Source organism: Nycticebus coucang, chromosome Y (genome assembly GCF_027406575.1).
Source record: "Nycticebus coucang isolate mNycCou1 chromosome Y, mNycCou1.pri, whole genome shotgun sequence".
Taxonomy (NCBI): Eukaryota; Metazoa; Chordata; class Mammalia; order Primates; family Lorisidae; genus Nycticebus; species Nycticebus coucang.
This window is the reverse complement of record NC_069805.1, coordinates 25961943-26106121: the sequence shown is the minus strand read 5'-3', so window position 1 is coordinate 26106121 and position 144179 is coordinate 25961943. Positions and strand designations below refer to the sequence as shown.

The window sequence follows — 144179 nt, the reverse complement described above, 5'->3', positions numbered from 1 at the left end:
ATTGCATGTAATTCCTCATATTAAGCTATTTTAGATATGATATGCCAAAATACCATTAAATGTGAGTAAAATTACCACAAGATAAACAAGGAGAAAAGTTACAAGCAGCTTAAATATTATTCCTGATCTGGAGAATGTATAGAGAATTAGAATAGGAAAGACTCTTGGCTCAGGAAGACATTTCATATACAGATGCACAGATGCAATCAAAACCTACACAGTATAAAGTATTTACCTTAGCTAGCGGTATTCTAAGTTCAGAGGACAAATAAACATATTGGAAATTTAAAAAAATTAATTAACACCCCATAGTATGGGCTTTTAGCGGAACAGTCTTCAATCAAAGCTAAGTATGCAATCTCCTGGAAGTACATGACTTTCCAAAGGGTATTCAAGCATACAGATAATAAATCAATTTCCAGATCAACTTTTCTAAATACCTTTCCTAAAACTGACTTCCCTGAGAAGGCTCCTGGAGAGTAGCATAACCTTCCCCACCTTCCCCTTCTCAATCTCCTAATATCCCACTTTACCGCTCATCCATCAAAATCTCACTCTGGGGCATTGCTTCGGGTAGGAAGGAAAAAAAATCTCCGTGCAGTACACAAGGGGACAATTAGAAATACTCTTGATGAAAAGTGAATGACCACAATTAATCACTCTTCTTTTGCAATTCAGGTGACTTAGCCAATTTTTTGCTTAGAATAAAATTGGAGAAGGACCTAATTGAATTGTCAGCTGATAAATCATTAAAGATAGTTTTAAATGATAAATCACTGTGATTTTGAATGTAATCCAGAAGGAGTTCAAAGAAATGAGTGACACTGCTTTGTAAATAGTCTCCCTCTCTTCAAATTATTTATGTCAACAAAATTTCACAGTGCATATATCAAAAAATAAAAAGTATGCTAAAATCTTTCTTCAATTAAAAGCATTCACCTAGTAATTATGAACTAATTACAAGAAAAACACCAACAATGTATTAACGGATACATTTCCAGCAAAATATCTTATCTCCAATATTATTTATAAAAATTTGGAATTGAGGCATGTTATTTTGATCAACAGTTTATTAATCATCACCCTAATGATAACCCTTTAAAAAATAACTTAGAACCATATGGTCACTGAAAATTAATTTTTTATCGCAGAAATATTATAGGCTGATCAATACTAGATTTTTAAATATAATAATACATAAATAACATTTGTTGGGAAAAGTATAATAAAATAAGACTTCACTGCAAAAAATAACACTAAAATTTCAGATTGCTAAAGCATACCTGTAAATGGATAATGGAACACCTTCCATTATAAAACTATAGCAATTGATTAACATAAATGTATTTTAAAAGGCTACAGCAAATTTATTAAGAAAAGTCAGTATTTACAATAAGTGACAATTATATCACTAGCAAATGATTTAAACTTTTGATGGAAAATTTAAATGTAAATGAAGAAATAGATGAGGAAATCCACAGTTTTCAAAATTCTTTTACTGCAACAAAATAGTTTAAAGATCACTGCATTGGTTTACCTTGTATTTCCAAATATAAAACACATTTTAAATGTTACTACACAGAAAAACAAAAAGAAAAGAAAAAAAACAGCATTCTAGAACCTTAAGAAATCAATTACTTAGATCAACTAAGTTCTCTTGATATCTATGGTTATATTCTTTGAGTACTAATTTTGTTTTCTAATTTTTAAATATTCTATATGAAAATCTTTTCATTATGGGGAACACTCTCCTATCTTCTTAACAGATCACATCAACATGATTTAATCTGTATTAGCCTTTCTAGGCAATCATTAGTAGCACCATCCTGCTGGGCACTCAATCATAATGCCCCCAGATAGCCAGGCTCCTCCTGCTGGCCATCTGCATTTCCACTAGTCAACTGACAGGGTATCGAATCTCATGAGCCAAGTTCAATTTCTGATCCAGCCTATCAGCTGCCAGCCTAGGAGAAAAGCACTGGAGACTCTCTGAGCTCCAACTTTCTTCACTTTAAAAAGTTGCTAATAATATCACTTTCTTTTGGTGAGGCTCAAGTCCACCAAGATACTTACTAAATTCCTGTCCCTTAACTCTCCTTCTGGACTGGAGCCTCCGTTGAAAGCTGGCTCAGTCCGCCATCTTGTCTCCCTCTCTGTTTTATAATCTGTCATGCATGTGACATATCCTGAAGCTCCAACTGGACAAACTTCCCAATTTATCAACAGTAATGCAATATTTGCCCAGGAAGGCAAATGGAAAGTACACAGGGAGGACAATGAACTGTGGCAAAGCCTTTGTCATATGATAGTGACCTCGCAGGTGTGAGGGCGTGTGTGTGGGTCGCCCTCTGCGGTCAGTCAGGGTTTCTCTGTGGGAAAGCGGAGAGGAGATAAAACTCTAAGAAATGAAATAGCTGAAAATGTTAACAAATGGAAAAACATACCATGCTAATGGCTGGGAAGAATCAACATTATCAAAATGTCCATACTACCCAAAGCAATATATAATTTCAATGCACTCCCTATTAAAGCTCCACTGTCATATTTTAAAGATCTTGAAAAAACATTACTTCGTTTTATATGGAATCAGAAAAAACCTCGAATAGCCATTACTCAGAAATAAAAACAAAACAGGAGGAATCACACTACCAGACCTCAGACTTTACTACAAATCGATAGTGATCAAAACAGCATGGCATTGGCACAAAAACAGAGAAGTAGATATCTGGAACAGTATAGAGAACCAAGAGATGAATCCAGCTACTTACCGCTATTTGATTGTTGACAAGTCAATTAAAAACATTCAGTGGGGAAAAGATTCCCTATTTAACAAATGGTGCTGGGTGAACTGGCTGGCAACCTGCAGAAGACTGAAATTGGACCCACACCTTTCACCATTAACTAAGATAGACTCTCATTGGATTAAAGATTTAAACTTAAGACATGAAACTATAAAAATACTAGAGGAGAATGCAGGGAAAACCCTTGAAGAAATTGGTCTGGGTGAGTATTTCATGAGGAGAACCCCCCGGGCAATTGAAGCAGCTTCAAAAATACACTACTGGGACTTGATCAAACTAAAAAGCTTCTGCACAGCTAAGAACACAGTAAGCACAGCAAGCAGACAGCCCTCAGAATGGGAGAAGATATATGCAGGGTATATCTCTGACAAAGGTTTAATAACCAGAATCCACAGAGAACTCAAACGCATCAGCAAGAAAAAAACAAGGGATCACATCGCAGGCTGGGCAAGGGATTTGAAGAGAAACTTCTCTGAAGAAGACAGGCACATGGCCTTCAGACATATGAAAAAATGCTCATCATCTTTAATCATCAGAGAAATGCAAATCAAAACTACTTTGAGATATCATCTAACTCCAATGAGACTAGCCTATATCACAAAATCTCAAGACCAGAGATGTTGGCGTGGATGCGGAGAAAAGGGAACACTTCTGCACTGCTGGTGGGAATGCAAATTAATACATTCCTTTTGGAAAGATATATGGAGAACACTCAGAGATCTAAAAATAGATCTGCCATTCAATCCTGTAATCCCTCTGCTGGGCATATACCCAGAAGACCAAAAATCACAATATAACAAAGATATTTGTACCAGAATGTTATTGCAGCCCAATTCATAATAGCTAAGTCATGGAAAAAGCCCAAGTGCCCATCGATCCACGAATGGATTAATAAATTGTGGTTTATGTATACCATGGAATACTATGCAGCCTTAAAGAAAGATGGAGACTTTACCACTTTCATGTTTACATGGATGGAGCTGGAACACATTCTTCTTAGTAAAGTATCCCAAGAATGGAAGAAAAAGTACCCAATGTACACAGCCCTACTATGAAACTAATTTGGGACTCTCACATGAAAGCTATAACCCAGCTACAACTTAACAATAGGGGAAAGTGGGAAAGGCGGGGGTGGATAGAGGGAGGGGGATCGGTGGGATCACACCTGTGGTGCATCTTACAGGGGTATTTGCGAAACTTGGTAAATGTAGAATGTAAATATTTTGGCACAGTAACTGAGATAACGCCGGAAAGGCTATGTTAACCACTGTGATAAAAATGTGTCAAATGTTTTATGAAGCGAGTGTATGATGCCCCATGATCATATCAATGTATACAGTTATGATTTAATAAAAAAAATAAAAAATAAAATTAAATAAAAAAGATTATAAAACAAAATATCACTTTCTTAAACTATCTCACAAAACTGACATGAACTTACTATATCTTACTATATTCAGGGTTTGTTTTCCCTTTTGGTAAGGCTCCTCCTACCACTTCTCACCACTAACTGCCTGCATGAAGTACTCCTCCCCCACTGCTGCCTCCGTTTTTCATTGGTTAGTCTTGAAAATCAGCCAATATGTTAATCAGATCTATTTATTTAATTCTAACAGAAACGGGTTAAATATAGGATGAGTTTGTCATCTATAAAACACAGCTGACCCTTGAACATGAGTTTGAATGGTGTGGTTTCAAAATATGTCAGAGATTTGCAATACTTTGAAACAACTCACAGACCAACTATGTAGCCAATATAAACATTAAAAAAAAAATTGATCAACCTAAGCTAAAGCAAGACTCTGTCTAAAAATACAAAAATTACACAGTAAGGTGATTTGTGCCTACAGGATCAACTACTGGTGAGACAGGAGTACTGCTTGAGGTCAGGCGTTTGAGGTTGCTATGATAACTATGATAACACCACTGCACTATACCCAGGCACCAGAGTGACAATGTCTTAGAAGAAAAAAATAAATATTGAAAAAATTTAAGAAAAAGTTAAGTATGTCATGAATGTATAAAATACATGTAGATACTAGTCTATGCATTAATCAATTATTTATGTTATTGGTAAGGCTTCTAGTCAGCAGTAGGTTATTAGCAGTTAAGTTTTGAGGGAGTCAAAAGTCATATTTAGTTTTTAACTGCACAGGAGTCAATGTCCCGAACTCCCATGTTCTTCAGGAATTAGCTGTATATCAAATTTGTCATATTTGCTTCCAGAGTGTGGATTCTGGATCATCGATAGTGATTGGTGAGTAATGTATAGAAAGATTTAAGTAGATATGTTCCATTCAAAACCTCAATCAAGTCTGATATAACAAAAGATTCACAGAAAGGAGAGGCCCAACATATTTTTAAGTTGTAATCCTCATTCATTTTAATATCAAACCATCCTTCTCCCAGCTACCCACACAGGTCAATATTACTTTCATTAATTTTCTGCTGACTGAATGTTTTTGATTATAGTATTTGATAATGCAAAGCTTCAGTTTACAAGCTCCCGGTTCACCTAGTGCCTTGAAACCTCAGATTCATTCCCAGAAGCACAAAATAAAATTTTCACTTTCAAAAAATAGCAAATAGCCAGGCACAGTGGTGGTTCACACCTGTAATCCCAGTGCTCTGGGGGACCGAGGTGGGTGCATTGCTTTAGCTCACAAGTTTGAGGCATAGCCTGAGCAAGAGTGAGTCCCCTTCTCTAAAAAATAGCCAACCACTGTGGCAGGCGCCTGTAGTCCCAACTACTTGGGAGGCTGAGGCAAGAGAATCGCTTCAGCCAAGAGTTTGAGGTTGCTCTGAGCTATGACACCATGGCACGCTACAGGGGGCCAAGAAAGTGAGACTGTCTTAAAAAAAAAAAGTAGCAAATAAAATTCAAATAACATGAGAAAGGAGATAAAATTCTTAAAGGTTACATTATATTACCTACAAGGTATTCTATTTAAAATGCCTATGTGGTAAGCTATGCATATTATTCTCTTCCATGAATTGCATGTTACTATTACTATATGTACTTTCTTGATACTCTATACAACTCTATTATGTTTCCAAGTTATTAATTATGAATCTGAGCCTCAAATGTACTGAAGTGACTTGCTCAAGATCACAAAGGCTGCAAATGAAAGTCAGAACTAGAACTGAAGCCCCAGAAGGATGGCCCAGTCAAGTTAATTAGCAAGTATGCTTCCCCACTGAAGAAACTGTCACAGCAAGCAAGGACCACAGCAAGCAGAAGCAGCAGCAGAGGCAGCAGCAGCAGCAGCAGCAGCAGCAGTCTTCCCACTCTGTTCTGTGACTCCTACGGGACACCACGTTTCAGTCTAAATTGCAGGTATTCCGGAGTTACACAGAACTGAGTCTGAATCCATAGGACGTAACTGTTGTGCAAGTTATTTAACTTTTCTAAGCCTCAATTCCCTCATCTATGAAAGACAGTAACAGCATTTATAGGTATTAAAAGGGACAGTATCCTTAGCACATGCCATTTATAAACTTAAATTTACTAAATAATAACTAATGTTTTCTAAGCTCTTATTGTATGGTGTCTTAATTCCCATAATTCTTCAACAATCCTATGTGGTAGGTACCATTATTTTCACTCCAACTTTACTAATAAGTAATGAGGCTGTCCAGGAGAGGTCTGCCTAGGGTCAGACAGCAAAGACATGAAAGCTGACACTGAGGCTAAGCAGTCTGACTCCGGGGTGCAGAATCAGAACTACTGCCTCTCTAGAATTGATAATAATTACAGCATTACCTTTATTCTCGCCACCACCATCATCATCTCCATTGCCATCATCAGCCTTCTTGCTAGTTAGCCTGCAGGGCCTGAGTCTATGAAACACCCCCAATGATGTGACAGAAAGAGCTGAGACTTGACTAAGTGAGACTGACCAGGAGCAAGGGTTTCTGGGAAGGAGTCAAGAAGGAAACTGGTCCCTGGAATAAAATGATGTGCTGCAGAAGGGAAAAAGCAAATGAAGGCCTGAAACCGGGAACATGAAAAAATATCACTTACTAAATAGGTTGGGAAAAAAGGGAAACACTTCAAAAAAGACAAACTTAAGTTTATAAAATTTTATTGGGTGTCTAAAAGAAGAAAAAACATGGCAAAAATCTGGCCTGTGATACAAGTTATCAATTTCATAACTGCTATCTGACCCTGGGACAAAAATGTGATCATTTTAATCAACCCTCATTGATGACCCGATACAGGCACAATGAAAAGCATTTGCCTCTAAAAATATCAGAGCCCCGTGAATCCTCTCACCCAACTACTGAACTGCAATTCTGTCCCTTTGGAAAATCTTAAATCATATGCTCATGGAATGTTATTTCTTGGGTTTTTTGAATAACTGTGTTTTGGGTTTTTAATCTGCATTATTTTCCTCTATAGGTTTTGTCTAAAACTAAAGCCTTTTCTTCCACTTAAAGGGATTAAAGGAAATCATAGTTTGCTGGTTTCCCTCAGGCAGTTAGGCTGCATCCCATGAGCTCCCAAATACTCTGCGTACACCACCATTAGAGTGCTGATGACTCCCATTTGTGACTACAGATCTGGTTTCCCCTTTACACAGTATGATCCCACAGAGGAGGGCTCATGTTTTGTTCATCTTTACAATCCAGCACCTACTACAAGTTTTGCTCTCAATAAATGTATGAAGAAAGATTATTTCAACGTTTTTAAGTATGTTTTTTTAATCTTTCAAGGTTTCCTTTGCCAATGAGCTTACTACAGAATCCTATCTCCTTAGTGATAATCTTAGATCCTCAATATTGATTAGGATTTAGTGGATTAAAACAAGGTCATGAAAGGTCAGTAACTAAGTTAAGGGCAATACTGTAACAGACAAACTGACTTCCCCAGGACCACACAACTTGTCTTGCCATTGATAGTAGAACCTTTGACCCCCTACTCTAAAGCAGCTTAATTCCTGCTCTCTCTCCTTAACCCAAGTGTTGTGCATAGGCCCAGGGGTGTAACTGTTGAAAAAAAAGTAAGTAATGAGTAAATAAGCTCCTAAATGTAAGACAGAGAGGCAAGCAGCCCCATATGTTCACTGAGAGAAAGGGGACTCATCTGTGTAGGTAGGCAGAGCTCTGACTGACCCTTACATCTTAAATAAAAGAGGGTCTGGTAAAATAAGATAAGTGAAGACTCCTAAAACTGAAGTAAAATAGATGAAAATAGTTTTCACTCATGTATGGGAGCTAAAAACAATCTTGTGGAAGTAGGAAGTGGAATGGTGGTTATCAGAGGCTAGAGTGTGGGGGCTGGGGGAGGAACAGGAGTTGGTTCATAAGATTAAAAAATATAGTCAGATAGTAGGAATAAGTTCAAGTTTTGATAGCACAGTTGGATGACTTCATTATCAAAAAATTTTTGAATAATATATTGTATTGCATTATATAATGTATAAATACTTTTAATATTTTAAAATACCTTGAATAGAAGATTTAGAATGTTCTTCACACAAAGAAATAACAACTGTTTGAGATGATGAATATCCCAATTACCTTGATTTGATCATTATACACTATGTGTAGGTATCATAATATCACATATACCCCATAAATATGTACAATTATGGATCGATATAAAATATTTGAGGCCAGCACCATGGCTCACACCTATAATCCTTAGGTTTAAGAGGACAAGGAAGAGGACTACTTGAAATTCTGTCTCTACAAAAAAAAAAAAAGAAAAGAAAAAACTAGCCAGTTATGGTGGTGCACAACTGTACCCCAACTACTCATGAAGCTGAGGCAGAGGATCAGTTGGGCCCAGGAATTTGAGGCTGCAGTGATCTATAATCACACCACCACAATGTAGCAAGGGTGACAGAGTGAGACCCCATCTAAAAATGCAATAATTAAAAGTATTTTTGTGTGTGTGTGTGTGTGGTTTTTGGCCGGGGCTGGGTTTGAACCCGCCACCTCCGGCATATGGGACCGGCGCCCTACTCCTTGAGCCACAGGCGCCACCTAATTAAAAATATTTTATTGTTTTTATCTTCTTTGCAAATGTCTTTTACCCAGACAATAAAAAATAAATGCATATATAAAAATACTTATATTATTTTGTTTAATTATGTTAAGAAACATGTAAATATTTGACTTATAAAATCTTTATGCTTAAAGCTGATACAACTCTATCAGATATGTGCCCAGAGGCAATGAAAAGCATAATTCCATTTCTGAGACTGTAAAAAAGAACTACATGGCACTGCTCAAAAAACCAAGTCAAGATTTTAACTTTCATGCTTCCTCTGGTGGAACTTCTTGAAACAGCAACAACAAGAATCTTTTGATCACACAAACCAGTGCTGCTCAGTCAGAAGTAGAATCAGTGATCATTTCTCCGTAATATTTTTATTTTCAAATAACTATCTGAAAGACCAAAATAACTTGATCAAAAAGGCAATCTGGAAGCAAGGTAAAGACCACCTGATTAGAAGGTAAAAAACCTGGAAAACAGAATTAGGAATAAACTGTTTTGAATTCAACTGTTCTCTATTCGTTCTCTATTCATTTTCTTTTCCTTGTTTTCTACGATTTTCGGGGTAGGGTAGGGTAAAGAACCAAATATCCTCTTTATACAGCTTCCTAAGAACTCAACAAGAGGATGGTCAAATAGTAGATGTTCAAAAGATATTTATTTAGTCATTGACTATAATTAACAGGCTCAAATAATGTATGTATAATACAATGAAATGGCTGCTTATTTTTTCACTAAAGTTCATATTAAAAATAGGAGAAAATACATAAAATGATGCCTAAAGGATCTAATGTGACAAGTCAAAAAGGCCAAATTGGAGTTTTACTGGGAGGGAAGTTAAATGGCAAAGATAAGTAGGTGTAAGGTATAATCCTTAATTCTGACAACACACATGTTCTTCCCTAACTTGGGAGATTAATTTCTTATAATTATGAATGTTAATCAGTAGATTATGTACGTGATTTTTTAAATTAAATAATAATTGCCTGTAATCACACTGCTATTGTTTTTTTTTTTTTTTTTGAGACAGAGTCTCACTATGTTGCCCTCAGTCACATCTCAAAGCAACCTCAAACTGTTGGGCTTCAGCAATTCTCTTGCCTCAGCCTCCCTAGTAGCTGGAACTACAAGAGCCCACAATGCCCAGGTATATTTTGGTTGCAGTTGTATTGTTGTTTAGCAGGCATGAGTCGGGCTCAAACCCAGCAGCCTCAGTGTGTGTGGCTGGCACCCTACTCACTGAGCTATGGGCCCCGAGCCACTATTGATATTTTTGACCCATTCTTTTTTTTTGTTTGTTTGTAATTCTGTATCATAAAGAAGGCTTCTACCCTTAAATCATGCTGTATGTTCAATTTTTACCATATTTATTTTTATTCACTTCTTTTAGTTTTAGGAAAAACAACATAAGCACGTCCCCATGCTATTCAAAATATTAATAAATCCATCTCAATTTGTGGATTATATTTCTTTTCACTGTAATTGAGAAACTCAGGCACAGAGAAATTAAGCAGGTGGAACAAAGTCACCCATTTTATAGTGCCCACATGTGATTCCAGAGCTCATGCTAGAATCTAAATTACTTCTCTGAGTGCAGTGTGTGCCTTGGCCCTCTCCTCCTTCCAATTGTATTTCATTCCCACATGTTAGCTCCTGGCTTCCACCCAACATGAAAGGGCTGCTTAATCCAGGCTGGTTTCTTTCTCTGGTCCTCCTACCTTCATCCATCCTTGCATTTTCCCACCAGCTTCTCCAGGTCCCCTCTTTCACTTTCTGACACTGTTTTTCATCCAGGTCCATTAGGCACTTCCCCCTTTCTCTACTCATCAAGGCATAACCATAATAAATATCATTTAACATCTGGCTTTTGACCCCTCGCCTCTATAAACACTATATGACCAATGAGAACCTTCATTCACTCATTCAAATCATTTAATAATTATTTATTTAATACATACAGGGTAACAGGAATTGCACTAAGCAGCAGGATAGAAAGGAAAATAATGCAGACAAGGCTTCTAACTTTACAAGAAGAACAGAAGATAAACAAGTTAAAAAATGCAAAAATAATTTCTGCCAATGATGTGTCCTGTGAACATAAGGTGATTTCTATACTATTTTTGGCTGGCTTTCTGCCAAATTGCTATAAAAGTATAAATTGCTGAAGGCATTTTATATCTATATCTTGGCACGTAATAGGTACTTCAGTGATGAGTAAATTAATGAATTTATAAACGAAAAGGATGGGAAGGATGAACAGATGAAAAAACTGCCTCAAACTCTGACTAAATCATTTCATTTGTTAAGTTTTGCTTCGCCCAAATTAGCCTGTCAACTTCTGCAGCAAGAGCCTTGAGCCTTCAAATCTATGTTGAGCTAACCTACCAAAGGAAGGAGAAAATGAAATTGAGTCTTGAATGATGCATCACCTGTTAAGCTACCACCTCCACCATTTCCTAACTTCTTACTAAAGACCCCATTCACATATTCAAGCACCCTGCCTGGGTACTGCAAGCATCTATCCCTAAGCAGATTTTGCTTTAGGACAGGAATCCAAAATTTAATAACTAATAGTGGCCAGCAAATTGAAAAACTTTGTAACATATTCTCAACTAATTCTTTAGGAACTGTGAGAATAACAATTTCTAGTTAGATTTCCTGAAATTATAAAAAAAGGTACAAATAATCCTAATAATGGACTAAATTCTCAAAAGCTTATCAAAAGTAAGTTCACTTATCTTTTAAATTATTAGTTTAATTTTGTAGAACATTCAGAAGTGGTGAAATGTATTTTTAAAAAAAACAAGACAGCAAAAATCTCAAAGTATGAAATAACTCGTTTACATCATCACAATAATCACAGACCATCATCAAGGATGCTATTTTTCAAACTTGCTTGAAAAGAGAAATAAATCCACAGACAACTCATAAACCCCATCTAAAGAACATGGCCTTTATAGTTAAAAGTTCACTGTAACTACACATTTAGTGGCCAAGAGTGTCATAAGCACAAAAGCAAACTTTGTGATGAAAATCCAATAGCAATGCTCTGTTATAATCTAATCAGGCCACCTACAAAATCCATTATTTACTTTATATTTGTTATCTAAATGAAACATTGAAAAAATTGTAATATTAATAAAGGACTAGCTGCTGAGGTTAAGTCCAATATTTGAGTTAAGTTTAAGAAATCCATATCTAAAAAACACAATAGTATCAATCAAGAAGTAAATGAATGTACTGAATTTTGATATGAGGACAATTAATGACAATTACTGACACGGTGGGGGTGGGGAAAGAGGAGAGAAGAGAGAGAAAGAATGAAGGAAGGGTGGGGGAAAGGAAGAGCAGAGAGAGGGAATGAGCGAAGGGGTGGGGTCTGGGTATGTGTCACACATTTTGGGGCAAGACACAATTGTAAGAGGGTCTTTACCTAAATATTGCAATCAGTGTAACCTGGTTTCTTATACCCTCAATGAATCCCCAACAATTAAAAAAAAAGTGAATGAATGTATCCTTATGGTATAATAATATTTATGTACAACAAACTGCACAGGATAAAAGTTCATCATCAATTAATAATCAAATGCTAGAGATTCTTAAAAGAATTTAATTTAAATTTCTCTATCAGCCACAGTTTCCTGGTGGACATGTTAGTTAATAATATATAAACTCCTTAAAGTAGCAGATCACTGTTAAGAAAACCACATAGGTAAATTATCATAGTCAAATAATCACTCCCTAGTTATTTAACTCCATTTTTTTTTTGCACTGGGTTTCCTTAAAATGAGAATAGTAAACATAAAATGAGAACATTTAATAATCCAGTTATACAATAAAAGTGTAGAATAATATTTAGAAATAAACATATCTTAAATCAAGCACACAAAATGAACTCAGTGTGAGTTTAAAATGACTTGCTTTTCTTCCAGAGGCTTAAGGGACCTGGGGCCCCCTGGGATACAGGCAGAGTTGGCTTCCCTGGAGTTAATTCCATAAGCCATTTCTTTAAAGCTGTACACCGCATGAAGCATGAAATCAAAGGGCATGCCGCCCTTCCTCGGAGATAAGGGCCAGAGGGTTGATGTATGTTAACAACATATTGTCAGAGGTCTATAGGTGCTCTTCCCTGAGGAAAAGACACAGTCATTACTTTATACTGAGTAAACTAAATGAATGCTTGAAGATATTCTTCTATGGACTCTGTTCCCCCATGGCTACTTTCTTCTTTATGATTTTGTTTACACACCTATCCAGAGATTAGTCAGTGTTTAGAAGAAGATGTTTACTGCAAAAGTGATTGTGTTGATGTGGTAACAGGATATTTCCTTTTTAGTTGATTTCAGATAGGTAAATTGAGGTAATGGTGAAAGTAATAGATAATAGATTAAGTGTGTACGTGACTAGAAAGGTATAAAATCAAACCCCTAAATAAAGATCTTCGCTACACGCCATCTCATCTTGTGTAGTCTGTTTCTTGACTTAATAATTACAGGAGCGAGTTTACACCCATGGCAAAGCTGCTGTTCGTTCACCTCCCTGGTAACGCAACATAAAAAAGCATCAGAAAACACATCTAAAACTCAATCTTGTGTTCTTTCACAGAAATATCCAGAGTGAAAGGTGTAGTTTATGGAACTTCCAACTTTAAAGGTCACTGACCTCCTTTGTGAAATAAATTTGATTAAGTATCTTTTTTTCTGGTATCTTCCCACTGTGTTTTAATAACTTAATTTAAGCAAGCTCACTTTTTAATTCTCCAAAGTAATTCATATACACATGCATACATAATGATATATATATATATATATTTATATTTATATTTTATTTCATTAGGATATTATATTTCCTATACATACATAGATCTCAAGTTTCCTATCCCAGAAGTAGTTATTTTGTTATTTCAAGTTATTTCATGTGAATTCAGCATCATGAGAAATTACATATTTTGATCAAACATTTTCCAAAGAAGAAAATAAAGAACTATTGAAAATGAAGTAAGATAGTACTATTTGCTACATTGAAAACACTATAATTTGGGAGAAAGGGGTTCTTACAAATATTGGAATTATAAAAACAGGAATAATATATATATATATATTATTTTTTTTTTCCTTTTTGAAAAGCTACTTTTGTTTCTTTATTTTTGTGAACTGAAAGCTGATTTGGTCATACAATACTTTTTTTTTTTTTGGCTAGGAATGGTAGTAGCCAATAAAGTTTAATGTGGTATTTTCAAAATTTAATATTCTTGGTCACACACACAATCTTAATGAAATTCTTTTTTTTTAAATTTCAGATTAATACAAGAGTACAAATGATTAGGTTATACTGTTTGCATTTCTAAGGTAAAGTTCAAGTTGTAGGTGAGTCTTTCACCCTGGCATTGTGTACATTAGGTGAGAGCACACCAATCCTCCTTACACTTCACCTCTCCTCTTTCCCTTGAAATTATTTTATTTTTTTTTAATACTTTGGGATTTACTGAGGATACAAAGAATTAGGTTACACTGATTGCATTTGTTTAAAGTCCCTAGTATAATTGTGTCCTGCCCCCAAGAGGTATACCATACACAGTGACACCCCCATCTGCCTCCCTTCTTCCCTCTCCCCACTCCATCCTCCCCCTACCCTCCACCTTGTATTAGATCATCTACTGCCTTCATATTAGAATTGAGTACATTCATTCTTGCTTCTCCATTCTTGTGATGCTTTACTAATAATAATGTGCTCCACTTGCACCCAGGTTAATACAAAAGATGTAAAGTCTCCATCTTTCTTAATGGCGGAATACTATTACATGGTATATATATATACCACAGCTTGTTAATCAATTCCTTGGTTGGTGGGCACTTAAGCAGTGTCCATATTTTGGTGATAGTAAATTGAGCTATGATAAACAGTCTGATGCAAGCATCCTCATGGTAAGAAGATTTTTTTTCTTCTTGGTAGATGCCCAGTAATGGGACTGGAGGATCAAATTGGAGGTCTATTTTGAGTTCTTTGAGGGTTCTTCATACTTACTTCCAAAATAATTGTATTAGTTTGTAGCCCCATCAGCATCATTCCCTTCTCTCCACATCCATGCCAGAATCTGCAGCTTTGTGATATGGGCCATCTTCACTGTGTTTAGGTGGTATCTCAGGGTAGGTTTGATTTGCATTTTTCGAATGATTAGGAACAATGAGAATTTTTTCATGTTTGTTAGCCATTTGTCTGTCTTCTTTAGGAAAGGTTCTATTCATCCCTCTTGCCCAATGATATATGAAATTGTTGGGTCTTTTTTGTTGATTAATTTGAGTTCTCTGTATATTCCAATTATTAAGCCTTTATCACATTCATACCCTGCAAATATCTTCCCATTAACAAAGCTGTCTGTTTGCTTTGGTTGTTGTTTCCTTAGCCATACGGAAGCTTTTCAGTTTAATTAAGTCCCATTTGTTTATTTCTGTTCATTGTTGCAATTGCCATGGAAAGCTTCTTTATAACATCTTTCCCAAGCCAATATTTTGAAGTGTTTTCCCCACACTTTCTTTGAGGATTTTTATGTTTCATTCCTTACATTTACAACTTTTATCCATCTTGAATCTATTTCAGTGAGTGGAGAAAGGTGCAGGTGCAGTTTCAGTTTTTACAAGTGGTTATCCAGTTCTCCCAGAACCATTTACTGAATAGAGATTCTATTCCCCAGTATATGTTCTTGTTTGGTTTACCAAAGATCAGGTGACTGCAAAATATTGGTTTCATCTCATGGTTCTCTATTCAGTTCCAAATATGAATGTCTCTATTTTAGTGCCAATACCATGCTGTTTTGATCACTATGGCCTTGCAGGTTAGACTAAAGTCTGGTAGGGCAACACCCCTGGCTTTTTTGTATTACTAAGAATTGCCTTGGCCATACAGAGTTTCTTCTTGTTCCATACAAAATGAAGAATTATTTTTTTCTAAATCCTGAAAGTAGGATGATGGCATTTTAATGGGTTCACACGAATATGTAGGTTGTTTTGGGTAGTATAGACATTTTGACAATGTTGATTCTTCCCAGCCATGAGCAAGGTATGTTCTTGTATTTGTTAATATTTTCTCTATTTCTTTTTTAGGATTTCCTAATTTTCTTTGTAGAGGTGCTTTACTTCTTTTGTTAGATATTTTCCTAGGTATTTAATTTTTTTGGAAGGTACTGTGAAGGTAATTGTGTCCTTGTCATCTTGGCTGTCATTGGCATATACATATGCTACTGATTTGTGGACAATGATTTTATATCCTGAGACATTACTGTATTTTTTGGTCACTTCCAGGAGTCTTGCGGTTGAGTCTTTGGGGTTCTCTATGTATCATCAACAGGGAGCGATAGTTTGACCTCCTCTGCACCCATTTGAACACCTTTTATTTCCTTCTCTTATTTTATTTTATTCTCTTTTATTTCCTGCTTTATAGTATTTGCTATAACTTCCAGCACTATGTTGAATAGTAGTGGTGACAGAGGACAACCTTGTCTGGTTCCAGTTCTAAGTGAAAAGATTACAGTTTTACTGTATTCAGTATAATAGGTGTGAGTCTGTCATAAATGGCTTCAAATCAGATTAAGAAATGTGCCACCTATGCCTAAATTCTTAAGTGTTCTAATTAGAAAAGGATGCTAAATATCATCGAATCCTTTTCCTGCATCTACTGAGAGGATAATATGGTCCTTGTTTTCACTTCTGTTGAAATGGTGAATTGTTTATGGACTTGTGTATGTTAAACCAGCCTTGCATCCTTGGGATGAACATAGTTGATTGTGATTAATGATTTTTTAATGAGTTGTTTTCAGCTGTTATCTATTGGCTAGGATTTTATTGAAAATTTTTTTCATCTCTATTCATTAGTGAAATTGGTCTGAAATTCTCCTTTGTAATTGGGTCTTTTTCTTGTTTGGATATTAGGGTGATGTTTGCTTTATAGAAAATTTTGGGAGAAGATTTCTTCTTTCTCAATTTTTTGAAATCATTTCTGCACTATGGATATAAACTCTTCTTTGAAGGTTTAACAGAATTATGGTATGAAGCTATTTGAACTAGGGCTTTTTTTTTTTTTGGATGGGAGATTTAGCGTTGTTTCTTCTATCTCAATTCTTAAAATCAGTCTTTTCAAGAGATCTATTGCTTCTTGATTAAGTCTAGGAAGAGGGTGTGATTCAAGGTATGGATCCATTTCCTCACAAATTTGTCAAATTGTCAAATTGATGTGCATAGAGTTTCTTGTAGTAGATCAGAGATGAACTCTTTTATATCCATGGCATCTGTTGTTATTTCCCATTTATCATTTCTAATTTAATTTATTAGAGATTTTAGTTTTCTATTTCTAGTTAACCTGGTCAAAGGTTTATCAATTTTATTTATTTTCTCTTTTGTTAGAAAGACCAACTTTTTCTTTCATTAATTTTCAGAGTGATTCTTTGTTTCTATTTCATTAATCTCTGATTTAATTTTGCTCATTTCTTTTCTTCTGCTGGGTTTGGGATGAGATTGTTCTTCTTTTCCCAATTCCATAAGAAGGCTCATGAGTTTGTTGATGTGCTCTCTTTCTGTTTTTCAAAAGTAGGTGTCTAATGCGATAAATTTCCCTCTTAAGACTGCTTTTGCTGTATCCCGCAGGTTTTGGTAACTTGTGTCTTCATTGCTGTTATGGTTGAGGAATTGAACAATTTTCTCTTTATCTCTCCTTGAACCAAACTATCATTTGCATAAAGTTATTTAACTTCCAAGTCTTTGTGTTGGGATGAACGTTTTTGTTAAAGTTTAATTCCAGCTTTATTGCCTTATAGTCTGAAGCAATAAAATTCCACCTTTATTGCCCATAGTCTGAGAAGATACAAAGTATAATTTCTGTTTTTTAATTTTGCTGAGGTTTGATTTGTATCCTAGGATGTGGTCAATTTTTGAATATGTACCATAGCCTGACAAGAAAAGAAATGTATATTCCTTAGCTTTGGGATGGTGTGTTTTGTATATGTCCATTAATCCCATTTGTTCTAGGGTCATATTTAAGTCCTTGGCATCTTTATGTAGTTTCTGTTTAGAGAATCTGTCCAGTTTGTCAGAGGAGTGTTAAAGTCTCTGACTATTATGATGTTATGGGATATCATAGTGCCAGACCCATCAAGGTCTGTTTCATAAATCTGAGAACATTTAAGTTGGGTGCATAGATATTTACAACTGAAATGTCTTCCTTTTGTATTGTTTCTTTGACCAGCATAAAGCATCAATCTTTGTCTCTCTTAACATTATTTGCTTTAAATCCACTTGTATCTGAAAATAACATTTCAACCCCTTCTTTCTTTTTCTTTCCATTAGCTTGAAAAAAAGTTTTCCATTAAAAAGAATAATTTTAAAAGATTTCTCCTTTCTACTTGTTTTCATATACTGGATGGCCATAAAGTTTATGTGAAATTTAAAATTAATTTTAAACTTTATGGCCACCTTGTATATATTAGAAATATAATATATATATATAATACATATACATACACACATACACACGTATATACAGTACAGACTTTTTGAGACGCTAAGACTTCATTAGCCACCAAAGTTATTTTTTTCCACTTGCGTGTAAAGATATATTCTATTTATCTTAACATAAATAATCAGTATGTTATCAATTCTATCTCCAGCTACTATCCTATCTATCTTTTCCTTTCCCAAGTAAAGTTTTTAAAAATGGTTTCCATCACCATTTTTTCCCTTTAAACTCTCTCCTCAACCCAGTACAATATGGCACTCATTGCCTCCATTTCTCCAAAATGACTCTCTCCACAACATCGCCAATGGGCCTTCACATTGCTAAATGCTGTGATGGGTTTACATCCCCACCACAGTAGGGATGCTTCCTCCACTTTGATTACAGACTGAGCAGTCTCCTGGTTTCCTTCCTGCCTCCAGTTCTCACTCTATCTGATCTCTAAACACTATTCTTTTACTGTGCCCTTCATTTTTCCCAAAGGACAACAATTCTCAATTTTCATTTGAAACATCACTTCATTTTTAAGAGATAGGATCTTGTTTCATTGCCCAGGGCTCAAGTGATCCTCCTGCCTCCTTGCCCTCCTAAGTAACAGAAACTATATATAGCTGTGGGCCCCATTCCATGACATTCAGCTTTTTTTTTTTACTTTTTGTAGAGACAAGATACAATATTTTATCCAGACTGGTGTCAAACTCCTGGCTTCGAGTCATCCTCTAGACATGGCCTCCCAAAATACTAGGATTACAGGCATAACCCATGCACTTGCTGTGAAACATTACTTCTTAAAGAAGACCTCCATGCCCATACAATTCGGGTAAATTCTATACCCATAATCCTCTTGCTGTGCCCCTCTTCCACTGTTAAGCATTTATGACAATATAAACTAAAATAACTACAAAATTAATGATCTGATGTAGACTATCATCAGTAGAATGTACTAAGAGCTATAATCCCTCGTGCCCAGGACACAGCTTTCCACACATGAACATCTGAATAAGTGTCACAAACTGACAAATACTATCTTTAATTCTCAAAGATGTATAAAACTAATAATTTGATTCAGATGCTAAAATAAAAAACACTACAAAATTAGGTGAACTTAAAAGGAACTAGTACTATTAGAGATACTATGTATATCTAAAGTACAGTTTATCCTAAAAATTTAAATGAGTGCCCTTTTATGTTTTTAAACAAAATAACCCTGTTAACAAACAATTCCAGAAATCAAAATGAAGACTGTTTTGCAAAATTGATAATCAACTTGGGCTCTGTAGAAACCAGGCTATAATAAAGCAAGTCATAAATATATTGGAATAAATACTTCTTGAACTTCAAGCTGGTTAATGAGTACTAAAGTATGGCTACATAGAAGGAAGACATTCTAATAATAGAAGTGATAGTTACTAATTTATTGTATATTGCAAAATAGCTAAAAAAGACGAATTATAATGTTCCTAACAGAAAGAAAAGTATTAGAGGTGATGTATATCCCAATAACCCTAATTAATCATTATATATTGTATGTGTATCAAAATATCACAGGTACTCTAAATACATGTACAACTATGATATACACGTGTATGTTATATACACAACACATATAACACTCAGTGATTAAATCTGCTCTTAGAAGGATAACTGAAGTGTTTTGGTAATAAGGAAGTAAATCATTCATGACACATTTCCTCACAAAATAAGAGCTGAGTAGCTCATCTGCAAGGTCCTTTCCAATTGTTTTGAAAGTTTTAATAGTTAATCAGAAAGCCCTCTTCTGGTACTCTTAATTATTCAAAATACAAGAGATTGTAAGCCTCAATAAACAGTAAAGGTCCTCCGTATAGCCAAAATTCGTTTTTGCTAATATGCAACAAGTCCCATATATTTCAGAAGGCCTTCAAACCTCAAAACATGTTGATTTTAATTTTGATCACAATTAAAATACTTCATAGTTGCTTTATTACCCAGTAGCAAATCACATAACTAGGCTGCTAACTGCCTTGAGAATAGTCATGTAAGAAAAAAAGGATATAAAAATTATTAAAGTGCAGATCATTCTCTAAAGAACAGAAGCAAAGAGCCCAGTACACCTCAGGTGTGACATACACCACTGTATTAGTCCTAAAAGCAATAATGAGGGCTTGGAATTTTTTCTTAAGTAAAATTGTGTTTGTTGAATTCTATTTAGCAAAGCATGAATATGTTATCTTTATTGAAAAGTATAATTTTAAATACTTTTTGAACATTTAAAAAATATTTAAAACAAAAAATTCTGAAACTGAAACTCATAAGAATTATAATTTAAGTAGTACATTATATTCCCAGCACCAAAAACATTAATACAGGAAGTGCTACCTTATTTATATGCCAACAGATTTAAGGTAGGATAATATTAGTGTGACAATGAGGAAAAACCTCTTCTCCACTCATTATTAAAAACAAACAAGCAAACAAAACAAAAAGAGTACTTTTCTTTGTTGAAATTTATGCCTGGAAGCTATGTTAAAATTAGTATTTATTGTTTGGTATTTGGGTATCAATAAGTTTTCAAAGATGGGAAACTAGGATAATCTTTCACCCACAAAGACATAATTAAAATCCTTTTGTAAAAATATTAGTTTTATAAACATTATATAGATACTAGGATAAAACTAATATAATTAGACTTAAAAACAAAGCAGAAAAATGTCATGCTTAAAAAAAAAGTTTACACATATGCCCTAAGTGTGCTGAAAATTCTTAAGATAAAACTGCACAAATTTTTCCTAAATATTTTCAAAAGTATACAATTTTGTTCAATGTTTGCTTACCAACGAATGTACTTCAAGACCTCTTTAAGTTGACCACTCAATGGCCTAAAACGAACTGGTCAACATTTAGAGTTTGTCAACATAAGGAACCAGGACTGTATGTCTGGTCTATGAAAATTAGGTCAACTTAAGGAGGTGGTCAATGTAGGGAGGTGGTCAGCTATCGAGGTCCTACTGTACTTCTTTCTACCAGGTAAAAATGGATATTTTATTAAAGAGAAACCATGCCAAAATATCTGACATCTTAACAACCTAAGAAGAAATGATTGTTTCTGCCTAAATATTTCAAAAGTAATTTTTTAAAGAATCTTTTAAAAAAGAATTTTTTAGGTCATATAAATACATATTGTACCATAATAAACATTTTATAAATATACTACTACAGATAAAGTGATACTGCATGCACATTGATAAAGGTAACCTTAATTCTATAAAATACATTGTAAGATTAACAGTAATAATACAGCATCTAATTATTTTCTAAAAATATCAGGGAAAACCATTCCTTCCAAGACGTAGCACATGATTAAGAATGATATTTAAAAAATTCTATAAATTTTGCCCTGTTGCCAATAAATTATTTTAACTCAGATCCTTGTCTTAAATTCCTGTTTGTAAAGTAAAAGAAACAGCTACTTCAAGGATATTAAATACTGGGCATGGAAGTAATGTATGAAAACTGAGTATCAGCTCATGCCCATAGGATGAGATCAATTAACAAATTACCAATTATGATTTGGCATAATCTTTCTCAAAATTACTTTTTAAAAATATCTGCTTAATGCCACAATTATTGCTATCTAGTATACGCAAAGCACTGCCAACCGCTGGAATATAAACTGAAGAACATACGGTCCCTTAACTTCAGACTTGGTAGGAGCAAGGCACAAATGAAACATGACAGAAAGAGAATTCCTGAGTTCAAGGACCTTTCATGAAAGAGACTGGGCTGGACCACCAAAAAAGTAGGAGAAAGGCCATAGCTTTCCTAAGACACAGGGAAAAGATTTTAAATTCCCTCCCAACATTTCCAAAAAACATGTAATAATGATACATCATAGAAAGTATACAATGAGCATAATTATTCTTTAAAAGCTCAGTAAATGAAAATATGATAGAAAATAATTTTTTTTTCTTTATTGTTGGGGATTCATTGAGGGTACAATAAGCCAGGATACACTGATTGCAATTGTTAGGTAAAGTCCCTCTTGCAATCATGTCTTGCCCACAGAAAGTATGACACACACCAAGGCCACACCCGCAACCCTCCGTCCTCTTTCTGCTTCCCCCCCATAACCTTAATTGTCATTAATTGTCCTCATATCAAAATTGAGTACATAGGATTCATGCTTCTCCATTCTTGCGATGCTTTACTAAGAACAATGTCTTCCATTTCCATCCAGGTTAATACGAAGGATGTAAAGTCTCCATTTTTTTTAATAGCTGAATAGTATTCCATGGTATACATATACCACAGCTTGTTAATCCATTCCTGGGTTGGTGGGCATTTAGGCTGTTTCCACATTTTGGCGATTGTAAATTGAGCTGCAATAAACAGTCTAGTACAAGTGTCCTTATGATAAAAGGATTTCTTTCCTTCTGGGTAGATGCCCAGTAATGGGATTGCAGGATCAAATGGGAGGTCTAGCTTGAGCGCTTTGAGGTTTCTCCATACTTCCTTCCAGAAAGGTTGTACTAGTTTGCAGTCCCACCAGCAGTGTAAAAGTGTTCCCTTCTCTCCACATCCACGCCAGCATCTGCAGTTTTGAGATTTTGTGATGTGGGCCATTCTTACTGGGTTTAGATGATATCTCAGAGTTGTTTTGATTTGCATTTCTCTAATATATAGAGATGATGAACATTTTTTCATGTGTTTGTTAGCCATTCATCTGTCTTCTTTAGAGAAAGTTCTTCATGTCTCTTGCCCATTGATATAATGGATTGTTGGCTTTTTTCATGTGGATTAATTTGAGTTCTCTATAGATCCTAGTTATCAAGCTTTTGTCTGATTGAAAATATGCAAATATCCTTTCTCATTGTGTAGGTTGTCTCTTTGCTTTGATTATTGTCTCCTTAGCTGTACAGAAGCTTTTCAGTTTAATGAAGTCCCATTTGTTTATTTCTGTTGTTGTTGCAATTGCCATGGCAGTCTTCATGAAGTCTTTCCCCAGGACAATATCTTCCAGTGTTTTTCCTATGCTTTCTTTGAGGGTTTTTATTGTTTCCTTCATTAAATTTAAGTGCTTTATCCATCTTGAATCAATTTTAGTGAGTGAGGAAAAGTGTGGGTCCAGTATCAGCCTTTTACATGAAGACATCCAGTTCTCCCAACACCATTTATTGAATAGGGAGTCTTTCCCCCAAAGGTATGTGATAAACCATAAACATCTATGGTTTATCGAAGATTAGGTGGTTGTAAGATGTTAGTTTCATTTCTTGGTTTTCAATTCGATTCCAAGTGTCAATGTCTCTATTTTTGTGCCAGTACCATGCTATCTTTACCACTATGGCTTTGTAGTACTGACTAAAATATGGTATGCTGATGCCCCCAGCTTTATTTTTATTACTAAGAACTGCCTTAATGATATGGGTTTTTTTCTGGTTCCATACAAAACGCAGAATCATTTTTTCCAAATCTGGAAAGTATGATGTTGGTATTTTGATCGGAATGGCATTGAATAGGTAGATTGCTTTGGGAAGTATAGACATTTTAACAATGTTTATACTTCCCATCCATGAGCATGGTATGTCCTTCCATTTGTTAATATCCACTGCTATTTCCTTTCTGAGGATTTCATAATTTTCTTTATAGAGGTTCTTCACCTCCTTCATTAGGTATATTCCTAGGTATTTCATTTTCTTTGAAACTATGGTGAAGGAAGTTGTGTCTTTAATTAGCCTCTCATCTTGACTGTTATTGGCATATACAAAGGCCACCCACTTGTGGACATTGATTTTATATCCTGAAACATTACTGTATTTCTTGATGACTTCTAGGAATCTTGTGGTTGAGTCTTTGGGATTCTCTAAATATAAGATCATGTTGTCAGTATAGAGGGAGAGTTTGACCTCCTGTGCTCCCACTTGGATTCCCTTTATTTCCTTGTCTTCCCTAATTGTATTAGCTAGAACTTCCAGCACTATTTTGAGTAGTAAAGGTAACAGAGAATAACCTTGCCTGGTTCCAGTTCTAAGAGGAAAAGCATTCAGTTTTACTTTATTCAGTAAAATATTAGCTGTGGGTTTGTCATTGTTAGCTTCAATCAGTTTTAGAAATGTGCCACCTATGCCTATACTCTTCAATTTTCTATTTAGAAAAGGATGCTGGATTTTATCAAATGCTTTTTCTGCATCTATTGAGAGGATCATATCTTTATTTTTGCCTCTGTTAATGTGGTGGATAACATTTATGGGCTTGCGTATGTTAAAGCAGCTTTGCATCCCTGGGATGAAACCTCCTTTATAATGATGAATAACTTTTTTGATGATAAGCTGTAATCTATTGGCTAGGATTTTGTTGAGAATTTTTCCATCTATATTCATGAGTGAGATTGGTCTGAAATTCTCCTTTTTGTTTGGGTCTTTTCCTGCTTTTGGTATCAGGGTGATGTTTGCTTCATAGAATGTGTTGGGGAAGATTCCTTCCTCCTCAATTGTTTCAAATAATTTCTGCAGTACAGGAATAAGCTCTTCCTTGAAGGTATGATAGAATTCTGGTGTGAAGTCATCTGGACCAGGGCATTTTTTGGTTGGAAGCTTTTTTATTGTTTCTTTCATCTCACTGCTTGAAATTGGTCTGTTCAGGAGCTCTATTTCTTCCTGGCTGAGTCTAGGGAGAGGGTGTGATTCCAAATATTGATCCATTTCCTTCACATTGTCAAATTTCTGGGCATAGAGTTTCTGGTAGTATTCAGAGATGATGTCTTGTATCTCTGTGGGATCAGTTGTAATTTCAACTTTATCATTTCGATTGAGGTTACTAGAGGTTTTACTTTTCTATTTCTCATTAGTTTGGCCAATGTTTTATCTATTTTGTTAATTTTTTCAAAAACCAACTCCTTGTTTCATTAATTTTCTGAATGATTCTTTGTTTTCAATTTCATTGATCTGTGATTTGATTTTGTAGATTTCTTATTTTCTACTTAGTTTAGGCTTAGATTGTTCTTCTTTTTCCAAATCCATAAGATAGCTTGTGAGATTGTCGATGTGCTCTCTTTCTGTTTTTCGAATGTAGGCATCTAAAGTGATGAATTTTCCTCCAAAACTGCTTTTGCAGTATCCCAGAAGTTTTGGTAGCTTGAGTCTTCATTGTTGTTAAGCTCAAGGAAGTTAATGATTTCCTGTTTTATTTCTTCCTGCACCCATTTGTTATTCAACAGAAGATTGCTTAATTTCCATGCCTTTGTGTGGGGTTGAGTGTTTTTGTTAGAGTTGAGTTCCACCTTTAGTGCCTTATTGTCTGAGAAGATACAAGGTAAAATTTCAATTCTTTTGATTCTGTTGATATTTGTTTTGTGTCCCAGGATATGATCAATTTTGGAGAATGTTCCATGGGGTGATGAGAAGAGTGTATATTCTTTATCTTTGGGATGGAGTGTTCTATATGCGTCTATCAAGCATAGTTGTTCTAGGGTCTCATTTAAATCTCTTATATCTTTGTTTAATTTCTGTTTAGAGGATCTGTCCAGCTCTGTAAGAGGAGTGTTAAAGTCCCCTGTTATGATGGCATTATCAGATATCATATTGCTCAGACTGAGTAAGGTCTGCTTCAAGAATCTGGGAGCATTTAAATTGGGTGCATAAATATTTAGAATTGAAATGTCTTCTTGTTGTAGTTTTCCCTTGACCAATATAAAGTGACCATCTTTGTCTTTTTTGACTTTAGTTGCTTTAAATCCACATGTATCTGAAAATAAGATTGCAACTCCTCTTTTCTTCTGAATTCCATTTGCCTGAAAAATTGTCTTCCAACCCTTGACTCGGAGCTTTAATTTATCTTTTGAAGCCATGTGGGTTTCTTGCAGACAGCAAATGGATGGCTTGTGTTTTTTAATCCAGTCAGCCAATCTATGTCCCTTTAGTGGGGAATTCAAACCATTAACATTTATGGAGATAATTGATAAGTGTGGTAGTATTCTATTCGTCTTATTTGGTGAGAGTCCATTGCTTAGTTTTATCTTTTGCATCAGTGTGGAGGTTAGGTTCTGTCCTTTAATTTCTGAGTTCTTACTTTGCTGCTGATCCATTGTGGTGGTCAGTGTGCAGAATAGGTTGAAATATTTCCTGTAGAGCTGGTCTTGTTGTGGCGAATTTCCTCAATGTTTGTATATCCATAAATGATTTGATTTCTCCGTCAATTTTGAAGCTTAGATTAGAAGCGTACAGAATTCTGGGCTGAAAATTGTTCTGTTTAAGTAGATTAAAGGTAGATGACCATTGTCTTCTTGCTTGGAAAGTTTCATTAGAGAAGTCTGCGGTCACTCTGATGGATTTGCCCCTGTAGGTGAACTGGCACTTACTCCTGGCAGCTTGCAGAATCTTTTCTTTTGTCTTGACTTTGGACAGGTTCATCACAATGTGTCTGGGAGAAGCTCGGTTAGAGTTGAGGCGACCTGGGGTCCGATATCCCTCTGAAAGCAGTGTGTCAGACTCTTTGGTGATGTTTGGGAAATTTTCTTTTATAATATTCTCTAGTATGGCTTCCATTCCTCTGGGGCATTCTTCTTCCCTTGCTGGAATTCCTGTAACTCGTATGTTGGAACGCTTCATAAAGTCCCATAATTCTGACAGTGAACGTTCTGCTTTCTCTCTCTTCTTTTCTGCCTCTTTTACTGTCTGAGTTATCTCAAGAACTTTGTCTTCTACCTCTGAAATTCTTTCTTCTGTATCGTCTAACCTGTTGCTGATACTTTCCATTGTATCTTTATGTTCCCTAATTGACTGTTTCAGTTCCTTCAGGTCTGCTATATCCTTTTTATATTCTTCATATCGTTCATCTCTTATTTGATTCTGTTTTTGGATTTCCTTTTGGTTATTTTCCACTTTATTAGCAATTTCCTTCATTGTTTCCATCATTTCTTTCATTGTTTTCAACATGTGTATTCTAAATTCCCTTTCTGTCATTCCTAACATTTCTATACTGGTGGAATCATCTGCAGTAGCTACCTCATGGTCCCTTGGTGGGGTTGTTCTAGACTGGTTCTTCATTTTGCCTGGAGTTTTCTGCTGTTTCTTCCTCATGAGTGATTTCTTTTGTCTGTTTCCTTGCCCTAATTTTCCTTTCACTTCCTCTTGCTCTTTAAGTTCTTGTGCCTGTGGACTAAGGGTTACAGGACCAGAAGGGTGAGAAGGTTGAAGAGCAAAAAAAGGGGATGAAAGAAAGGAGGACGGAGTGATAAGAAAAAAGAAAGATAGAGAAAGGAGAGGGGGTGGGTATAAGGAATATTGACAAAAAGAAGAGAGGCACAGAAAGAGGGAGACAGGGCAATATAGGTGTACAGTAGGGTACTTTGACACAACCTTAAAAAACCCCACCTTCTGGGGGTGCTCAGTTGCGTGGTTCCCTTGAGGCCAGCACCTCTTTGCTAACCTGATCAGACACAGTACCCCACCTCCACCAAGTAGAGAGGAAAGACAAAAATGCTATAAATCAAACCAAAAGAAGCAAACAGAAAACTTTACGGGGATAAAATTGGGTGAAAAACCAAATTATATCGGTAGAAACACTAGCAAAAATGAAGTTGAAGTTATTAAAAAAGGCAGTAATTGGAAATTATAATTAAACTAGGAAAATTGAGAAAGAAAAAGGGATCTGTGTGGAAAAGATTGAAATTAAAAAAACAAAAGAACATCAGCAACGTCAAAATAAACAAACAAAAAAAACAACCAAACCAAAAAAAAAAAGAAAAAAATACACAACCAAAAACAAAGCAGTTTGTATATGTTATTGAATATTGTCTGGGCAACACGTGGTCTTCTGGGTTATGAGATGTTAGTCACAGTTCTGATACGACTGGAGGCTGCTGATTTCTCAAACCCCGGCAGGTAGACACCCTAAATCTCTCTTCAGCCTACTTAAAAGGCACTTTGAACTTGTAAACTTGCTGAGCAGAAGCTTTCCCAGCTTTCTCGCTGCAATCACTGCTGAAGTGGCTATCCACTTACCCAGTGTGCCAAAACCGGTCTCACTCTGCCCCTGAGGTTTAGGGCTGCAAGGCGGCTCAAACACCACCCTTAGGCTACTTGGTTGCTGGGTTACCAGCTCCCACCCGTTTCTAGCTCTGCGACCCTGAGGGCGGAGCTTGCCGGGGCAGATCACTGACAATGGATCCGTGTGACCCACCGCCAAACACTATTAGCTCCGTCTGGCTCAGCGGCTCAGACTGGGGCCCTAGACAACGGCCAAAGTTCTCCGCACTCCCGCTCAGGCCTTCCCCAAATCAGTTCAACTCAGTGCCAAGTCCAAGGACATCAAAACAGTTCACAGGTAAGGCCTTTCTGGTTTGCAGTCTCGCTGCTACTGAACTTACAGTTGCGGGCGGGTTTAGACGGATTGAACACACGCGACCACTTGCCGGTTTTCCACTGTTTTAGTCCTCCTCTTGGTGTCCAGAAGTCTCTCGCTGACTCCCTGTATCTTCATAGGAGTGATGATAGGCAGTTCCCACCAGCCAGAGATGCGTGGAGTCCTATCTCCCCAGACTCACGGTGCCCAGATAAAAGGAAGCTGTTACTCGGCTGCCATCTTGCTCCGCCTCCCAATCTTTCATAATTTCTTATATCTGAAATTAGACTCTATGTGCATATTACTAATGTCAAGGGATTAAAATGAACCAGACCAAATTAACTGCCTATATAATACCATAAGTAACTCAAATTTTACATAAAAGATTATTGGCTTTTTAAATCTGCTGTGCTGATTTAAAATGAGCTTTTCAAGTACAATCCAAAGTTACACAGGGAAAAATAAAATCCACTTATATAATTATTTATAATTATACTATTTATATGTAATTATATAATTAACAGAAATACTCTAGAGATGGGCAGCTTGTATTCCTGAAAGCAGACTTTTAAAATTCTGTAGAAAATGATAGTAAAACAAAGATACTCGACTATCATAGGTACTTTCTTAATGTCTCCAAAGGATACTCAGAATACATGCAACAGAATAAAGACTGAGATGGTAAGAGGCAGGCAGCTCAATATCAGAGCACATGCTGGGTATGCAAAGCTGGGAAGAACAAATTATATCAACTGTTAAGAATTAAACTTCTTTAACTGCTTCTCTCTGGTAATAAAAGAGGCACCATCAACACAGGTTAAGTGTCTAGGTAAAAAGAACCTTAAAGAAATCTTTTGGGGATGGGAGGGACTGCAGATCATCCATCAACATTTGTTTGAAAAGACCTGCCATGTTCTCAGGAGTTACACTTAAATAATGTGACCTTTCCAGACAGGACAATACAGAGACAGATTAGAACCTTCAAGGGAGTGATTCATCCTCGGAAACATGGTGAGAGGGATCCAACATAAAGCTTGGACCCTGTGTGTTTGCTTAAACAGTCTGGGCAGCATTTTCTGTGGCCCTGTAATGAGTCAGTTGGTGTCAGGTACCTGCAGACTGAGGATAAGTTGCTAAAGGAGGCTCCAGACTAACTGATAAAATGCACAACTGTTCGAGGCAGACTCTCAAACAACAGTACCTGCTTTTCTCTTCATGTTTGATCAGAGGATAAATCCCACTGCATGATCTGTGAGGAGCTTACTCACCCTTTTATAAGACCTATCTTCTGACATAGATTTTAAAGAAAACTAAATATAAGCAGTACAATAAAACAATGAAAGTGGATCTTAAAGGAAAAAAGTTCACCTCAACACTCTAGAGGAAACACAATGTCAAAGAAAACAGAATGTGTGCATTCTACATGTGGAGCTCTTCTCACAGGTGTCCTGTCGCTACACTATGGAGAGGGGCAGATATAAAATGGGAGGGTCTTTCAGGACCCATGGAATTATCCCACCAGTCGCAAAATCAAGGGAAGAGGATATATTTAAATCAACACTTTAGTATCTCAAAAGCCTCAGGACTTATCCCACCCACATCAGGAAGCCACCTCCTGCAAATCCCACCATCTACTCTTCCAGCTCTGCCAGTCTGGCATTTCATAGGGAGAGGTAAAATGTCACAGTGGGCCCACACTCTCATTGGCCCAGGGAATAGGAAGCATTCTTCTCTCTTCTGCTCAATGGAGCCTCTGCTCTAGCTTCTTCCATGAGGAAGCACTTCCCTTGACCTGAGCATGCTATGCTTCTCCCTCCCTCTTGCAGATGCAAGTCAGGCAAGGCAGGAGCCTGGTCCAGGACCAAGAGCCCCTCTGCCCTCTAAACAGACAGACAGGAAAATGAAGCCACAGAAACCCAAGTGCTTCTGGAAAATGAAATGAGAGTGAAGGTAAACGAAGATCTTTAAATATTTTAAATTTCTAACCTGGCCATTTGTACGTGACATTATTTGTACAAAATAATGAGAAATAGATTTCTAATAACTTTGCCTACTGACAAAGGAAGTTTCAATCTCACCCTCTCTTTCAAAGTCTGTGTCCCTACCGCCTAGAAGGCAAGGTGGTAAAATGTCCTCTCCTAAATGAATTTATATTCAAGTTGCTTTCTGTCTGTAGATTCTTGCTGTTGTCTGGAAACAGGAAACCCTTCCCACCTACATGTTCCCTAACTACTCGCTCCCCCCATGTCTCTTATAGTGCAGGGAATTTACCTGGCCACGCTTCTAGATACTGTTTATCTTAAAGAAGGTCTGATTCTTTTAAATAAATCAATGGCAAAAAATTTTCCATTTAACTGACAAGAGAGAACATTGACTAGCCAAACAAATTAGTACTGAAAACTTGAATTGCCTAGGCAGTAGAATAAAAAAAAAATGCACTTTACCTAAAACTATTTTAAAACGGTGAGTATTAGACACAAATAAGCGTATCAGATAAAAGAAGTTATTCTCCAGTTTTTTCACCTGTTTCTTGACCTCATTGGTATTTCTATGAAAACCCTAGTTTCTTGATGTAAGACAGGACATTATCTCTCTAGTAGCCTCTAAGCTTGAACCATCATAATCATCTTGGTGCCCCCTTATTCAACACCCATATTGCATCAGTTTGCTAAGTCTCTATGGACTCTTGGTATCTACCCTTCATTCATTTGACCTCTCCCTCCTACTCCTTTGGTACTACTGAACTACAACCATTAACTTTAAGATTTAAGGCTGCAGATTTAACTTTAGCCATTTAAGATTACTGTAGCAACAACTACTATTTATTATACATTACTTAGAGAATATCGCATGTCACGAAGTATAGATGCCATTTACATATTTTATCTCACTATTCTATTATTCCTTGCACCTAATAGTCAGTAAGGCAGGCACTATTATCATCTCACTGTATAGATGAGGATACTTGAGACTTAGAGTTGAAGTAACTTGCCCAAGTCATCCGCACTTAAAGGATACCTCAAAAAGTCCTCCCCTAGGAAGACAGTAGCACAACATCTTCATTTTCTAATCCTTCTTTTCATTCCATTTTTCCAGTTTGGAAATGTTTTGACAAAAACGTGTTTTTATTTCCTAGCTAGATGAATCACATCATGTCCCACACTTACACCAACAGTACCATACACTGAGTCCATCCCCCTCCTCTTTAGAGAAAAGCAGGTATGTTAAGGACACATTTTAGAGTTTTAATTACTAAGATTCATTGCAAAAAAATGTATGTGCCTTTCAGAGATACAGTAAAAAAATAAAGTACCTTTTTGTGATGTCATATTCATAAAGAGCTTTGGGAGAAAAAAATCCTAAGTTTAGGTCAGTGCCTTATAACCAAAGACGTAAGCCACTGATGCTAAAACAAAAATCGTAAAGTAAAAAAAATGATGAGGGGTGGGGGGGAAAAGACAGCAACAGAGAGAGGAGGAGACAGATCATCAACTCATCCATTCTTGGAATGTTGACTTGCACCTAAAGAATAATGAATGTCAGAAAGTAAACCTGCATCACAAATTTATTCAACTTGCAATTTTGTCCAGTTAATGTCTCTTTCTTCTTAGACCTCTACAGTAAAACTGAAAATTAGATACTGCTTTAAAGTTGGTGAATTAGCGAAGTCAGTAAGTTGAAAATATAAAATTTTAAGAATTATCAGACAACACACTATCTAGTTAAAAAGGAAAAAAGCCATGTGACAAAATGTAGGTAGTACTTTCATTCTTAAATATACTGAAGGCGGCATGTTTGTGCCAACAAAATCATAAAACAGCCATTTAATTCTAAGCAAATACCAAAGGCAGAACTAGGTTCTGGTTACAGTATTATAATTGGTAAGCCTCTTCAATGTCAGCATTGAAGCCTTTCACTGGTAAATGTTAAGCCTCAGTTTCCTCACATCTGCAAAGATAACAATGATGACTCTGCCTACCTGCAGGTTGTTGTGAAAATCAAAATGAGCATATGGATAGAAAGTTCTACATATAACCTTTGGTGTCTGTATGTTTTTATTCTTCTTTTTCTGAATTAATTTTGTATTCCTTGGTTCTCCTCACATTTTTTCTCATCACATTTTATTTTTATTTATTTTTTTATTATTAAACCTTAGCTATGTACATTAATGCAATCATGGGGCACCATAAACTGGTTTTATAGACCGTTTTACACATTTTCATCACACTGCTTAACAAAGGCTTCCTGGAATTTTCTTAGTTATTGTGTTAAGACATTTATATTTTACATTTACTAAGTTTCACATGTACCCTTGTAAGATGCACTGCAGGTGTAATCCCACCAATCACCCTCCCGCTGCCCATGTTCCACCCTCCCTCTCCCCATTCCCCATATTCTTAGGTTATAACTGGGTTATAGCTTTCATGTGAAAGCCATAAAGTAAGTTTCATAGTAGGGCTGAGTACATTGGATATATTTCCTTCTATTCTTGAGATACTTTACTAAGAAGAATATATTCCAGCTCCATCCATGTAAACATGAAAGAGGTAAAGTCTCCATCTTTCTTTAAGGCTGCATAATAGTCCATGGTGTACACATAGCACAATTTATTAATCCAATCATGGATCGATGGGCTCTTGGGCTTTTTCCATGACTTAGCAATTATGAATTGGGCTGCAATAAACATTCTGGTACAAATATCTTTGTTATGATGTGATTTTTGGTCTTCTGGGTATATACCTAGTAGAGGAATTATAGGATTGAATGGCAGATCTACTTTTAGATCTCTAAATGTTCGCCAAACATCTTTCCAAAAGGAATGTGTTAATTTGCATTCCCACCAGCAATGTAGAAGTTTTCCCTTTTCTCCACATCCAAGCCAACATCTCTGGTCTTGGGATTTTTGTGATATGGGCTAATCTTACTGGAATTAGATGATATCTCAAAGTAGTTTTTTTTTTTTTAATTTTATTTTGTTGCAATTTGGCTGGGGATAGGTTTGAACCTGCCACCCTTGGTATAAGGGGCCAGCGCCCTATTCACTGAGCCACAGGCACTGCCCTCAAAGTAGTTTTGATTTGCATTTCTCTGATGATTAAGGATTATGAGCATTTTTGAATATGTCTGTAGGCCATGCACATGTCTTCTTCAGAGAAGTTTCTCTTCAAGTCCCTTGCCCAGCCTGCGATGGGATCACTTGTTCTTTTCTTGCTTATATATTTGAATTCTGTGTGGATTCTGGTTATTTAACCTTTCTCGGAGACATAACCTGCAAATACCTTCTTCCATTCTGAGGGCTGTTTTCTTCCTTTACTTACTGTGTTCTTGGCTGTGCAGAAGCTTTTTAGTTTGATCAGGTCCCAGGAGTTTATTTTTGAAGCTGCTTTAATTGCCTGGGGGGTCCTCCTCATAAAATACTCACCCAGATCGATTTCTTCAAGGGTTTTCCCTGCACCCTCTTCTAGTATATTAATAGTTTCATGTCTTAAGTTTAAATGTTTAATCCAGTAAGGGTCTATCTTAGTTAATGGTGAAAGGTGTGGGTCCAGTTTCAGTCTTCTACAGGTTGCCAGCCAGTTCACCCAGCACCATTTGTTAAATAGGGAACATTTTCCCCACTGAAAGTTTTTAATTGGCTTGTCAAAGATCAAATAACGGTAAGTAGCTGGATTTATCACTTGGTTCTCTATTCTGTTCCAGACATCCATTTCTCTGTTTTTGTGCCAGTACCATGCTGTTTTGATCACTATCAACTTATAGAATAGTCTGAGGTTTGGTAGCGTTATTCCTCCTGCTTTGTTTTTATTGCTGAGTAATGTCTTGGCTATTCGAGTTTTTTTTGATTCCATATAAAACGAAGTATTATTTTTCAAGATCTTTAAAGTATGACAATGGCGCTTTAATTGGGATTGCATTAAAATTGTATATTGCTTTGGGTAGTATGGACATTTTAACAATGTTGATTCGTCCCAGCCATGAGCATGGTATGTTTTTCCATTTGTTGACATTTTCAGCTATTTCTTTTCTTAGAGTTTCATAGTTCTCTTTATAGAGATCTTTCATGTACTTTGTTAGGTAAACTCCCAAATATTTCATCTTCTTTGGGACTACTGTGAATGGAATAGAGTCCTTAACTGTTTTTTTCAACTTGACTATTGTTGGTATATATAAAGGCTACCGATTTATGAATGTTGATTTTCTAACCTGAGATGCTGCTATATTCCTTGATGACTTCTAAGAGTTTTGTAGTAGAATCCCTGGTGTTTTACAGATATACAATCATATCATCTGTGAAGAACAAAAGTTTGATCTCTTCTGACCCTATATGGATACTCTTGATCACCTTTTATTCACTAATTGCGATGGCTAAAACTTCCATTCAATATTAAAGAGCTGTGGAGACAATGGAAAGTCTTGTCTGGTTGCCGATCTGAGTGGAAATGATTTCAATTTAACTCCATTCAATACAATATTGTCTGTGGGTTTGCTGTAGATGGCCTCTATCAGTTTAAGAAATGTCCTTTCTATACCAATTTTCTTAAGTGTTCTGATCATGAAGCGATGCTGGATATTATCGAAAGCTATTTCTGCATCAATTGAAAGAATCATATGGTCTTTGGTTTTTAATTTGTTTGTGTGCTGAATTATACTTATCGATTTACATATATTGAAGCAGCCTTGAGATGCTGTGATAAAACCGACTTAGTCATGAAGCATAATTTGTTTGATGTGTTGCTGGATTGTTTGTTAGGATCTTGTTGAATATTTTTGCATCTATATTCATTAGTGATATTGGTCTAATTTTCTTTTCTTGTTGGGCCTTTTCCTGCTTTGGGCGTCAGGGTGATGTTTGCTTCATAGAACGTGTTGGATTGTCTTCCTTCTTTTTCTACATTTTGGAACAGGTTGAGTAATATAGGTACCAGTTCCTCTTTAAAGGTTTGGTAGAATCCTTTTGTGAAGCCATCCAATTCCAGGCTTTTCTTTTTCTTTTTTTCTTTTTTTATTATTTTTTTTCAAACTTTCAAATTTTATTCAGACTACAAACCTTTGGATTGAAAAAAATTCAATAAACCCCAAACAGAATAAACAAAGTTCCAAAACACATAAAACCAATCACTATATTATTTAGGTATCAATACATATATGACAAGAATAAATAGCACTGGCAAGATTAATCCAAATTCAGGATAGCAGTTTACTCTGGAAATAAAAATGAACAACTCAAAGGCTTTAATCGTATTAGCAAATTCTTTTTCTCAAGTGACCTAAGACGTAAACACATTTGTTTTTATTATCCTTCAAATAGAACACATACAAAATATTTTTGCATGTTTTAAAAACATCACAATAAATGGAAAATTAATGAAATTCATGTATCCTTTTTCTGTGTTATTTATAACACTATCCAGAAACTTGGGAGTCACCCTTGACCATGTTCTCACCAACCAAATCCAATAATTATCAGTTTTTAGCCTGCTTGAAGCCACCTTTGAAGCACTAAAATCCATTTCTGTCCCTTAAACCACTGCTCTAATGCAATTTCCAAACTGCAGCCCAGGAAAACACCTTAAAAGAGGATTAATTTCATTTATCTTGCTGTAGAAGCAACAGAAAGATAAGTAAAGTGCCCAAGGCCACATGGCCAGGAAATGGCAGAGGGAGGATTAAAATCCTGCCCATTTTAGTTAGGAGTCAAGGTCTTACCCACCTACCATCCCATCTTGTGTGATACTGGAAAAGGCTCAGCACTGCCTCCCATAGAATAACCTGGGTAAAGAGATTTATTTCAATCACCACCTCACCTCCTTTATCTAACTCCTAGTTATCCAGACTCTGAATTCAAACCACTTTCCAAGAACTTTCTTCCTAACACCCCTGCACTATGACAGCACATCCTAGTATCTGCTCTCCCTGTATCTTCATACATTTCTACTAACCTATGACCTCCACTAGATTGTGACCTCTACAAGAGGAAAGGCCTGCTTAGCCCACTGTTTATAATGCACCTTCCCCATCCTGGTTCTCTCCCTTTCCATTCCTCAGTGAATGATAGGTCACCAATGACAAGATCTCTCATCTTTCCTTCCAACAATGGGCAATCTGGCCTCTGACCCCACCCTCAGGGCTGTGTGTGAGCCAGATAGGGGAGCAAAGAGACCAGCCCTGCCCGACCAATCCAAGATGGCCTGCTCCATGGAAAAGAATGAAAGAGATGTTAAGTGCTAAAGACATCAAACCCTGGGGCCAGTGAATGGATCACAAACAAGGCCCTTCTGCCCTTGAGTTTCATTTTTATTTTTCATTTACGCATAAATATTTATTTGTTATTTATTTATTTTTTTTTTTTTTGGTTTTTGGCCGGGTCTAGGTTTGAACCTGCCACCTCCAGCATATGGCACCTGCGCCCTACTCCTTGAGCCACAGGCACCACCTATGCATAAATATTTATACTTAAATCTTTAATTCATAGGCTGGCTGAGCAACAGTGGGGGTGCAACTGGGGGTGGCTACACTCAAGCACTGGGGATCTGGGCCAGGCACACCCCCAGACTTCAGCTTCTCCTCTCTGGGTTTGCCGAGGTCTACTCCCCCTTCCACAAGACAGCCAGGGGAAAAGGAAACAGCCCCAGTAGATCTACCTCCTCCTGGACCTCTAGCAACATCTTGTGTCACCTCAATCCCAGCAAGTCCTGGGCTCCAGGTGTCTCCTGGAGGGGGGATGAGGGCTCAGTACAGCCTAAAATCACTGCCTCTGTTTTCTAAATGATGTCCTCTCCCCTCACTCTGGGCCTGGGTGAAGGGTACATGGGTGTCTACCTCTGGTAAATTGAGACCGCTAATGACACAGACCAAGGATGCCAAATAGGACGTTGTCAGGGTAGGAGTACAAGGGCAGAGGCAGGCATGGCCAAGGTGGTGTGGCTTTCCCATAGGCCCAGAATGGTCTCCAGAGATCCAGCTTCTGTCCTTGGTAGCACCGAGCATTCAGAATCCTCTACTCCACAGAGGCAGGGTGCCTGTAGGCACCTCTGAACCCCTAGTGTGCCACACAGGTCATGACCATGATGACCATGTCCAACAAACAGAAACGCCCACAAGTCTTCAGGTTTAACTCAGGCACCTCCTTGAGAACTCTGTCCTCCCTGGAATATCTTGTTCTTGTCTTCATACTCCTCACTATGGGTCCCCACAGCCTTGGAGCTCTGTGTGATGGGCTCAAAAAATACTTGCTGAATGAACGAACTTGAGGCTGGCTCTCCTCTGAGCAGCTGCCAGATCTGGTGTCCTCAGTCTAGAATCCTCTTCCCTCTTCATTCAGCTGCTTCAGTTTATTTCAACATTTGAGGGATTACTAGATGTTGTCACATTACTGGTTCAAGGCCATAAAGCCTTTCTGACCCTCCTCTTTGGCAACTTCTTTTCCCCAAGGGATCATCAGCCTCTAGGCCAAGATGATCCCTTAAGCATAGAAACCAGACCTGATTCATCATGTCTCTGTGCTTGGAGCAAGTTAGGTTCTGGAAATACCTACAGAAGGCACCATCTCTTAGAGGAGAGACCACCTATGAAGCAGATATGTCTGCACTTGATAACTTGGCCAAGTTCTATTCTTAGGCCTGCCAAGTCCAGAATCAAGATTCTACAAAGTACCTCAGTTGCCATTGTAGTCAATTCAGGGGAGAGCAGGGCAGGATCAGCCCCTTAAAATCGGTGTTTGGTTTTAGGTACCTGTGGTGGGTGGTGGTAGTTGAGGAGGCTTGTCCTTATCTGCCCTAGTCTAATGTCGTCCTCAAGTCACCAAAGAGACGAGCTGCTCAGAAACAGGCACGATATGGGGGAGGACCACGCATCTCTCTCTCATGGACCTGTGGGCCTGAGGGTCCTGGCCTCTGCTGATGAATCTTTCGGTGTTGCCAGAGAAGGTCAGATCTCATGAATTTTTTGGCCACAGTGATCACACTTATATGGTCGATGTCTGGTGTGTATCCGCATATGTCGTGCAAGCTCATCAGAATGGTAGAAAGCCAAGACACAGCCTTCCCAAGAGCATTTGTAGGGCCTCTCACCTGTGTGTTTACTCTGGTGAGTCACAAGGTGGGAGCGCTTGGTATAAGCTTTTCCACAGTTCTCATATGGGCAGCAGTAAGGCTTTGGAGCTGAGGATCTGCACCCGTGAGCCTCTACCTGGGCCCCTGAGTTTGGCTCTGCTTTCTGTGGAGCAGGGTAGGGCTGTTCAGGCAGTATGGGGCCAGCTTGGGAATCTGGCTGACTCATAATAGAGTCCTGAGATTCTAATGCCAGCAATGATTGGGTCTCAGCTGGGGACATCCCCTGGTTATGGAGATCTCTGGGGGCAACACTGCTCCAGAGAAGGGAGCACAGCTGTGGCCTCAGTGGCAGGTGCCAAAAATATCTCAGGTTTAAAGAGGCTCTGTTAGAAGGTGCTGATGAGGGTTTAGAATAAGGCATTGCTGGGACCCCAACGTGGGATATCATAGGCATTCTTCCACCAGAACTTGAGAATGGCAGCCCAGTAGGGGACGTCCTTAGATGCCCAGTGAAGGTCATGGCCACCCCTGTATTACTTGCCACTCCTAAGGGCATCACCGGGGGCCCCGTGAAAACCATCATCACTGGCTGGGAGGTAGATGTTCCCTGACAGTAAGTCATCGGGGAATGAGTGGGAGTCGTTTCAGGGCTGTAGCCCATGCCAGGCTCATGGAGTGTCATACTGATCTGTGGCCTCACTTCATTCACATTCTTCCTTAGTGCCTCAGCAGACACCAGGGGCTACTCGACATATCTCTTCCCCCAGGAAAGTGTTGAATGCCACGTACACCATGGTTCCAAAAGGTGATCTCTCCACTGTTTCCAGAAACTGTAGGTATGTCCAAGGACATTAACTTCTCATTACCCTGGGTAGACGGGTGTGCCAACGGCCACTGGCTCAGCTCCTCAATCTTCTCCAGGGCTTTTCTTTTTAGGGATATTTTGTATGGTTGATGCTATTTCAGAACTTGATATGGGCCTGTTCGACATTTCCACTTTATTCTGCCTAAGTCTTGGAAGGTAACTTGCTTCCAAGTATTGATCAATTTCCTTCAGATTTTCACATTTCTGAAAACAAAGTTTCTTGTGATATTCATTAAGGATTTTTTGAATTTCTGAGGAGTCTGTTGTTATTTTGTCTTTGTCGTTTCTGATTGATGAGATTAGAGATTTTACTCTTTTTTTTCCTGGTTAGGTTAGCCAAAGGTTTATCTATTTTATTGACCTTTTCAAAAAACCAACTTTTTGATTTATTGATCTGTTGTATAATTCTTTTGTTTTCAATTTCATTTAATTCTGCTCTAATTTTGGTTATTTCTTTTTTTCTATTGGGTTTGGGGTTGGAATGTTCTTCCATTTCCAGTTGCTTGAGATGTCCCATTAAGTTGTTAACTTACTGTCTTTTTGTTCTCTTGAGGAAGTCTTGCAGAGCTATAAATTTCCCTCTTAGGACTGCCTTTGTGGTATCCCAGAGCTTCTGATAAGTCGTGTCTTCATTGTCTTTTTGTTACAAAAATTTGGCAATTTTCTTTCTTAATCTCATCTCTGACCCAACTATCATTCAGCATAAGGTTATTTAACTTCCATGTTTTTGTATGACTATGTAGAGTCCAGTTGTTACTGAGTTCAACTTTTATTCCATGGTGGTCTGAAAAGATGCAAGAAATAATTTCTATTCCTTTATATTTACTGAGGTTAGACTAGCTACCTAAGATGTGATCAATTTTGGAGTATGTTCTGTGGGCTGATGAGAAGTATGTGTATTCAGTTCTGTTGTTATGAAATGTTCTGTAGATGTCTGCTAAATCCAAATGTTGGATGGTTAGGTTTAAAGCTAAAATTTCTTTGCTCAGCTTCTTATTGGAGTGTCTATCCAACACTGCCAAAGGAATGTTGAAATCTCTGACTACTATGGAGCTGGAGGAAATCAAGTTGCTTATGTCTGTTAGAGTTTATCTTATAAATTTAGCTGCATTCTGGTTTGGTGAATAAATATTAATAATTAAAATCTCATCACATTAAGTATTACACTTAACAAATTTGAAGTGACCATTCTTATCCTTCCTTACTTTTGTTGATTTAAAGCCTATTGTGTTTGCAAATAGAATTGCAACACCTGTTTTTTTTTTTTGTTTGTTTGTTTTTTTGTAGAGACAGAGTCTCACTGTACCGCCCTCGGGTAGAGTGCTGTGGCGTCACACGGCTCACAGCAACCTCTAACTCTTGGGCTTACGCGATTCTCTTGCCTCAGCCTCCCAAGCAGCTGGACTACAGGCGCCTACCACAACGCCCGGCTATTTTCTTGTTGTAGTTTGGCCGGTGCTGGGTTTGAACCCGCCACCCTCAGCATGTGGGGCTGGCAGCCTACTCACTGAGCCACAGGCGCTGCCCTGCAACACCTGTTTTTTTCTGATTACCATTTGCTTCAAATATGGACAACGATCCTTTCACCCTGAGTCTATTTTTATCTTTTAAGGTACGATGTAACTTTTGTATGCAGCAAATATAGGCTGAGTTTTTGTATCCAGTCAGATAACCTGTGCCTCTTTAGAGGATAGTTTAAGCCATTCACTGTAATAGAGAATATTGATAAGTCTGGTAAAATTTGGGGTATTGAGTTTTTGGAAAGTCCAGTGGACATTTTTAATCCTTTCGCCACTGCGGAAGCTGGAGTTTGATCAAAAGTTTCTGAGTGAGTTTACTTTTGTGGTAGAGGATTAGGCTGGTCATTATGGAGGACAGGCCTGAGAATATCCTGAAGAGATGGTTTGGTTATGGCAAATTTCTTCAACATATGAATGTCATTAAAGTATTTAATTTCTCCATCATAAATAAAATTCAGTTTACCTGGATACAGGATCCATGGTTGAAAGTTATTTTACTTTAGGAGATTAAAAGTCGATGCGCAACCTCTTCCAGCTTGAAAAGTTTCAGCAGAGAGATCTGCAGTCATTCTAATATTCTTCCCTTTGTAGGTAATGGATTTCTTACATCTGGCTGCTTTCAGAATTTTCTCCTATATATTAACTTTAGTGATGTTAATTATGGTATGCCTGGGGGATGTCTTATTCGGATTGAGTTGTGCTGGGATTCTGAAACTGTCTGCTATCTGAATTTCAGAATCTCTTGGCATATCTGGAAAATTCCCTTTCATAATTTCATAAAGAAGGGCCTCTGTGCCTTGTGAGGCCACTTCATCACTTTCAGGGATTTCAATGAGGCGGATATTAGCCTTCTTCAGAATATTCCAGAGCTCTCAGAGAATGATCCATTTTTGCTCTCCATTTCTCTTCCTCTTTGAGAGTTTGGGAGCGTTGAAAAGCTTTGTCTTCAATTTCAGAAGTCCTTTCTTCTGCTTGCTCCACTCTGTAACTGAGGGATTCTACTGTATTTTTCAAATCTTTGAGGGCTGCAAATTCTGGCTTCAGTGTGTCAACATCTTTGGTGGTTTTGTCTTTAAATTCGTTAAATCCTTGAGACAACTTTTTAATTTCTCCTTGAATTTGTAATTCTGACCTTTTAATTGCTCCTCAAATTTCTAATTCCAAATTTTCCTCCAGTCTATTCATCTTGTTTGCAATCCAAATTCTGAATTCGATTTCTGACATCTCGGCCAACTGTTTATGAATGGGATCTTCAGTTACATCTGCAATATCTTTCCTTGGTGGGGTTGAACTATTCTGGTATTCATGTTACCAGAGTTTTTCCACTGATTCTGCCCCATGATTATTTTATAGCATTTGATTTTTCCCCTGGAGGGGAAAATCGAGGATATGTACAGTGCTAAGGCCTGAGAAACTGGGGACCTGTTTTGTGTGGTGGGGCTAAGTAGTTCTGTCTTGCTTTTAGCTGGTCTCCGTTCAACCCTAGTGACACAGTTACTATGGGTTGAAGTCTCAGCTGTGGAGAAATACCAGCAATTAAGTCACCCTGCACCCCACAGGCAACAATTGGTAAAGGAAAGTCAAACCTTCCTACAACTACACACCCAGGGCACCACATGAATAGTCCTTAGGCGATTGGTTCAGTTCAAAAGGTCCAAATCAATTGTCTCAGTCAATACCTGTCTCAGGTGGGAGAGTTTAAATGTCTCTGGCAAGTGGATTGCAGGGGACTAGTGATTACTAAGATATGGCTTGCTCCAGTGCTCCTTGGAGTCAGCAGGACCGAAACAGCAAATAGATCAGTCTTCCCCACCTTGCACCTCTGTCACACCCAGTCACTGTAGCCCTGCAGGGCTATGACCCAGTTGCCTCTAGTTAACAGATACTCCAGGGATTTGCCCCAGCCTGAATCACAAGGAAATTTCTATCTGCTCAGCCAGGCCGCTGCGCTCTGCCTCTATCTAGCAGGGGGAGGTGATGCCTGACAACCTCGGGTGCTTGATTGAGGCTGAGGGGTGTTCACTCTGTTCCAGCCCTGTCCCTGATTTATGTTACTGACAGAACAGAATAGAACAGAACAACTTTGCCGGAATTTGTTTCTGTCCCTGCTAAATTCCCCTGCAGAAGAGAAGCTGTTTTGAGTTCCCAGAGGCTGCGCCTCAGGCCCTGTATTTGTTCTTGCAGGTTTGTATTTGGTTAGCTGTCATTTCTAGCCTCCTGCCTTCCTTTGTGTAAAGGCTGACAATCCCCTGAAGGCCGGGTGTGTCTTAGGCTCATTAAAGCAGTCCTCTAGGTCAGCCTTACCCTGGGAATTGCCCAGCTCGGTGTGTGAATTTTCTAGTCCCCATGCTCCACCCAGGCCGGTACCACCTCAGGCAAACCCTTTACTCACGGGGCCTATGTTTCTGTCCAAGATCTGTTCCGCAGTGGTTGCCACCTGAGAAGATGCCCTGACTCCTCTGGTTGCCCAGGGAGACAGGGGATGTGGCTTTGGAATACCCGTGAGTGTGCCCTATTGTTATCAAAAATGGCTGTTGCTCTGCGCCTCGGGGCACTGCTGCTCCCGTGTGGTTCCCTCTTAGCCAACCATCCTCTCCTCACTCCTGTGCTGCAGAATCAGCTCAGACCAGTTGCAATCTAGGCCATGTCCACACCCCTCGAGAAATCACCCAAGAATCTGGACTCCTGGGGGACAGTTCTCCAGACCTCAGAGTGAGAGTGGAGGAGAGTGCCTCAAGCTCAGAATTGCAGGTAGAGAATATATAAAGTTTTATACACTTATATGCCTGGCAGGAGAATGCTGTGGCACATTGGTAGGGGAGGTAGGTCCAGTTTTTAGAGTATCTGTCCCGTGGAGTTGAGTGGGAGGAACTTTAAACTCTGCTCGTTTATTTGTGGGGAACTCTGAATCGTTCTCAAGTGGGAAGGGACACCCATCCTCTTGGTGATGAATTTTGTACATTTTGCTTGTATGCTTGGGGTCACAGTTCGCCTAAGCGGGGTTGATGTGCGTTCTTCAACCTTCTCTCTTGGTGCAGCTCTAATCCACCAGGTTACTTGCTAAATTTCTGTCCTTTAACTCCCCTTCTGGACAGGAGCCTCTGTGGAAAGGTGCCTTCAGTCCCTCCATCACTTTTTAAACTGTCAATCATACAAGAAAGACATGAAGTTAGCACTCCTCTCATTTCTGGCATAAATGGTTTATTTATCTACATTTTTAAAAATTGCTACTTAATTTTTACTAAAAACTTTTTAGATACTATGGTAATCAAGGACTATATGCCTATTACAATTATTTAAATTAGGCTCAGCGCCCATGGCTCAATGGTAGAATGCCTGCCACATACACTGAGGCTAGTGGTTCAAACCTGGCCCAGGCCTGCTAAATGACAATGACAACTACAACAAAAATATAGCTGGGTGTTGTGGCATGCACCTGTAGTCCCAGCTACTTGGGAGGCTGAGACAAGAGAATCACTTATGCCCAAGAGTCTGAGGTCACTGTGAGTTGTGATACTGCAGCACTCTGCCGAGGGCAACAAAGTGAAACTCTGTCTCCAAAAAAAATATGTATATATGCATTTAAAGATATATATTTAAATTATGCATAATGACCTAATGAAATTAGCATTGCATCTACACCTATTGTTAAATATATGATTTTTATTTAAGAATTTCGTAGCCACGGAAATTGTTCTTATCTAAAGCCAAACACCTAAAAGAAATGGGTAGATAAAATAGTGTTTCAATAAAAATTACAGCTAGCATTATCCTGTACCTTGCCTACTTTACTCCTTTAAGACTACAGCTTATATATTCCTCTCAGATGGTCAGCATAAGCAACCAAGGTAGCAATAATAACAGAAATACCTCAGGGCTGGTAGATTGTCTTGTTCTAATGAAAACCTATAAAACTTGATGTAAAAGAAAGCCCCCAAACATCTCATTCACCAGAAAAGAAAAATGACATAAGCAAACCCTGGATTATCAAACTGTCCATGAACACCGGCAATAGAATGAGAGAATGTCAAACTTTAACTGATACTCTCAAATATTTTCTAAATTTATGGCTTGTAATTTGGTGACTAGTTTATGTCTCCATAAATTGGTGAGGGTACAGAGAGGAAAATGGGAGGACAATGAGGATTTTGCTATTTTTAATTGAAATAATAAAATTAGACAAATAAAATTCTTTCCCAGAAACTTTAACATCAAGTTCACTGACACAAAAATGTTTCTAGGCTAAGATTATCTGTGTAATGGTCCTGGTTTTTGCCATCAGAGTTTATAAAGGCAGAAATAGCTTCTGTTTGATTCCCAGCTATTAAGTAGGTTTATATGATTCTTCGGACCTAATACACCATACATATTGTTCTTTTATATTCCAATTGTAATAGTCAGTAGTCAGATAATGGAGTTGTCAAACCTAACTAGACACTTGGGACAATACCAACTATTATACTACCTCACTAACCCAGAAAAGTCCACTTCAGTTGGCTTACACTGCCCTCTACAGCCATGAGTCACTCCTTCTGAAAAAATAAATATTTTTATAATGTGGAAGAACAACAAAGAGCAAGGAATGAAGAGATATTCTTCAGCATTCAGTTTTACCTTTAATAATTATTCTTTAAAATTGAAAATCTCATTTACAATGGAGATATAAAAGCTGGATTTTAAATAGTGCTGCATAATTTTTTACCTATTTTATTAAGCTCCCAATGAAGAGTTTCTTTTATTTCATTTCAACATATTCAGTGATTAATATGATAAATGACACTGAGACAGGCAATGGGAATACCGAAATATACATTACATGATCCTTACCCTTTCTAATTCCAAAGATCATAATCATCTGTAATAGATAATCACTAAAGATATGTGTTTTCCTTTACTTCACATTTCTCAAGAGATCCAACTAAAACTGCTATATTACAAAAAAAAACCTATACCCAAATATAATTTAACACAATATTAATCTTGGCAAAAGAGGATACTGGGTTAAAATCTGAAGCCTTCTACTAGGTGCATAATGTTAAATGATTTACTTAATCATTGGGGATCTCAATTTTTTCATTTATAAAATGGGAATGTCTGAATTCTTAAAAACAGTTTTTCAGAAGAATGACTGATATAATCCTTTAAAAGTCTTAACCATATTTCCTGCTTCACAATAAATATTCTATAAGTAATAGTTAACAAATTATTTTATTATCTATTTATATTTTTCATTTTTTTAATTAAATCATAACTGTATACAATGATATGATTATGGGGCATCATACACTCACTTCATAAACCATTTGACACATTTTTATCACAGTGGTTAACATAGCCTTTCCGGCGTTATCTCAGTTACTGTGCCAAAACATTTACATTCTACATTTACCAAGTTTGGCAAATACCCCTGTAATATGCACCACAGGTGTGATCCCACCGATTCCCCTCCCTCTACCCACCCCCCCATCCCACTTCCCCCTATTGTTAAGTTGTAGCTGGGTTATAGCTTTCATGTGAGAGTCCCAAATTAGTTTCATAGTAGGGCTGTGTACATTGGGTATTTTTTCTTCCATTCTTGGGATACTTTACTAAGAAGAATATGTTTCAGCTCCATCCATGTAAACATGAAAGAGGTAAAGTCTCCATCTTTCTTTAAGACTGCATAGTATTCCATGGTATACATATACCACAATTTATTAATCCATTCGTGGATCGATGGGCACTTGGGCTTTTTCCATGACTTAGCTATTATGAATTGGGCTGCAATAAACATTCTGGTACAAATATATTTGTTATATTGTGATTTTTGGTCTTCTGGGTATATGCCCAGCAGAGGAATTACAGGATTGAATGGCAGATCTATTTTTAGATCTCTGAGTGTTCTCCATATATCTTTCCAAAAGGAATGTATTAATTTGCATTCCCACCAGCAGTGCAGAAGTGTTCCCTTTTCTCCGCATCCACGCCAACATCTCTGGTCTTGAGATTTTGTGATATAGGCTAGTCTCATTGGAGTTAGATGATATCTCAAAGTAGTTTTGATTTGCATTTCTCTGATGATTAAAGATGATGAGCATTTTTTCATATGTCTGAAGGCCGTGCGCCTGTCTTCTTCAGAGAAGTTTCTCTTCAAATCCCTTGCCCAGCCTGCGATGGGATCCCTTGTTTTTTTCTTGCTGATGCGTTTGAGTTCCCTGTGGATTCTGGTTATTAAACCTTTGTCAGAGATATACCCTGAAAATATCTTCTCCCATTCTGAGGGCTGTCTGCTTGCTCTGCTTACTGTGTTCTTAGCTGTGCAGAAGCTTTTTAGTTTGATCAAGTCCCAGTAGTGTATTTCTGAAGCTGCTTCAATTGCCCGGGGGGTTCTCCTCATGAAATACTCACCCAGACCAATTTCTTCAAGGGTTTTCCCTGCATTCTCCTCTAGTATTTTTATAGTTTCATGTCTTAAGTTTAAATCTTTAATCCAATGAGAGTCTATCTTAGTTAATGGTGAAAGGTGTGGGTCCAATTTCAGTCTTCTGCAGGTTGCCAGCCAGTTCACCCAGCACCATTTGTTAAATAGGAAATATTTTCCCCACTGAATGTTATTAATTGGCTTGTCAAAAATCAAATAGCGGTAAGTAGCTGGATTCATCTCTTGGTTCTCTATTCTGTTCCAGATATCTACTTCTCTGTTTTTGTGCCAATACCATGCTGTTTTGATCACTATCGATTTGTAGTAAAGTCTGAGATCTGGTAGTGTGATTCCTCCTGTTTTGTTTTTATTTCTGAGTAATGTCTTGGCTATTCGAGGTTTTTTCTGATTCCATAAAAAACGAAGTAATGTTTTTTCAAGATCTTTAAAATATGATAGTGGAGCTTTAATAGGGAGTGCGTTGAAATTATATATTGCTTTGGGTAGTATGGACATTTTGATAATGTTGATTCTTCCTAGCCATGAGCATGGTATGTTTTTCCATTTGTTAACATTTTCGGCTATTTCTTTTCTTAGAGTTTCATAGTTCTCTTTATAGAGATCTTTCCCGTCTTTTGTTAGGTTAATTCCCAAATATTTCATCTTCTTTGGCACTACTGTGAATGGGATAGAGTCCTTAACTGCAATTTCAATTTGACTGTTGTTGGTGTATATAAAGGCTACCAATTTATGAATGTTGATTTTGTAACCTGAGATGCTGCTGTATTCCTTGATCACTTCTAGGAGTTTTGTAGTAGAGTCCCTAGTGTTTTCCAGATACACAATCATATCATCTGCGAAGAGAGAGAGTTTGATGTCTTCTGACCCTATATGGATACCCTTGATCGCCTTTTCTTCCCTAATTGCGGTGGCTGAAACTTCCATTACAATGTTGAAAAGCAATGGAGACAATGGCAGCCTTGTCTGGTTCCTGATCTGAGTGGAAATGATTCCAATTTAACTCCATTCAATATGATATTGGCTGTGGGTTTGCTGTAGATAGCCTCTATCAGTTTAAGAAAAGTCCCTTCTAGACCAATTTTCTTGAGTGTTCTGATCATGAAGGGATGCTGGATATTATCAAAAGCTTTTTCTGCATCAATTGAGAGAATCATATGGTCTTTGTTTTTTAATTTGTTTATGTGCTGAATTACATTTATAGATTTACGTATATTGAACCAGCCTTGAGACCCTGGGATAAAACCAACTTGGTCATGATGTATAATTTGTTTCATGTGTTGCTGGATTCTGTTTGTTAGGATCTTGTTGAATATTTTTGCATCTATATTCATTAGTGATATTGGTCTATAATTTTCTTTTCTTGTTGGGTCTTTTCCTGGTTTGGGGATCAGGGTGATGTTTGCTTCATAGAACGTGTTGGGTAGTCTTCCTTCTTTTTCTACATTTTGGAACAGGTTGAGTAATATAGGTACTAATTCCTCTTTAAAAGTTTGGTAGAATTCTGACGTGAAACCATCTGGTCCCGGGCTTTTCTTTCTAGGGAGGTTTTGTATAGTTGATGCTATTTCTGAACTTGATATGGGTCTGTTCAACATTTCCACTTGATTCTGGTTAAGTCTTGGAAGGTGGCATGCTTCCAAGTATCGGTCTATTTCCTTCAGATTTTCATATTTCTGAGAATAAAGTTTCTTGTAATATACATTAAGGATTTTTTGGATTTCTGATGAGTCTGTGGTTATTTCGTCTTTGTTGTTTCCGATTGATGATATTAGAGATTTTACTCTTTTTTTCCCGATTAGGTTGCCCAGAGGTTTATCTATTTTATTGACCTTTTCAAAAAACCAGCTTTTTGATTTATTGATCTGTTGTATTATTCTTTTGTTTTCAATTTCATTTAATTCTGCTCTAATTTTGGTTATTTCTTTTCTTCTACTGGGTTTGGGGTTGGAATGTTCTTCCTTTTCCAGTTGCGTGAGATGTCCCATTAAGTTGTTAACTTCCTCTCTTTCCGTTCTCTTAAGGAAGTCTTGCAGTGCTATAAATTTCCCTCTTAGAACTGCCTTTGCAGTGTCCCAGAGGTTCTGATAGTTTGTGTCTTCATTGTCGTTTTGTTCCAAAAAATTGGTGATTTCTTTCTTAATCTCATCTCTGACCCAGCTATCATTCAGCATAAGGTTATTTAACTTCCATGTTTTTGTATGGGTATGCAGATTCCTGTTGTTACTAAATTCAAGTTTTATTCCATGATGGTCCGAGAAGATGCATGGAATAATTTCTATTCCTTTAAATTTACTGAGGTTAGACTTGTGACCTAAAATGTGATCAATTTTGGAGTAAGTTCCGTGGGCTGATGAGAAGTATGTGTATTCAGTTTTGTTGGGATGAAATGTTCTGTAGATGTCTGCTAAATCTAAATATTGGATGGTTAGGTTTAAATCTAAGATTTCTTTGCTCAGCTTCTTTCTGGAGGATCGATCCAACACTGCCAAGGGAGTGTTGAAATCTCCAACGATTATGGAGCTGGAGGAAATCAAGTTACTCATGTCTGTTAGAGTTTCTCTTATAAATTGAGGTGCATTGTGGTTGGGTGCGTAGATATTAATAATTGAGATCTCGTCATATTGAGTATTACCCTTAACAAATATGAAGTGACCATTCTTGTCCTTCCTTACTTTTGATGGGTTAAAGCCTACTGTATCTGCAAATAAAATTGCAACACCTGCTTTTTACTGATTACAATTTGCCTGAAATATGGATGACCATCCTTTCACCCTGAGTCTGTATTTGTCTTTTAAGTTGAGATGTGACTCCTGTATGCAACAAATATCTGGCTTGAGTTTTTGTTTCCAGTGAGCTAACCTATGCCTCTTTAGAGGACAGTTTAAGCCATTCACATTGATGGAGAGTATTGATAAGTCTGGTGGAATTTTGGGTATCGAGTTTTTCAAAGGTCCAGTGGACATTTTTAATCCTTTCGCCAGTGTGGAAGTTGGAGTTTGATCCGAAGTTTCTGAGTGAGTTTACTTTTGTGGTATAGGATTGGGTTGGTCATTGTGGAGGATAGGTCTGAGAACATCCGGAAGTGCTGGTTTACTTATGGCAAATTTTTTCAACATATGAATGTCATTGAAGTATTTAATTTCTCCATCATAGATGAAACTCAGTTTAGCTGGATACAAGATCCTGGGTTGAAAGTTTTTTTGCTTTAGGAGATTAAAAGTTGATGACCAGCCTCTTCTTGCTTGAAAAGTTTCAGCAGAGAGATCTGCAGTTATTCTAATATTCTTACCTTTGTACGTTATAGTTTTCTTTCGCCGGGCTGCTTTGAGAATCTTCTCTTTCATGTTAACTTTAGTGAAGCTAATTATGATATGTCTGGGAGATGGCTTATTGGGGTTGAATCGTGCTGGGGTTCTGAAGCTGTCTGCTATCTGAATTTCAGATTCTCTAGGCATGTCTGGAAAATTTTCTTTCATAATTTCATGTAGAAGGGCCTCTGTGCCCTTGGCAGCCACTTCATCGTTCTCCGAAATTCCTATAACGCTTATGTTGTTTTTTTTCGAATTATCTGAGAGTTCTCTGAGTGAGTGATCCGTTTTTGCTCTCCATTTCTCTTCCTCTTTGAGAGATTGGGAGCGTTCGAAGACTTTATCTTCAATGTCAGAAATCCTTTCTTCTGCTTGCTCCATTCTGTTACTGAGGGATTCTACTGTATTTTTCATATCTTTGAGATCTGTAAGTTCTTGCTTCAGTGTGTCTGCCGCACCCTCGGCATCAAGCCGCAGCGAGGTGGCGCTGTCCGCGTTGTAAAACGCATGGGTAGGTGGTCTGTGCTCCCCGGAGCGAAGCCCCCAGCACCCCTAGTATGCACAGCAGCGCAGAAGTTGCCTAGCATGCTGTTTGTTGAACGTAATTACTTAAGGTGCGGCATAAAGCCTGAGGAATGCCTGTGAATGAAACCTGTCTGTTCAGTTGAATGCCTGATTGTCTTTAGAAACTAAGAATAAACATAATGACTTACTGATCCATAATTTAACATAGTAAGAATGCCTGTGGAGACTCAGTGTCTCCAGGGGGAACGGTGCAATAGCACGCCCCTATCATAAATGTCAGTGAATTGAGACAATGCAGGAGCAGCAAACAAGATGTTCCATCCAGATATGTGCTTACACCACCCACAGCCACCCATGACTTAAAACTTTCCACATACCTTTACATTTCATATATTTCCTAATACTATAATCACTTACATAACCCACACGTATATGAAATCTTTTAATCACATTAGAAGTAAATAATTTGTGAATTATTACTAATACTAGTAGTTATAAAGAAAGAATTTTCACGTTTTAAAACTTTGACCTTTGAAGCATTTACTTAGATAAGGGGTAGTGAAAGACACAACTGATAACCAATAACCTTTATTCCCCCTTGCGGACAGAACCCCTTGCGGGCAAAACCCCTTGCGGGCAGGACATTGTGCAAGTGGGATAGTTGAATACTCACATCTACAAGGTTAGATAATAACTTGTAAGGCTCAGCAAGTTGTAAAAATACCTTTTGTAATTTGTAATGCTTTGTCAAAAATGTATAAATATCAACTCAAAATTCAGTAAAGTACAGCTGCTTCCTTCATCACTTTGCTGTGTAGCAGTCTGTCATTTATCCTGCGTCGACCTCTCAACCAACCTGTACCGTTCGCCCTGAGCACCCTCGGACTGAGGCCCATCGACCGGCGGTCCGCGGCATGTGTCTAAGTCTTTGGTGGTTTTGTCTTTAAATTCGTTAAATTCTTGAGACAATTTTTGAATTTCTCCTCGAATTCCTAATTCCATTTTATTAATCTTGTCTGCAAACCAAATTCTGAATTCGACTTCTGACATCTCAGCCAGTTGTTTATGAATGGGATCTTCAATCACATCTGCCGTATCTTTTCTTGGGGGGGTTGATCTATTCTGGTTATTCATGTTACCAGAGTTTTTCCGCTGATTCTGCCCCATGGTTTACTCCCTTTGGTTTTTTTCCTGGGGTTTTATCAAGGGCCCATACAGTGTTTTGGCCTGAGAACCTGGGGCCCTGTCTGGTGTGGTGGAGCAAAGTGATTCTGTCTTGTTTTCAGTTGGTTTCTGTTTGATCCTATTGCAACTTCTACTCTGGCTTGAAGTCTCAGCTGTGTGGAAAAATCAGCAATTAAATCACCCCGCCTGCCCACCTCTGTCCCCAGTTGGAAAGGAGAATCAAACCTTCCTACAATCGCACACCCAGGGCACCGCCTGAAAAGTCCTCAGTCTATTAGCCCAGTTCAAAAGGTCCGAATCAACTGTCTCAATCGGCACTTGTTTCAGGTGGAAGGGTTCAAGAGGTCTCTGGGAACTGGATCACAGGGGCCTGGTGACTCCTCTGACACAGCTCACCCCAGTGCAGCATGGAGTCAGGAGGAGCCACCCAGCAAACAGAGCAGTCTGGGAAGGTTGACGTCTCCTTCCCCACTTTGCCCCTCTGTCAGACCCAGTCACTGGTATCTCTGCAGATGGCTAACCCAGTTGCCTGCAGTGAACAGACACTCCAGGGGTTTGCACCTGCCTGAATCGCAAGGAAGTCTGCCAGGCCCCTGCAGACTGCCGATATCTAGCAGGAGGAGATGGAGCCTGACATCTTTGAGTGTTTGATGCAGGTGATGGGAAGGAGGTGTTCACTCAGGCTTGGCCCTGTCCCTGATGGATGCTGCTAACAGAACAGAACAGAACAGACAACTTTGTGAGGTTCTGTCTCTGTTCCTGTCGTCGCCTACAGAAGACGGGCGGTTTTGAGTTCAAACATCTTTGCTGTTGGAGAATTGCGTCTGAACACCTCTCTGGGTCGGCCCTGCCCTGGAAGCTTCCCGGGTTTGTGAGCCGTGTCGCCGGTGGCCTCCTCTGTTTGCCCAGGGAGACAGGGGGTGTGGCCTCAGAATATCCAGAAGTGAGCGTTCTGCCGTTAAAGAAAAAACGGCTGTTGATCTACCTCCAGGGAACTGCTGCTCTGGTGTGGGTACTCAGGCGACCCTTTTCTCCTCTGTCCTGCGACCCAGAGTCAGCACTGAGTGGCCGCAGTTTGTGCTGGGTCTACACCCCTTAAGAGATCCCCCAAGAATCAGAACTCCTGGGGGATGGGCCCCCAGACCCCGATTGGGAGTGGGGGGGGAAGCTAGAGTTTCATTCAGTTTTACGCAATACTACAGTCCGGGGAGGGCTCCTGCACTGCACCGCAGGGAAGTGCCGCCAAGGCTTGATTTCCCCTCAGCAGAGTGCCCTCTCCTCGCTCACGTATCCCAGAGTCAGCGCTGACCTGACGCAGCTCAGGCACTGTGCACTCCCCTCGAGAAATCACCCAAGGAGCCGAACTCCTGGGGGATAGGCTCTCAGACCCCGAGTGAGAGTAGGGGTTCTCAGCTCTCAGCGGGGAGGCCAGTCTTATTCAGTCTTGGGCCCCGTATGCCCGGGGAGGGTTGGTGCACTGCACCGCAGGGAAGTGCCGCGAGGCGTGACTCCCCCTCAGCCCATTACCCTCTCCTCACTTGCGCGCCTCAGAGTCAACTCGGGGACTGTCCACTCCCCTTGAGAAATCACCCAAGGATCCGAAGTCCTGGGGGACAGGCCTCCAGACCTCAGTGGGCGGGAGGGGAGCGCCGGGGATTCATGGTTGCCAGCAAAGGATTCCCAAAGTTTTATTCAGCCCTATGTACGGCAGGAGAATGCCACGGCACCCCAGTAGGGGAGGTAGGTCCAGTTTTTAGAAGGTCTCTCCCGTGGAGTGTAGTGGGAGGGCCTTTAATTTCTGCCCGCTTGTTCAATTGTGGGGCTCTTGAGCCGGTCTCATGGGGGAGGGGGCCTCCTGTCCGCTTGGTGGTAGATTTTGTACCTTTTGTTTGTGTCCTTGTGATCACAACTTGCCTCAGCGGTGTTGATGTGCGTTCTTCAGCCTTCTCTCTTGGTGAGGCTCAAGTCCACCAGGATACTTACTAAATTCCTGTCCCTTAACCCTCCTTCTGGACGGGAGCCTTTGTTGAAAGCTGGCTTCAGTCCGCTATCTTGTCTCCCCAAAACTATTTATATTTTTCAATCCAAAATGGAAACATGTGTTCTGAAAAAAAAAAAGTAAGTGGACAGATGAAGACAATGATAGAGATTTTAAATTAGTACTGTCCCAGATTACCAGAACTGTATTTATAGGAAATAAATATATGAAATTTATAGGAAATATTTCCTATAAAATCTACTGAAAGTATTTTTAAAACTATAACTATATTTAATCTATATTTTAATCTATAGTTTAATCTGTAGTTTCATTTTTAAAGCCTATATAACGTTTCACATTTTGTTATTTGTCCCTCAAGAAATTTTGAATTCATATATACATACCAGATGATTTGACTAAAGCTTCAAGAATTTCTTTTATTTTTTTAGAGACAGAGTCTCACTTTATCGCCCTCGTTAGAGTGCCATGGCATCACACAGCTCACAGCAACCTCCAACTCCTGGGCTAAAACGATTCTCTTACCTCAGCCTCCCAAGTGGCTGGGACAGTAGGTGCCCGCCACAACACCCAGCTTCAAGAATTTCTTAATTGCCATTAAACATAACTTATTTGATTCTTTTTTGTTGTTTATATTTAGTCATATATTATTAAAGGATCATCATTTAAAAACATTGAAAAACAACTGCATTAACATAAATTATTGTGAATATTTTATTCCAATAGTAAGGATATGAAACATCAAACATAAAATTTTCATTGTTTTTACTTTTTAATGTGTTTATTACTAAATTGGGATAACATTAAAAATATTACATTTAAGTAAGTGAAAATTTATTAAAATTTAGTAAACAAAATTAAAAATAATTAAAGTTGCATTTACTTAAAATTTAAGTAAATAAAAATTTATTTAAAAATTTTAAATCAAAATGGATTGGTGCAATGGTAATAAACTAAATGGAAAGTCTTGGCTTATGATATGAAAATTAACAAACCCAATAGCTGATTTAACAACATCACTTAATGGAATTTTTTGCTTATTTTCCATTCTTAAAAATGAGCCCTCTAAATCTAACAATAGAAGTAATCGATATATTTAACAGAAAATTAGCTTTCCTACTCATTCTTCAATAGATAACAATTTTTTATTTGAATGGTTAATTTATATGATGTTTTTGAAATCAATCTGTTTATACATTTGTATTGTATATTAACACTGAAATGATTAAACCATATTGATGTTAATATTAACCTTTTTCTAAAAGAATATGTAAACATATTAATGATCAAAAATGTATAAAGAAAGGATAGAACATGTTAAGTGTTTACTTATACGGCATTTAGATACAAAGACTAATATGCAATTACTTTTAATCCATGAGAATCTCTTATCCATTTCAAGTATTTTTGGCTTCTATAAAGAAAAACAAGGCATGGTGGTGCCTGTGGCTCAAAGGAGTATTCCAACAGCCCCATATGCTGGAGGTGGTGGGTTCAAACTCAGCCTCGGCCAAAAAAATAATAAATTGAAAAAAGAAAGAAAGAAAGAAAAGAAAAACAAGGCCAATGATATAGCCATTTAATGGGCACCAAATGTCTCAAGACAATGTACTACACAGAAAAAAATAAAGTTTCATTTGCATTTGTTTTTACTTTTAAAAATACTTGCCACAAATTCTTTCACTAGGAATTTCTGAGAACTAAGATAAAATTATCTGATCATGAAAGTATAGAAAAGTTCAGGGGAGGATCAGTGTCAGACGCGGTCATTAGCACACAGTGGTTCTGTTCAGGAATATCTGTATGCCATCCTAAGTACCTTAAGAATGTAATGTACTTTCTTTTAGCTTCTTAGTCTAACATGACATAATTTCCTGCAACCTCTATTTATCTTTTCATATTAAGTTGTTAAATGGTTTTTCGTACAACAAGTACATTATATTTTCAGAAAAAGTAAAAGCCTTGCATAGTCAATGGCAAGCAGGAGAGCCTGGACCAAATGGGTATTTAGCTTAAGGGATCACACCAAGTAGATCACTGTGATTATATGCACACATGTGCAAACCAAAAACATATACGTGCATACACAAGTACATACACACACACAAAGAACCAAACATTGAACAGGAAGAAAAAGAATAAAAGGAAATTTAGTAAGAAACATAGTCAAGGACAGGCCAAACACAAGTCTCTTAAAAATATTATTAAGTTGGTAAGTTTGAAAAGCTAATGGGAGAACCACAGATCAAAGATTTGCTTTTGCAATGAATTTCAATAACCAGAGCAAAAGATCAGCTGTCAAGAGAATAAAATTCCAAAAAATTACCAAGGACATATTCTTAACAACAGCAAAGGAATTGCTGAACTACTATGTACATGAGACAAAATAAGTCAGTAAAACAACCTAACATAGTTCTTGGCACATAATTAGTGAATCAGTTAGGTAATATTATTACAATTATGGAATTTCATTCTCTCAACAATAAAGCAGAGTGGAATTTTTACTACAGTTCTACTAGAAAACTGAAGCTCAAATAGGGGCATCAAGTAACTAGCCATAATACAGTTGAGTGACAGTGAAATAGTATCTGAATATAGCTCTATATGTTATTGAAATCTATACGCTTGCATGAGACAAATATTTTACCTGTATTTCAAAATCATCTGGATTAGTATAAAAAGAGCCTTGAGCACTAGAATCGAAACTTTGGGAAGTTTATAAAAGAAAAACGTATTTATTGAACTAAAAGATTGAACGGAATAGCACAACACAACTGAAAGAATACTATTGAAGAATGATTTGTGAGTGGAACCTGGGCTGAGGATTTCTCTAGAATGCAGAAGAAAGAGATAAAGAAATAAAAGGTCAAAATAGAAATGTTATGAAACACAGAGGACAGATCTACTTTCTACCTATCTGTTAGCAATTACAAGAGGTGAGAATAAAGATTGGAGAAGAGGCAATATTAGTGTATTTGAGAATCTGACATGTAATTGAAGAACATGATTCCAAAGACATAAAGCGCTCTACCCTGAAAGGAGACACAGAGTTCTAACAGGGATATGTATATATATACTTTTTTTTTTTTAAAATACACTAAGACATACCATTGGAAGTTTTTAAGTAACAAGGATAAATAGAAAATCTTAAAAGCTCAGGGAACAATAATTTAAAAAGAGACTATCCACAACAGAAACACCAAACTTCCTTTTTTAGCAATAATTTAGGGGATATTTTCTGTCTGTATCAATCTCAGAGGTTCATGAGACAGAGCAGAAAAAAATAAGAACATGCTTAAGTTATATTCTGTGGTGAACACACAGATAACCTTCCATGCCACATGTTATTAGGAGAACATGTCTAAATGTCAGAAATATAAGGTAACCACAAAATAGTAAAGGAATGTATGCTATTCAAAGCAAGAGAGCAAATCAAGAATAAAACAAAATTTGGTAATTCCAACAAGTGTGTCACGAGGAAATGAAGAGAAAGAATGACAGAAAAAAGTTAGTAGATTTAAGTGTCAATAAATTCAAACACACCTATTCAGAATCATCTTCAGGCTAACTTAAAAAGCAAAATCCAGCTATGTCCATATCCATAAAAGATATACCTAAAACAAAATGACACACAAAGGTTTAAAATTCAGGGATGGGAAGTAGGTATAGCAATACTTACAACAGACAAGAAATAATCAAGAAGAAAGTCATTACAAGGAACAAAGAAATATTTACACTGCCTAAAAGAATATTTTTCCAAGAGTGAAAAATAGCTACTCGTTCTTTATACATTTAACATAGCTTTGAAATATATAAAGGAAAAACAAGCAAAACCAAGACAAAACACATACACAACTTGACAAATCACAGTAAGATTGGGAGACTTTAAGATACCTCTTTCAAAAAATTATAGGTAAATCATAACAAAAATAATTAATGCTATGAAGGATATGATTAATACATTCAAATTAACCTAACAGACATGATATGAATCTAATACACAAGAATATAAAACACTCAAGACCCTACACAGAAAGAAATCATATTCTTTTCAAAGGTAAGAGATAGTCACAGAGCAGGGTCACACAGCAGACAACAAAGGAAATATTAACAAATTCCTCAATAATACTATCCTGCAGGCTACATTCACTAATCTAAATAAAGTAACTAAGAAAGTAATAATAAAATGATAACAAAAAATTAACTTGAAATTTTAAACTCATTTCTAAGTAATGTATTGGTTAAAGAGTAAATCAAAGTATAAATCTTTAAATAATTAAAGGAATGATGATGACCACACTACCTGGAAAAAAAAAAAAAAAAACCTGTGACGTGGTATCAAAGGAGTACTCAGAAGAAATAGTGTATCAAAGGACATTTTAGAGAAAAACAACACAAATGCTTTAAATTAAATGAAATATTCCAAAGAAGTGCTAGGCAAGATAGGGAGGGGGGAGAAAAAAAAGATAAATTCAAACAGAAGAAAAGAATTTATAACAACCAGAGACACAGAAAACATTAAGTATTAGAAGATCACACTAAGAACGACATTATACCAAAACGTTAAAGTCTGTATGAAATGGACAGTTTGTTAGCAAAGTATAAGTTGCCAAAACTGACCAAAAAATAGAGAACCCAACACCACAATGACCATAAAGAAAAAATTAAAGCAGTTACTAAGATCTAAATCCTCAAAAAAAGGAAGGAGTCCTGAGACTGTTTTATAATCTTATAGCAAACATTCAGAATAAATAATTTTCACTCTAAGCAAAATATTCCATAGCTTAGAGAAGTTACAACAAATTATTTTAGCTGAAGCTACTTAACTCCATGCTACAACCAGTTAAGAAATGCAAAGAAAAGAAAATTACTGTCCAATCACCCTTCAAAGTAGATGTAAAATTCCCAACTAAAATAAAAGTATAACAAAACAGTGTACAAAAAAGTAACATCAAGTAAAGTTCATCTCGAAAATGTAAGGATGTGGGATGGGGCATAGAGGTTGACACTTGTAATCCTAGCACTCTAGCAGGTCGAGGCTGGTGGATCACCTGAGCTCAGGAGTTCAAGACTCACCTAAGCAAGAGCAAGGCCCTGTCTCTAAAAAAAATAGTCAGTCATTCTCGTAGGCACCTATAGTCCCAGCTACTTGGGAGGCTGAGGCAAGAGGATTGCTTGAGTCTAAGAGGTTGAGGTTGTTGGGCACTATGATGCTATAAAACTTTGCCTAGTATGACAAACTGAGTCTTTGTACCCCCCCCAAAAAAGTAAGGATGATTTACATAAGAAAATTTATCAGTAGAATCCAGTACATTCTTTTATTGAACAAAAGGAAAAAAAGGACACTTTCAGGACAACAAACTATTTTTCTATACACTCAAAATAAAATTTCTAAGACCAGGAGAGAATTTCCTTAACCTGATAAGGAAAATCTAGGGGGAACTGATAGAAAATACTGTTCATACCAGTGAAATAAATATTAGATGAATTAAAATATGTAAAAATATATACAAGTAAGGATCTACACTATCACTAGGATGAATAAACATCATTCCAGAAGTACTAGCCTGTGTATTAGGCAAAATCAAAAAGAAAGAAGAAAAACAAAAGACTTGACAGGGAGATACAGTTGTAATTAGTTATGGATGATTTGACTTTCTACAGGAAGAAAACCAAGAAAATCAACTTAGACGCCTGCAAGAGCTCACATGGTAGCCAGATAAATTAGAAGTATTTTTTTACAAATCAAATAGCTCCTATATACCATCAGAAAACATGACTGAAAACAAATCCCCTGCCACATGCAACAAAAACCATAAAGTACTTTGTAATAAACTCAAGAAAAGAAATAAAAGATTTGTAGAGAAAAACAAAACTAAACTGAAAACTAATGTTTATTGGAAGACGGAGAAAAAGCTAGAGTAAATGGAGTGAATGTTAATGGATGGAAAGTCAGTATTTTAAGACAGGCAACAACTTCCCCCAAATTAATCTATTAATTGCATGAAATTCAGACAAAAAGCCACAAGCAGTATTTAGAATCAAGAAGTGATTCTATATTCAGTTGGAAGAACACTGAAGAACAGCCAAAAATTTTTGAAAAAAAAAATAATTAAGAGAATTTACTCTATCAGACAGCAAAATGCAAAATAAAAACATTAAGTCAATCTTTTATTTCAACAGAAATACAAAATAAACTGATAGAATACAAAATGTAAGTTTAAAAACATTTGTTTGTGAAAAAAACATTTCAAATCACAGGATGTGCACACTGGTATATAGGCAGGGCTGGAACAAGTGTCTGCTCTCGACTACAGAGGGTGAGAGAATGGGAGGGACAAAAAGATTCATCCCTATCTCATGTCAACAATAAACTGCAGATAGATTTTTTTTAAAGGTCTTAAGTAGGAGAATCAACCTATATCAATGATAGTGGGGTAGCAAAGGCCTTTTTAAACAAAGTACAAAAAGACACAGAGAGGAAAAAACTGATAAAGTTGACTAGCTGCAAACTCTCACTATCCCCATGAGAAATGGCACTATAAACAAAGTTTTAAAAAAAGCTGTGAGAAATACTTACCATATATACATATATACATAATATATATGCAAGCATATATATTAAAGAAATAATATACAAACAATATATGTAAATTTTATTCAAAAACAATACCAAAGGTGGGCAACTGTGGCTCAGTGGGTAGGGCGCCAATCCCATATACCAAGGGTGGTGGGTTCAAACCTCGTCCCAGCCAAACTGCAACAAAAAAATAGCCGGTCATTGTGGCGGGCGCCTGTGGTCCCAGCTACTCGGGAGGCTGAGTCAAGAGAATCACCTGAGCCCAGGAGCTGGAGGTTGCTGTGAGCTGTTGACGCCACAGCACTCCACCGAGAGCGATAAAGTGAGACTCTGCTTCTACAAAAAAATTAATTAATTAATTAATTAAAAAATAAAATAATAAATAAAAAAATTAAAAAGATAATAAAACGAATTAAAAAAATACCAAAAAAAGGAAGAAAAGAAAGGAAAGCCCAGTAGTGAAATGGGCAAATGACATGAAAGCAGCTAATTTCAGGGGGAAATCATAGTGGCCAATAAACAGATGAAAGTATGCTCCATCTCCTTAATCAATTCAAATTAAAATAAGATACAATTTTTCATACATCAGGCTGGAAAAAAATTAAAAGTTTTATAGTACCAAGTTTTCTAAAGGTATAACAAAAGAGTGACTATGTTCTGCTTTTTCAGTGAGAACATATGTATGTAAGTAAATGCCTGGAAAGGATTCTAAGAATACTAATATACCTAACTGATAAAGTAGATAGATTGGAGAGGTGGTAGGGGAGGGGTAGCAAACATCAAGATTGGGAGTTGCAAAAAAATTTGCTCTTATCTTTTCAGCATTCATTCACAACCATTTTCTGAGTGTTTAATATACGTCAGGCTCTGTAATAAGTACTGACTCTAAGAAGCAAACAAAATGAAGTCCCTGTTTTCACAGAGCTTACTTTCTAGAAAGAGAAGCAATAATAGAAAACACTTTCTATTTAAATTTAAAAATAATCTCAGAAATTAGTACAAAAATAAAACAGGAGTCTTTTATTCTGAAATGTATTAGTCATTGACAAAGAAAAATGTACTTATGTATTAATAGTGAAATAGAAAAGAAAAATATTATTATTTTTTTTTTTGACACAGAGTCTCACTCTGGCACCTGGAGTAGAGTGCTATAGCATCACAGCTCACAACAACCTCAAGCAGGTCAAAGGATCAGTCTTGCCTCAGTTTTTCTATTTTACTAGAGACAGGGTCACGCTACTCTCAAACTCCTGAGTTCATGCAATCCACCTACCCTGGCCTTCCGGAGTGCTGGATTACAGGCATAAGCCACTGCACCCAGCTGTGAAATAGAAATATTAATTTTTAAAACTTTATAAAATTTTATTTTCTCTTTAATACTTCTCATTTGGGGAATTTATGTACCTAACAATATTTAACCTTCTAAAATGCCTGAATAAAAATTCCGAAAAGGCCAAAGTAGCAACAATTGACCAGAAAACATGGCTTTCATAAACAGAAATGTAGGTTTTGTATTAATATGTTTGCACATTCCATATAGCACTTAGTGAGGGCAGGGTAGCACCTTCTGCCTAGTCTCCTGAGATAGAGCTAAAAGCTACCCGGGGCTTCACAGTTGTGGTGAAGGAAGTTCCATGGGTCTTGAAAAGAAAGTGAGGTTAGGTTCCTGAGGCCACACTCAGGTCCTAACTGGGCAAAAGATTTTTCCACTAGCAACCTGCCACCCCTTCCCACCACTAACACACACTTAAAATCACTGGTTCTGAGCCCCTTCCATACGACAGGAAGGAAAATTCATCTAGCCTAAGCCTAGGCACCCAACAAAACTTCTAAACCAGGTAAGGTGTGGTGGCTGAGGCCTGTGATTCCAGCACTTAGGGAGACCTAAGTGAGCAGGAGGACTACTTGTTGCTATAGTAAGTTATGGTCATGCCACTGTACTCTAGCCTGGGCACAAGACCCTTTCTAAAAAGGAATAAATAAATAAATAAATAAATAAATAAATAAATAAATAAATAAAATAACTCTGAACCAAAGAACCATACAGTAAAATAAAAATTCTCAGCCTTCCAAGTCAAAAACAGATGTCAGCTTGTCTGTTTCCTAAATATCTGCAGAATAACACACACACAAATTTCCCCCATGTTTGAAAGGAGAAAAGAGACCACTGACTGCTATACAGTCTACAGTTTATTTGGTAAGGAAAGATAAACTCAAATATTGGTTCTTTGAAAGTTACATTCTACAAGTATTAAAATACTTTGTAGAAGGCTGTGAAGCTGTTAACTCATTTCTTTTCAGATTACATACAGTCATTTTGGCAGAAATATATACATGAATGGTACCCTCCAAGTTTGGAGCTTTTCTCCATTAACAATCTAAAAAATAAAAACATGGATTTATAAATCTGGTAAAGCAAGAAGCAGTGTCCAAGATATAAAAAACTCCTTCACTTGTTATTTTACCACTAATACTTCTTAAAAATATACTACAAGTATGGAGCACATTGCAAGTATCAGTTGGTTCTATCATGTGTAGAACACAAATGTCCTAATGCTATTCATGGGTAAATGAGGTGAAAGCTATGTTGATTAGTATGATTTAAGCACTCCAATCTGTACAAATAATCAACACACTGAAATAGGCATAAATATGTTTATGATCTATGTATAAAAAACTTAATTAAAAAATATATACTCACAAATATACTTTAGATACTATTCAATTTGTTAGAAATTCTACTCCATTCATTTAACCTGTCCAAAGAAAAAAAAAAGAATTACATAAAATATGATATTCATACATTATTTCTATTACTGACCTAGACAACGACCAACATATTTTAAAAAAAATACCCCACAAAAACATGCTGCATTCAGAAAGCAATGATTCACAGTCTAAAGAACTACTATTTTTTAAAATACTCCAGATCTGCCCTCTGTAGAACACATGTTCAAGGCATGAACATTTGTGTCAAGCAAAACTTCCCTTAAAACAAGTGTATTTATTTGAACACACAATTTCAGAACCAGATCAGCAAGTGTTTTACGGGTTCACAATCATAAGGGATCCCATGTGTGTTTATTTGAATGTAATTGCATTGAAATAAACACAGCTGTTTATTTTGACATGTGAAAATCCAGATCTACATGTTTATGAAAGAATTAATCACGAAACCATGTTTTAGTGCTCAGAAATGTGAATAGGAAACAGCACAGTGCACAATCACTTTCTCTAAGCACATCGCTAAAAATCAAATCTAAAGCTAAAAGATATTTCAGGAAAAGGTACAATTCAATACAAGTGTCCATAAAGTTCGAGTGCAATTTAAAATAGTTGTCTATTTTATTTAACTCTAATTTCATTTAAAGCAAATAAAAATGAAGTCCTCCATTTTTCTCTCCCTAGTCCCATACATCTTTATCCTGTTCTCCTTAGAAGCAGATCAATTTCATAAATTTGAGTAAGCAATACATAGCATTGTTTGGGATGTTTTCTAAAATATACTTAGAAGTCATAAAGTAAAAATAATTCTGTAATATGTTTGTTTTCTCTCACTGCTGTTGAGATTACTCCATACAAATTCATTCATTTTAACAGCTGCATATTTATTCCATCATCTCAATACACCACGTATTACCTGTTTCCCTACTGATGACCTTTAAGGCTATTTCCAGTTTTTTGTTTTTTTATTATTACAAAACAACTCTACAATGAAAAATCTTACACATATGTCCTTATGCAGATGCTTGAAAGTTTCTCTGCGGGGTGTGTATATATGTATATATTTGCCATATATATTTCAACTTTTGCTAGATAGACGAATTGCTCCCCAAAGTGGTTCTATCTATTTGCACTGATATGTAATGGATCTACATAACCAAGACAGTATGTCCTAAGCAGTGTTTAAGGATCAGTTTCTTAAATGACAAACTGTCATTGTTTCCACACCTTAAGACCACCTAAATACCAATTATGCAGATTTTCACATTCCCATTTGATCCACTTAGGTTAGTTAGCATGGTAGTTCTCACCCAGTGATTTTTCATCACCTAAGAGACATTTATCAATGTCTGGAGACATATTTAACTGTCATGAATAGGGGAGTGGTACTATCATCTAGTGGCTAAAAGCTAGGGATGCTGCTAAACTTTCTATAGTGGACAAGACAGCCTCCAACAACAAAGGATTATCCAAACTAAAATGTCAACAGTATGATTCAGTCTGGCCCTGTTTTCCATTTGGTCTCCTCTCCCAATTAGATTGCTACATTTATGTCTTCCTCAGTGCTCTGAATAACCTTCCTCCTACCTATAGAATATCCACCTGTTTGTTCTGGTATAAACTAGACACACAAATTCACTTTTACTCCTTGGTCAAATGTAAGTGTCAGAAACTTCTGGCCTACAAGATCATTCTTTAGATAACAGTAAGCAGTAACTTCAAAAGGAAGTGTCTTCTAATAACATACATAAACAGCTGGATGCAGAGAGAGGCGAATGATACAACTCCTAACACCAGCCCCATTAATCAGAATATTTACATTTCTTTCCGAAGTAAATGACTACACATATCTAAACTGAAACAACTGGAAATACAACTAAATCTGAGTCACATAGCTTATCAGAAAGAAATCTTACTCTCACTTCCTAGTTCACTTTACTTAGTATGTCAGCTGACATTTTTTGCCATTTTAGACTATATATCTAAGCCAAAGTATACCAAGAGGAAGAAAGAAAAGACTGTTTAAGTCAAATCATTTAATTTCTTCTTTTGGGGAAAAAAAAAGATAAGAAGTAAAAGGTCAAAATACCACCTAAGAAGAGCTAAAAAGACATACCCTTGGTTTTATCCATCTTAGATGATTTTTTTTTCATGTTTCCCATTATTTTCCCTCAATGGAATTATAAAGCAATAAGACATTTAACTTTCCCTGAATTTAATATCCAAAATCTAACTTCATTATTCATTTGGAGGCCATGTGAGTAAGTGGATTTAATAATAAACAAAATGAACATTAAATTAAGAGACCAAGAATTCTAATCCTAACTGACAATGACCCTCTACTACTATTTCCATTGTAGCTTTAGATGACTGCGTCCACAATGAAGTCTTCTACATGTACACACACTCCTCTGAGTTTTAAGCTCAGCATTTTCAGCTACTTGCATGACATCTTCACAAAGGCCGACCCTTGCCAAATAGCATGCTCCTGAGCATGCTTTCGAACTGAAATTCTCTGCACATCCCAGACACCTTCCACACCTCAGAAACTTCATCTATGTGGGAAAGGACCAGCATGGCCTTAGGCAGCCAGCATCTCAGTGGTTTATACTCCTTTAGTTCTCCAAGTCATCTACTGCTGCTTCTGTGGTATCTTTTCAGTCTGTTACTTCTTTTCCAATTTTACTGCTACAGCTGAGAGCAGGTCCCAGCATATCCCATACACACTGATTATTTCTATTGTCTCCCTCCTACTTATCCCTAGTTTCTCTTCCTAAAATTCAACCTACCCATCTGTCATCATATTAATCTTCCTATAGTTCTGACTATAGGAAGTGACTATGTCACTTCCCAGTTTAAAAGTCTTCACTGTGGACATCTGTAACTTGGCTTCAAACCAATGTTAAATGACTTTTCTCCCAGAACTCTCTTTTATAGACCAAATCAATCCCAAACAATAACCAGCTTTCTAACACACCAACCTACATGTGCATGCCACATACCTCTTCTCAGGATATTCCTTCTATCTAAAAATACTATCACATAAATTTTTATACATCCAGATCTTATCATACACATTAAGACAGGATCAAATCATAACCCTTCTATGATAATTTCTGTCTTCTCCCAGTCAAAACCAACTCTTTCTTCTGAAAGGTCTCTTGTTCATTGATGCCCATGCTGTTTTGCTATTATTGTTCTGACCACGGTAGAAAGTACAGCCAATGGTTACACAGATGGACTCTGGTGCTAGGCTACCAGAGTTCAAATCCCATGACTAGTTGGGATTTGAGCTAGTTACATAATTTCTCTGCATCACAGTGGGGGTACACTGCAATGCCCTACCTAGATCCCATTTATATGGAAAATATACCACTGCTTAGCTGCTGTGTTGACTGCTAACAGCTCACAGCTCCGTGAGAGCTACCTTGCTCAGAGAATCTGCATGATACATCCTTTCCTCACTGTTTGGCCCAAAGAATGTCCTCGCCTCACTCCCTCTTTCTTAAAGGCAACTCTCCAGTGCCATTTACTCTCCAAAGTTCCCTGTGAGTTTTAGCAGAACCCATTTTCCCAGCTTTTTCCTCTAATCCAGCATTTCTACAACTTTAGCATCAGTCAAACTCACTTGGATGACTTATTAAACCACAGGTTACTGCTCAGACTCCCTGAGTTCTGATTCCAGGTTCTAGAGTAACACCTGACAACAGGTATTTCTAACAGGCAATGCTGACACTACCAGTCCGGGGACCACTGCCTTTGCACCCTGTTTTACTCCCTTGCTGTGACAGGTTTCTCCTGGGAGCCCTCTCTCAATAAATCTCTTACACAAGAACCTGCATCACAGGCTCTGCTTCTAGAACTGACCTAAGACATACAGCTTCCTAAATGTATAAAAGAGGTACACTGTTATTTAACTCAAATGATTACTGTGCAGATGGATCAGATAATACAACAGGCTTAGAATAGTGCCTGGCACATGAAAAAAATTTCTAAGTATTAGTTACCATCATCATGTCACCTAATAATACTAAACACTCCTTGAGCACCTATGCTCTGTCTATCCCTTGCCCCAGTATGTATCTCCTTTGTTACTCAAGGCTAATGTTAACAACTCAAATCAATCTGTTGGGCTTAAGTTATTTTGCACTGCATTACATAAAGTAACTAAAACTTGGTCTCTACTGAAAAGGAGCATTAATATCTGCTCTCTGAAGATCCTGGAGGACAAGAGAAGTATAAGCACTTAGTCACAGTTGCTGCAGGCAGTTTCCAAGAAAAAAATCAAGAAATGAGAATGAAAGTGGAGAATGGGTCATCAGTGGGGTTCTCGTAGGGTAAATACTAGGAAGTGTCAAATTTTATCCTAGAAAGGGTATCAATGGAATTAAAGAGTAGATCATATGCATGTAAGTAAGAGCTTTACTATAAAATAGATTACCAACAAAAACAATGAGTGTGAATAAATCTTTAATTTCCTGATCACAGATGATTGATTTGATAAACTGTCTGAAATTAGAGATAGAGGAATTCTTGGTATTTCAGTGAACTTTGGTCATTGGCCAATTTCTCTAGTCTATGTCAGACTTTAGCCAAAGAAAGTCCATTAAGTAGAAAAAAGGAGCAGGGGGAGGAGACAAGATGGCGGACTGAAGCCAGCTTTCCAAGAGGCTCCTGTCCTGAAGGAGAGTTAAGGGATGAAAATTTAGCAAGTAACCTGATGGATTTGAGCAGCAAGAAGAGAGAAAGTTGAAGAACGCACATCAACCCCGCTGAGGAGAGCTGCGACCACAAGGACGCAAACAAAAGGTACAAAACCCATCACGAAGTGGACGAATGGGAGTCCCCTCTCCCCCATCCAATCATCTTAAGAGCCCCACAAACAAATGGGCAGAAATAAAGGACCTCCCACTACACTCCATGGGAGAGACCTACTGAAATCTGGACTTATCTCCCCAGTAGGGTACCAAGGTGTTTTCCTGCCAGGCGTAAAAATGTATAAATCTGTAAATAGCCTTTGCCTGTAACTCTGAACTCCCAGCCCTCCTTGGGCAGCAATATAACCAGGTATAAAACTGAGTGGAACTGTGTGAGCTCGCTGCCGGTGGCTCTGGGCTCCCAGCGCTACACCCCACACCCTCAGTCTGAGATCTGGAGACCTGAGTGGTGGCGGTGCACCAGGCATAAAACTGAGTGGAACTGAATGTGCTCGCTACTGGCAGCTCTGGGCTCCCTGCCCTCACTCTAAGATCTGGAGGCCTGAGCAGTGGCGGTGTGGCTGGGCAAAAAACTGAGTGTTACTGAGTGTGCTCACTGCCGGCACCTCTGGGCTCCCAGCACTCTACCCTCTACCCTCACTCTGAGATCTGGTAACCCGAGTGGTGGTGGTTCAATGGGGCATAAAACTGAGTGGATCTCAGGGTGGTCGCTACCGGCAGCTCTGGGCTCCCAGTGCTCCCTTCCACCCTCACTCTGAGATCTGGAGGCCTGTCCACCAGGAGTACAGATTCTTGGGGTGTCGATAGTGCCCAATTTGTGGCTGGTCAGTCCTGACTCTGGGACAAGGGAGTAAGGCTGGGAGAAACTCAAACCAGAGCAGCAGTTCCTTGAGGCGGCAGAAGCCACACCCACTGTCACCCTGGGCATCAAGAGGAGGGCACCAATGAGTAGAAGATTTGCCTGAAGTGACTCACAGACCTGGGAAGCTTCCAGGGTGGGGCCAACTCAGAGAGCTGAGACTTCAACCCAGAGTAAGTGCTTCACTGGGGTCAAACAGAAACCAGCTGAAAATAAAAGAGAACCACTGAGCCCCATCACACCACACAGGGCCCCAGTCTCTCAGGCTACAATGCAGTATGGGCCCTCAACAAAGCCCCAGGGGAAAAATCAAAGGGAGTAAAACAACCATGGGGCAGAATAAGCAGAAAAACTCTGGTAACATGAATAACCAGAATAGACCAATCCCCCCAAGGAAAGATATGGCGGATGTAATTGAAGATCCCATTCATAAACAACTGGCTGACATGTTAGAAATCAAATTCAGAATTTGGATTGCAGACAAGATTAATAAAATAGAATTAGGAATCTGAGGAAAAATGTTTCAAGAATTTAACGAATTTAAAGACAAAACCACCAAAGACATACTGAAGCAAGAATTTGCAGCCATCAAAGATATGAAAAAAACAGTAGAATCCCTCAGCAACAGAATGGAACAAGCAGAAGAAAGGATTTCTGACATTAAAGATGAAGCCTTTGAGCTCTCCCAAACTCTGAAAGAGGAAGAGAAATGGAGAGCAAAAATGGATCATTCTCTCAGACAGCTCTAGGATAACTCAAAGAATGTAAATATCTGACTCACAGGAATTCCTGAAACTGATGAAGTGGCCTCAATGAGCACAGAAGCCCTTCTGCATGAAATTATGAAAGAGAATTCTCCAAACATGCCAAGCAATTCTGAAATTCAGATAGCAGATGGCTTCAGAACCCCAACATGACTCAAACCCAATAAGACATACCCCAGGCATATCATAATTAACTTCACTAAAGTTAATATGAAGGAGAAAATTCTCAAAGCGGCCAGGTGAAAGAAAACTATTACCTTCAAAGGCAAGAACATTAGAATGACTGCAGATCTCTCTGCTGAAACTTTTGAAGCCAGAAGAGGATGGTATCAACTTTTAATCTCCTAAAGCAAAATAACTTTCAACCCCAGATCCTGTATCCAGCTAAACTGAGTTTCATTTATGATGGAGAAATTAAATACTTTAATGACATTCATATGTTGAAGAAATTTGCCATGACCAAACCAGTTCTTCAGGATATTCTCAGACCTATCCTCCATAATGGCCAACCCAATCCTCTAGTACAAAAGTAAACTCATTCAGAAACTTCGGATCAAACTCCAACTTCCACAATGGCAAAAGGATTAAAATTGTCCACTGGACTTTTCAAAAATTCGATACCCAAACTTTACCAGACTTATCAATATTATCCGTTAATGTGAACTGCTTAAACTGTCCTCTAAAGAGGCATAGGTTAGCTGATTGGATACAAAAACTCAGGCAAGATATCTGTTGCATACAAGAGTCACATCTTAACTTAAAAGACAAATACAGACTCAGGCTGAATGGATGGTCATCCATATTCCAGGCAAATGGCAACCAGAAAAAAGCAGGCATTGCAATTTTATTTGCAGATACAATAGGCTTTAAACCAACAAAGGTAAGGAAGAACAAGAATGGTCACTTCATATTTGTTAAGGGTAATACTGAATATGATTCGATCTCAATTTTTAATATCTATGCACCCAACCAGAATGCACCTCAATTTATAAGAGAAACTCTAACAGACATGAGCAACTGATTTCCTCCAGCTCCATACTAGTCGGAGATTTTAACACTCCTTTGGCAGTGATGGATCAATCCTCCAACAAAAAGTTGAGTAAAGAAATTCTAGATTTAAATCTAACCATCCAGCATTTAGATTTAACAGACATCTACAGAACATTTCATCCCAACAAAACCAAATACACATACTTCTCATCAGCCAATGGAACTTACTCCAAAACTGATCACATCTTAGGTCACAAGTCTAACCTCAGTAAATTTAAAGGAATATAAATTATTCCATGCATCTTCTCGGGCCACCATGCAATAAAACTTAAGCTGAGTAGCAACAGGAATCTGCATACCATACAAAAACATGGAAGTTAAATAACCTTATGCTGAATAATAGCTCGGTCAGAGATGACATCAAGAAGGAAATTGCCAAATTTTTGGAACAAAACGACAATGAAGACACGAACTATGAGAACTTCTGGGACATCGCAAAGGCAGTTCTAAGGGGGAAATTTATAGCAATGCAAGCCTTCCTCAGGAGAACGGAAAGAGAGGAAGTTAACAATTTAATGGGACATCTCAAGCAACTAGAAATGGAAGAACATTCCAACCCCAAACCCAGTAGAAGAAAAGAAATAACCAAAATCAGAGCAAAACTAAATGAAATTGAAAACAAAAGACTAATACAATAGATCAATAAAACAAAAAGCTGGTTTTTCAAAAAGGTCAACAAAACAGATAAACCTTTGGCCAACCTAATCAAGAAAAAAAGAGTAAAATCTCTAACCTCATCTATCAGAAATGACAAAGACGAAATAACAAAAGACTCCTCAGAAATCCAAAAAATCCTTAATGAATATTACAAGAAACTTTACTCTCAGAAATATGAAAATCTGAAGGAAATTGACTGGTACCTGGAAGCACGTCACCTTCCAAGACTTAGCCAGAATCAAGTGGAAATGTTGAACAGGCCCATATCAAGTTCTGAAACAGCATCAACCATACAAAACATCCCTAAAAAGAAAACCCCGGGACCGGATGGTTTCCCGTCAGAATTCTACCAAACCTTTAAAGAGGAATTAGTACCTATATTACTCAACCTGTTCCAAAAGGTAGAAAAAGAAGGAAGACTACCTAACACATTCTATGAAGCAAACATCACCCTGATCCCCAAACCAGGAAAGATCCAACAAGAAAAAAAAATTATAGACCTATATCACTAATGAATATAGATGCAAAAATATTCAACAAGATCCTAACAGAATCCAGCAACACATGAAACAAATTATACATCATGACCAAGTCGGTTTTTTCCCAGGGTATCAATGCTGGTTCAATATATGTAAATCTATAAATGTAATACAGCACATAAACAAATTAAAAGGCAAAGACCATATGATTCTCTCAATCGATGAAGAAAAACCTTTTGATAGTATCCACCATCCCTTCATGATGAAAACACTTAAGAAAATCGGTATAGAAGGGACATTTCTTAAACTGATACAGGCCATCTACAGCAAACCCACAGCCAATATCATATTGAATGGAGTTAAATTGGAATTATTTCCACTCAGATCAGAAACCAGACAAGGCTTCCTATTGTCTCCATTGTTTTTTAACATTGTACTGGAAGTTTTAGCCACTGCAATTAGGGAAGAAAAGGCGATCAAGGGTATAAATATAGGTTCAGAAGAGACCAAACTTTCAATCTTCGCAGATGATATGATAGTATGTGGAAGGCTGACACCACAGTATCTATTTTGTCGGCCAAGTGCTATTTCCGGTACTAACAGACTTTAGTTTCTATTTCTCTGCAAATGCTAGGTCTAAGTTTCTATTTCGCTTCAAATGCCAGGCCTCTTCTCGTAAATCACGTGAGCAAAACTTGGAAGCTTGCCATTTAGAACTAATCTCCACCATGGCCAGGTTGCTTGGATACCTGGTGACATAAACCTCCTCCTTCACCCACCCTTATATACCCTGGAAGAACAATGCAATAAATGAGACTTGATCAGACTCCTATATTGTCTCCATTCTTTGTGCTCCTTGCCCCTTCCCATTCTCACCCCCTCCTCCAGGTATCCCTGTTGACTGACCCGTGGGCCGGGTCATGTGGCGCCCGAACAGGTATCTGGATACGAGGGAAAACGGTGAAGAAGGTACTGGAGGCAGCCAGCCGGCTCAGAGAAACATCAGGACCTGGCCACGCAGTAGCCTGCTGCGCTGGAACGAGGATCTCGGTGAGTAGCAGCCATCATGGGGCAAGAAGTCAGTTAGCATGAGTTATTTGTGGAACAGTTAAGAGATGCACTCAAGACGCGAGGAGTAAAGGTCAAAATTAAACAGCTATTTCAATTTTTTGACTTCTTAAAAGAAGTCTGTCCTTGGTATCCTCAAGAAGGAACCATAGATGAGAAAAGATAGAAAAGAATAGGTGATGCTTTAAATGACTTTTATCAGGTATTTGGACCTGAAAAAATACCAGTAACTGCTTTCTCGTACTGGAATCTCATTAATAACATTATTAGCTATCGTAGTGTTTGTCCCGCGTTTGCGGATGTCATAAAAAAGGGAGATCTGTTACATCACCACAAAGAAAGGAATATTAAATCCCAAGATCCGTCCCAGGATTTTACGGTTGCTGGAGGCACACCTCCTAGCTGTCAGCTTAATGAGCAAGAAGATCTTATCTCACTACAGAGTGACGAGTAATCAAACAAAGAGGAATCAGGCATTCCCAGCCCTTTACAAATTACTGGAAAAACAGACAAAAAAGGGCTAGGAAATTTATCTTAAAGGCTATTGAAATTCCTGCACGCCATGCAAATAAGATCACTTGGAAAAGTGATGAGCCTGTATGGGTTGATCAAGGGCCCCTCTCAAAAGAAAAATTAGAAGCCGCTCAGCAGTTAGTGCAGGAACAACTAAAAGCTGGGCATATAGAGGAAAGCAACTCCCCATGGAACACTCCAATCTTTGTCATGAAAAAGAAATCAGGGCGATGGAAACTATTCCAAGATTTAAGAGCTGTAAACTCCAGTATGTTCCTCATGGGGGCGTTGCAACCAGGATTACCCACTCCTGTGGCCATCCCTCTTGGTTACTATAAAATTATCATTGATCTTAAAGACTGTTTTTCACTATACCACTCCATCCATTAGATCAAAAAAGATTTGCATTCAGTCTCCCCTCTATCAACTTCAAGGAACCTATGAAAAGATTCCAACGGAAAGTTTTAACACAAGGCATGGCCAACAGCCCCACCTTATGCCAAAAATTTGTTGTCGCAGCTATTCAGGAAACTAGGCTTCGCTGGAACTCCATGTACATCATTCATTATATGGATGATATTCTTATTGCTGGACAGAATGCTCAGCAGGTTTTACTATGTTATAGTCATTTATCATCCTCCCTCACAAACCAGGGACTTCAAATAGCCCCAGAAAAAGTTCAGCTAAAAGATCCCTACTTTTATCTTGGTTTCCACCTAACTGGACCCAGAATTACTAATACTCAAGCTGCCCTCAGATTGGACAAATTAAAGACACTAAATGATTTTCAAAAGCTCTTAGGGGATATAAACTGGCTTAGAACTTACTTAAAACTAACCACAGGGGATTTAAAACCTTTATTTGCTATTTTACAAGGTGATAGCAACACCCATTCTCCTAGAACATTAACAGAAGAAGGCCGTCAGGCTTTAGCATTAGTACAACAAGCTATTCATTCACAATTTGTTACAACCATAGATTACACTCAGCCCCTGAGTTACATCATTTGTAAAACTTCTCTTACACCCACAGCAGTATTTTGGCAAATTGCCCCCATAATGTGTATCCACTTAAATGCTTCTCCCATGAACGGTATTTATCCCTATTATCAGGCTGTCACAGATATCATCATTATGGGAAGGGAAAGTAGTAAAACATACTTTGGTAAAGAACCAGATATCATTATACAGCCTTATTCTCAGGCACAAATTAATTGGTTATTTCAAACTACCGAACATTGGCCTATTGCTTGTGCTTCTTATTCAGGTAAACTTGACAATCATTATCCACCCAACAAATTATTACACTTTATTAGTACACATGACTTTGTATTTCCCACAAGACCCTCCAATTCCCCATTGCCAAATGCCTTATTAGTTTTCACAGATGACTCCTATTTTGGTTATACAGCTTACACCTTTAATACAGAGATTGTGCAATTTCAGGTAAAATCAAATTCTGCACAAATTGTAGAACTTCAAGCAGTTATCACAGTTTTCTCCACATTTCCCAATCGAGCTTTGAATATTTATACTTATAGTGCTTATTTAGCTCATTCAGTTCCCTTATTAGAGACAGCAGTGCAAATCAAACATGTATCAGAATCTGCTACCTTTTTCTTGCAACTTCAAAATCTTATACACAAAAGGACCTTCCCCTTTTTCATTGGACACCTTAGAGCTCATTCCAATTTACGGCCCCCTAACTGATCGAACTGATGGTAACTGCAGAGCGGATGGAGCCACTCACTTTGTCTGTACTGCCCAAACCACCACAGAGCCTGATCGTATTGCATTAGCCTCCACTGCTCACCAATTACATCATCTAAAAGCTCACCCCCTTAGACTCATGTTTCAAATTACCCAGGAACAAGCCCGCCACATTGTAAAGCGATGCCCTTCTTGTGTAATTCTACTCCCTACTCCCCATCTAGGAGTAAATCCTCGAGGTCTCATACCCAATGCCATCTGGCAAATGGATGTTACTCACCTACCTGAATTTGGAAAACTCAAGTATGTTCATGTAACCATAGATACCTTCAGTAGATTTATTTATGCCACTGGCCAGTCAGGGGAGGCTGGCAAAAATGTCACTGCCCATGTACTAGCCACTATGGCTGTACTAGGCACCCCTAAACAAATTAAGACTGATAATGGTCCAGGATACACAGGACATGCATTTAACAACTTCCGTAAATACCTCGGTATCAAACACATCACTGGTATACCATTTAACCCATAAGGGCAGGGCATAGTAGAACGTCCCCACTTATCTCTTGAAAACACTCTAGAAAAAATAAAGAAGGGGGAATGGTACCCTGTTAAGGGGTCCCCAAGAAATCTCTTATCCCATTCATTACTCATTTTAAATTTTTTTACACTGGACCAAGGCAGCCCGTCTGCAGCAGACAACGTCTGGCACCCAGATACTAAACGGGATTTTGCTACTGCCCTATGGAAAGATCCATTAGATAATAAATGGCACCACCCCGATCCGGTTCAAATTTGTGGTAGAGGTGCAGTATGCATATATTTACAGAAGATGGAAGCAGCACGATGGTTACCTGAAATACTGGTCAAACAAGTAGATAAAATCATCACCTCTAAATCCAGGGAGCAAGAGACCCCCTGAGAAGCCTTTCTTTCCTTTCCTTTGCAGGTAACTATGAGCACCTGGATATGGCTACTGCTGGGAATCTCTCTCCTGATATGAAAAAATGAAGGTGGTTTCAGTAATCCCCATGAGGCTCGGGCACTCTTACAAAAATTAACTGGTACTCCTTGCGAGTGCCGTGGTGGCACCTGGAATGGTGAGATAACCCCTCTCCTAAATGTAGATTGTGGTGATAAAACAGCATACTTAGTAATGAGAAAAAATATTCATGGAGCACAGGCATGGGTCTGTAGCAAAAAGGCTAAAATTATTCCCACCTTTAATAACAAGCCTGGACCATGCCCTTGTATAGAATTTCATCCATCTGTACATAATACCTGTTATGAGCAGGATCAACTATGTACTGGTACAGATAACAATACCTATTTTACAGCATTCTTGACCAGACATTTTTCGGGGACATTTGGAGGGGAGTGGGACACAGTCCCTCAGGTCCAGGGGACCTCAAATAAATATGTCCAATCTGGCTGTCCCGATACAGTAGGAAAAACAGTTTGCTGGAATAAGACTCCACCTGTGCATGTCTCTGATAGAGGTGGACCCCAAGATCAGGTAAGACAGAATATAGTCCAAAAGCAACTAGAAAACATTGTAAACCACATGTCTCCTAAATTTAACTACCATCCAATAGCTTTACCGAAAAATGGGGATGCGAGTCTAGACCCCCAAACCCTGAAAATGCTAGACATCACACATAGGTTACTTAATCAATCCAACCCTTCTTTGGCTCAAAATTGCTGGTTATGCCTTCATTTAGGACTATCTATGCCTATTGCTATCAATGTTAATTCCTTTGAATTATCATCAAATAACAGCATGCCCATCATTCCTTTACCAGCACAACCTGTCTTTTCTGAAGCAAACTGTATTGTCTCCCCTTATAGAGACGACAGTTATGCTATTGATATTGGCATACTCTCTTTGACCAATTGCACTGACATCATCAACATTACTTATTCCCCATGTGCTCCCAATGATATGGTATTTGTTTGTGGCAATAACTTGGCATATAACATTCTGCCCACTAATTGGACAGGATTATGTACTATCGCCCTTTGGCTACGCGATATAGATAGAGTCAATGGAAATGAATCTTTACCTATACTATCCTTTGATTATGTATCTGACCGTTCTAGAAGGGCTGTCCAATTTCTCCCTCTCTTGGCCACTCTGGGAATCACTGCTGGCATGGCCACTGGTACCGCTGGTATGGGCATTGCTGTACATAAATATACTGAACTATCTCAACTTATAGCAGAAGATATACAAGCTCTATAAGGCAGAGTTAAAGATCTTCAAGATCAATTAGATTCCTTAGCTGAAGTGGTACTACAGAAGAGAAGAGGTTTAAATCTAACTGCTAACCAAGGAGGCATCTGCTTAGCATTACAGGAAAAATGCTGCTTTTATGCACATAAATCAGGAATTGTTCGAGACAAAATAAAGAAATTATAAGATAATCTAGAGGAAAGAAAAAGAAAAATTATGGACAACCCATTTTGGAGCGGGCTAGATGGCTTTCTGCCTTATCTCCTTCCATTTTTAGGGCCCCTCCTTGGCTTACTAATATTACAGTTGCTTGGACCTTTTCTTTTTAACAAAGTCATGGCCTTTATAAAACAACAAATCGATGCTATTAAAATGCAGTCCCATCCAGGTTCATTACCACAGACTTACTATGGAAGATGAACGCATAACCATAACTCCTTAGGGGACTGCCTAGTCAAGGACGGGTAATGAGGACCCTCATCTCAGACTTTGCTTATCCTACTAACCTAAGACAGGAGACCGGTCAGATAGCTACCATGTATCCCATGACCGGTAAGGAGGATCAGCTGAGATGGTAAGGCGGTCCCAACCTAAGACAGACACAGTCACCCCACCCTCTCGGTTGAGAGTTGACAAAACTTTAAAATGTACATTGAAAAATATTATAAAAAAGGGGGACCTGTGGAAGGCTGACACCACAGCATCTATTTTGTAGGCCAAGGGCTATTTCCGGTACTAACAGACTTAAGTTTCTATTTCCCTGCACATGCTAGGCCTAAGTTTCCATTTCCCTGCAAATGCCAGGCCTCTTCTCATAAATCACATGAGTGAAACTTGGAAGCTTGCCGTTAAAAACTTATCTCCACCAAGGCCAGGTTGCTTGGATACCTGGTGACGTAAACCTCCTCCTTCACCTACCCTTATATACCCTGGAAGAACTTTGCAATAAACGAGACTTGATCAGACTCCTGTCTTGTCTCCATTCTTCGCACCCCTTGCCCCTTCCCATTCTCACCCCCTCCTCCAGGTATCCCTGTCGACTGACCTGCGGGCCGGGTCAATAGTATATCCGGAAAACACTGGGGACTCTACTACAAAACTCTTAGAAATGATCAAGGAATACAGCAGCATCTCAGGTTAAAAATCAACATTTATACATCGGTAGCCTTTATATATACCAACAATAGTCAAGTTGAAGAACAGTTAAGAACAGTTAAGGACTCTCTCCCATTCACAGTAGTGCCAAGAAGATGAAATATTTGGGAGCTTATCGAATGAAGGACGTGAAAGATCTCTATAAAGAGAACTATGAAACTCTAAGAAAAGAAATAGCTGAAAATGTTAACAAATGGAAAAACATACCATGCTCATGGCTGGGAAGAATCAACATTGTTAAAATGTCCATACTACCCAAAACAATATATAATTTCAATGCAATCCCTATTTAAGCTCCACTATCATACTTTAAAGATCTTGAAAAAACAATACATCATTTTATATGGAATCAGAAAAAAAACCTCGAATAGCCAAGACATTACTCAGAAATACAAACAAAGTGGGAGGAATTATGCTACCAGGCCTCAGACTATACTGCAAATCGATAGTGATCAAAACATCATGTTATTGGCATAAAAACAGAGAAGTAGATGTCTGGAATAGAATAGAGAACTAAGAGATGAATCCAGCTACTTACTGTTATTTAATCTTTGACAAGCCAATTAAAAACATTCAGTGGGGAAGATTCCCTATTTAACAAATGGTGCTGGGTGAACTGGCTGGCAACCTGTAGAAGATTGAAACTGGACCCACACCTTTCACCATTAACTAAGATAGACTCTCACTGGATCAAAGATTTAAACTTAAGACATGAAACTATAAAAATACTGGAAGAGAGTGCAGGGAAAACCCTTGTAGCAATCGGTCTGGGAGAGTATTTTATGAGGAGGACCCCCCCAGGCAATTGAAGCAGCTTCAAAAATACACTATTGGGACGTGATCAAACTAAAAAGCCTCTGCACAGCCAATAACACAGTAAGTAAAGCAAGCAAACAGCCTTCAGAATTGGAGAAGATATTTGCAGGTTATGTCTCCGACAAAGGTTTAATAACTAGAATCCACAGAGAACTCAAACACATTAGCAATAATAGAACAAGGGATCCCATTGCAGGTTGGGAAAGGGATTTGAAGAGAAACTTCTCTGAAGAAGACAGGCGCGCAGCCTTCAGACATATGAAAAAATGCTCATCATCTTTAATCATCAGAGAAATGCAAATCAAAACTACTTTGACATACCATCTAACTCCAGTGAGACTAGCCTATATCACAAAATCCCAAGACCAGAGATGTTGGCGCGGATGTGCAGAAAACGGAACACTTTTGCACTACTGGTGGGAAAGCAAATTAATACATTCCTTTTGGAAAGAGATGTGGAGAACACTTAGAGATCTAAAAATAGATCTGCCATTCAATCCTGTAATCCCTCTACTGGGTATATACCCAGAAAACCAAAAATCACATCACAACAAAGATATTTGTACCAGAATGTTTATTGCAGCCCAATTCATAATTGCTAAGTCATGAAAGAAGCCCAAGTGCCCATCGATCCACGAATGGTTTAATAAATTGTGGTATATGTACACTATGGAATATTATGCAGCCTTAAAGAAAGATGGAGACTTTACCTCTTTCATGTTTACATGGATGGAGCTGGAACATATTCTTCTTAGTAAAGTATCTCAAGAATGGAAGAAAAAGTACCCAATGTACTCAGCCCTACTATGAAACTAATTTAGGGTTTTCACATGAAAGCTATAACCCAGTTACAACCCAAGAATAGGAGGAAGGGGGAAAGGGAGGTGGGGGTAGGGTGTAGAGGGAAGGAGATTTGTGGGATTACACCAGCGGTGCATCTTACAAGGGTATATGTGAAACTTTGTAAACAGTCTGTGAAGCTAGTGAATGATGCGCCCTGATTATATCAATGTACACAGCTATGATTTAGTAAAAAAAATAAATAAATCATAAAAAAAGAAAAAAAGAAGTCTGGTGCTTACAGAATAAAAAGGACCTTTGCTTTTAGGATATTTCTAGTATACCTGTGAAACACACTAAATGTAAAGTACAAAGTCAAGATGCTGTAATGTTGTTGAGAGTAGGGTGATGGGAGGTGATTAGGCAGGGGAAATTGGGATAGACTTGAACTTTAGTTATGTAGGTAAATGTCTAGGCATCCTTGAAAGATGCTTACTTAACCTATCAGAAAATGGATCCAATGGGGAGCCCAGGCTAACCCCACGGGGGCTAGATACCTTACTCCAAATGTGTGATTATCAAAACCAATGACCTCTGGACTTTTTAAATGCTATTCCCTTCAGTAAAAGAATTTGAGTATGTATCTTTGATACATAAACTTTAAAAAATAAATTTTGTATACAGGGTTATTAATATTATGTATCATGTATATAGCATAGATAGCTTAGAAATTTGAAAGATAAACTGGTGAAAGGGAAAATTATAATATTATTGTCTTACCTACTCCAAGTGCAATGTCTGGTTCATGTTTTTGGGTTCAAGAATGCTACTTTGGATACCACTGTCAGAATTGGACATTGTCTCACCAAGTTTAGATACGTTCCATGATAATCAGTGACATTTGTTCACCAATGTATCCCCAGCATCTAGATCGTGGTAGGTGCTCAGTAGATACTATTAAATGACTAAGCAGAGTTAGGCTGCTTGGTAGGGATGAAGACAGAGTCCACCTCAGTATGATGGATCTGGTAAGAGTGGGAGTGATACTTTTTGTTTATTGTTTTATCTTCTATGCCTATGAAAGTGCCTGCTACATAGTAGGAACTCAGTAAATATTACTTGGCTGCATAGGGGTACACACAGGGTCTTGGGCATGAAAAGTTAAGTTCTAGGAGCTCCCCTAAGATACAGTCCATGGGGAAATAGTGTTAGTAAGAACATTTTTAAGGAATGGCTTTGGTGGGCGGCGCCTGTGGCTCAAGGAGTAGGGCACCAGTCCCATATGCCGGAGGTGGCGGGTTCAAACCCAGCCCCGGCCAAAAAAAAAAAAAATACCACAAAAAAAAAAAAAAGAAGGAATGGCTTTGGTGACCTCATATCTTAAAGCAAAAACTGTGATCATCTTAAGCCATTAGGATCTGGATCTCTTTGTACCCCCAGTCCTGGAATCCAGGTATCTAATTTTTTGTTGGATTGAATTGCTCTGTTTTATACTGTGTACTGGGTATACGAGGCCTGAGCCTATAGGAATGGGTCAGTGTCAAGATCAGAGGACTATAAATGAATCATGTTCTGAATGAAGCAAAGCCAGTGATTCTGGGATTATGTCATGCATAAATACGATTGTAAGCCCTGACAGTGTTGCCTGTATGGAGGTACTCTAGTTTATTTAAAGGTCATTATTAACATAGTTTTATTGATATATTACCAATGAAGAATTATGGCATTTACAATCGAATTATTTCATATATGCTGTTATCCTGTTACTTCTTTCACTACCAGTAAAATTAGGATGTTTCATGGATCATCACAATCTGTTCTAATTAGGGCTGAATTTATTTTCAAACAAATAAAATAAGGTAGTTTATATTTTCTCCTCTTTTTACAACTTTCTTATTCATATTTCCTTTTTAAAAGATGGTAAAAACTCTAATTCTGTGGTCAAAAATAAATTTGTCATGCATTAATTGAGTATCATCAGAGTTGGGGAGAACAAACATTTCTTCCCTGAGAAGGAGCTAGGAGCTCTTTCTGTTAGCAGCTGAACATATGAGGGCATCTTTCTTTGGCTCTGTTACACTGGTCAAAGCAGATACCTCCTCTCCCCTCTATAGTTTAGTCTCCTTTAGAACATGTTTATTTAAAGCAGTTTCACATCTTCACAATAAATTACGATATTCTAATTTGCATTTGTGATGTCTTGTCAGTGTAGAAGGTTCCTCTTTGCCCTAACAAAGACAGTCTGCTCTGCTTAAGCTTCCGGGAGTTGAACAAAAATATTTCTTTCAAGCACCCTCCTGCATCTTTGACATGGTCTCCAAATAAAAGGCTTGAACAGAGGAGACTTCTTTGGTTTCATCCTGCTGGTCATTTAGTCATCAAATCTTTAATGCAAGGCTCTTAACCCTTAAAGGGATGGTAGTAATAATATCTTAAACTCGTTACTATAACTTAAAGATTACATTGTGATTTCACTGACATCTTATTTGCTTTTATAACTATGCTCTGAGGTAGATAGTTGGTGTCAGTCCCATTTTACAGGTGAAGGAACAGAGTCGAAGTTGTTAAGCGGCTTGACTCAGGTCTTTGAATGTGCCATGGCTCCTCTGAGGCCAGAACTCGGATACTGTGGCTGCTCTTTACAGAGCTACTCCCCCAACCCCCTGTGCAAGTACAGATTTTTCTAAGCTATGATTTCTTTTTAAACTTATTTTCAATGTGATAAGTTATTATAAATATCTGGAATATCAATGGTGTAGAAAATATGGCATTAATTGTTTATGCCTTGTGGGCTACAAAATATCAGTTAAGTGGGCCTTAAATTTCTGGCACACTTAAATCTATTTATGCATTTAAATAAGAGTTCTTAGATCGTGTGGAAAGACTGTCCATTTGGTTTAATTTTTTCACAGCTTGTGATGGAAAATTAAGTTCATAAGAAGGACCACATATTGACAACAAAGAATGAATTTGAAGTATATATTTGGATGCTTAAGAGATATTTGGATTATGTTATTGGGACTATTTTTCCACATATGAGACAAATTTCTGAAATCTTAATGAAAATTAATTAGAAATATGATTTTATATCCAGATATCTGAGCTATGCTTGTTTTTGGAACACACTCACAGTATAATTTGATATCAACTGGTGTTTTCAAAGAACTGAAGGCAAGTGCTAAAGTTTTTTCTTTTTAAACTTAAATGCCTTTTAGTTTACTGCTCTGTTGAAGGGCAGATTCCATAGGCTAGAGAATCCAAAATAGCATCCCTGCCAACTATAAAAGAGAAGATATTTCTATTAATAAAAGTTACTCAGGATTAATTGTTCAATTACTATTTTTAATAATAGAAAGTTTTATTTGTTGGGATTTTATCTTAAAGTTCCCCCAGAGTTAAGAGGTCTAGTAATTGTTACACTGTCAGAGAGTAAAAGATTGATTATATTAGAACTCTATAATCTTTTTTGTTGAAGATTTAAGTTTGACACAAAAGCAGTTTATGTAGAGTTTTTATTCCTATAAATTCCCATAAACTACTTCAACTTCATTTTAATTAATTTTTACTTGTGCATTATATCGACTTTGGGACATGGTATCATTTTAATGGTTAAAGAAGAGGTTTGTTGGAACAATGCAATTTGAAAAAAGCAGAGCATGTGTTTATTGAAGAGAACATATAAAGATAGAAGTGATAAAAGCTATAAACTTTCTCTTCTTTAGTTTGGATTTCCATATAAAGTGGAGTATGAAAAATCATGGGGATAATTAGGTAGTGTTCCTCTTTACCCTTTTTTTTTTTTTCTTGAGAAAGTGTCTCACTATGTCACCCTTGGTAGAGTGCCATGGCTTTACATTTCACAGCAACCTCCAATTCCTGGGCTTAAGTAATTCTCATCCCTCAGCCTCCAAAGTAGCTGGGACTACAGGCACCTGCCAGAACAACAGGCTATTTTTTGGTTGCAGCTGTCATTGTTTGGCGGGCCCGAGCTGGATTTGAACCCGCCAGCTAAGGTGTATGTGGCTGGCGCCTTAGCCGCTTGAGCCACAGGCTCTGAGCCCCTCTTTATTCTGAGTTTTTTGTTTTGTTTTGTTTTGTTTTTCAGGATAACACAGATTTTATTTAGGAAGTGAAAGTTTAGAGCTCTTCCAAGAGAATTGGAAGTGGTCCCTCTCATGAAGGAGAAAAGGTGAGAGAGACCTCTGCCCTTAGTTTTTAAGCAGTGGTGTAAATTATGAATTCAGTGATCCTGCTCTTCTCACCGCACAACAAATCTGTGAAGTAGGAATTATTATCTCCACTTTAGATGAGGGCACTGAGTCTCAGAGTCTTGCAGCTTGCCCAGGGTCATTCTTCTGGTAGACAATGGAGCTGGTGTTGCATCCTGGCTCATTGTGTTTGCTGAGGCCACGTTTATAGTCACTCACTCCCCTGTTCCACCTCTTGTGCTGTGGGGTCTCAGGATAGGATGGTCTTTTCTCTGTTTGTGTTGCTAAATTATCAAGCAGATTGCCATGTACAGTTACTCCACAATAAACTTAATTTCTTGAATCATTTTAAGTCTATAGTAAACTTCTGAAGTTAAAAAAAAGCATTATCTAGAGATGAAATGCCTGCTTATTTTCTTTTTTTTAAATCATGTCTCTATATAAAAAAGAAAACCGTTTTGGATTCACATAATTTAAATGCTAAGGGAATAATAGAATTTTTGCTTGTAAAAGGATACTGTAGACGATCTGTAGTAATATAGTCCATTGTTTTAAATTCGAAGAAACCATAGTCTAGATTAAGGCACTAGGACCCAGGAACTTTGAGTAGCAGAGCTGGAACTAAAATGTAAGACTTCTGGCTTGGTGTTTTGCTATAGAAGTCTGCTGGGCTTCTAAGTGATGTGAAAAACATTTTTAGCTAATTGATGACACCATCTTCAAAGCAGTAATATATGACTTTTTTTTTAATAGGTTAAGGTAAAGAACTAAAATGTTATGTAGTATTAGAATAAAGTTAACATGCATATCTAATATATTATACATGTTAACTTCTAAGTTATTTTTATTACTAGTTTATTTCTACTTTATTTAGTGGTATAACATGGTTTTGATAGGTAACAGATAATAAAGTAAAATCTGGCTTTGGTATAGCTCCCTGTGTCCTGTGAAAGCACAGCAAGAATTTGCAAAACAATAACACATTGGTATATGGCATGAGTGTTTATCAAATGCCCTGAGTTTATTACAGTTTGATCTTGGGAAAGACCATCCCAGCCTCATAGCAACTCATCCTTATCTTCAACAAAAAAGCCTTAGAAGTCCTTCTAGGGCTGTTAGATTTGTTCTATTCATGAACATATAAGCCACTCATAGCTGTTGATCAGGAGAAAAGAAGTTTGTAAAACAACAAATTTACTTTAGAAAGAGTGATTTAACTAATTTGTGTACCGTGACACCTCATGGTGGCTTTTTTAAGAAACCAGTATAATATAGTGACCACAACATAACTTGTCACTCTGAATCCACTCAAATGTAATATGTACTAAACATTAGTGAGTTAATATCCCAGATAATATTTTCAGGTTAATATTTTTATAAGTTTTATTCGGGAGAAAATAACCTGTGCTGTGCAGTTCAGAGAAGGCTGGTATGCCTTACCTGAATTGTGCTCCTCAGAGTTCACTTGAGAAGGAGCCGTCATCCAGCCTTGAACTTTCAGAGAATAAGAGCTACATAGGCTTGCAGCTGCTGCTCTGTTCTGCTTTTCTTTCTGAACATTAACAAAGTCACCCCTTTCTGAGGTGCTTTATTTGCAAATGTTGGAAAACTGTTATAATAGATTGATTTTCTTAGAACATGACACTTGACTATTTTCTGGAAGGAAATTGTCATCATAAATATGTGTACAGATCTGTGGTTTCTTATGCGAATGATGCCCCCTAGGGTTGTGCATAGCGCAACATTTACAGGTGTATACAGAGACCTGCAGGTAGACATATCCTAGGAAATCAGGTCATTAGATATCAGGTATTAAAATATCTCTAGAAATATATGTATTTATTGAATTAAAATTCTAGTTATAAAATCATAATTAAAAAATTATAAATATGACATAAATTAAAAGAATAGATAATAGAGACATTTTGTTACCTCTGCAGTTACTGATAAAAGTTCTGTAGTCTATTACATACATCTTGGCCCAAACAATTTAATATATTTTTAAAGTTAGTTTGTCTTTTAGTGTCTGATAAAAGGAGAAATTTTTTTGACCTTTATAAAGGAACTTTCCTTTATTAGATGGATACAGTAATAGAATGCAGAATGACTTTAAGCATCCACCTCTCTTACCCATCATTAAAAATTAATTGTCACATCAAATAAGTGCAACTTGTTGGGATTTTTAACATACCAAAAATTGGCAACCTGTGATGGGGAAAGTATGTTCTGTGTGGACTTGAGTTAAGAGAATGAAAAGAAAAGGAATCTTTTATAAATCTTAAGTGGCAGCTAAATGGAAATGAAAGCATTTAATTTTGTGAGAGAATGATGATAGCAGATCAGTACCTTATGTTTAGCTGGGTATGGAAGATTTCAAAATGCTGCCTGACTTCTGGGATGGTTGTTTGGGCCACTGAGGGCTATACGGGTTTAATTCCTCATATACGTGGAAAGATAGTAGTGCCTTCTTTGTGCTAGTCCAGGGAATTATTTTCTTAACAAGAAATGATTAACCTTTCTTATTCTTCCTGAGGGAGTGGGAATTGGTGTGATATTCAGCAGGAAATCCATTACCCTGTCTGTGGACTGGGTAGTCTGTGGTGCTCCCCTGGTAGAGTTTGGGTCTTGCCCAGTAGGTAGTGATGATGCATTAAGTAGTTAAAACCACAGTTGTGCTGGGGCTTTTTTCCATTCAGGGACGTGGTTGTAAAATACAGGGCTCCAAACAAAGATTTTGAAATGGTACTCTTTTACCAATCCTCCTCACAGTTTGGTAGAAAGGGCAGTAAAATACTGCTGGTTTTTGAAAAGGAGAGTGCTTGTTTATAGTAGCTCAATGGTGTTAACTGTTTCTAGTAGTAATATTACACAGAAACCTCAAGGTAATACTTACCCTTTACTTGTATTTAAGTCCTGTCCCTGAGCTTTCATGCGGCTTCCTAGCTCTTAACACACTGACTGGATAATGTTTGTTTGAATCAATACACTTTTCTGTGTCTTCTGAACATCTTAGACCTAGGAGCCCTGGTCGTCTATATTTTGATTTCCTTAACTCTTTAGACTTTGCCAAGATGTCACTTCTTATCCAGTTATTCCTGCTCATGAATTTTTGGCTATTTATTTTATTTTTACTACTGTCATAATTGAGGAAATTTTAGTTTGAGTAACTTAAGGATTTATAGTTTATTGTCAGAACACTGATTATTTGCCTACATCAAACTCCCAGATTTTTAAGATTTCATTTCATGATACATAAAACCACATGATTAAATCATTCATTATCAAGTGGTTTTAGTGACAAATACTTTTCGGAGTGCATCATTTTATCTTACATGAGACACATACTTTTGGTGAATGATTCATGTCAGAAACTCATACTCAGTCTTGACTTTTTATTATCTGCTTTTTAGTTAATGGAGAGGGTTGGGATTTCTGAGTTAAGTAATTAAAAAAATATCTTTTATTATTATAAAATTTCATGGTAATGTTAATACAAGGAAAATTTTTTTTAAATATATTTTATTAATTTGAAGTGTATGAATTAGATATTATCATGATATTTCAGAACCTGAAAATCTGTGTTATTCTATTATAAATATAATATTGTACCTAAGAGTAATATGTGGTTCCTTTATCATCAACTACTGCTGTATTTTCAGAAGGAAAAGTAATTACATTGATTTGCTGAATATCTTCTTACCAACCAGTTTTTTTATGGTTTATTAACATAATGGCTCTGTTACTGTATTTATTCTGACTTGTGAGTAATGAGTATTTTACATAAAGCTTCATAATGCTCAGGATAGTTTGAAAGATTAATCAGTGCTTATTTCCTTGCTTTAAAAATATGTAAGAGCTATTCAAGTAACAACTAAGTGAGTTGTTTTATATTATAATGAGATAGTGTTAGAAATGTATTTCCTCAGACAACATGAAAAAATGCAATCATTCTCAATTTTTTTTTTTGTTTGTGAAGATTTATAGCTTTAAGTTTTAGCAATAGCCAGGATGATAGAAATTGTAGTTAGCAGAATTTTAAGAAAGCATTAATGATAAAGCAGTATCTTTTGTAAATTCATGGTATTGGAGACCATTCACTAACTACTTGTTTAATAAATAAAATTATTGAACTTCGTCTTATTTGATAGGTGATGATTGCACCTTATATTGACATAACAGTTGCATTCCGATGAGGGGGAGGTCAGAGACTGACCCCACTGACCCATTTGTTTTCGCATGTTCCATTGTCTAAAGAAGTTCAAAAAACCCTTTGGTGGGGTCATTCCCTGACATCCACCCTTCACCCCCATTGGAATGTGACTTAACAGTACCTTGTTCACTTTCTGTTAGGTAAATGGGCACTCATGGATGAATGAAATGCAAGGTGAATTTAAGAGTTTTGCAGGCTCTTTTGAAATACAATTTTAAGATATGGTTAGCTGTCTCTCAGATTCTGATGAAGCCCATCCCAGTTGATTTTCCTTTTTCATATTTTCCCTACTCTTTAAGAAATGAATATGACAGAGAGAGGGAAGGAGGGGAGGAATGGGGCCTTGGTGTATGCCACACCTTCTGGGGGCAAGACATGATTGCAAGAGGCACTTTACCTAACAAATGCAATCAGTGAAACCTGGCTTATTGTACCCTCAATGAATCCCCAACAATAAAAAAAAAAAAAGAAATGAGTATGACATTAAATATAATAGGCATTTATTACCTATTGCATACCAAGCACTCAGTATCTCAGTTCAATAAAAGGGCATAACAAATACTGGTGATAGAATTTATTCAACTCCCTCATCTCCTGTCCTCACCTCTTCTCTCCTTTCTCCTCTCCTCTTTTACAGATTTTGAGAGCAAAGCTTACTCATCCTAACCCACCTGGAGTCACATGTGGGGAGGCAGCCCCTACATCCAAAGCCACTTCCCTGTTTACTCTGCTTCTCAGTTATCCTGCGACTCTGACACCTGGACTCTTTAATTTCTGATTCCTGGACAGTTGCTTGTGTTCTTCATTTGCTTGTCTTCTGTGTCATAATTTAAAGTGGAGTTCTAGATTTAGCTACACTCTCAGAAACCTAATTGATTTGGTCTTTTAAATGCCTATGTGAGAGGCAGCGTGTTTTAGTAGACAAGTGTGTCAGACAACTCCCACTTGAATGCCATCTGTGCCAGTTCTTAGCTGTGTGAATTTGGGCAGGGCACTTAACCTCTTGGTATGGTAGTTTCCCCATCTATAACCCAGGAAGATAGAACTTTTCTTTTAGAGTCATTTTGAAAATTAAAGATACAACCTATATAAAGCACTTGAATGCTTTGCATACAGGCACTTAGCAATCATAAATTTATACTGTTACAAATAAAGACACTTTTGCCCGTACTTCAGTGTGTTCATTTGTCTATTCATAAGGATAATGTATGATCTTACAATCATTTATGAAATAAAAAAATTCCAGGCTCAGAAAATAAGTGGTTTTGAGGGGAGTTCCTGAAAATGGGTAGTACCATACACTTAAAGACAAATCAGAACATTACTTAGATAAAAAAGTAGCATTTATTTAACAAACTTCTATTGAGCTCTTAATATGGTCTAGGCTCTGTTGTAATCTCTGAGACTGCAGTAGTAACAATATGATGGTTAAAATTGCTGCTTTTATGAAGTGTACTTTCTAGTGGGAGAAAAGCGACTGTAAGTAAAATAAGCTGTGTGGTAGGGTACATGGTTATTTATTACAAGAAAAGTAAAGCAAGGGAAGGGAAGATGGCATTCTCTAGGGTGGTTTGTAATTGGTTAGATAGGGATCATACTCTGTCAACAAGTCCAGGAGGGGTGTGGGGGTGTGTGCAAAGGTGGTAGGCATGGTGCTAACCTTAGGGATGCCCTGTCCTTTTCCAAGATCTCCATGTCTTTTTCTGCAATGTTTTTAGACTGCTTCTGGCACTTTTGAAGACATTCCTGTTCAGCATTAAAGGTTGTACAGAAGTTTGTACCTGATGGTAGGCATTTGGGAATCCACTGTTATGCTTGGACAAGGATGTACGGTACTCTGGATGGCTTTCTCCATAGTTGGCAGAATTAGGGGCAAACCTGTGCAATCCTTGCAGCTCAGGTACTCACTCATACTTAAGACTTTTCTTTGAAATTTCAGTAGCAGTCAAGCCAGTCAGTAGGCCTTTTGGACTGACTAGCAAGTCCTAAGGCAAGTGTCTTAAACAAGTGTGCTGTTCTCAGTTGCCTTTTACAATAAAGTACCAAGTAGAAGGAAGGAGGAATTTCAATTTTTAAATAATTTTCAAGAAGTCAAGGGAGAAGTGTTGAGCTAGTATTTTCTTTTCAAAAATTCTTTGGTAATAAATATTCCCTTCTCCCCTACTCCTGCCCATTAATATACAGGTTTATCTATTAATTCTTTCTGCATTTTTTTTATTGCAAAATTTGCTTTATTTCTGTGGTCTGGACAGAACCCAAAATAACTCTGAGGTACATGTGTATAAATATATACGTGTCCACACGTATATCCATATGTGCACACACATATTCAGTATTATATTCACTGTGACTTTTTTTGTTTTACTAAGAAAGAACTTAAAGCAACCAAAATATTGGAACAAACTATTGGGTATTCATATAAATAAAGAAACTTGATTATAATTAAACAAAGCTGGAATCAAATATCAGAAGCACGTCCAAGGTTCGCATTTCACTAGCAGAAGAATTAACATTATCCTGAGAGCACAGTAGCAACTGCAGTTGGTATCTCTCCTGCCCAGGTACTCAGAACCTTGAGGCAAGGGAAAGTGAGCTTGTGGATGCTTTTTTATTTTCTGTACTTCTATGAACTAAATGTTTCTAGGATGTTTCTAAACATCCTAAATGTTTCTAGGATGGTTGTGAATTAATTCTTAGTAGCACAAGTTATAAATAATATCTTTATCAATATGTAAGGAGCACATCTATAGCTTGCCAATTACTCTGCACTCATGAAGCTTTCTTCTTTTCTCCACCAGCACGAGCACATCAAATAGCAGAAAACTTTGACAGCACAGTATTTGTTGCAAAATCGAAAGCTACTGCTGTGAATCGCTCAGTTTATTTTGACATGTCACTTGAACGAATTCTTCATTAGATTGTTAACTTTCGTGATAAAAAGGACTACGTATTTTTTTAAATTTGTGTCTACTATAGCAGAAAACCACAAGTCAACTCTGGTGCCATTACTCGTGTGTGGCTGAGGCTAACAATATGACAGAAATGTGTTCTCATTCCCCACACGATTGTTTTCTAATCTTTCTTTCGTTTCCCATTAAATGTGTCTTTAGCTTTTTCCCTATATCCCTGCATTCTTTGATATGGTAATTCTTTTTTTTTTTTAATTAAACCATAGCTGTGTACATTAGTATGATCATGGGGCACCATACACTTGGTTCATATATCGTTTGACACATTTTCATCACATTAGTTAACATAGCTTTTGTAGCATTTTCTTAGTTATTTTGCTAAGACTTTTACATTCCACATTTACTAGGATTCACATATACCCTTGTAAGATGCACCACAGGTGTAATCCCATTAGTCCCCCTTCTTCCGCCTCCCTCCCCCTCCCTCACCTCCCTTTCCCCTTTCTCCCTATTCTTAGGTTATAACTGGGATATAGCTTTCATGTGAAGGTCCTACATTAGTTTCATAATAAGGGTGAGTACATTGGGTACTTTTTCTTCCATTCTTGAGACACTTTACTAAGAAGAATAAGTTCCAGCTCCATCCATGTAAACATGAAAGAGGTAAAGTCTCCATCTTTCTTTAAGGCTGCATAATATTCCATGGTGTACATATACCACAATTTATTGATCCATTCGTGGATCGATGGGCACTTGGGCTTTTTCCATGACTTAGCAATTATGAATAGGGCTGCAATAAATATTCTGATACAAATATCTTTGTTATGGTGTGATTTCTGGTCTTCTGGGTATATGCCCAGTAGGGGGATTACAGGATTGAATGGCAGATCTATTTTTAGATCTTTAAGTGTTCTCCATATCTCTTTCCAAAAGGAATGTATTAATTTGCATTCCCACCAGCAGTGCAAAAGTGTTCCTTTTTCTCCACATCCACGCCAACATCTCTGGTCTTGGGATTTTGTGATATAGGCTAGTCTCACTGGAGTTAGATTATATCTCAAAGTAGTTTTGATTTGCATTTCTCTGATGATTAAAGATGATGAGCATTTTTTCATATGTCTGGAGGCCATGCGCCTTTCTTCTTCAGAGAAGTTTCACTTCAAGTCCATTGCCCAGCCTGCAATGGGATCCCTTGTTCTTTTCTTGCTAATGCGTTTGAGTTCTCTGTGGATTCTGGTTATTAAACCCTTGTTGGAAACATAACCTGCAAATATCTTCTCCCATTCTGAAGGCTGTTTGCTTGCTTTACTTACTGTGTTCTTGGCTGTGCAGAAGCTTTTTAGTGTGATCAAGTCCCAATAGTGTATTTTTGAAGCAGCTTCAATTGCCCAGGGGGTCTTTCTCATAAAAAACTCGCCCAACCCAATTTCTTCAAGGGTTTTCCCTACACTCTCTTCTAGTATTTTTATAGTTTCATGTCTTAGGTTTAAATCTTTAATCCAGTGAGAGTCTATCTTGCTTAATGGTGAGAGGTGTGGGTCCAGTTTCAGTCTTCTACAGGTTGCCAGCCAGTTCACCCAGCAGCATTTGTTAAATAGGGAATCTTTTCCCCACTGAATGTTTTTAATTGGCTTGTCAAAAATCAAATACCGGTAAGTAGCTGGATTCATCTCTTGGTTCTCTATTCTGTTCCAGACATCTACTTCTCTGTTTTTGTGCCAGTACCATGCTGTTTTGATCACTATCGATTTGTAGTATAGTCTGAGGTCTGGTAGCGTGATTCCTCCTGCTTTGTTTTTATTTTTGAGTAATGTCTTGGCTATTCCAGGTTTTTTCTGATTCCATATAAAACGAAGAATTATTTCTTCAATATCTTTAAAGTATGACAGTGGAGCTTTAATGGGGATTGCGTTGAAATTATATATTGCTTTGGGTAGTATGGACATTTTAACAATGTTGATTCTTCCCAACCATGAGCATGGTATATTTTTCCATTTGTTAACATTCTCAGCTATCTTTTTTCTTAGAGTCTCATAGTTCTCCTTATATAGATCTTTCACGTCCTTTGTTAGATAAACTCCCAAGTATTTCATCTTCTTTGGCACTACTGTAAATAGGATAGAGTCCTTAATTGTTTTTTCAACTTGACTATTGTTGGTATATATAAAGGCTACCGATTTATGAATGTTGATTTTGTAACCTGAGACACTGCTGTATTCCTTAATCACATTGAAGAGTTTTGTAGTAGAGTCCCTAGTATTTTCCAGATATACAATCATATCATCTGCGAAGAGTGAAAGTTTGATCTCTTCTGACCCTATGTGGATACCCTTGATCGCCTTTTCTTCCCTAATTGTGGTGGCTAAAACTTCCATTACAATGTTAAAGAGCAATGGAGACAATGGGCAGCCTTGTCTGGTTCCAGCTCTAAGTGGAAATGATTCCAATTTAACTCCATTCAATATGATATTGGCTGTGGGTTTGCTGTAGATGGCCTCTATCAGTTTAAGAAATGTCCCTTCTATACCAATTTTCTTAAGTGTTCTAATCATGAATGGATGTTGGATGTTATCAAAAGCTTTTTCTGCATCGATTGAGAGAATCATATGGTCTTTGTTTTTTAATTTGTTTATGTGCTGGATTACATTTATAGATTTACGTATATTGAACCAGCCTTGAGACCTTGGGATAAAACCGACTTGGTCATGATGTATGATTTGTTTGATATGTTGCTGGATTCTGTTTGTTAGAATCTTGTTGAATATTTTTGCATCTATATTCATTAGTGATATTGGTCTATAATTTTCTTTTCTTGTTGGGTCTTTTCCTGGTTTGGGGATCAGGGTTATGTTTGCTTCATAGAATGTGTTGGGTAGTCTTCCTTCTTTTTCTACCTTTTGGAACAGGTTGAGTAGTATAGGTACTAATTCCTCTTTAAAGGTTTGGTAGAATCCTGACGTGAAACCATCTGGTCCCGGGCTTTTCTTTTTGGGGAGATTTTGTGTGGTTGATGATATTTCTGAACTTGATATGGGCCTGTTCAACATTTCCAATTGTTTTTGATTAAATCTTGGAAGGTGACGTGTTTCCAAGTAATGATCGATTTCCTTCAAATTTTCGTATTTCTGAGAGTATAGTTTCTTGTAATATTCATTAAGGATTTTTTGGATTTCTGAGGAGTCTGTTGTTATTTGATCTTTGTTATTTCTGATTGATGAGATTAGAGATTTTACTCTTTTTTTCGTGATTTGGTTGGCCAAAGGTTTATCTATTTTGTTGACCTTTTCAAAAAACCAGCTTTTTGATTTATTGAACTGTTGTATTATTATTTTGTTTTCAATTTCATTTAGTTCTGATCTGATTTTGGTTATTTCTTTTCTTTTACTGGATTTGGAGTTGGATTGTTCTTCCATTTCCAGTCTCTTGAGATGTCCCATTAAGTTGCCTACTTCCTCTTTTTCCGTTCTCCTGTGGAAGGCTTGCAGTGCTATAAATTTCCCTCGTAGAACTGCCTTTGCTGTGTCCAGAGGTTCTGATAGTTCGTGTCTTCATTGTCGTTTTGTTCCAGAAATTTGGCAATTTCCTTCTTGATCTCATCTCTGACCCAGCTATCATTCAGCATAAGGTATTTAACTTCCATGTTTTTGTATGTGTATGCACATTCCTGTTGTTACTCATCTCAAGTTTTATTCCATGATGGTCCGAAAAGATGCATGGAATAATTTCTATTCCTTTAAATTCGCTGAGGTTAGAATTGTGACCTAAGATGTGATCGATTTTGGAGTAAGTTCCGTGGGCTGATGAGAAGTATGTGTATTCAGTTTTGTTGGGATGAAATGTTCTGTAGATGTCAGCTAAATCTAAATGCTGGATGGTTAGATTTAAATCTAGAAATTCTTTACTCAGCTTTTTGTTGGAGGATCGATCCAGCACTGCCAAAGGAGTGTTAAAATCTCCGACTATTATAGAGTTGGAGGAAATCAAGTTGCTCATGTCTGTTAGAGTTTCTCTTATAAATTGTGGTGCATTCTGGTTGGGTGCATAGATATTAATAATTGAAATGTCATCATATTGAGTCTTACCCTTCACAAATATGAAGTGACCAGTTTTGTCCTTCCTTACTTTTGTTGGTTTAAAGCCTATTGTGTTTGCAAATAAAATTGCAACTCCTGATTTTTTCTGGATACCATTTGCCTGAAATATGGATGACCATCCTTTCACCCTGAGTCTGTATTTGTCTTTTAAGTTAAGATGTGACTCTTGTATGCAACAAATGTCTGGCCTGAGTTTTTGTATCCAGTCAGCTAACCTATGTCTCTTTAGAGGGCAGTTTAAGCCATTCACATTAATGGAGAGCATTGATAAGTTTGGTGAAATTTGGGGTATTGAGTTTTTTGAAAGTTCAGTGGGCATTTTTAATCCTTTTGCCATTGTGGAAGTTAGAGTTTGATCAGAAGTTTGTGAGTGAGTTTACTTTTGTAGTAGAGGATTGTGTTGGTTATTATGGAGGATAGGTCTGAGAATATCCTGAAGAGCTGGTTTAGTTATGGCAAATTTCTTTAGCATATGTATGTCATTAAAGTATTTAATTTCTCCGTGGTAAATGAAACTCAGTTTAGCTGGATACAATATCCGGGGTTGAAAGTTATTTTGCTTGAGGAGATTAAACGTTGATGACCACCCTCTTCTGGCTTTAAAAGTTTCAGCAGAGAGATCTGCAGTCATTCTAATGTTCTTCCCTTTGAAGGTAATAGATTTCTTTCTCCTGGCAGCTTTGAGAATTTTCTCCTTCATATTAACTTTAGTGAAGTTAATTATGATATGCCTGGGGGATGTCTTATTGGGGTTGAGTCGTGCTGTCGTTCTGAAGCTATCTGCTATCTGAATTTCAGGTTCTCTAGGCATGTCTGGAAAATTCTCTTTCATAATTTCATGCAGAAGGGCCTCTGCGCCCAGTGAGGCCACTTCATGTGTTTCAGGAATTCCTATGAGACGGATATTTGCCTTCTTCGAGTTATCCCAAAGCTCTCTGAGTGAGTGATCCATTTTTGCTCTCCATTTCTCTTCCTCTTTGAGAGTTTGGTAGTGTTCAAATGCTTTATCTTCGATGTTGGAGAAGCTTTCTTCTGCTTGGTGCATTCTGTTACTAAGGGATTCCACTGTATGTTTCATATCTTTGAGGGCTGCAAATTCTTGTTTCAGTGTGTCTAAGTCTTTTGTGGTTTTGTCTTTAAATTTGTTAAATTCTTGAGACAGCTTTTGAATTTCTCCACGAATTTCTAATTCCATTTTGTTAATCTTGTTTGCCATCCAAATTCTGAATTCAATTTCTGACATCTCAGCCAGTTGTTTGTGAATGGGATCTTCAATTACATCTGCCATATCTTTCCTTGGGGGGGTTGATCTATTCTGGTTATTCATGTTACCAGAGTTTTTCTGCTGATTCCGCCCCATGATTGTTTTACTCCCTTTGATTTTCCTCTGGTGTTTTGTCGAGGACCTGTACAGTGCTGTGGCCTGAGAAACTGGGGCCCTGTTTGGTGTAGAGGGGCTAAGTGGTTCTGACTTGTTTTCAGCTGGTTTTTATGTGACCCTAGTGAAACAGTTACCTTGGGTTGAAGTCTCAGCTGTGGAGAAATACCAGCATTTAAGTCACCCCACCCACCACAGGCAACAAATGGAAAAAGAAAATCAAACCTTCCTACAACCACACATCCAGGGCACCACCTGGATAGTCCCCAGGTGAGTGACTCAGTTCAAAAAGTCCAAGTCAATTGTCTCAGTCAGCAGCTGCCTCGGGTGGGAGAGTTCAAGAAGTCACTGGAACTGGGTCACAGGGGTCTGGTGGCTGCTCTAAAAGGCTTGCTCCAGTGCTGCGTGGAGTCAGGAAGAGCCACCAGTAAATAGATCAGTCTGGGAAGAATGATGCCTCCTTCCCCACCTTGCAGTTCTGTCACACCCAGTCTCTGCTAGCCGCACAGGGCTGTGACCCAGTCAGTTGTCTGCAGTAAGCAGATACTCCAGGGGTTTACACCTGCCTAAGTCACAGGGTAGTCTGTTTTTGCTCGACTAGGCCACTATTCTCTGTCTTTATCCAGTAGGGAGTGGTGTGGCCTGTCAACCTCAGGCACTTGATGGAGGCTGGAGGTGTTCACTCAGTTCCAGCCCCACCCTTAGTTTATGTTACTGGGCGAAGGGAACAACCCTGTGGGGGTTTGTTTCTGACCTTGCCAGATTCCTCTGCAGAGGAGAGGCTGATTTGAGTTCCCAGAACCTGTGTCTCAAGCCCTGTCTTTAGTCCTGTGGGTTTGTAGTCGCAGCACGATCAGTTGTTGGCTGTAGCCTCTTGGCCTCCTTTGTCTATGGACTGGTGATCCCCTAAGGGCCAGATGCATCTTAGGCTCAGTAGAGCTGTTCTCTGGATCAGCCCCACCCTAGGAGTTTCCCGGCTCTGCGAGTGTGTTTTCTAGTCCCCGTGTTTCACCCAGGTCGGTACCGTCTCAGGAAAACCCTTTTCTCATGGGGCCTGTGTTTCAGTCCCAGGTCCGTTCCATGGTGGTTGCCATCTGAGAAGATGCTCGGCCTCATCTGGTTGCCCAGGAAGACAGGAGGAGAGGCTATGGAATATCTGGGGGTGGGCCTTGTTATTTCTGAAGATGGCTGTTGCTCTGCACCTCGGGGCACCACCGCTCCAGTCTAATTCCCTCTCAGCTGACCGTTGTCTTCTCACTCCTTTGCTACAGTGTCAGCACTGGCCAGCTGCAGTCCAGGTCCTGTCTATACCTCTTGAGAGTTCAGCCAAGAATCTGGACTCCTGAGGGGGCAGATCTCCAGATCACGGAGTGAGAGTGGAGGGGCAGTGTTAGGAGCTCAGGGTTACAGGTCATAACACCAAGCTCATTGAGTGGAAATGAAAAAATAAACAGATACAAAGGTTACCAGGCACATGGGCCCATAGATACAGAGATAGACGGAAACACATAAACATACAAGCAATAGCCACGACAACAGCAATATAAGAACAACTGCAATAAAAACAGTGATAATCGTAAAATAATTGAAAGAAAGGGAAAAAAAGAGAAAAAAGTGGTGTTAGAAGGAATGTTAAGTGAGAAGAAAGAAGAAATTAAAATTAGAAGACATAGAAATAAAAAATGTATCTATATAACATGTAATAATAAAAAATTATCGAAATCTCCTCTAAGAAAATGGTGAGGAAAAATCAGACAAAAAGAAAACAACATCAAAAAAAAACCCCATGAAAACCAAAAAAAAAAAAAAAAGGCACCAACTGCAAAAATATTCTTGTGGTAGAAATATACCTATAAATGTCTATGTCTGCTGTAGGGATCAACTTTCGTAGGAATATATTCATACTGCAATATACTTTCTGGACACCAGGTGGCGCTGTGAGTGGTTTTGAGACTTATACCTGGTTTATAGTTTATACCGTTACCATGGTAACCACCTTCCATGGCCGATCGCCATTTTGGAGTTTCTGTAAAAGTTTGTCGCCTAAGAATTGTGCAACCTCGCCTGTTCTCCTCCGGACAGCACTTGCGACCGACCCTCCCACTCAGTGCAGGTGTCCACGCTTCCTAAGTTCCTCCACTCTGCTCCCAGGTTCCCCCGCAAACTGGCGACTGCAATCGGCCATAAGGGGAGTGGTGCTGAGTTCCCGCGGTGTCTCCTGTAGCTGGTTCCCGCGGCTTCAGTTGCTCCGCGGCCCCAGAAGCCAAAGCCGGTCCTGGGCTTCAAGCCATTCCGTGGTTGGAGCGCTTGTGGGATTTATTCTGAGTTTTATGGTTCAGAGTTTTGGATGGGCGGCCGCCAGTTCGCTGCACAGTCTGAACCGCCAGCCCCCTCCAACACCTGGGGGAAAGGTGCCCGCCCTTTTGTGTAGTTCAAAATGTCTGTTTCCCGGGCAGGATCCCTTCCCTTCAATTGTCCAACAGTTTGCCCAGCTCCCTGTGGTTTTGAGTGGCTCTCCTTTCGGATGCCTCCCTCAGTTCAGGATTAATTACTTGTCAATTGGATTTTGTCAGCAATTACAAGCTGCTGACCTCCGTGGGGCAGGGGCCTGCTGGCCGGCATGGCTGAGCAGGGATGATTCTCTACAACAGAGTGTGTGATTTTAAATTACCCCTCATATATAGCAATCTGCCAGTTCGCTGGACTTCTCCAGCTGTCTGTCCACTCCAATAATCCACACACAGGGAAGGTCCAGACTGCCTTTCCTCTCACCTGGTGGCTTGGGAGAGGTGGGCTACACGTCCGTCCTGTCCGCCATCATCCTTTCTGCATTTTTGAACATCTACTATATCTTAGGCACTGTGAATGTTACAAAGTAGATAAGGGTAGGTATGGTGTATCCCTGTTCAGAAGGAGTGCATACAGCAGGCACAACAGGAAAGGAAAGGAATTATGGGAAGAACCACCTTATGAGACCTTAATGGGATTTCATAAAGGCAAGTGTCTGGCACATGTCTGCATATAGGAGATGCTCAGTACCTGTGAAGACCTGTGTTGACTCTTGGATAGAGTGATTAGTCACTCAAGGAAGGTACAGACAATTGGTAAAGGAATCAGATGAGGGACTAGTAATGTTTGGCTCCATTATTAGGGAAGTCCTCATAGAAACTTGAAATGGGACTTGGAGATTGAAAGGGATTTGAGCACACCCACCTGAGTATAGGGAGATTACCTTATTTGGTTTTTTAGTTTTAGCAGGTGGTACAGAATAGCCTGTCGATAAATTTTTGTTGAGTGAATGAAAAAGAGGGAAGGACAGTCCTGGTGAGTGATTAAAAACTGTAAGTAAAAGCATGCCAGAGAATGAGAAGCACAGGGGAGGTGAGGAGCTCCAGTAGTGATCATTCAGGTCTGCTGAAGAAAGGGTTAGTGTAAGGAAAATGTATATTTTAAGTGAGATCAGGGTCAGATCCTGGGGGGTTATAATTCCCAGGCTAAGCAGTGGAGAATCATGAAAGCAGGTTCAGTAGCCAATTCTGGTGACATTGGAATAGGAGATGGGTGGCAGTAGACTCATGTGAAAGGGTGGCTGTAGGGACTGGAGAGGCCTGTGTGGAGCTAGGTGATGTTTTAGAGGCTGAATTGATGGCCCACTTTAATACTTCACCTGGTGGCTTAGTGGAATGATTTTGAATGCTTTCCTTTGCTATAGGAACTATTTGAGAAAATGAAAGCTTGAAATCTAATTCACTGGAACATTTTTGAGAGTTTTAACACTGTCATTCTCCCAAGAGCTGTTATAAAAATTTTGAAAGCCAAAAATATTTAGTAAAGTTACTATATCAATGTATAGGTAATTTATAACAGAGTTCAGTTTTTATATATTATAAATTTATTTTTATAGTACTTTTGGGCCCTTTGTATTTTTCTGTATTATAAATACATACACACATATAAGGAAAGGAGAGAGGAAAGACAAAAATAACCATGTGTCAGTTACTCATTTGATGCTGTGTCTTGGATTAGTAATGAGCCCAGTGACAACACTTTGTTGATTTTTATGTGAAAATTTTTTATGATCATCAGTTCTATAAAGTGGTTTCTAAGAAAGTACTTCAGTGAATTTGTTTTCTTTTAAAGAAACATTGAGAAGAGTAGTTTGTTTTATTTTGCATAGTACATTTTTGTTAGAAAGACCAGCTTTTGCCTTCACATTTAGCATAAATGTATAAGACTGTTAGAAGACATAATAGAAAAATGTAATATGAATAATCCTCTCCTAGCATCATGGACCTAAATTTTATATAAGGGTATTTATTCCTAAGAATTGGAAAACCCATCTTCTAGCCTTTTTGCAATACTTAGGTGAGTAACCTTTGTCATTTACTTTATTTTTATAGGCCTCAGTTTTCTCATGTATGAAATAAGATGTTGGCCTAGAATAATCAGGAACATCCTTCTAGGAGTAATTCCTTGTGACTCAGTGTCCTGTTAGAACCACAAGGGGAAGAAGCTCCAATAAACATTGACAAATAGTAGCATTTTAAAATTCAAAATTCTTTAGTATTCTTCACAAGTTCCTGACCTGTATCTCTTTTCATGTAGGGGGCTTAAAGTGCTCATGTTTACTTTAGTTGCAGAACATTGAGCTTTTCTGAGCAGAGTGCATGGCACATGAAAGATACCCTTAGTAAATAATTGCTGGGTTTGTTTAGAGACATTACAATGTTAAGGGATTACTCTTGGACTTGGTCTGATCCTCTGCTCTTGTTAGAGAAGCAGTTGAAACAACTCTTGATATATTCAGAAGTAAACTCTTGGGATGATCACAAGAACTATTCACATTCACTGAATGAACATTTATTGAGGTCCTGCCATATGCCTGGCAGGCATGGTATTAAGCCTTGCAAATAAAAACTAAATAAAAATAGGTACCTCCACCAGCTTCCATGATCTTAGTGAAAACAGGCATTAGAGACTTTGTATGAACAGATTTTACTCTCATTTTATAGATGGAAAAGTGTGAGATCAAGTCACTATCCTCTAAGTCATTGTTATAAGTTAAATTGTGTTAAAAATCAGTGGAAGTACTTGGAAACGACAATAGGAACCATTCAAGCGCCCCTCTCCCAACTAAAAGTTATTCTCTTGAAGTAAGATGAATTCTCATATAGTTTCTTCAAATTTCCCTTGTTCAGGTCTGGAGAACAAGAACATTTCAGCCAGTCTCAACAACCATGACAGGCAGGGAGAAACGCAATCTCTAAGGACATTGCAGCTCCAATTATATTGGGATTTATAGATCAAAGCCACTTTTAGTTTTTTTTGCTGAGGTAGGGAAGACCTCATTTTACCCACCCTTTAAGTGCTGTACTTTATTTGCCTTCATAGGAAGGAACTGGATTTCAAAAATATTATTTCGGAGTAACAGTGATCTCAGGTTGGTAAGGTTAAACGTGAGCTGAAATTGCTGAGTTTGAATGGAAGGGTCAGTAATGCAAAGCTTGGCTTATCTCATTAAAATGAATGATGAAGATTCTCATTGCATTACAGTGAAAGATTTAGCCATTTTTATGTATTCATCTGTATTTATAATAAAAATTGCTACTCTCTGTAGAACATTATGTACCAGACATTGTGATAGGCATTTTAAATTCTTATTTAATCTTTACAGTAAGGCTGAGATAGATATTATTTTTCCTCATTTTATCCATTGAAGAATCTAGACTCCAAGTGATTAATATCTTGTCCATGGGATGAAGCCTAATTGATCATGATGAATGACTTTTTTGATGATAAGCTGTAATCTATTGGCTATGATTTTGTTGAGAATTTTTGCGTCTATGTTCATGAGTGAGATTGGTCTGAAATTCTCCTTTTTGTTTGGGTCTTTTCCTGGTTTTGGTATCAGGGTGATGTTTGCTTCATAGAATGTGTTGGGGAAGATTCCTTCTTCCCCAATTTTTTGGAATAATTTCTGCAGTACAGGAATAAGCTCTTCCTTGAAGGTTTGATAGAATTCTGGAGTGAAGCCATCTGGACCAGGGCATTTTTTGGTTGGAAGAATTTTTATTGTTTCTTTGATCTCAGTGCTTGAAATTGGTCTGTTCAGGAGCTCTATTTCTTCCTGGCTGAGTCTAGGGAGAGGGTGTGATTCCAAATATTGATCCATTTCTTTCACATTGTCAAATTTCTGGGCATAGAGTTTATGGTAGTATTCAGAGATGATCTCTTGTATCTCTGTGGGATCAGTTGTTATTTCCACTTTATCATTTCTGATTGAGGTTACTAGAGATTTTACTTTTCTATTCCTCGTTAGTCTGGCCAATGGTCTATCTATTTTATTTATTTTTTCAAAAAACCAACTTTTTGTTTCATTAATTTTCTGAATGATTCTTTTGTTTTCAATTTCATTGATCTCTGATTTGATTTTGGAGATTTCTTTTCTTCTACTGAGTTTAGGCTTAGATTGTTCTTCTTTTTCCAATTCCATAAGATCTCTTGTGAGATTGTTGATGTGCTCTCTTTCTGTTTTTCGAATGTAGGCATCTAAAGCGATGAATTTTCCTCTCAAAACTGCTTTTGCAGTATCCCACAGGTTTTGGTAGCTTGTGTCTTCATTGTTGTTATGCTCAAGGAAGTTAATGATTTCCTGTTTTATTTCTTCCTTCACCCATCTGTTATTCAACAGAAGATGGTTTCGTTTCCATGCCTTTGTGTGGGGTCGAGCATTTTTGTTAGAGTTGAGTTCCACCTTTAGTGCCTTATGGTCTGAGAAGATACAAGGTAAAATTTCAATTCTTTTGATTCTGTTGATATTTGTTTTGTGTCCCAGGATATGATCAATTTTGGAGAATGTTCCATGGGGTGATGAGAAGAATGTATATTCCTTATCTTTGGGATGGAGTGTTCTACATGCGTCTATCAAGCACAGTTGTTCTAGGGTCTCATTTAAGTCTCTTATATCCTTGTTTAATTTCTATTTATAGGATCTGTGCAGCTGTGTAAGAGGAGTGTTAAGGTCCCCTGTTATTATGGTATTATCAGATATCATATTGCTCAGACTGAGTAAGGTCTGTTTCAAGGATATGGGAGCATTTAAATTGGGTGCATAGAAGGCTGGTTTAACATACGTAAGTCCATAAACGTTATCCACCATATTAACAGAGGCCAAAATAAAGATCACATGGTCCTCTCATAGATGCAGAAAAAGCATTGGATAAAATCCAGCATCCTTTTCTAATTAGAACACTGAAGAGTATAGGCATAAGTGACACATTTCTAAAACTGATTGAAGCTGTCTATGACAAACCCACAGCTAATATTTTACTGAATGGAGTAAAACTGATAGCTTTTCCTCTTAGAACTGGAACCAGACAAGGTTGTCCTCTGTTCCCCTTTACTATTCAACATAGTGCTGGAAGTTCTAGCCAATACAATTAGGCAAGACAAGGAAATAAAGGGAATCCAAATGGGAGCAGAGGAGGTGAAACTCTCCCTCTTTGCTGACGACATGATCTTATACTTAGAGAACCCCAAAGACTCAACCACAAGACTCCTAGAAGTCTTCAAAAAATACAGTAATGTTTCCGGATATAAAATCAATGTCCACAAGTCAGTAGCCTTTGTGTACACCAATAACAGTCAAGATGAGAAGCTAATTAAGGACACAACTCCCTTCACCATAGTCTCAAAGAAAATGAAATACCTAGGAATATACCTAACGAAGGAGGTGAAGGACCTCTGTAAAGAAAACTATGAAATCCTCAGAAAGGAAATAGCAGAGGATATTAACAAATGGAAGAACATACCATGCTCATGGATGGGAAGAATCAACATTGTTAAAATGTCTATACTTCCCAAAGCAATCTACCTATTCAATGCCATTCCTATCAAAATACCAACATCGTACTTTCAAGATTTGGAAAAAATGATTCTGCGTTTTGTATGGAACCGGAAAAAACCCCGTATAGCTAAGGCAGTTCTTAGTAACAAAAATAAAGCTGGGGGCATCAGCATACCAGATTTTAGTCTGTACTACAGAGCCATAGTGCTCAAGACAGCATGGTACTGGCACAAAAACAGAGACATAGACACTTGGAATCGAATTGAAAACCAAGAAATGAAACTAACATTTTACAACCACCTAATCTTTGATAAACCAAACAAGAACATACCTTGGGGGAAAGACTCCCTGTTCAATAAATGGTGTTGGGAGAACTGGATGTCTACATGTAAAAGACTGAAACTGGACCCACACCTTTCCCTACTCACAAAAATTGATTCAAGATAGATAAAGGACTTAAACTTAAGGCATGAAACAATAAAAATACTCAAAGAAAGCATAGGAAAAACACTGGAAGATATTGGCCTGGGGAAAGACTTCATGAAGAAGACTGCCATGGCAATTGCAACAACAACAACATAAATAAACAAATGGGACTTCATTAAACTGAAAAGCTTCTGTACAGCTAAGGAGACAATACCAAAGCAAAGAGACAACCTACACAATGGTAAAGGATATTTGCATGTCGGAAGCCATATAAGGTACAGCTTGGCCTTACTTCCTTTTTAAGTAAAAAACAGTTTTACCTTTCCCGGTATCTTTACCTGGCAACTAGCCAACTAATCACCTCATGCCCCATCTTACTTCCTCTAGCCAATCCCCAGTTAACAACTCCTCTGAACCTCCCAACAAGACCCACCCACCTTCCCCGTAATGCTTATAAGGCACAAGTTTTTTCAATAAAGTTGGAGACTTGATCAGAAAACTGTCTTGTCTCCCTTTCACACCCCTTGTTCGTTTTTTCCTTTAGGTGGTTCCTGCGGCCCCCCGTTGCTGTCCCGCGGGTCGGGACATTTGCATATTTTCAATCAGACAAAAGCTTGATAACTAAGATCTATAAAGAACTCAAATTAATCCATATGAAAAAAGCCAACAATCCCTTATATCAATGGGCAAGAGACATGAATAGAAATTTCTCTAAAGACGACAGACGAATGGCTAACAAATACATGAAAAAATGTTCATCATCTCTATACATTAGAGAAATGCAAGTCAAAACAACCCTGAGATATCATCTAACCCCAGTGAGAATGGCCCACATCACAAAATCTCAAAACTGCCGATGCTGGCGTGGATGTGGAGAGAAGGGAACACTTTTACACTGCTGGTGGGACTGCAAGCTAGTACAACCTTTCTGGAAGGAAGTATGGAGAAACCTCAAAGCACTCAACCTAGACCTCCCATTTGATCCTGCAATCCCATTACTGGGCATCTACCCAGAAGGAAAGAAATCCTTTTATCATAAGGACACTTGTACTAGACTGTTTATTGCAGCTCAATTTATAATCGCCAAAATGTGGAAACAGCCTAAATGCCCAGGAATGGATTAACAAGCTGTGGTATATGTATACCATGGAATACTATTCAGCCATTAAAAATAATGGAGACTTTACATCCTTCGTATTAACCTGGATGGACGTGGAAGACATTATTCTTAGTAAATCATCACAAGAATGGAGAAGCATGAATCCTATGTACTCAATTTTGATATGAGGACAATTAATGACAATTATGGTTATGGGGGGGAACAGAAAGAGGGAAGGAGGGAGGTGGGTGGGGCCTTGTTGTGTGTCACACTTTATGGGGGCAAGACATGATTGCAAGAGGGACTTTACCTAACAATTGCAATCAGTGTAACCTGGCTTATTTTACCGTCAATGAATCCCCAACAATGAGAAAATAAATAAATAAAATAAAATAAAATATAAAAATCTTATCCATGTAAGTACTTCTGTGCTTTAGGATTTAAATTCTGGTCATTTTGACTCTAGAGCCTGAGCCAGTGACTAACTTACCTTTTCCCCCCTGCTTCCAATTGATTATTAGGGCTAAAATGTAGGCCCTTGCTTTTTTATGCATACACTGAGTGATTGGGGCCTGAGGGCCGCATCTTTGAGGGCAGAATGTGGGAAGAGAGATACTGGGGCCTAAGCAGGAGAGGTGGATTTTAGAAGCTGAAGTTAGGACAGAAGAACTAGTCTGCAGAAGGATGTTAGTTGACAGTGGGACGAAAAATACTATAACATACACCCAAGTGAAAGTAACTTAGTGGATAGATGAAGAGACACGTGAGGCCTTGGGGGCCAGTTGTGATTTCTCACCTTCTATCTTCCAGATCTATTACTGAACAAGTAAGAATTTAAGAGTGGGATCCAAGAATGTGACATTTTCTTAAGTTCTGTAGCTGATTCGTATGTGCAGCAAAGGCTGTTAGGAAATCAAGTATTCATGCGGACAAGGTAAAGAGACTTGGGATCCAAACCCAGGAGTGCCCCTATTTGGGGTGTTGTACTGTTTCCAGAGAACAGAAGCTGAAGATCCAGGAATATAACTGTGATAAGGGACTTTTGATTACAAATTTGGGTACCATTTCACTTATTTTTTGAGCATTATATTAATTTTTCTTTTCTTTTTCTTTCTTTTTTTTTTTTTTTGTTTGAGACAGAGTCTCACAGATAGAATGCCCTAGCATCACAGCCCATAGCAATCTCCAACTCTTAGGCTTAAGCGATTCTCTTGCCTCAGCCTCCCAAGTAGCTGGGACTGCAGGCACCTGCCACAATGCACAGCTATTTTTTTTTGTTGTAGTTATTGCTGTTTTAGCTGGCCTGGGCCAGGTTCGAACCCACCAGCCTTTGTGTATGTGGCCAGCACCCTATCCACTAAGTAACAGGCACTGCCCCACAATATTAATTTTAAGCAAGATGCATAGTTACTTACAGTTTGATTGATATGTGTTCTGTTCATTTCATTCTTTATTTACTCTATCTACTTTCATTTGATCTTCAATTCTTGAGTACTTTCTAGATTTTTAAAAATGGTGGACTTATGTTATTTCAGGAAAATGTTGCACTTTTTGTTCTTATGATTACTTTTTTTTAGATGTTTCAGATAAGCCATTACTTTGAGTGACCCTGGAGGTGTGGTTGTATCTTAACAGTTGGTAAATACAGTTGCTACTTTACCAATGTGGGGGTTAGAATGTCGACCCCTGTGCAGGTGAAAAATCTGTGTCTAATTTTTGACTCTTGAAAAATTTAACTAGTAATCACTTACTGTTGATAGGAAGCCTTACCAATAACATAGTCAATAAATACACATTTTGTATGTTGTATGTATTATATATTGTATTTTTACAATAAAGCTAGAGAAAAGAAAATGTTATTAAGAAAATCATAAGGGGGCAGCGCCTGTGGCTCAGTGAGTAGGGCGCCGGCCCCATATGCTGAGGGTGGCGGGTTCAAACCCAGCCCTGGCCAAACTGCAACAAAAAAATAGCCGGGTGCTGTGGCGAGCACCTGTAGTCCCAGCTACTCGGGAGGGTGAGGCAAGAGAATCGCTTAAGCGCAGGAGCTGAAGGTTGCTGTGAGCTGTGTGAGGCCATGGCACTCTACCAAGGGCCAGAAAGTGAGACTCTGTCTCTACAAAAAAAAAAAAAAGAAATAAAATCATAAGGAAGAGAAAATATATTTGCTATCACTAAGTGGAAGTAGATTATTATACAGGTCTTCATCATGAGCTTCATCTTCACATTGAGTAGACTAAGAAAGAGGAGGAAGAGAAGGGATTGGTCTTGCTGTCTCAGGAATGGCAGAGACAGAAGAAAATCAATGTATAAGTGGACTCATGTACTACAAACCTGTGTTGTTCAAGGATCTGTACTTGAAAGTTAATAAGGATAATTTTTTTTTTCCTTTACGACCTTGAGTGTTAAGACGATATAGAAGTGAATCTGTGGGAAGATAATTTAGTGGTAATACTGTTTGGTGATTGGGCTATTTGGAAGGCTTTCATCAACAGCAATTATTAGACTATCACTTTTGCCTTTCCCATACTATCTAAAGCTATTACCTAAAGAATATTTTTCAAGAAGTAAATTCATGCAAAGGACCGAAGGTGGCTATATTTTACTGTGGGAAACTTCCCTTTTTTAAAAACACATTTGTTTTTTCTTCCTATTCAGGGAATTTGTTTCTGCTATCCCAGAGCCTCCTGCTTGAGGTTTAGTTGCTCAAATTCCCATCTCCTGTCTTAGTCTCTCTACTTGCACAGTCAACAGTTTAGCCTAGAAGGGATGAGAGCAGGCTGATTCAGCCAAACAATATAGTATAGTTGGAATACTTTTCTTGTGTTTGCTCCTTGGCTTAAGGTCTTAAATGTACTTAGTTCACAAAGGAATTTATAGGTTTCCAAGGGTACTTTCAGGAAGGGAAAGTAATGTACAAAGGGAGAAATAATCCAAGTTGGGTTCTTCCTCTAAGACCCCCAGAACAAACTTGGAGAGTGCTTGTTAAGTTTTTGAGAAGACATTGATTGCTATGATCACATCATTGCTATGATCATAAAAGTCTAACAAAAAAATTATCCATCAAAAAGCAGAAACTGAACCAAAACAACTATTCACTCACCTTTAGGAACACAATGTTCATGTTCTGGAAATACACAATGCATCTCTGGATTAGAAATTTGTGAGTTCAAGAAGCCCCTCGGAAGGGTATCTTTCATACTGCCAATATGGAGAGTTGTCACTGAAGGAGGCTCTCTTCTTGAATGCTAAAAGCATCTTGGGTTCAGCCTGTGAAATCATGAATAAATCATCAAAGGATTATGTTCACTAATTTTGGTGATTCTGATGAGTGGTAATTTCTTAGGGTCTTAAAGATGTTTATATGAGTATTTTTTCCCCCACCATGCATGGCTTAAACATTAGTGCAGAAATGTTAAAAACTGTTGTCCTAGCAAAGATAATAGGAAATATACATTTCTGCAAAAAAACATATTTAAAAAAATTTGTTTAAGATATAAAAACAACAGAGACATTATAGCAAGTAGGAGGCTTTGGAGTTTGTCCATAACCCTGGGAGGTTGATTATGTCAGGGTTGAGAAAGCCATGACCTTCTAGGGCAAGCTCTTGTCTCCACTGTCAGATTGGGTACTGGTGTAAGTGATTCAGGGATCTGCTCAGGAATGTTGGTTCATGTTCTCTGTTACTATTCTGCTGCAACCCTTGGTGTACATATTTCTCCAGGACACTAAGACTTTGCTTCCATTTTAGAAAATTGCTGGTTAATAGAATTCACTGCCTGTTCAACTCTGTGATTCAATACATGTTTAATGAACAGCAGGTTTATGTGCTTATTATTATATATAAAATGGCTTAGATATTAATTTTATAATTTTGTGTTTGCTTATTTATTTTTGAATTAGGTGCTGTTTAGATGCTTACCTTGAGGCTAAACTGTTTTGCTGAGCAAACTTTCAGATCCCTTCTCTCTGCTGGGGTATATTTCATGTAAATGCTTGGGGTTATACAGCCCTTAAATGGATATGTATCTGGTAACTTTCCACGGTTATTTCATAAATTAACAAAACTAGTGGGGCTGTCCCATTGGAGCTGCTGTGGTTGTAGTGATTTTCTGATACTTTGTGTGTTTGTGTGTGAAGAGATTGCTTTAGGAAATGTTAAAGCAGAGACTACTTTAAGTGGTATTCCTAATACTTAAATTTCCAGAAAAGTCTCAATTTACATAAAATAATCAAATAAGATGTTAGAAAAGCTAGAACCAGAGGGGTCTTTGGATGTGTTAGTATTCTGCTTCTCATGTTTTTCTGCTAAAGCAACTGAAAGGCAGAGGGAAGTAAACTCACATTCTTACAGAGTTGGGGGTCATAGCCCACATTTTACTGCCATAAGCTCAGATTTGTTGATGTTTCTAGAACGCTTTATCTTAAAATCCCATCTGGATATTCTGTTATATATCCTTTGATTTTTTGATTTTGATATGTTTGATTTTTTTCCAAGTTGAAGTAAAACTAACATACAGTGAGATGTATAGATCTAGGTATTCTGTATAGTTTGAAGATTGACAAAAGCATATGCTGGTGTAATTCACACACCTGTCAAGAATAAAATGTATAAGTAGTGTTTGAAATTATTTTCTTTCAGAAAATTGATGTCTTAGGAACATTTACCTTTTTCATTTTATGGCATCCATTTGTTATACGGATCTCTATTTTGTAGGGTTGATGGCAGGGGACGATGTCATGGTTATTCCATTTTGAGAAGGGTGGTCTTCATCATCCAGATAGCTGTCCAAAATGTTTAGACATTTACTTAATGGACTTTTTTTTTATTATTAAATCATAGCTGTGTACATTAATATGATCATGGGGCACCATACACTTGGTTCGTATACCGTTTGACACATTTTCATCACACTAGTGAACATAGCCTTCCTGGCATTTCTTAGTTATTTTGCTAAGACATTTACATTCCACATTCACTAAGTTTCACATATACCCTTGTAAGATGCACTGTAGGTGTAATCCTATCAATCCCCCTCCCTCTACCCACCCCCCTCCCTTTCCCCCCTTCCCCCTATTCTTAGCTTGTAACTGGGTTATAGCTTTCATGTGAAGGTCCTAAATTAGTTTCATAGTAGGGGTGAGTACATTGGGTACTTTTTCTTCCATTCTTGAGACACTTTACTAAGAAGAATATGTTCCAGCTCAATTCATGTAAACATGAAAGAGGTAAAGTCTCCACCTTTCTTTAAGGCTAAATAGTATTCCATGGTGTATATATAGGGAATCTTTTCCCCATTGAATGTTTTTAATTGGCTTGTCAAATATTAAATAAAAGTAAGTAGCTGGATTCATCTCTTGGTTCTCTATTCTGTTCCAGACATCCACTTCTCTGTTTTTGTGCCAGTACCATGTTATTTTTTTTATTTTTTTTATTTTTTTTTATTAAATTATAGCTGTGTACATCAATTGATCATGGGGCACCATACACTTGGTTCATAGACCATTTGACACATTTTCATTACACTTGACAGAGCCCTCCTGGCATTTTCTTACTTTGCTAAGACATTTACATTCCACATTTACCAAACCTCACATATAGCCTTTTAAGATGCACCACAGGTGTGATCCTTTAAATGCCCCTCCCTCTACCCCTCCCCCTCCCACCACACCCTTTCTCCCTTCCCCCTGTTCTTAGGTTGTAACTGGGTTATAGCTTTCATGTGAAGGCCCTAGATTAGTTTCATAGTAGGGTTGAGTACATTGGATACTTTTTCTTCCATTCTCTAGACACTTTACTGAGAAGAATATGTTCCAGCTCCATCCATGTAAACATGAAAGAGGTAAAGTCTCATCTTTCTTCAAGGCTGCATAGTATTCCATGGTGTGCTTATACAACAATTTATTAATACATTCGTGGATTGATGGGCACTTGGTTTTTTTCCATGATTAGCAATTATGAATAGGGCTGCAATAAACATTCTTTAGAACAATGTAATCTAAAAATTTATAATTTGTACCTACATATAAATTTGAAATAAAAAATTATTTGTCCCATCAAAAAAATAGAGAGATAAAGAAGAAAAGTTAGGACCTTATCACTTAAAAACAAATATTTCTCTTTTGAGAAAGAAAAATTGGGAGGAATTATTGGCTGAAAGTTTCCCCAAACCTTTCTTTTGTAATTTCTTGGAATTTAGCCCTAAGAGCAGCTAAAGACAGAATACGCCCCAGAAGACTGTGGCACTCCAGGTAGAGTCTTAAGCCTGGCATGGTCACTGCCTGGCCGTGAGAACTCAGATAAGTTATTTAACCTGAGACTTAGCTTTCTCATCATTAAAATAGGGTACTTCTCATCAGAAGGTTGTTACAAAAAACAAGCAAGTAGTACAAATAAAACTTGTACCTCATAAGGAGGCCCTCCGTCCAGATTATCTTTCTCCCTTCCTTCCATAGTGAAATACCATTTGGGAAAAATAGTAAAAAAACTGCATTAACTTTCTGTGATGTACAAATGAAACCATGTGGTCCCTTTATGAACTTAAAAAATGAAAATATTTGAATAAGGAATTTGAATAAGGAATGTACTTCAATTTATTTCATAAAAACAGCAGGTGCCTTTATTTCACATACTCCTGCTAAAGGTCCCTCATAATCTCTAACTGACATGAGTATATATGAGTATATATATATATATATATATATATATATATATATATATATATATGTGTGTGTGTGTATATATATATATATCTATACCCGGCTCAAAATCATTTATCAATAATTTTATTATATGGTCAGTGATAAATACCGTAAGAACTCAAAAACTACAAATAAATTTTCAAAACAAAGTTAAATGCCATATTACCATTCTGAAATATTTGTTGGCACTAGCACAGATACACATTACTGAATACAATAGTCTGAGAGAGAAAGAAGAGAAGGGGGAGGAAGAGAGATAGGAGTTGGAGAAGGAGGAGAAGAAAGAGAGGGAAACAAGGGAAAGGGAGGAGGAAATAAAGAAGAAAACAGTACTTCAGTAACTCAAAAGATAATCAAAGTTAGACAGCTGGATATAGAAAATTATTTTCTCATTTTCTTCCATGCTCCACCACATTTCCTTTGCAGTCAGTGAGGATTCCACACTTGGGTAAGTTTTGAGAGATACACCAAAAGCTTAAAAAAAAGTTTGGCATTTTAGAATATTAAAAGATCAGCATTGCTAATAAAATTCCCTCTGAATGACTCAATTGTTTGCTTTCCTATACCAAGGAAAACAGTCATATAATAAACAATGAAAGTCATAACAGTAAACAGTTGTGTAGCATTAACAGTTTCAGTCTAATACCAAATGAAGACTGTCTTAAATCTTAACATAACAAACTAGATAAATGGATTACTTTATTCCTACAGTATCATACAGACTCTTTCCCACAGTAAACTTTTCCTCTTCTATCCTGGTTTTATAGGAAATTAAAAGGAAAAGGCAAGATCTTAACATTTCATAATTAATTACTAAAAATAAAGGTATCTAGACCCTCTATAAAATATAACCTGCAGGCAGCGCCTGTAGCTCAAAGGAGTAGGGCGCCGGCCCAATACACCAGAGGTGATCGGGTCAAACCCAGCCTCGGCTAAAAACTGCAAAATATATATATGTATATAACCTACAAACATTCTCATCTGAGAATAGACTAAATGTGCAGAAAACACTTTCTATTCTTATTCTTCACATAGATGGAAAAAAACATGTGCAAATGGAAATAAAGGAAATATAACCTCTTCATGAAACCTCTAATAACAGCAAACTTTAATTAAAGTAGCCTACGTTTTGTTCAACATTGTATAAGAAACATTCAAAATGGTAGAGGTTTCAAATGTTACACAGATTTTAGTGTGTGTTTAATAAGATTAAAAACTGTAACAACAAAGAAATCATAACATCAACATAGAATATATGAGGTTTGTTGAAACGTAAACTAACAAGCATATGTATGCTAGCTGTTCTCACTCAGGAGCCTTTCACTGTGCTTAACTTAGTTGGTACCAACAAGGTATCATTTTGCTTACCTGATTTTTTTATCCTCTTAGGCCTTACACCCTTATGTTTAGAGACACAGAGATCATTTGATTGAGTCAACATATAATGTTAAAAACTCTTCCTTGATTTGCCAGTTTGCAATCAACTCAAAATGTTCAGAAGATCAGTGACCAAAATCAGCAAAAGAATTTTTAGTGGGTTAAATGGATAGAAATATTAGATAATTTCACTGTGTGGATTAAAGAAGTTAATACAATAGGATCACAATCTCAGATTTAAAATCCTCAGAGCCAAATATGTTTCAGGATTCAGATTTTTTGAATCTTAAAAAGGTAAAACAATGTATACAATGTAACATTCCCAGCTAAATGTAGGATCATACCTCATAATCAATACTGTTATTTCTGCAGCAAAATATATAAAAATATTCCTTCCTAAGTGGGCTTAAAAACTACTTCAAAAAGTCTCATGAAAGTCTGGGTTAGGTTTTGCTACCAAATAAATTTTGATATGAAACTTTTGGAGAGGGCGACGCCTGTGGCTCAAGGAGTAGAGCGCCAGTCCCATATGCTGGAGGTGGTGGGTTCAAACCCAGGCCCAGCCAAAAAAAAGAAGAAAAAAAAAAGAAGAAAAAAAAAAGAAGAAAAAAAAAAAGAAACTTTTGGAGAAAAAACAAACAACTTTTCATTTGGTTGTCAGAGCTCTTTAAATAAAGAATCATTAATCTATTTCCAATACCCCTGTAGATCAAAGTAGGTACAAAGCCATTTTCAAAATATACAGAGCTTATAAATTTATCTGAGATGAAAAAGGCATGGCAAATTAAAGTTTAGCAAAGCAGGAATTTGTTCCCAGCAAATATAACCTTAAAGTTAGTAAATACAAAAGTTACTTAATTTTAATATTCAAATAAATTAAATGATTGTTGAGACTACTTAAAACAATTTCTGTGTCATAGATAGAATGTATCTGAGTAAGACAGCAGTGTTTGAGAACACTCATACCTGTAGTCTTCTGTACTTTCTTTACATTTAACCACACGTTGCATTCTCCCTAGCCTTCTGGGTTCACATTGTCTGAGATTTCAGGGATTTGGTGTTTTTCTCATTTATGTTCTTCTTAGTTGCCCCTCTTGTTTACTTAAATGCCTATTTTGTGCAATGTATCAATCACTGCATATGTAACACTTCTCCATTTTCAGGCCTTGACACAGGGTAAGTTTTAATTGTTTGTGAGGAGTGCTCCAACTAGTTAGAATGGTTAAAGGACCACAGTTTACAATTTCATGTGTGTACATATGTTGAAGATTTTCATTATAATATCATTCTTGCTTGCATTGTGATATGCTTTCTTGTTTAAAAAAAAAAAAGGAATAAGTAGCCTTATCACAGCTGCGAACTGCCTATAAAGCCCACAGCATAATTTATCTGTCTTTTAAATTATAATGTCCCATGTGTAAACATCAGGCACGTGTCCTGATGGAAGCAAGTTTGAGAACTGTTTTTTTATTTAATAAAATTGCTTGGAAAAGATTAGATTTATAAAGATTAGATAGGAATAGAAAAGATCAGAGAGTACTATATTTTGTACTGTTTGAGGAAACTTCTGTTTCAATTCTTTTATATGGATTGGGACATAATATATATTTTTAATATATAGCTCAGTCAAAAACATTTCAGAAATACAGCTGTTTTTAAAAATGTTTATCTTCATCGTTATTTCACCTTAAAATAAGTTGTTGGGCCTGGGCACAGTGGCTTACACCTATAATCTCAGCACTCTGGGAGACTAAGGTAGGAGGAGCTCAAGCCTGGCCTAGGCAACGGAGAGAGATCCTATGTCTACAAAAAATAAAATAAAATTACCCAGGTATGATGGTGTACAGCTATAGTCCCTGCTACTCGGGAGACTGAGGTGGGAGAACTGCTTGAGCCCAGGAGTTTAAGGCTGCAGGAAGCTATGACCATGCCATTACACTGCAGCCTGGGCAGCAGAATAAGACCCCCAACTCTTTAAAATCAAACAACAAAAAATTATTGGTCTTTTATTTAATAGTTCCTTTAAAATATATACAACCTTGTATGTTCTTTTTAGGATCTCAGTTATTCCATTCCAGAAGCTTCAGTTTTATTTCCTGTTTCATTTATAGACCATGTTTGACTATAAGTTTAATTAATCAACATTTTTAAATATTTTTTTTTAAGATTTTGTACAACCCAACTCATTAGTTTTTACTTTGTGTTTTGTACAATCTCCTCACTATCTGAAGTTATTTCACTATCTAGATTCATGAACTGACTCACATAATTTTAACTTATTAAGTTTAGATTTTGGTAGGTGTGTCAATGCTTCAATGGTCTATATATCATCCTTCAAGTCTTTCACTCTCTCATTCTCTCACCTTCTACGTATACATACTTTTAGATAAAATTCTCTACTAATTTGCCTTCTTTTGCATTCCCTCATGTAATTGGCACTTATTTCAACTTTTACCTTAAATTTTTCTTTAAAGAAAAAAAGTAAAAACAATCCCCATTAATACATAAGGATTTTCTGAGTATATCTCTACTGTTCCTGACAATTCAAGGAACTTTAATTGCCTTCTAAAGAATAATAAGATCACATATGAATGTTGAGTGAAGTTGTAATCAAAAGTGCTTTCCTCAGGTATGATTTAAAATATAGAAATAGCTACACAGTATATGATAAGGGCCCTTGAGGTAGCTCAAGCCCACTGACTGAATTACAGTCACACAATCTTCCAGGTGGAAGAACCTCTCTTCTGTCTTAACCTTAGTCTTTACTTACTACCTTTAGAGCAGTGTTTCTCAAAGTGTAGCCTGAGCACCACCTGTATCTGATTTACCTGGGGCATGTGATGAAACAAAGCTGCAAAATTACAATGTTTTTACTGAAGTTAGGTTTGTTTTCATTTCACAGTTAGAGGAAGGATTCTAACTAAAAAGATAGGAGAAATACCCCTAGAACCTATTTTTAAAGTCTCTCTTAGTGGTAAAATGTTAAAAAATGAGGAGGACTTCAAACTACATGTTCAAGCAAAGTGTCTTCTTCTTAAGAACCTGCTTAAGTTTAAATCTTAAAACACAGGTATACCATATTGGTGGTGATGAAATATGTCAAAATTAATTGCCTAAACTTAAGAATTTAAAACACTTCAAATATCACAATTGTAAACATTTTTGTGCTTTTTTTAAGACATTAATCATTTCAGGGATTTCCTTAGTACGGCAAATATAGTCACATCTCTAATGAGAGTTTTCAAAAGTTCCCCTTTTTTTTTTGTAATAAATAGGTTGAGCTGTAGAACCCTTATTATTTCTAATAAAAATTTTTAATATAAAAGTAAATGATACTCATGACAAGATCCACTTAAAAAATATAGCCCTTGCTTTAATAAATGTTCTTTATGAAATGTAGGAAAACGTAAACTTTAACCATGCTGGTTAATAACTAATAACTAGAAATTGCTCGTGATTTTACTAAAAAGTATGGCTTTAGCTGCTAAGTTAAATACTTTAGCTGCCAAGTTAAATTTTCAGAAGTTATGTTATATTATTTTCAGATCTGTTGTTGTTCTTTTTTAAGGAATACAGAAAACTTGATCAATTACATAGGTAATTTCAGCACAGGCCAACCATAATTCTATGTGTATCCTTGCTCTAACTGAAAGCTTTTAAATTTAAAATCTAAACATATCTGTTCCAATAGATTAAGTATAAAGATTAGGTCTGTAAGGTCAAAGGTGCTATATTATATACTTTTCAAAATATGTTACAAAAACAACTATCTAAAAAACTCTTAAAACTGGTTTTTTTAAAGAAAATTTGGATATGAAGCTCTGAAGAGATCTTTTGTTAAGTATCAAAAATTACAAATTTTAAAAAACATCTAAGTCTTTAATGGAAAAAAGAAAATTCTTCCTAAAACTGTCACGGAACTTCCAAAGAAGTAACACTAGGAAACAACATGGATGAGCCACCTTGACATTAACTAACATTAAGTGTATAATGCGAATTAAGGCTCCAGTTTCAGAACTTAACAGAGACATGCAGAATAAAAAAATGAGAAGTTGGGAAACTCTTACAGATGAAGAAGCAAAAAATCCTTTAAATTCTTATTTTGATAAGTCTCAAATCTAATAAATGTATTTTAGATGCAAATAAGCGATAATTCATTGTGAAAGTGACCTTTTAGACTTCACTGACTTTGAAGACCAAGACTGCTCTTGAAAATCTCATTTTAATGAAGCAGTCATTTGATATCTTGAAGAAATACAAGAGCTCATCAGAATGCTTTTTATTCCGGATATTACTAATTCCCATATTAATTTTTGAGCAGGTCAGACTTTTCTAGGAGTAAAGAAGTAATATTAAAAGTTTCTTGTGGCAAACAAAATAATGTGTCTCACGTGTACAAATGTGGTGTTCTTTACTAATCAGGAATGCAGTTTGAATACTTTGACCATAGGTTCAAAGATGAAAAACTTCTCCTCTAAACAAGAGTTTTAAAAAAATGAATACACTGAAATCTATATATTTTGGTGTGCACTAAATTCATCTTAAGAAACCATCTTGCCAGGTGTGGTGGCTCACGCCTGTAATCCCAGCACTGTGGGAAGCTGAGGAGGGAGAAGGCTTGAGCTAAGGAGTTTGAGACTCACCTGAGCGAGAGTAAGACCCGGACTCATGAAAAAATGGAAAAACCCAGCCGGGTGCTGCAGCAAGCACCTGTAATCTCAGTGGTTTCTGGAGCCTGAGGTAGGGGGATGCCTACAGTCCAAGTTTGAGGTTGCAGTGAGCTACCATGTCACTGCATTCTGCTCAGGGGCATAGGGTGGGACACTGTCTCAACAACAACTAAAAAAAAAATATATATATATCTTATTCCAGCCACTCCAACTGACCTGTCATGTATGTGACATATCCTGAAGCTCCAACTGGACAGACTTCCCAATTTATCAACAGTAATGCAATATTTGCCTGCCATAAAAAAATGTTGGACATAAAACTTATATAGATAATCTAAAGTCCACCGTAAAATCAAAGTATATTTTTATACCAGATGGAGACTTACGGAGAGGCTTGGTCTTCAATTCTTCATACTCAATTCTTCTTAATATTAAGATAACATTTGTTAACATACACAGTATTCCAGAAATCCAGGAAACAAAATAAAGTCCCTGAATTTTCTTTAATGGACAAGTGAGTTCATTTTCATTCACAAAATACAATCTCAACCTCCAAATTTCTTATGTTAATATTGCAAGTCACCACAGCTGAGTTACACAATTTAGTACCAACTTGTATTCTTAATATAGGAGCAACTGAGAATACCTGGAAGTTCATTTACAAAGGAGGGGCAAACTTACAACTTGGTTTTCTGCAGTTTGAGCTCACCATACTGCTTTCAAATGTTCTATAGCCCTCCATTTTCACCTATACCATTACCTCTCACCAATAAACTTCTTAGACACTCACTATCCCGCACTGTTTTGCAAACATTTCTATTTGGGAAGCATGTATCTGTAAAAGGCACTTAAGAGATATCAAAGTCAGGAAGCACTGTGTGCCACCAGCTCTAGGCACCCAACCAGACCTCCAGAAGAGCTGCCCCGTGACACCTGATGGGCATCCTCCCACACCTCCATAAGAGCTGCACACACCAGGCCTCCCACGCCCTGACAAGGAACTCCAGGAGCCACTCAAAGCTCTCCCCGTCTCCTCTCCCCCCCTCTACCCCCCACCGTGTCCTCTCTCCTGTACCCTCCCTGCCTCCACACCAGCCCACTAGTCTGGCCATGGACTCTGGTAGCCAGTGCCCTCCGGAGCCCTCCCTGCCTCTGCGTGGAGCCCTTCTCCTGTCCAGAGACTGCTGGAGCCTTGGGCTCTCTGGGCAAAAGTCACTGGGCGGCAGGCACTCCCACAACCGTGTGCACCACTCACACACCCTGTAGCTGGATCCAGGGGTGTCACACTCGGAAGCTGCTCACACAACCATAACTCCCTGCCTTGGGCAGCCCAGAAGAGCTACACAGGGTCACTCCCTTCAAAGATCCAGCGACAATAGAGTGATCCTACTGGGGCCTAATTTTGGAGAGATACCACCCCAACTCCGAGGACGGCCAGAGGCAATGGTGAAAAACAATCATGAGAAAAAATCAAGGGAAAAACTCTGGCAATATGAATAATCAGAGTAGATCAACTGCCCCAAGGATCAATGGGGCAGACACAGCACAAGAACCCATGCACAAAAATGTAGCTGAGATGTCAGAAATCAAATTCAGAATCTGATAGCAAATAAGATTGAATTAGAATTCCAAGCAGTAATCCAAAAGATGTCACAAGATTTCAATGAATTCAAAGACCAAGTGACCAAAGATTTTGACACATTGAGACAAGAAGTTGCAGCCCTCAAAGATCTGAGAAACATAGTAGCATCCCACAGTAACAGAATGGAGCAAGCAGAAGAAAGGATTTCTGACATCGAAGACAAAGCTTTCCAATGCTCTCAAACTCTCAAAGAGGAAGAGAAATGGAGGGCAAAAACAGATCACTCTCTCAGAGACCTCTGGGATAACCAATATTCATTTATAGGGATCCCCGAAAGTGATGAAGTGGCTTCACAAGGCACAGAATCTCTTCTCCATGAGATTATGAATAAGAATATTCCAGGTGGCGCCTGTGGCTCAATGGGGTAGGGCGCCGGCCCCATATACCAGAGGTGGCAGGTTCAAACCTAGCCCTGGCCAGAAAACTGGAAAAAAAAAAAGAAAAAGAAAGAAAGAGAAGGCTCCAGACATGCCAAGTGATTCTGAAATTCAAACAACAGACAGTTTCGGAACTCCAGCACGACTCAACCCGAATAAGACATCCCCCAGACACAGCATAATGAATTTCACTAAAGTTAATATAAAGGAGAAAATTCTGAAAGCAGCCAGATGAAAGAAAACCATCATCTACAAGGGGAAGAATATTAGAATAACTGCAGATCTCTCTGCTGAAACCTTTCAAGCTAGAAGAGGATGGTTATCAAATTTTAATCACCTAAAACAAAATAACTTACAACCCAGTATCCTGTACCCAGCTAAACTGCATTTCATTTATGACAGAGAAATTAAATATTTTAATGACATTCACATGTTGAAGAAATCTTGCCACAACTAAACCAGCCCTCCAGGATATTCTCAGACCAATCCTCCATAAAGAGCAGCATAATCCTCCACCACAAAAGTAAACCCACCCAGAAAATTTTGATCAAATTCCAACTTCCAGTCACAAAAGGATTAAAAATGTCCACCAGACTCTCGAAAGGCTTATCAATATTCTCAATTAATGTGAATGGTTTAAATTGTCCTCTAAAGAGGCACAGGTTGGCTGACTGTCCACAAAAACTCAAGTCATATATCTGCTGCATACAAGAATCTGATCTTACATTAAAAGACAAATGTAGACAAAAGTTGAAGGGATGATCATCTATACACCAGGCAAATGGAAAGCAGAAAAAGCAGCCATTGCAATCCTATTTGCAGACGCAATAGGCATTAAACCAACCAAAATAAGGAAGGATAAGGGTGGACACTTCATATCTCTTAAAGGTAATACCCAATATGATGAGATTTCAATTATTAATATTTATGCACCAAACCAGAATGCACTTAAATTTATGAGACACTCTAAAAGACATGAGCAACTTGATTTCCTCCAGTTCCATAGTAGTTAGAGATTTTAACTCCTCTTTAACAGTGCTGGATAGATCCTCCAGAAAGAAGCTAAGCAAAGAAATCTTAGATTTAAATGTAACCATTCAATATCTGGACTTAAAAGACATCTACAGAACATTTCATCCCAACAAAACTGAACACACATTCTTCTCATCAGCCCACCGAACATACTCCAAAATCAACCACATCCTAGGCCACAAATCTAAATTCAGGAAATTTTAAAATATAGAAATTATCCCTTGCATCTTCTCAGACCATCATGGAATAAAAGTTGAACTCAAAAACAACAGGAATCTGCATACCCATACAAAAACATGGAAGCTAAATAACCTTATGCTGAAGGATAGATGGCTTATAGGAGAGATTAAGAAGGAAATCACTAAGTTTTTGGAACAAAACAACATTGAAGACACAAATTATCAGAACCTCTGGGATACTGCAAAGGGAGTCCTAAGAGGGAAATTTACAGCACTGCAAGCCATCCTCAAGAAAAAGGAAAGAGAGGAAGTTAATAACTTTATGGGATATCTCAAGCAACTGGAGAAGGAAGAACATTCCAACCCCAAACCAAGAAGAAGAAAAGAAATAACGAAAATCAGAGCAGAATTAAATGAAATTCAAAACAAAAGAATTATACACCAGATCAATAAATCCAAAAGTTGGCTTTTTGAAAAGGTTAATAAAATAGATACAACTTTGGCCAACCTACCCAGGATAAAAAGAGTAAAATCTCTAATTTCATCAATCAGAAATGGTAAAGACCCCTCAGAAATTCAAAAAAAATCCTTAATGAATATTACGAGAAACTTTACTCTCAGAAATATGAAAATCTGAAAGAAATCAACCAATACTTGGAAGTATGCCACCTACCAAGACTTAGCCAGAAGAAAGTGGAAACGTTGAACAGGCCTATATCAAGTTCTGAAATAGCATCAATTATACAAAATCTCCCTAAAAAGAAAAGACCAGGACCAGATGGCTTTACATCAGAATTTAACCAAACCTTTGAAGAAGAAATAGTACCTATATTACTAAACCTCTTCCAAAATATAGAAAAAGAGGAATACTACCCAACACATTCTGCAAAGCAAACATCACCTTGATCCAGAAACCAGTGGAAAGACCCAACAAGAAAAGAAAATTATAGACCAATATCACTAATGAATATTGATGCAAAAATACTCAATAAGGTCCTAACAAACAGAATCCAACAACACATCAAAAAAATTATACACCATGACCAAGTGGGATTTATCCCAGTGTCTCAAGGCTGGTTCAATATACATAAATCTATAAATATAATTCAGCACATAAACAAACTAAAAAATAAAGACCACTTAAGAAAATTGTTATAGAACAGACATTTCATAAACTGATAGAGGTCATCTACAGCAAACCCACAGACAATATCATATATTTTGATTATTATTTTTTTATTAAACCATAACTGTATACATTGATATGATCATGGGGCATCATACATTCGCTTCATAGACCATTTGACACATTTTCATCACAATGGTTAACATAGCCTTCCTGGCATTACCTCAGTTACTGTGCCAAAACATTTACATTCTACATTTACCAAGTTTCGCAAATACACCTGTAAGAAACACCACAGGTATGATCCCACCGATCCCCCTCCCTCTACCCACTACCCCCCTCCCTCCCCTCCCTTTCCCACTTCCCCCTATTGTTAGGTTGTAACTGGGTTATAGCTTTCATGTGAGAGCCCCAAATTAGTTTCATAGTAGGACTGAGTACATTGGGTATTTTTTCTTCCTTTCTTGAGATACTTTACTAAGAAGAATATGTTTCAGCTCCATCCAGGTAAACATGAAAGAGGTAAAGTCTCCATCTTTCTTTAAGACTGCATAATATTCCATGGTGTACATATACCACAATTTATTAATCCATTCGTGGATCGAAGGGCACTTGGGCTTTTTCCATGACTTAGCAATCATGAATTGGGCTGCAATAAACATTCTGGTACAAATATCTTTGTTATGTTGTGATTTTTGGTCTTCTGGGTTTATGCCCAGCAGAGGAATTACAGGATTGAATGGCAGATCTATTTTTAGATCTCTGAGTGTTTCCCTATCTCTTTCCAAAAGGAATGTATTAATTTGCATTCCTACCAGCAGTGCAAAAGTGTTCCCTTTTCTCCACATCCACGCCAACATATCTGGTCTTGAGATTTTGTGATATAGGCTAGTCTCACTGGAGTTAGGTGATATCTCAAAGTAGTTTTGATTTGCATTTCTCTGATGATTAAAGATGATGAGCATTTTTTCATATGTCTGAAGGCCGTGCGCTTGTCTTCTTCAGAGAAGTTTCTCTTCAAATCCCTTGCCCAGCCTGCGATGGGATCCCTGGTTTTTTTCTTGCTGATGCGTTTGAGTTCTCTGTGGATTCTGGTTATTAAACCGTTGTCAGAGATATACCCTGCAAATATCTTCTCCCATTCTGAGGGCTGTTTGTTTGCTTTACTTACTGTGTTCTTGGCTGTGCAGAAGCTTTTTAGTTTGATCAAGTCCCAGTAGTCTATTTTGGAAGCTGCTTCAATTGCCCTGGGGGTTCTACTCATAAAACACTTGCCCAGACCAATTTCTTCAAGGGTTTTCAATGCACTCTCCTCTAGTATTTTTATAGTTTCATGTCTTAAGTTTACATCTTTAATCCAATGAGAGTCTATCTTAGTTAATGGTGAAAGGAGTGTGTCCAATTTCAGTCTTCTGCATGTTGAAAGCCAGTTCACCCAGCACCATTTGTTAAATAGGCAATCTTTTCCTCAGTGAATGTTTTTATTTGGCTTGTCAAAGATCAAATAGTGGTAAGTAGCTGGATTCATCTCTTGGTTCTCTATTCTATTCCAGATATCTTCTTCTCTGTTTTTCTGCCAGTACCATGCTGTTTTGATCACTATCGATTTGTAGTAAAGTCTGAGGTCTGGTAGTGTGATTCCTCCTGTTTTGTTTTTATTTCTGAGTAATTTCTTGGCTATTCGAGGTTTTTTCTGATTCCATATGAAACGAAGTATTGTTTTTTCAAGGTCTTTAAAATATGACTGTGGAGCTTTAATAGGGAGTGCGTTTAAATTGTATATTGCTTTGGGTAGTATGGACATTTTGATAATATTGATTCTTCCCAGCCATGAGCATGGTATGTTTTTCCATTTGTTACCGTTTTTAGCTATTTCTTTTCTTAGAGTTTCATAGTTCTCTTTATAGAGATCTTTCACGTCTTTTGTTAGGTAAATTCCCAAATATTTCATCTTCTTTGGCACTACTGTGAATGGGATAGAGTCCTTCACTGCTTTTTCAACTTGACTGTTGTTGGTGTATATAAAGGCTACTGATTTATGCATGTTGATTTTGTAACCTGAGACACTGCTGTATTCCTTGATCCCTTCTAGGAGTTTTGAGTAGAGTCCCTAGTGTTTTCCAGATACACAATCATATAATCTATAAAGAGCAAAATTTTGATCTCTTCTGACCCTATATGGATACCCTTGATCACCTTTTCTTCCCTAATTGCAGTGACTAAAACTTCCATTACAATGTTGAAAAGCAATGGAGACAAAGGGCAGCCTTGTCTGGTTCCTGATCTGAGTGGAAATGATTCCAATTTAACTCCATTCAATATGATATTGGCTGTGGGTTTGCTGTAGATGGCCTCTATCAGTTTAAGAAAAGCCCCTTCTAGACCAATTTCTTGAGTGTTCTGATCACGAAGGGATGCTGGATATTATCAAAAGCTTTTTCTGCATCAATTGAGAGAATCATATGGTCTTTGTTTTTTAATTTGTTTATGTGCTGGATTACATTTATAGATTTACGTATATTGAACCAGCCTTGAGACTCTGGGATAAAACCAACTTGGTCATGATGTATAATTTGTTTGATGTGTTGCTGGATTCTGTTTGTTAGAATCTTGTTGAATATTTTTGCATCTATATTAATTAGTGATATTGGTCTATAATTTTCTTTTCTTCTTGGGTCTTTCCTGGTTTTGGGATCAGGGTGATGTTTGCTTAATAGAACGTGTTGGGTAGTGTTCCGTCTTTTTCTACCTTTTGGAACAGGTTGAGTAATATAGGTACTAATTCCTCTTTAAAAGTTTGGTAGAATTCTGACGTAAAACCATCTGGTCCTGTGTTTTTCTTTTTATTTATTTATTTATTTTTTATTTTTATTAAACCATAGCTGTGTACATTACTATGATCGTGGGGCACCATACACTTGGTTCATAGATCGTTTGACACATTTTCATCACATTAGTTAACATAGCTTTTGTAGCATTTTCTTAGTTATTTTGCTAAGACCTTTACGTTCCATATTTCCTAGGATTCACATATACCCTTGTAAGATGCACCGCAGGTGTAATCCCATTAATCCCCCTCCTTTCCCCTCCCTCCCCCCCGCCCACCCCTCCCTTTCTGCTTTCTCCCTATACTTAATTTATAACTGGGATATAGCTTTCATGTGAAAGTCCTACATTAGTTTCAAAACTACTTTGAGATATCATCTAACTCAAGTGAGACTAGCCTATATCACAGAATCCCAAGACCAGAGATGCTGACGTGGATGTGGAGAAAAGGGAACACTTTTGCACTGCTGGTGGGAATGCAAATTAATACATTCCTTTTGGAAAGAGATATGGAGAACACTTAGAGATCTAAAAATAGATCTGCCATTGAATCATGTAATCTCCCTACTGGGCTTGTACCCAGAAGACCAAAAATCACACCATAACAAAGATATTTGTATCAGAATATTTATTGCTATTCATAATTCATAATTGCTAAGTCATGGAAAAAGCCCAAGTGCCCATCAATCCACGAATGAATCAAAAAATTGTGGGCTTTTCTTTTTAGGGATGTTTTGCATAGTTGATGCTATTTCTGAACTTGATATAGGTCTGTTCAACATTTCCACTTGATTCTGGCTAAGTCTTGGAAGGTGGCGTGCTTCCAAGTATCGGTCTATTTCCTTCAGATTTTCGTATTTCTGAGAATAAAGTTTCTTGTAATATTCATTAAGGATTTTTTGGATTTCTGATGAGTCTGTGGTTATTTCGTCTTTATTTCTGATTGATGAAATTAGAGATTTTACTTTTTCTGATTAGGTTGGCCAAAGGTTTATCTATTTTGTTGACCTTTTCAAAAAAACAGCTTTTTGATTTATTGATGTGTTTTATTATTCTTTTGTTTTCAATTTCATTTAATTCTGCTCTAATTTTGTTTATTCCTTTTCTTCTACTGGGTTTGGGGTTGGAATGTTCTTCCTTTTCCAGTTGCTTGAGTGGTCCCATTAAGTTGTTAACTTCCTCCCTTTCCGTTCTCTTGAGGAATACTTGCAGGAGTATAAATTTCCCTCTTAGAATTGCCTTTGCGGTGTCCCAGAGGTTCTGATAGTTTGTGTCTTCATTGTCGTTTTTTTCCAAAAAATTGGCGATTTCTTTCTTAATCTCATCTCTGACCAGCTATCATTCAGCATAAGGTTATTTAACGTCCGTGTTTTTGTATGAGTATGCAGATTCCTATTGTTACTCAATTCAAGTTTTATTCCATGATGGTCCGAGAAGATGCAAGGAATAATTTTTATTCCTTTAAATTTACTGACGTTAGACTTGTGACCTAAAATGTGGTCAATTTTGGAGTAAGTTCCATGGGCTGATGAGAAGTATGTGTATTCAGTTTTGTTGGGATGAAATGTTCTGTAGATGTCTGCTAAATCTAAATATTGGATGGTTAGGTTTAAATCTAAGATTTCTTTGCTCAGCTTCTTGCTGGAGGATCAATCCAATACTGCCAAAGGAGTGTTGAAATCTTTGACGATTATGGAGCTGGAGGAAATCAAGTTACTCATGTCTGTTAGAGTTTCTCTTATAAATTGAGGTGCATTCTGGTTGGGTGCATAGATATTAATAATTGAGATCTCATCATATTGAGTATTACCCTTAACAAATATGAAGTGACCATTCTTGTCCTTCCTTACTTTTGATGGTTTAAAGCCTACTGTATGTGCAAATGAAATTGCAACACCTGTTCTTTCTGATTACCATTTGCCTGAAATATGGATGACCATCCTTTCACCCTGAGTCTGTATTTGTCTTTTAAGTTGAGATGTGACTCTTGTATGCAACAAATATCTGGCTTGAGTTTTTGTATCCAGTCAGCTAACCTATGCCTCTTTAGAGGACAGTTTAAGCCATTCACATTGATGGAGAGTATTGATAAGTCTGGTGGAATTTTGGGTATCGAGTTTTTCAAAGGTCCAGTGGACATTTTTAGTCCTTTCGCCAGTGTGGAAGTTGGAGTTTGATACGAAATTTATGAGTGAGTTTACTTTTGTGGTATAGGATTGGGTTGGTCATTGTGGAGGATAGGTCTGAGAATATCCTGAAGAGCTGGTTTACTTATGGCAAATTTTTTCAACATATGAATGTCATTGAAGTATTTAATTTTTCCATCATAAATGAAACTCAGTTTACCTGGATACAAGATCCTGGGTTGAAAGTTATTTTGCTTTAGGAGATTAAAAGTTGATGACCACCCTCTTCTGGCTTGAAAAGTTTCAGCAGAAAGATCTGCAATTATTCTAATATTCTTTCCTTTGTATGTAATAGTTTTCTTTCACCGGGCTGCTTTGAGAGTCTCTCTTTCATGTTAATTTTAGTGAAGCTAATTATGATATGCCTGGGGGATGACTTATTGGGGTTGAATCATGCTGGGGTTCTGAAGCTGTCTGCTATCTGAATTTCAGATTCTCTAAGCATGTCTGGAAAATTTTCTTTCATAATTTCATGCAGAAGGGCCTCTGTGTCCTTCGAGGCCACTTCATCTTTCTCAGAAATCCCAATTATTCGTATATTGCTTTTCTTCGAAATGTCTGAGAGTTCTCTGAGTGAGTGGTCCGTTTTTGCTCTCCATTTCTCTTCCTCTTTGAGAGATTGGGAGCGTTCAAAGACTTTATCTTCAATGTCAGAAATCCTTTCTTCTGCTTGCTCCATTCTGTTGCTGATGGATTCTACTGTATTTTTAATATCTTTGAGGGCTGTAAATTCTTGCTTCAGTGTGTCTAAACTGAAGCAAGTGGTTAGTTGGTGGTTTTGTCTTTAAATTCGTTAAATTCTTGAGACAACTTTTGAATTTCTCCTCGAATTCCTAATTCCATTTTATTAATCTTATCTGCAATCCAAATTCTGAATTCGATTTCTGACATCTCAGCCAGTTGTTTATGAATGGGATCTTCAATCACATCTGCCGTATCTTTTCTTGGGGGGGGGTGTTGATCTATTCTGGTTATTCATGTTACCAGAGTTTTTCCGCTGATTCCACTCTATGGTTATGTTACTCCCTTTGATTTTTCCCCTGGGTCTTCATTGAGGGCCTGCACAGTGTTGTGGCCTGAGAAACTGGGGGCCTGTCTTGTGTGGTGGGGCTAAGTGGTTCTGTCTTGTTTTCAGCTGGTTTCTGTTCGATCCTATTGTAACATTTACTCTGGCTTGAAGTCTCAGGTGTGTGGAAAAACCAGCAAATAATTCACCCCGCCCACCCACCTCTGGCACCAGTTGGAAAAGGAAAATCATACCTTCCTACAACTGCATACCCAGGGCACTGCCTGAAAATTCCTCAGTCTATTATTTCAGTTAAAGGGGTCCAAATCGATTGTCTCAATCAGCACCTGTCTCGGGTGGGAAAGTTCAAGAGGTCTCTGGGAACTGGATCACAGGGGTCTGGTGACTTCTCTGATATGGCTTACTCCAGTGCTGCGTGGAGTCAGGAGGAGCCACCTCGCATATAGATCAGTCTGGGAAGGTTGATGTCTCCTTCCCCTCTTTGCCCCTCCATCGGACCCCGTCACTGGTATCTCTGCAGATGGCTAACTCATTTGCCTGTAGTGAACAGATACTCCAGGGGTTTGCACCTGCCTGAATTGCAAGGAAGTCTGCCAGGCCCCTGCAGTTTGCCACTATCTAGCAGGAGGAGATGGGGCCTGACATCTTTGAGTGCTTGATGCAGGTGGTGGGAGGGAGGTGTTCACTCAGGCTTAGCCCCGTCCCTGATTGATGTTGCTAACAGAACAGAACAGGACAACTTTGTGGGGTTCTGCCTCTGTTTCTGCTAAAATCACCTACAGAAGACGGGCTGTTCTGAGTTCAAATGTCTTTGCTGATGGTGGTTTGTGTCCAATTACCTCTCTGTGTCGGCCCTGCCCTGGAAGCTTCCCGGGTGTGTGAGCACTGTCAGGAAAATCCTTTGCTCACTGGTGGCCTCCTCTGGTTGCCCAGGGAGACAGTGGGTGTGGCTTCAGAATATCCAGAAGTGAGCCGTTTTACTGTTAAAAAAAAAAAAAAAAGGCTGTTGATTTGCCTCCAGGAACCGCCACTCTTGTGTGGGCACCCAGCCGACCCTTTTCTCCTCTGTCTCGCGCCCCAGAGTCAGCACTGACCAGCCGCAGTTTATGCTCTGTCCACACCCCTTGAGAGATCTCCCAAGAATCTGGACTCCTGGGGGGCAGGCCCCCAACCCCCGAGTGAGAGTGAGGGGAAGCTGGAGTTTCATTCAGTTTTATGCCTGGCTGTATTGTTGCCCTGGGAGACCTGCTGCACCGCACCGCAGGGAAGTGCAGCCAATGTGTGACTCTCCCTCAGCCGAGTGCCCTCTCCTCGAGTTCCCTATCCTCACTCGTGTGTCTCAGAGTCAGCACTTGCCAGTCGCGGCTCAAGCACTGTGAACTCCCCTCGAGAAATCACCCAAGGATCCGAACTCCTGGGGGACAGGCTCACAGACCCCAAGTGAGAGAGGGGGGGAGTGCTGAGAGCTCAGCGGTGAAGCTAGAGCTTCATTCAGTTTTATGCCTAGCCATATTGATGCACGGGGAGGGCTGCTGCACCGCACCACAGGGAAGTGCCGCCGAGGTGTGACTCCCAGTCAGCCCAGTGCCCTCTCCACACTCGCATGCCTCAGAGTCAGCGCTGACCAGTTGCAGCTCGGGGACAGTCCACTCCCCTTGAGAAATCACCCAAGAATCCAAACTCCTGGGAGACAGGCCTTCAGACCTCAGTGAGCGGGAGGGGAGTGTTGGGGATTCAGGGTTGTCGGCAAAGGCTTTTTAAACTTTTATACAGTTTTATGCACGGCAGGAGAACACCATGGCACCCTAGTAGGGGAGGTAGGTCCAGTTTTTAGAAGGTCTCTCCCGTGGAGTGTAGTGGGAGGGCCTTTAATTTCTGCCCGTTTGCTTAATTGTGGGGCTTTTGAGCCGGTCTCATGGGGGAGGGGGACTCCCTTCCACTTGGTGGTGGATTTTGTACCTTTTGTTTGCATCCTTGTGATCACAGCTTGCCTCAGCGGTGTTGATGTGCGTTCTTCATCCTGCTCTCTTGGTGTGGCTCAAATCCACCACGATACTTACTAAATTCCTGCCCCTTAACTGTCCTTCTTGACGGGAGCCTCTGTTGAAAGCTGGATTCAGTCTGCCATCATGTCTCTCATCCGACAATATCGTATTGAATGGAGTTACATTGAAATCATTTCCACTTAGATCAGGAACCAGGCAAGGTTGTCCATTGTCTCCATTGCTCTTTAACATTTTAATGGAAGTTTTAGCCACTGCAGTTAGGCAAGAAATGATGATCAAGGGTACCCACATAGGATTAGAAGAGATCAAACTTTCATTCTTTGCAAATGACATGATCGTGTATCTGGAAAACACTAGGGATTGTACTAGAAAAATTTTACATGTGATCAAGGAATACAGCAATGTCTGAGGCTACAAAATCAACATCCATAAATCTGTAGCCTTTATATATACCAACAATAACCAAGCCGAAAATACAGTCAAGGGCTCTATTCCTTTCACAGTAGTGCCAAAGAAGATGATATATTTGGGAGTTTATCTAACAAAGGACATGAAAGATCTCTTTAAAGAAAACTATGAAACTCTAAGAAAAGAAATCGAGGAAGATCTTAACAAATGGAAAAACATACAATGCTCTTGGCTGGCAAGAATCAACATTGTTAAAATGTCTATAGTACCCAAAGCAATATATAATTTTTAACTCAATTCTTATCAAAGCTCCATTGTCATATTTTAAAGATCTTGAAAAAATAATACTTTGTTTTATATAGAAAAAAAAACACAAATAGCCAAAACATTACTCAGAAATAAAAACAAAGCAGGAGGAATCATGCTACCGACCTGAGACTGTACTATAAATCCATAGTGATCAAAACAGCATGGTACTGGCACAAAAACAGAGAAGCAGATGTCTGGAACAGAATAGAGAACCAAGAGATGAATGCAGCTACTTACCGTTATTTGATCTTTGACAAGCTAATTAAAAACATTCAGTGGGGAAAATATTCCCTATTTAACAAATGGTGCTGGGTAAACTGGCTGGCAACCTGCAGAAGACTGAAACTGAACCCACACCTTTCAACATTAACCAAGATAGACTCTCACTGGATAAAAGATTTAAACTTAAGACATGAAACTATAAAAATACTTGAAGAAAGTGCAGGGAAAACTCTTGAAGGAATCAGCCTGGGTGAATATTTTAGGAGGAGGACTCCCCAGGCAATTGAAGCAGTATCAAAAATACACTACTGGGACCTGATCAAACTAAAAAGCTTCTGCACAGCCAAGAACATAGTGAGTAAAGCAAGCAGACAGCCCTCAGATGGGAGAAAATATTTGAAGGTTATACCTCCGATAAAGGTCTAATAACCAGAATCCACAGAGAACTCAAATGTATTTGCAAGAAAAGAACACATGACCCCATTTCAGGGTGGGCCAGGGACTTGAAGAGAAACTTCTCTAAAGAAGACAGACACATGTACAAACACATGAAAAAAAGCTCATCATCTTTATTCATCAGAGAAATGCAGATCAAAACTACTTTGAGATATCACCTAACCCCAGTAAGAGTAGCCCACTTAACAAAATTCCAAAACCAAGATGTTGGCATGGATGTGGAGAAAAGGGCACACTTCTACACTGCTGGTTCCCACAAAAACACACTAATATGTCCCTTCTGGAAGGATGTTTGGAGAATACTTAGACACCTAAAAATATACCTGCCATTCAATCCTATAATTCCTTTACTAGGTTTATACACAGAAGACCAAAAATCACAACATAAGAAAGACATCTGTACCAGAATATTTATTGCAGCCCAATTCATAATTGCTAAGTCATGAAGAAGCCCAAGTGCCATCCACCTACGAATGGACTAGCAAATTGTGGTACATGTATACCATGGAATATTATGCAGCCTTAAAGAAATATGGAGACTTTACCTCTTTCACGTTTACATGATGGAGCTGGAACATATTCTTCTTAGCAAAGTATCTCAAGAATGGAAGAAAAAGTATCGAATGTACTCGGCCCTACTATGAAGCTAATTTATAGCTTTCATATGAACGCTATTACCCAAGTATAGCACACAAATATGGGGAAGGGGTCAAGGGAGAGGAACGAAGGGGGGTTAGGGTGGATGGAGGGTATGGGGCCACACCTACCGTGAATCTTAGAATGGGTACAGGAGAAACCTACTAAATGCAGAATACAAATGTCCACATACAATAACTAAAAAAATGCCACAAAGGCTAGGTTGAATAGTTTGATGAGAATATTTCAGATTGTATATGAAACCACTACATTGTACCCCTTGATTTCACAAATGTACACAGAAATTATTTAACAATAAAAAGAAAGATCTCAAAGTCATTGCTTATTAATCATACAGACTACTAAAATGTTCCTAATTTCTCCAAATACATACATTTTGAAGGAAATTGATCAATTTTGAATCAAGCTAGTGCATTAAATGCTAGATTTACTACACTTCCCAATCCACCCTTTCCCACCTCACAAGTAACGGTTACAAACATCACAAGTTACTCAAGAAAGAGAACCTGGCAGAGAGTAAGCAAATGTCAGTCACTATAATTTGAGAAGCCTCTGCACAATGCTTCCTTGGGTTTTTAATAATTCTTTCCTGTCATACACTGTAATCTTTCTATAGTATTGCCTAGCATTAAATTCACCAGATCATCAACTCCATGTACAATTTCATTATCAATTAAAATGCCTATTTGAAAATAAATTGTTGAAATGATAATTACCTATAAACATGAAATGAACATTTAAATTATCTTAAAATAGTAACAACCCATAGCTAAAATCTAAACACTAAGAATCATAAATTGACTTCTGCTGTGGGAAACTCAGTGTGACAAGGTTTCTGGGGTGTTGTAACCCCAATAAATCATTTTTCTGTGTGAACAGTAAATACCCCTATGTCATTACTAGTGTCATCGAGCTTGCCTGTATGAAGAGTTTGCATACTTACCCAGGAAGGCAAATGGAAAGTACACAGGGAGGACAATGAACTGTGGCAAAGCCTTTGTCATATGATAGTGACGTATAAAGTATCAAATGAAGGTACGTCATCAGTATGGTAGAGCTTTACAACAGTAGAGTCCCAAGTCCTGTAACATCTATGAAAGAGGGGTGTCGAAATCCTGAGTCCTACTCCCCATCAACCTCTCCCCTTTCTCCACTACCTACCCTGGAGAACTGTGGGGACAGGAAAAGCAAAGCTCTCAGTAGTCAAAGGGCAGAAGCTGGGGGTGGGGAGGAGGGTAGCCCAGCTGGCATCCCAAGGTGTCTCCAGCACCCTCGTTTCCTACTCCCCATTTGTACAAAGCAGAGAGTTGATCCATTCTGCAAACGCAAAACCCACAGGGTTGCACAAGTGATCACCGTCCCCGGGACAAATACACCAGTAATCAAATCATAGCGATTGATCGATAGGCAGCCCTGCCCAAGAGCCGGCTTGAGGTGCCACCGCAGCGGCAGCAGGGCCAGGTATCGCAGTCTCTCAGTCTTGCAGACCTGGGCGGCCACAGCCGGCTCCCAAACTTGCCTGGCCCGGGTAACAATCCCGAGATTGGAGATGGGAACCGACCGGGAAAACACATTCTCCAGAGCTCACAGCAACAAGTGCAGGGCCACCAGGTCTGTGAGGTCGGGTGGGGGTAGCTAGGAAACAGAGAGGGAGGAAGAGAGCGAGGGATCCCACCCTGGCTTTGTTTCTGGTGACCATCAAGTTCGTCTCTTAGTACAAAATGTCGATCTTAAAGGCTGACAAAACAGAGGCAGAGGGAGAAAGAGAAAGGGAATAGAGTCCATCTTGCTTTGGGGAAGAAGCGGGAAAGAAAAACGAAGTGTAAATCCCACACTCTGGGCGTAAGTCTTCTAAACACCTTTGGATAACGGAGAAGCAACGAGTGGAGTGTCCCCGTGCCAGTGCCTGCTGGAACTGGCGGCAGACTGGGCAGAAAACGCCTCCCTCTCCTCCTCTTCCTCCTCCTCCTCCCCAGCCGGAGAAGATCCCGCCGCCACTGCCTCTCCCTCCACTGCCCCCCAGGGAGGCATCGCCGGCGCCCGGCCCACGGTTGCCATTCCAGGCTTTCACCAAGCGCGCGCGTGAGGCTGGGCGTGGGTTGGCAGCGCAGGGACATCCGCGCCGAGGACCCCCGAACTCCTTGACCGCCGGCTGGCTACAAAAGTCGCTCAAGCAGAGGTGCAGCAGCGCGCAGGGGAGAATGATAACCTTTTCTTTTTAGTACTTACGATATATTGATGATATATTTATATGAGGTCATTATGTTGCAGAATAAACCATTACTCAATATTCTTTTGCAGAACATTTATTGAGAGGGTTCGGTGTACTAGGCACTTGTGCATGCCAGATTCTAGAAAAAGAAAATTGTTCACTCCTGGGAAAAACAAAGGATTAAAATTCCATTGATAGAGCCTCACCGCTAAGTAAAGAAACCCTCCTTAGGCTTAGAACTAAATTTAATGTAGTATCTTGCTTTTTTGGAAATACTTCTAATAATTTTATCACTCTCATTTGAGAGTAAATATCAGGAAATTTTAAATGATGGTGGTGATCAAAAATTAAAAATATGGGGTGGCGCCTGTGGCTCAGTGAGCAGGGCGCCAGCCCCATATACCGAGGGTGGCGGGTTCTATCCCAGCCCCGGCCAAACTGCAACGAAAAAATAGCCGGGAGTTGTGGCAGGTGCCTGTAGTCTCAGCTACTCGGGAGGCTGAGGCAGGAGAATCACCTAAGCCCAGGAGTTGGAGGTTGCTGTGAGCTGTGTGACACCAGGGCACTCTATCGAGGGCAATAAAGTGAAACTCTGTCTCTACAAAAAATTAAAAATATGATTGCATAGCTTTCTTAGAGTATATTTAATTTTTATAATGCAGGGTTACAAAAATAAAAACAACTGTTGGTTATGTGGGTAAAATGGCATTAAAAAGATGTCAACCAACATTTTTCTGATTTCCACATTTAATAAATGACCAATCACAAGTTGAGCTCACATGGTTCGCATATTCTTCCTTCTTGTGGCCTTGATTGTCTATTTTTTTCATTTTATTTTGTAAGTATAAAATAAGTGACATATATGTTGTAAGTAACATAAAACTATCTGGGGAAAGTACATTTAAATACTTGTGCACAGGTGGGCACCTGTAGCACAGTGGTCACAGCACCAGCCACATCCTCTGAGGGTGATGGGTTCAAAACAGCCACATGCACCGAGGGTGATGGGTTCAAAACAACAGTGATAACTACACCAAAAAAAATACCTAGGCCTTGTGGCGGGAGCCAGTAGTCCCAGCTATTTGGGAGGCTGAGGCAAGAGAATTGCGCAAGCCCCAAGAGTTTGAGGTTGCTGAGAGCTGTGACACCACAGTACTCTACCCAAGGGCAACATAGCGGGTGGGACTCTGTCTCAAAATAAATAAATATGCGAATGTATGTGTACAAGCATAATTTTGTTTCTTACTCATGTAGGCCTTCTTTATACAATCCTAGTTCAAAAAAAAATTTTAACTGATTTTGCTACTCTCTGGCTATGTGACCCTGGAGAAAATTCCTTCATCAGTCTAAGACTGTTGCCTTGTTTGTGTAATGGGAATGTTTGTGTAATGGGAATAAGAGTAATAAGAGTAATCATAAATGAAATGATACACATGAAATGCTTGGGCCTAGAACATACTGAACATTCAATCAATATTATTTCAATTGATCTCTCACACATACAAGCCAATGACAGCTGCTTTATAGAAAGTTTTCTAAGACTTAACTATAATTTCAAATGGAGTTTATGAAACTGATTACAACTTACTTGCTGGTGTTTGCAATTTCCTTTCAGCCTATACTCTACCAACTTCACCATCTCTGCACGTAAAAGAGTTGTCAGCATGATTCCAGGATAAAGCAAACATCTTATTGGGTGGGCATTATTAAGCACATAATAAAGCAAGCTTGTAATAAATCACTCTTTGAAACAAGCCATTGAAACTCTAGATAGTTACAGTGATGGGGTTCTGCCTTACATAACAATTTATGGCTTGTACTTGACCTTGCTGAACTTCACTTTTATTTCTTTATAAGATAAAAATAGATGCAAAGGGAATAAATATTGGAAGCTGGAGAGTTGGACTACTTTCTAAGCAACAATGCAGAAATTTACAATCTTAAAGAGAATCATTTTCTACCAGTACCGTCAGATTCGGGAACAAGAAAGAGAGCCCCATGATTTCTTAGGATGATGTTTGGCAAAACCTCTTGGAATTCCCATTCTCCCATGATCTTCTGTAGCATTTTATTTCCTTTACTCTTATGGCTTTCAAATACTTTGCCTTGTATTACATTTCATTTATTGGTAGAGATCTTTATTAAGGCAGATACCCTAGCAAAATAGTAATGTTTCCTTCAGTGTTTTATTTTCCAGTGGTGGCTAGAACAGTAACTAGTACATTGCCTAACATGTAACAGTAACTCAGCAAAGGTTTATAAAATAAATGAACAAAACAAACAAAAACAAACAAAAAGACCATAAATTCTAAGAAAGCTCAGACAGAGTCCAGAAATAAGAGAGGTGTCAGAGAAGATTGGGAGTCCCAGGTGTCTGCTAAACAAAACTTAACATCATAGGCATTTTAAGTTATGCTTACATATTGTTTTACTTTTCTACGACACTCTTATGTCTGAGATAGCCAAGCATAACTCACCAAAATTCACATGAGGTAGGTGAGGCAAATAAAGATAAGAAAAATTGAAACAGGAAAGATTAAATGATTCTCTCAGTATTAAACAGCTAGTAGCAGTACTGGGTTAGTACAAAGGTCCTAGACTTCTAGTTATGGAAACCCTTTTATTGGTGGAAGAAAGAGGTGAGTCCCAGGAGTCACTCAGGGATCAGACCATAAAAATAGGTCTCTAGGTGGACAATAATTTTACACGAATGAATTAGATCCTCAAATTCTATATCCTTTGTATTAGCAGGAAGGTCTTTCAAGCCACCATTTGTTAGAAGTTTCAACAACATACCCAACCAGGAACTTCTGCTAGGACACATCCAGGTCCTGGTAACTCCTTCTTTCCTAGACAGTCTATTTCATTTCATCTTCCAATGGTTTTGACCACTATAAAGTTCTTCCTAAACTTAATGTAACTTCTCAACTTTTAAGTTCACAAATTGTTCCTTTCGTGGTTCTTGTGACCACACAGAACAATCTAATCCCTCTTACATATGGCACTTGAAATATGTAAAGACAGCTATCATAACTGCCTCCTGCCTTGAGTTGGGCCTTTACTTGCAAGCTAATAGTTGCAGTTTCTTAACACATTTTTCTAAGGCACCCTTGTTGATTCTTAGTCTCCTCTCAAACCCCACCTCTTGTCTTCGTTGATGTGTTTCTTCAAGTGTGTTACAAAGTGCAGGTGGGAGCGGAGGCAGTATGGGGGTACACCATGAAAATGGCTCCTTGATACAGTATTTCTATTAAGCAGCCAAAGGTAGAATGTGCCTTTTTGGCACGCAGTCTGCCACAACTCTCTAGCCTGACCCTATTGTTCTTATTCTAAAAAAGAAAGAAAAAAGAAAAGAAAAAAGGTTTTGAAATGTGAGCTACCAAGCCTGTCTCCTTAATTCTACACTATTATTTGTTTTAGGGAGATGGAAGCATAAAACTTTATAATCCTTGAAATGTATAGTGGTTAATAGCCAACTCTGAAATTATAACTGCGTGGTTAATATCTTCATTCTTAATATCTTAGTTCCAACAGTTAGGAACTAATCCTTGTGAACTTGGAACGAATTAGATAACCTCCCTTTGCTTCAGTTCTTCCTGTAAAAAAAGGATGATAATAATGTACCTCTTAGGTTTTTGCAACAATTAAATAAAATGCATAAAATACTTTACAACAGTGCTTTTCATGTAAGACCTGCTCAGTAAATAGGTGAGTTTCCCTTTTGTGTTTTTATTTATTTATTTATTTTTTGGTGAATTTGTTGTTTAGGTGTTTTTTTTTTTTTTTTTTTGCTAATGAGATTCAGCCCAGAATTTTACTTTGCCAACATCTTTTTGTATGCTGATTGTTCAACACATTTGCTGTTGATCTCACCATCTTTGGTTTATTCACAAATTTTATGTTTTCTTTACATTTTTCTATGTCATTTTTGCAAGCATTGTCCAAGACAGAAACAAAAAGCCTCTTAATAGGTTACATCGGTCCCTTCTGCAGCATTCCCATGACCACAATTGTGGAGCCTGTCGTACAGCTACCTATTTTCACCTAAATTTTTATTATTCAAACCTAAAGAAATTTGCAGAAAATTATATAATTTAGCAACCACCTGGGCACTTCATTGCAAGTTAATATGTTATTACATTGCTTCAGATTTCCTTTATAAGAAATAAAACATTGCGGATCTGTATGAAACTCCCTTCCCTGATCTGTTCCCTTCCTGTTTTCCCAGAGGTAACCATTATTGTGTAATTTTATTTTCATCATTCTATCTGTATTTTTTGCATCCCACTCATGAAAATACATATGACTTTATAAAGAGTTTATGAAATTTATATTACTAATGTTATCAGAGAGTAGTTCTTTGTTAAGTGGGGTTTGACAACATTAGTTAATTAAAACAAAAACCAGGGTTTATAGTGAAGTATGGGATAGCTCTTACAAATAAAGGAAAATTTGCAGAACCAGATGTCACATAACTCAGCATTAATGTCATCTCCAGGAATTGAGATCGTTTTAGGTTAGAATATCTTCATTATGATAAATTGGCTCAAACTCTTTTCAATCTGTTGTTTATGCCACTGAAGAGAGGGGAATGGGAGACTCAGTTGGCTTTACCAATGTTTCATGCTTACCCTTTGGCCAGAGTGGAAGAGGACACTTTATTTGATCTTCCTACCAAGATTGTCCAGTAACCTAATCTGGTGTGGGGAAAAGCAAAGGCAGGAGAGGCAAGGGGGTGATGGATGTAACATATTGGAAACATTCTAGTTCTTGGTAAAGTCACAGGTGTTCACTTAATAACTTGCAGAATTGTTACTTAATTCTTTTGTATGTATAAACATATTTAAAAAATTAAACTCTAAGAAAATGACAGGAAAAAAAAGATTGTATGCATGCAAGAAGTCTTTTAGGTTACCAATGTAAAAGTAAGAGAAGAAGGCAAATAGATACTGGACAGGGGAAAGCAAGAGATCTGTGACATCTCCAGCAGCCACCGTGCAACTGAGCTATCAGTTTATTAACCTTGTACAAAAGAAAAATATTGTTAGGCTAGCTTAATGACCCCATCCTGACTTCTAGCAAATTCTTCATCCTTTTTCTAAGTATGCACAGATCTTTCCTTCACTTGCCTATCTTAGTCAGATTGCATTAAGTTTCAATGGCCATAAAGTCAATTCATATAAACCTTTAAAAAAGGGAAATTAATTTCTACCACTATTGTTGTCTCTCATAGAATTCGAGAACATTAAAGATACCTAACCAAGGTAACAGAACAAAAGCACATCACCTCAATGTCACCAAGTGTCAGTGTCACCAAGAGAAGGACAAGGATTCATCTATTGTGGAGAGCTATTGTTTTGGTGTTTGTAGTCAGAAACCATCTTCTAAAGTGAGCATGAGAATGAGAGGATATAATGGTTATTCTACTAGACATTACTCTCCACAATCCTACGTAAGCTGAATGCTTCACTCTCCAACCTGTAACTTGCAGAACTCACCTTTTTATGGCCTCATCTTATGCCCCCACATATTTAGAGACAAATTTTTTTTTTCTTTATATGCCTATTTCTTTGTTATATTCCTTGACTTGTTCTGGAAAATATTTTGACTGATGTTCAACAGTTCAAACTTAACCACATGTTTTCTCAAGACTTTTAGGAATTGTTCAATGGATCTACGAAATCCAGACACATTAAGAGTGTCCAAGTGGTCACAATTTTTTTCATCTTATTTTTTATATGTCCTATTATGTTCCACAACATCCTACTCAAACTAACTAAAGAAAAAGAATTCACCAAGCACAGTGGAATTATCATGGCTCACAGATAGCAGGTAGATGATAGACCAGGAGGATTGTCTGACAGTGGGGTTGTAATAGACAGGAAATACAGTCACCTAGAAAGGCTGCTTTTTCCTGCAGTAGGATGGGACAGAGAGGAGAGTTGTACAATTAAGAAATTAACTAAAATAATGCTTTTGTTTTTGTTTTTTAAGGTAAAGGGGATAAAACTAAGGGTGTGTGTGTGTTACATTATCTTTTTTGTGTGTGAATTAATCTCTAAGCTCACCCCTCCCTCTAGGAGATACTGAAAAAACTAAATATTTTGAATAAAATTGGCCTATAAGAAAGGACACGCTTTCAACAGAACAACAGGACAGTACTCAAACAGGAGGCAGTAAGAACTATCCTTGACATTAGGCCGAAGTCCCTTCACAAAGGAAGAAGTGAGTCCAGGACTGAGAAGTATCAAGCTCTTTGGAAAGTGATGTTTTCCTTTTCTATCATTTGATACTTTTTCTTTAAATGCCATCTTCTTTCTTCCTCCTCCCCAAACAAAACGTTCTAATCTGTTGGATTGCTGAAGTTCTTTTTCCAAATGTCAGATTGACTGTTTCTAATTTGTTAAAATGCTGACCTATGGCAGTGCTATTGAAGAGAAGGAAAAATGAAATTAATAATTTTGCCTGTCACAATATAATAGGAGGGCAAGAAGGAAATAAAAAAGGAGTATGGGAGAAGAGGGGGAAGAAATCATATAAAATAGACCTTTCCATAAATAGATAACTCTGAATTAAAAGAAGAGGGAGGTCTCCTCGAGTCTCTTGATCAACAGCTGGGTCACAATATTAGATGAAGGGGAAAGTGTCTTTCTGCCAACTCCCTAAGTCAATGGTTGCAGCAAAGTCAAGGTCTTTGGCCACTCTGACTTAGACACATCCTTCCTTCAAAAACTTAATTGCAGAGGAGTGTCACATTCTTTCCCCTCTCCAGTCCTACTTGTTCTGTTCAAGGAATAAAGCAGGCAGCAGAAAACTCCTTCAGTCCAGAGAGGCTTTTCTTCCTAATTTGAAGGTGTCATCTGCTGTCCCACCCTTCACAGGCTGGAATCATCTCTATCACTCCAACAGGTGAGCTACCAAAGCACAAGGTGCCTCAAAGTGTTGAACAGAGAAGATCTAATCCAATGTCATAGTGATCATCTGGGAAATCAGTAGCTTTTCCATCCTGGGTGAAGTAAAGAAGAAAGAGGCATCCAATAAAGCTCAAGCTGGAATCCTAGTGAGAATGGAAGAAAGAGCCAAGCCTGAGGAGCAAAACAAAGTTTCATGTGTCATTCACTCATTCAATCATTCAACAACATTTATTAAATGGTTTTCTGGACCAGGTACTATGGTTATAATTTCAAGAGACACAAAGCAAATGTGGTCCCTGTGCTAATGGAGCTTAAGATCTAGCGGCAGAGACAGCTGCAATATACAAAGTAACAAAAAATGTTGCCCAGAATCAGGCCTGGAGGCAAAGCAGGCCAGCTTGCAATGCTGAGGGAATATAAACGTGGAGGAGTGAACCTCAACACCTAAAGGTGCTAAAATCTTAGTTGTTTTAAAGAATACAAAGATTGTAGTCAGCTAAGGAAAAAGGCTGGATTATAGGATTTTTAGATTCTTAGCTTGGCTTTATATTTTAACTAAAAAGGAATTCCAGTTTGAGATGTATCCTTTTTATGATTTGTGTGGTCACTATTATTACTTTTTAAACATTGGGGTTGATGTGTAGTAGTGAGTGGTTGGAAGAGATGATTGTTTTTCTTGCCTCAGAAATTTTAGTAGGAGGCTAAATGTATAGACGTATTCAGCAAAAACATTGAAAAGTTCAAGTGTTAAGACCAAATTCCGCCACTGAGAGATCACCAGACACACATGCAAAAAAAAAAAAAAAAGGAGTGACTTTATTCAAGCATGCTTGGGCCATAGCTCAGGCAGAACTCTGCTCAGAGGGGATGACCTCAAGGTAGAAATGATGGTGGGTTTTTTACTCTTTGGCCTGATGCATTTTAGGTTGCAACAAAACGCGGGGGAAATTTCCTGGGGGAAACCAGGACCAAGTTGAGGGCTTTGTCCACGCAGGGACTGAGGTAACTTAGGAGGTTTAGGATTGGCTGGCTCTATCGGGGACTAGCCCTACCTGGAGGCTGTGAGAACAAAGGCGTGCAT

The 144179-nt window shown here is 37.9% G+C and overlaps 1 long non-coding RNA gene across 1 annotated transcript; it reads right to left on the bottom strand.

The window, feature by feature from the left end:
• Positions 1-63258: 63258 nt before the first annotated feature.
• On the bottom strand, positions 63259-134987 carry LOC128579107 (uncharacterized). The gene is made up of 3 exons (XR_008378043.1): positions 134916-134987; positions 63777-63831; positions 63259-63453 (listed from the first exon to the last, which is right to left on the bottom strand). It is a non-coding gene; the product is annotated as an uncharacterized LOC128579107 (long non-coding RNA).
• Positions 134988-144179: the final 9192 nt, after the last annotated feature.